The sequence below is a fragment of the Oryctolagus cuniculus genome, chromosome 13, assembly GCF_964237555.1.
Source record: "Oryctolagus cuniculus chromosome 13, mOryCun1.1, whole genome shotgun sequence".
Taxonomy (NCBI): Eukaryota; Metazoa; Chordata; class Mammalia; order Lagomorpha; family Leporidae; genus Oryctolagus; species Oryctolagus cuniculus.
This window is the reverse complement of record NC_091444.1, coordinates 93,641,188-93,783,971: the sequence shown is the minus strand read 5'-3', so window position 1 is coordinate 93,783,971 and position 142,784 is coordinate 93,641,188. Positions and strand designations below refer to the sequence as shown.

Genomic DNA, 142,784 nt, shown 5'->3' with positions numbered 1-142,784 from the left:
CTTCTCTTCCTCTGTGTGGCTTTAACCCATCAGCATTAAGCTTTAGAAGGAATAAAAGCAATTACTGGAGCCGGCGCTGTGGCACAGCAAGTTCAAGCCAAGTCCTTGGACCCCCTGCACCCACATAAAAGGCCCAAAGGAAGCTCCTAGCTCCTGGCTTCCATCTGGCCAGCCCCAGCCATTGAGGCCATTTGGGGAGGAAACTTGTGGATGGAAGATTTGTCTCTCCCTCTCTCATACTGTAACTCTGCCTTTCAAATAAATAAATGATTCTTTAAAAATAAGTAAGGCTCCTCCACCTGTGGCACTGGCACCCCATGTGGGTGCCGGGTTCTAGTCCCAGTTGCTCCTCTTCCAGTCCAGCTCTCTGCTGTGGCCCAGGAAGGCACTGGAGGATGGCCCAAGTACTTGGGCGCCTGCACCCGCATTGAAGACCAGGAAGAAGCACCTGGCTCCTGGCTTCGGATGTGCGCAGCACCAGCCAACGCAGCCATTTGGGGGATGAACCAATGGAAGGAAGACCTTTCTCTCTCTTTCTCTCTCTCACTGTCTATATCTGTCAAAAATTTAAAAATAAATAAATAAATAAATAAATAAAGAGCAATTACTTTAGTAATATACAGTGACAATTCAAAGTACTGAATGCATATGAAAATTGACTGGGTCTTAAACCTGAAAGCTAGTGACTTAAACTTTGTAAGCATTAGCACCAAAGGCACTATGCTACAGTGCTAAGTGACCATAGAAATTCAAGTCTACCACAGTCTCAACCTTGGAAAGAACCTTACAAAGAAGTGTTGGGAATGGTATGTGCATATTAGATAATAAAACATAAAAACATCAAAAAGTAACAAAAAGATGAATGTGGCTTAGAAAACAGGAGTTCTTGTCAATCTGGAAGGGTGGGGGAGACATGAGTCCCAGGACTCGAAAGGCAGCATTCTTGCATCGGAACTTATCAAAGAGTGAAAATACATGATCATCAATAAAGACTTTGTCATCCCACAAATAACCCTGGAAGCATTTAAACAAAGCTAGTGCTAGAAAATGAAAAAACTGATTATGTGTTTTGGGGAGGAAAAGTAAACACAGTAAGGCATACTCAACACATGTCTTGCTCTAACTAAACAACAGGAGTGTCTGATGCATAGCTACTACCATCTATATCTTATTGAGGCTGCTAAGATTGGGAAACAAGACAATGGGGCCTGCGCGGGTAAAGCTGCCGCCTGCAGTGCCGGCGTCCCGGCACGAGTTCGAGTCCCGACTGCTCCACTTCCAATCCAGCTCCCTGCTATGGCCTGGCAAAACAGTGAAAGATGGCCCAAGTCCTTTGGTCCAGTACTCACATGGGAAGCCCAGAAGAAGCTCCTGGCTCCTGGCTCCTGGCTCCTGGCTCCTAGTTTTGGATCAGCCCAGCTCCAGCCATTACAGCCATTTGTGAAGTGAAGCAGCATATGGAAGACCTCTTTCTCTCTTTCTCTGCCTCAGGCTCTCTGTAACTCTGCCTTTCAAATAAATGAATAAATCTTAAAAAAAAAAAAAAAAGAGAGAAGAAAACAGCAATCAGTTATTAACTCAATTATTTGCGGACAGAGAGATTGTTTCCAAAATTCCTGGGGTTTTTTTGGTCACTCTTTCTATATCATTTTGCCTTTATTACTAATATTTAATCAATCGTTATTAAAAGCTTCTACCAATCCGGCGCCGTGGCTCACTAGGCTAATCCTCCGCCTTGCGGCGCCGGCACACCAGGTTCTAGTCCCGGTCGGGGTGCCGGATTCTGTCCCGGTTGCCCCTCTTCCAGGCCAGCTCTCTGCTGTGGCCAGGGAGTGCAGTGGAGGAAGGCCCAAGTACTTGGGCCCTGCACCCCATGGGAGACCAGGATAAGCACCTGGCTCCTGCCATCGGATCAGCGCGGTGCGCTGGCCGCAGCGTGCTAGCAGCGGCGGCCATTGGAGGGTAAACCAACGGCAAAGGAAGACCTTTCTCTCTGTCTCTCTCTCTCACTGTCCACTCTGCCTGTCAAAAAAAAAAAAAAAAATTAAAAGCTTCTACCAGGGGCTACTAAAGATCAGTGCCACATTTGGTGTTTATATTTTTTTCTAATTATCTTAGTATCCCTACAGGTGGATTATGTCTGTTATAGGCAAGAAACTGAAGAGATTGATAAAAGGTGGCTATGTTTCTCAGGTTCACCAGCTGACATGCAGCTGAGCTACATTCAAACCTATGTCTCCAAAACCCAGGTATTTTGTATGGAAATTATTTCCCCTTATATTCAAAAATGCAAAATTGATTGTAGGGCAGCAGGTGCTCATGGGTAGTAGCAGAGAATGCAGCCAAATGCCGGTCGCATGGACCCAGACTTTGTGGTCCCTGCCACTTCCTGGTTACCTGACTGAAGGCAAGTCCCTCAGTTTCCTGGTAAATGAAACACTGGGAGGACTTTCCTTATGGGTTTACTCGGATGAGTATGTGAACTAGAAAGGTTTAGCTGGCTTAAAATAGTCAGGTATCATAACACTTGTGCAAAAACAATTCCAGAAAATGGGAATCTTGCAATGCAGCCCCTACTCAAATTGAATTCACACATCCATATTACTGAGATCTCGTATTTGCCAGTTCTAAGTGCTTTTAGCCTAAAATCCTTAAGCTGACCAATATTATTTTGAATCATATCATATTAGGATCTGCACAATATGTCTTTGATGTGATTTTCAAATATAACCAACATGAACTTGTTTGTACATTCTAGAATAGATAAATCTCGATTCTCAGTGCACCCATGCATCTCTTGTGAAAAGAGACTTTAAGGATATAAGTTCCTTTCTGGATCAAGTTACTCTGATAGATTTTTGGGAAAAGGGTTTCAATTACCTAAAGGTCAAATATTCCAGATATCTGCTCAACAAAGTGGAAGGTAAGATACGGTTGTACTATAGTTGGAAGTTCCTCTATATTAATACATAATTCGAAAACATCTTTCTTTTAATAAGAGAATTCAAGGAATCTGAATCAAATGAGTCAAAATGACCCTGTTAGGATTAGGAAACTCATAATTTAGGAAAAACATGGTTATTTCTCTAGTCATTTCAGTTCAACGCTGAATTCCACTTTATCCCTGAGATTACAGTAGCTGAATCTGACAATATGAGCTTTATCTGTTGACATTCTCAATTTCCCTTTCACTGTGTTCTTAATGATGACATGAAATCCTGGTTATGCCTTTAAAAGCTATAAGGAATTGTTCTTAAGACTTCAGACTTTTTTGGTTTTTAAGTTTGAATCAAGTAATTTTTTTATGAATCTGTACATGTCTTTCTCTGTTTTTCTACCTTAGTAATTAATGGGCCACATTCGTCTACAAACACAGAAATTTCATATCTGAATACAAAAAGCTATTAATGATTCAGCATCATCTTAAAAGTTTATTCAGGGGCCGGCGCCGTGGCTCATTGGTTAATCCTCCGCCTGCGGCGCCGGCATCCCTTATGGGCGCTGGGTTCTAGTCCTGGTTGCTCCTCTTCCAGTCCAGCTCTCTGCTGTGGCCTCGGAGGGCAGTGGAGGATGGCCCAAGTGCTTGGGCCCTGCACCCGCTTGGGAGACCAGAAAGAAACACCTGGCTCCTGGCTTCAGATGGGTGCAGCACCGGCCGTAGCAGCCATTTGGGGAGTGAACCAATGGAAGGAAGACCTTTCTCTCTTTCCCTCTCTCTCTCTCTCTCTCATCGTCTGTAACTCTGCCTGTCAAATAATAAAAATAAAGAGTTTCTTCAGGAGCTCAGGTAATAATTATTCACTTCTCTCCAAAGCAAATACTGCCTTCAGTAGATCAAGAGAAATGATGGATATGAAAAATGATACAGTATCCTTGTATACCATGAGCCTTCAATCAGAGGTCATCTTCTCAAAGATCAAATTCCTAAAGGAACATTTAACCTGATGTTTTACATTGTTTTGGCATCAGCACCATGTGAGGTCAATACAGCACATAGAAAGCAATTTGTGTAAGAGGGCCTTCATGGAAACAAAGCAACCTACAGTACACAGTGGAGTATGAGCTTGAAGGATGTAGACTAGACCCTGACCAAATGCACTCACTCCTGCTCAAGGAACGGTGGGTGACAACCTTGGACTGCTGTCACTCCTGGGCCCAACCCTGCTGATGCAGGCTCTTTGCTCTAGCGAACTGCATTGTCCCTGGGCCCCACAGCATTCCCTGGCCTCATCCACACCGAGCTATTTCTTTTTTCAATGTTTTCATTTCCAAGTGGAGTCTTTGCTTATTCACTCGTTCCAAGTATTGTCTGAATACCCACCACCATGTTTCTCTCTAAATGTTTTGGAAAATTTTGGACATGGCTTATATGAGTTATGAGTCTCTAACCTGGGCATAGCATATGTCTTTTGTGTACTTTTTAAGGGAACTGTTTTCATCTCTCTACTATGGCAATGAGGGTGGGGTTTCAGGCTCATTTTTACCAAGAAATTCACTTCCTACCTAGAAGAGGAACTGAAAATGACTCCTTAGTTGGGAAAGCACCATGCTATGTGTTATGTGATAATATTAGACTCTCTTCGTCTTCCCTGTATGTGTGTCTCTTTTGTCTCCTGTACCCTTCTCTGTCTCCATCCATTTCTCCATCTCTTCATCTCTCTCTCCCCGCCACTCAATCTGTCATTTTCTCTGTCTCTTTTTCTTTTTTTTTTTTTTTTAATTTTTTTTTTTTTTGACAGGCAGAGTGGACAGTGAGAGAGAGAGACAGAGAGAAAGGTCTTCCTTTGCCGTTGGTTCACCCTCCAATGGCCGCCGCGGCCGGCGCGCTGCGGCCGGCGCACCGCGCTGATCCGATGGCAGGAGCCAGGAGCCAGGTGCTTTTCCTGGTCTCCCATGGGGTGCAGGGCCCAAGCACCTGGGCCATCCTCCACTGCACTCCCTGGCCACAGCAGAGGGCTGGCCTGGAAGAGGGGCAACCGGGACAGAATCCGGCGCCCCGACCGGGACTAGAACCCGGTGTGCCAGCGCCGCTAGGCGGAGGATTAGCCTAGTGAGCCGCGGCGCCGGCCCTCTGTCTCTTTTTCTTTCATACACACACAAATACACAGTCAAACCAGTTCCTCTCAGGAACATCACTGTTTAATCACTTCAACCTCAATGTCATGTGGGTTAAACGTGATTGTAAAACATTCGAGACTTCATGATTATCTTTATATATTGGCTGACCAGATGTATAATGGGAATCATTCAGTAACATGATTGCCTTAGCATTATTAAAGAGAGTTTCAACCTACACCATGATGGATAGCTACTTTATTTTTTCATAGTACAACACCATCTGTGCTGGGAGGTGGTTCCACTTCAGAACCACATAGATTTTTCAGCAGATTTGCCAGTCAAGATTCTGAAAGAAAATAGCATTCTATATTTACAAATAACTAATACTATATAACTGTTATAATGAAGTGATGGTTGTGTAAGTTATTCTCTCCTAAAAAATTTGTATAGATACATCATCTTAAACATTCAAATAAAACTCAGCCATTTTATTTTCAAAGTAAATATCTTTTTAAACTTTTATTATTTGCTTATTTTATTTATTTGAGAGACAGGCACAGAGCTCTCATTCACTGGTTTACTCCTCAGATGTGTGCAAGGGTTGGGGCTTGGCGAGGCCAAAGCCAGGAGCCAGGAATTTGCTCTGTGTCTTCCAGGAGCCATTTCCTGCACTAGCAGGAAGGTGGATCAGAAGCAGGTCCAGGAATTGAACCCGAGCACTCTGATACGGGATGTGGGTTTCCAAAGCAGCATCTGGACCAAAAGCCTGTCCTGTCAAAATAAATATCTTAAAGCATAAAATATAGTTACATAGTTCTCAACCTTGAACATTCCTGATTCCGACAACTAGCGAGTGAATGAACACTGGGCAATATAGCTATACAAAGGAATGCACTTTAGTAACAAAAGGAATGAAGCATTGGTATATGTTGTGCTGTTATCAGCTGGCTTTATTAATAATTTTAATATTATGTTGAGGGTCCTTGCTGTCTATTCAGATAAGAATTCTGAATATCAGCTCGAGTAAAACAAAGGGACATGGTAAGGTTTTAGTATGTATTAGAGAGAGAAATACATAGGAAAGTGAGGGCTATAATGAAGGAGAAGGAGCTTAGAAGTTTACCAGGCTTTTCCAGGGAGTAGACCGGAAGCTGCAAGGGAGAGACAGCACGTGGGCGGGAGAGCAGACGTCAGGGGCAGCCAAAGGTCTGCCCACGCCAACAAGCATGGTAGTGAACAAGAGAGGGGGCCCAGGTACTCCAGGCCTTTTATTCACTTCCAAAGGGGAGTGGTTACGTAGTCTGATTGGCAGGTGGGTGTACAGGTGAAGTTAGGTAGGGGCATCAGATCATGAAAGAGGGCGGGGTGGAGGTGTGGTCTCCAGCCCACAAATCTCATCAATTTAATCCTATCTGCCTGCCTATATCATTACCAAAGATTACTCTGAAAAACATGTTAAATAAATGAAGCTATGCTGCTTAGGGAAAGTACTATTTATTGCATGATTTCATTTATAGGAAATGTCCAGAAAGGGTGAACCTAAAGAGATGGGGCAAGTATATTGCTAATTGCCTGTGGCACGAAATTGCAGTGGAAATCGACTGCAGAGAAAACATCTTTCTAGGTTGATAGAAGTGTTCTAAAATTAGACTGTGGTGAGAGCTGTTGCACTGTAGATTTAGTTTTAAAAATCATTAAATTGATAAAATAAATTCTGCTTGAATTTAATAGTTTCTAGAGTATCCACGTCTTTGCATCATGCAGAATGGAGTCCACACATTGTTCTAGTTTAGTCTACACATATTTCCCTTATGAAGAAAGGAACGGAAGATTTATTGGAGAAGAGTCTTAAAAATGCATATTTGATTATTGTTCAGGTACAATGAGGCCAATAGATTTGGAGGACGCAGCGTTTTTTTTGTTTTTTGGTTTTTGGTTTTGTTTTTTTTTGTTTGTTTGTTTGTTTGTTTGTTTTTGACAGGCAGAGTGGACAGAGAGAGAGAGACAGAGAGAAAGGTTTTCCTTTGCCGTTGGTGTTACAGCTCACAAAAGGAGAGAGTAAACCAGAGTGGGGGGCCAGGCGGGGGAGCGTCAGAGTCTTTGCTGAGGCAGAAGGGAAAACATGGAAGGAGGCTTTGGGGAGGTTTTCCAGGAACTAATAGGTTTGCAAGTTTAGGGTGGGGCTAGTTTGAATAGTTTCAGTGACTGGGGAACAGGAGCGTTTCTGGTACTTAGTCTGGTGTCTGGCCCTGGGATGAGTAGGGCAGTTGGGAGCCTAAGAACCTGACAAAAGGCACACTGTGCAGTATTGCTACTGTTGGTTGCTTCCTGCATGAAAGCCACACTCCAGAGCAGAGCTGCTTGCTCTCTCTGGGGATTAGCCAATGCTAGGAGGTGTAGTCCCTGCGGGGCCAGATGTGAAACATTGCAACAAAAAGACAAGTTAACTACAGCAAGGAAGAATACATGAACCTACCCACCTCTAGTGATAATATAATTCATAGCTACAAGGAATACATCTTCAGGGAAATTGGACTTTTTGTATGAAAAATAGCAATGATCACTTTAATAACTTAAATACAAATCATATGTCAAAATGATAATATGCCTCTATTGAGTTATATCAAGTGTATGAGTAAAATTAAATTCACCTGCTTCTTTTGACGTTCTAAAACGTGACCACTAGGGGCCAGCGCTGTGGCAGAGCAGGTTAAAGCCCTGGCCTGCAGTGCCAGCATCCCATTTGGATGCTGGTTCGAATCCCGGCTGCTCCACTTCTGATACAGCTCCCTGCTAATGCACCTGCTCCAAGTCCTTGGGCCCCTGCACCCGCATAGGAGATCTGGAAGAAGCTCCTGGATCCTGGCTTCAGATCAGCCCAGCTCCAGCCATTGTGGCCGTTTGGGGACTGAACCAGTAGATGGAAGACCTCTCTTCCTTTGTGTCTCTGCCTCTCTCTGTAACTCTTTCAGATATTTAAAAAATAAATAAATAAAATGTGACATCAGGGGCAGCCAAAATGTAAAATTATATATGTGGTTTTCATCAAATGTCTATCAGATAGCACTGCTGGAGAGGAAGCTCACTGGCCCCATCCCTTAAGTATCTCTGTAACTTTGGGCAAATTATTTAAGCTTTATTGCTCTTTCTCTTTTTTTAATTTTATTTAAGGTATACAAATTTCATGTATTTCTTATATACAGATTTAGGAATATAGTGATACTTCCTACTCTTCCCTCCCTCCCCCTCCACTCAAGCTCCCCCTCTTCCTCCTATTTCCTCTCTCTCCTATTCCCACTCTTAATTTTTACAAAGATCCATTTTCAGTTTACTTTATATTCATAAGATTAACCCACACTAAGAGTTCAACAAATAATATGAACAAAAAAAAAAAACCACTTTCCTCAACAGAAGAGACAAGAGCTGTAAACAATCATCGAATCTCAAAATGCCAATTTCCTTCCTATAGGTTGCCTTTTAGGCACTCTAGTTACCAAAGATGAGGGAAAACATATGGTATTTGTCTTAAGGACTGGCTTATTTCACTAAGTATAATGGTTTCCTATTGTACTCATTCTGTTGCAAAAGACAGGATTTCTTTCTTTTCTTTTCTTTTTTTTAACATCACTAAGTAGTATTCTATGGTGTATATATGCCATAAATTCTTTATCCAGTCTTCAGTTAATGGACATCTGTGTTGATTCCATATCTCAGTTATTATGAATTGAGCTGCAGTCAACTTGGGGGTACAGATTACTATTCGATATGCTGATTTCATTTCATTTGGGTATATTCCCAGGAGTGGGGTGGCTGGGTCATATGGTAAATTTATATTCAGATTTCTTTTTTTTAAATTTTTAACTTTTATTTAATAAATATAAATTTCCAAAGTACAGCTTTTAGATTATAGTGGATATTTCCCCCCATAACCACCCTCCCACCGGCAACCATCCCATCTCTCACTCCCTCTCCCATCCCATTCTTCATCAAGATTCATTTTCAATTATCTTTGTATACAGAAGATCATATATTCAGTTTTCTGAGGTACCTCCATACTGTCTTCCACAGTGACTGCCCCAGCTTACATTCCCACCAACAGTGGATTAGGGTACCTGGGAAAATGGACTTTTACTGAACAGTTTAAATGAATGAATGCTGCACACACCCATCGCTTAAGAAATATGCAAGGAGGAGAATATAGCCACAACACTGCAACTCAAAAGTCACACTAGAGTTATCTCCTTTTAACTACATAGCTGGTAAATCTCATGTGCTGAACATATTAACCTAACGAGGTAAGGGCCTTGTACTGATTCAAATTCAAAAAGACTGTGGTGTCACAAGATATGAACCCATAAAATGGACAGGAATTACATGTCTGTGTGTGCTGGTCATTTTACAATCAATGGAGTTCAGAATTGATGATTGCTGAAGGAGATTTAGACACCGGTAATAACCAAAGCACATACAAACAGGAAACCATCTTTGTATCCACTGAATAAACTTACAGGTATATTTTCCAGTTTTTATACAGAGACAGAAATTGCCAATGTTAGCTGAAGGAAATTCTGCTCATTGATGAAGTCATGGAACTATCCCACCTCCCTGAGTGGTAGTACCACTGTGACTAATTATCCCTTGTTATTATAATTTTGTAACTGCCCCCATTTTTCATCAGAATAAAAAAGCTTTTCATATATTGGTATCTCCAACTCAGTATGCATCTTACAATCAGAGACTTGATTTTTCTTTCTGATTGCTACATACACTAGTGGTGTATCAGAATAGACAGAATTTAAGATTCAATAAAAAGCAATTTTACTGGCATAGCCCATAAATGAACACTGCAGCCAAATTTCCCTGGAAAGCCGGTATTGCGACAGGTTCACAACATGATGTGATCCAGTTTGAAAAAGGAACGAAGTGAGTGACTCATGCTATCTTTTTTCAGGACTTACTAAGAATTCTAAAATAATCAGTAAAATGGAACGTTGTGGAAAGGACGGAAGCGAAGATCAAAGGCAGAAGGCACAGCAATAGACTCGCACTTTGTGATCACCTGATTTTCCACAAAGGTGGGCAGACGATGGGAAAAGAAGTATTTTCTTTAAAAAAATATTTATTTATTTGAAAGGCAGAGTTACAGAGAGGCAGAGGCAGAGAGAGAGGTCTTCCATCCGCTGGTTCACTCCCCAGATGGCCACAATGGCCAGAGCTGTGCCGATCTGAAGCCAGGAGCCAGGAGCTTCTTCTGGGTCTCCCACGCCGGCGCAGGGGCCCAAGCACTTGGACCATCTCCCACTGCTTTCCCGGGCCACAGCAGAGAGCTGCATGGGACGTGGAGCAGCCGAGACTTGAACATGTGCCCATATGGGATGTTGGCATTACAGGTGGAGGCTTTACCCACTACATCACAGCACCGGCCCCAAGAAGATTCTTTTCAAGAATAGTTCTGGAACAACACAGCATCTGAACAGGGAGAGAAGAAATGCAAATCAACCTCTACCTCACCAGATATGTAAAAAAGGAAGTGCAGGGGCAGCCGTTGGCCTGGTGGTTAAGCCTCTGGTAGGGCAGGGATACCCACACCCCAAACCCAGTAGCTGATCTGATTCCTAGCTCACCTCCAGATTCCAACCTCCTGCCACCGTGCACCTTGGGAGGAAGTGGAGTGTTGGCTCACATACTTGGGTGCCTGCCACCTGGGTGGAGTTGCTGGCTTCAAGCTTCTGCATGGCCCAGCCCAGAGCTGCAGATGGGAATTCTGTCTCTTTCTCGCCTCTCTCTCTGTCTCTGTCTCTCTATACACACACATATATGTGCATAATGTATATATATGTATAATTTAGACAAACACTTTTATTTATTTTTAAAGATTTATGTATTTATTTGAAAGTCAAAGTTACACAGAGAGAGAAGGAGAGACAGAGAGAAAGAGAGAGGCCTTCCATCTGCTGGTTCACGCCCAAGATGGCTGCAACAGCTGGAGCTGCACTGATCTGAAGCCAGGAGCCAAGAAGCCAGAGCTTCTTCCGGGTCTCCCACGTGGGTGCAGGGGCCCAAGGACTTGGGCCATCTTCTACTGCTTTCCCAGGCCATAGCAGAGAGCTGGATCGGAAGTGGAGCAGCCAGGATGTGGACCTGCACCCGTATGGGATGCTGGCACTACAGGCGGTGGCTTTACATGCCATACCACAGCGCTGGCCCTGAGAAAGATTTCTGAGACTTGAATTCTGAGGTTGAATCTCAAACCCATGCAGATGCTGAGTGAGACCCTGGCAAAAACGTGTACACTGTATCTTATCCCTTTTTACAAAGGACTAGAAAATGCAAGCCCGCCTGCAGTGACAGGAAGTAGATCCTCCTGTTGGTAGGGAGTGAAGGGCACAGGGAAACATTTGGGGGCAGCGGGTAGCAAGCTCATTTTCTTGATTGTGTTCTAAGTTGTAGTGGTATACAAATAGGTCTAACTTCATCAGTTTGTAAGCCTTAAAATTGTGCAGTTTCTTATGCATCAATTATGCTTCAAGAAAGCTGTAAGCCATGGAGAAGAAAAAGAACAAATCCGCAAACATTCAAATGATTTTTGTCCTATTTGGGCCTCAAAAATAGAAAACTTAAAATTTGAAGATAGATTCATTCTAAAAGTGAGTTCAGAGGTGGTTCTGTAAATCCTGGTGCCCTAAAGGAAGCAAGTTCTTTCTTTATTTTTTAAAGATTTATTTTATTTATTTGAAAGACAAGGTTACAGAGAGAGGTAGAGACAGGGAGAGAGAGAGAGGTCTTCCATCCTCTGGCTCACTCCCCAAATAGCCACAATGGCAGAGCTGAGCTGATCTGAAGCCAGCAGGAGCCAGGAGCTCCTTCCAGGTTCTTGGGCCATCTACCGTTGCTTTCCCAGGCGCTATGGCAAGCACCTGGATCAGAAGTGGAGCAGCCAGGATTCGAACCAGTACCCATGGGGGATGGCAACCTTGTAGGATAGGGCTTTAACCCGCTGTGTCACAACAGAGGCCCCTAGAGAAAATTCTTTTATTAAGTTGGTAACAATTTATTTTAAATCCATACGGTATATGAAAAATCATTCTCCATCGAAAATGACCAAAAAACACATTAGTTAATGGGGATTCATAAACGCGTACCTGTGCAGATAAGAAAATTCCTGGGAAAACATTCACTGGTGATCCGCAAATCAGCAAGACTTTTCTCTGCATGTTTAGCAAGGTTCTGGCGCCATCGTGTGGTGACAAAGAAAAGTACAAGCGCCGGATACTTTTCTTTGTTAGAATAAGATGAAAATACGCAAGGCTGTCAGTGATTACAGTTCTCTAACGATTAGGATATTCTTAAAAAGCTATGGTCAGTCCAGCATCAATAATGCACAAGTGATTAAATTGCTTCTCAAATTTCTCTACGCAGTGAGAATCATCCGGGAAATTTTGTTTCTGCTAAGTTTGTGATTTACCAGGTCTCAGAGAGGAATTTAAAAGCTGCCCCTCTCACAGCCCCATTGGGAGCCCCATGCAGACCACAAACCATGCTCTGAGAATCAGGGGCTTTGCATGCAGTAAGGAGAGATAGAAACAGATTCCTAGGGTAGATTTTAATATCATTAGCTGAATCTAAAGAATAAGGTAATAGTATCTGATATTACTCACACACTCATACACACACACAGTTTCCCTGATTGGAAGGAAATGCCTGGCCGCTCCCAAAGCTCAGGAATCCCCAAGTCAGCTTGATCAGGATTTTGCTTTCTACATATTCTACATATTCATGGGAACACTTCTGTAAAACTTATTTATTTGAACTTGTTAGGTAGGAAATCAGATATGAGCTTATGTGTGTGTGACAAAGGCCTAAAGAAAAGACATCTATGTCCAGCATATGCATCTGCATCTCAAAGTCATCCCCATAATGTTTCAAGGGCAGCCCAGTGGTTGCATCCTGCCCTGTCCCCTTCTACCTGATAACCTGCCAGGTGGGGGTCCCCGCCCCTTCTGCCTGACAAATCTTCCACAGTCTCCCAGATGCAGCCCAGTATCTGCATTTCAAACACCCTGCTCCAGGATCCCAATTCTCCAGGGGGTCTTGCTCACCCTTCCTCTAAACTCTGGATGGCGCCAGCTAGGCTTCCTGCTATCTGATACCTTCAGGGGAAAACTCAGATAGGAGCTTCTTAATATTTACAGCCATAAAATCCTTTGTTTCAGGAGGAGATGTGTGAAGACAAAGACCCATCTCCTTAAACCCCCACCCCGACCCTCACCCCAGGCCTCAACTGGACAGCCCCCTCAGCTCAGCCCCCTGCCTCTCCACTAAGCTGCCCCCTGCCTGCCCAGGTGTACTCTCTCCACTCAGCCATGGAACCTCACTCCTCACTCAGTCTGAGCGACTGCACACTCTCTCTCAGGTCCTGTCTGGAGAGGTGCCCATCTGTGCTTAAGGATGTCCCTACCCTAATAAACTTTGCTACTTTTACTTTCCACTACTCTGTCTCACGCCTGAATTCTTTCTTGCCATTCACTGGTAACAAAGTTACTTTAAATGCCTATTTATTGGGCCCGGCCGTGGCTCACTTGGTTAATCCCCTGCCTGCGGCACCGGCATCCCATATGGGCGCTGAGTTCTAGTCCCAGCTGCTCCTCTTCCAGTCCAGCTCTCTGCTGTGGCCCGGGAGGGCAGTGGAGGATGGCTGAAGTGCTTGGGCGCCTGCACCCACCTGGGAGACCAGGAAGAAGCACCTGGCTCCTGGCTTCGGATCAGCGCAGCGCCATTTGGGGGTTGAATCAACGGAAGGAAGAGCTTTCCCTCTGTCGCTCTCTCTCTTACTGTCTGTAACTCTACCTGTCAAATAAAATAAATAAAATCTTTTTTTAAAAAATGCCTATTTATTTAAGATTCCCTTCCGGATATGCATATATTCTCTTAATTCCAAGTTTAGTCAGCTAGCCAGGAATGTAGCAAAGTGTGTTATAATAAAAATGGAAATGTACATATAACAGTTGGAAGATGTTCTGTGATTGAAGCAGGACCTGGAGTGTGGGGTCACCATGGAACCTGGAGTAAAGAAATATACCTCCTGTTTTCAAACTGTCATTTTCATAAAATGGAGTGAAGTGAGTTTTCTGAATGAAAGCTTCCAAGAAGAATCTGGCCTTTCCCTTATCAACACCCTATCACATCCTCCCTGTTGTTTGGCAAACAAAGTAAGCCCATTGGGACCTGGTTCCTGTCACAAAGAAGCAACAAGAGGCATTCTTTCGGGAAAAGAAGAAGAGGGGGATGGGGAGAAGAGGGGGCAGGGAGAGGAAGAGAGAGCGAGGAAATGCATGAATCACTTCTCAAATCAATGCAGAACTTTCGAGTACTTTTCAACACCTTTATTAAAATACATTTCACTCAAACTATTTAAAAAAATTACAAGTCACACAGAGAAAGGAAACGTATTTGACCTTTATGCAGCTAAAACCAGTTTCACAAAGCAAGAGGCACTTTGATCAAATGCGATGCATCTGGACACTCTCTGCTCTGTGTCACTGCAATTAAACCAAAAATGCTGATCGCCACCTACTGATTTCACAGCCCAATAATGCCGGGAGCTTACAGCCTGCACTTAACTTGTCCACCGCCCACCCTGCTAGCAAGCACAGGATCTGCTTTTGTAACCCAAGGGGGAGCTGGCAGTTTATTTTAAGCACCTTTCTCTCTCCCTCCCCCACAGCGGCCAGTTCTTTGGAATCCGCCCAAGTGAGCCCAGACAGACACAGGAGGAGTTCCAGGGGTCAGGTCATCAGCCAGCACCAGCCTCCCGCTCTGCTCCTCTGACCATACAAGGAAGTCCAGGGCTCCACCAGGGCGCAGGAGGCAAAAGCTGGACTCTTACTGTCAGCCATCATTACCACAATTACTTTGATAGCATCCTTCTGATAAAAGCCGCAGGTCGCTGCTCATGAGCCCTTGCTGTCTGTACTCCTTGTAAAGGATAAAGTCAGTCCCAAGGTCTGGAGAGCGTGGAGTCGGATTGATTGCTGCCAGCGTCAACTCACAGGAAGAATCCAGGTCTGTACTGGCCTCTCCGCGCTACCAACAGGCTGCAAGGATCTGACCCTTCCCAGTGCGGGAAAAATCGCTGTCTCTGACTTGACCCTTGTGTCCTCCGTGAAACTCACAAAGCCCTTCTGGATGGGACAGCCACCCAGCTGTCATCCTGCTGCCTCCACCTCTTCTGCCCCCCTATTCCCGATCCACCTGCTCTCCCCACGCCTCCTCTCTCCATCCATTCTCTCCTCCTCTGCTCTCTCCACCTACTCCCTTTCCACCGGTTCTTGAAGCATCTCCTCATTCTACTTGTTCTCTATTCACCTGCTCTTTGTCTATGTGCTCTCTTCACCTGTTCACTCTCTCCTCATCTACCTTTTCCATTTCCACCTCCTCTCTCTGTCTGCTTTCCCTCCATTTGTTCCCTCCATCTACTTTCTCTCCACCTTCTCCACCTTCTAAAACACACACACACACACACACACACACACACACACGGGGACTTCAAAAAGTTGGTGGAAAATGGAATGAGCATATGAGTGTATTTTGTGCACACTACTGAGATCCATTCACAGTTTTTCATAATATACATTTCCGTGAACTGTTTGGAGACAGCTTGATACAACACCTTAGTCCTCTGTCAACAAGCATGTGTGTACACAAATCTGTAAGTACAGGAGACAGCTCCTAACACCTGTAGAGACAAATAGTTATGAAGGAACAAGTAAAAGGGGAAAATAACTAACCTTGAAGGAGAATCTCAGAAATCCATAAACATTGTCTGGAATTAGCCATCCCAGGGAAAAGTGCCCCAACTTTGTTTCATGGGAGATTAAAGGATCGATTCCTAAGAAAACCTAAGTCATTCCTGGAACATCACCAAGATATAGCTGAGAGGATGTAAAAATAAGCTCTAACCATAAGAGCCTTATTTTCATAAAGAAGAGTAAAGAGTAGGACAACCAGAGAATGACCATGTTCTAGAATAAAGATTTGCAAAGCCGGGCTGGCGCCGCGGCTCACTAGGCTAATCCTCCGCCTAGCGGCGCCGGCACACCGGGTTCTAGTCCTGGTTGGGGTGCCGGATTCTGTCCCGGTTGCCCCTCTTTCAGGCCAGCTCTCTGCTGTGGCCAGGGAGTGCAGTGGAGGATGGCCCAGGTGCTTGGGCCCTGCACCCCATAGGAGACCAGGAAAAGCACCTGGCTCCTGGCTCCTGCCATCGGATCAGCGCGGTGCCATTGGAGGGTGAACCAACGGCAAAGGAAGACCTTTCTCTCTGTCTCTCTCTCTCACTGTCCACTCTGCCTGTCAAAAAAAAAATTTGCAAAGCCAAAGGTATCAAAGTGACACACTCCACAGCATGCTCCCAGGGAGTGATATTCAGACTGGACAATCATTTCTGATTCTTTGTACAACAGTGATGAATCGTGTTCTCTCTCGCTCTCTCTCTCCCTGTCTCCTGTGCATACCTGACAGCTTGGTAGGAAACTCCTTAAGAATATCCAAAATCCCCAGACCAGCGTCGTGGCATAGTGGGTAAAGCCGCCGCCTGCAATGCCAGAACCCCGTATGGCTGCCTGTTTGTGTCCTGGCTGCTCTGTTTCTGATCCAGCTCCCTGCTAATGGACTCCCACTCATGTGGGAGACCTGGAAGAAGCTCCTGGCTCCTGGCTTTGTTACCGGTGAACGGCAGGATTCTTGTCTTTGCACAAGAAAGAATTCAAGCATGAGACAGAGTAGTGGAAAGTAAAAGTAGCAAAGTTGATTAGGGAAGGGACATCCATAAGCACTGATGGGCACCTCTCCAGACAAGACCTGGGAGAGAGTGTGCAGTCGCTCAGACTGAGGGAGGAGCGAGGTTCCATGGCTGAGGGAGAGAGTACACCTGGGCAGGCAGGGGGCAGCTTAGCAGAGAGGCAGAGGGCTGAGCTGAGTGGGGCTATCCGGTTGAGGCTGGGGGGTGAGGGTGGGGGTGGGGGTTTAAGGAGATGGGTCTTTGTCTTCACACACCTCCTCCTGAAACAAAGGATTTTATGGCTGTAAATATTAAGAAGCTCCTATCTGAGTTTTCCCCTGAAGGTATCAGACAGCAGGAAGCCTAGCTGGTGCCATCCTAACCCAGGATCCAGAGCAGGGTGTTTGAAATGCAGATACTGGGCTGCATCTGGGAGACTGTGGAAGATTTGTCAGGCAGAAGGGGCAGGGACCCTCACCTGGCAGGTTATCAGGTAGAAGAGGGCAGGGCAGGATGCAACCACTGGGCTGCCCTTGAAACATTATGGGGATGACTTTGAGATGCAGATGCCTGTGCTGGACGTAGATGTCTTCTTTAGGCCTTTGTCACACACACATAAGCTCATATCTGACTTCCTACCTAACAGCTTCAGCCTGACCCAACCCTGGCCATTGTGGCCACATGGGGTGTGAACTAGGGAATAGAAAATCTCTCTCTCTCTCTCATAAATAAATAAATCTTATAAAAGAAAAAAGACTATCCCAAATCCATCTGTATTCATCCCTCAATCTACCCTGTGATTTGTTCGCTTATTCCTAGTTATTCTTCCCACCCAGACAAACCCGCACTGCTGGAAGAAATGCTTTTGGGTTATTGCTACGGCTCAAAACCTCTACAAATTAAACAAAATATATACAAACCCATTAACCAGACAACTGGACCTGACACAGAACCTTGGCATCTCCTTCTTTTTTTGTTATTCTCTAGGTCTGAATTCCAGGAACCTTGGAGACAACATGATCACCAAAAACAGATATCCTCTACTTTATAGGCTTCCTTTTTTGTTGTTGCCTGACTTAAAAAGAAAATTTCTGAGTCCCCAACTGAGGTCGAAATCTTCGAGCCAAGGCTGCAGACACCGTGGCCAAGCAGCCCGAGTCACTGCAGCCCGGAGCCCAGAATCAGTGAGCATGTGGAGAGGAAACAAGGACTCCTCAGTGCAGCCCTGCTGGCGAGAACCCTGGGGCAGCAACCGTGTCTTAGCCAAAGACACAGAGGTCAAGTAAGGGAATGACATACACTAGTGCTTGTTCTGCACCCAGCCTCCGAGCCTGAGTAGGGCAGCCAGGGCCAGGATGCCCCAGCCTCTCAGGAGAATCTGACCACCAGACACCGCCAGTGTAGAGCTGACCTTCTACCCTGTCTCTGTAGAGACCAGACCACTGAGAATGGAGTCTCTTTCCTATATAGTCTGGTTGTTCCTGGCATATGAAAGTGGTTGGTTATTAGTGATATTGGCCCCTAACGGACCTTAATCTTAATAATTCATCCAAATTATGTTGCTTTTGTTAAGATTTATTTATTTGTTTGAAAGGCAGAGCTATAGAGACAGAGATGGAGGCAGAGGCAGAGAGATAGAGAGAGGTCTTCCAGCTGCTGGTTCACTCCCCAAATGGCTGCAATGGCCAGAGCTGGGCCAATCCAAAGCCAGGAGCCAGGAGCCTCCTCTGGGTCTTCTACGTGGGGCAGGGGCCCAAGGACTTGGGCCACCTTCCACTGCTTTCCCAGCCATAGAAAGGAGCAGGATCAGAAGCCCATATGGGATGCGAGCACGGCAGATGGTGGCTTTTCCCACTACGCCAGAGCACCAGTCCCTGTTCCTAAGTAACTAAATTGTGCTAAGCATGGTGTTCTTTTCTTTACTAGTAGTAATACTTAGTGCTTCTTCAGTCTAGTTGTTCCCTTCTTATTATACCTAAACACATCCGGGGATCATTCTCATCTTCATAATAAAACACCTCTCTCTCACTCTCTGTCTCTCTGTCTCTCTCTCTGCTTCCCAATCATTTAAGAATGATTTAAAAGGGGGAAGGTGAGCATTAGGCCTTGTGGTTAAAATGCCAGTTGGGACACCTGCATCCCATGTCAGAGTGCCTGGGTTCAAGTGCTCACTCCGTTCTGATTCCAGCTTCTTGCTCATGTGCACCTGGGGAGGCGGCAGGTAATGACACAGGTTGTTGGAATTCTACTGCCAGCCCAGGAGACCTGGGTTGAGTTTCTGGCCCCTGGCTTTGGCTTGGACCAGACAGTCAGCCATTGTGCATATCTGGGGGAATGAACCAGTGGATTAGAGCTCTATTCTTCTCTTTCTCCCCTTCTCAAATAAAATAAAATTACTAAAAACATACACACATAAAAAGAAAACACCTAGTTAGTGTTTTCTAATTAAGAAGACTGAACTTGCTCTTCGTTGTTTATCTTGCTTGAGAGAGAAGAGGGATGCCTTTCTAGAACAATGGAGAAATGGAGATAAATTTGAGGGTCATTTCAGGAATTGCATTAGGATCCTTCTGAATTTTCCGTCTGATTAATAAGAACTTTCCAGCCATAGGTTTGCATAGAAGAATCTTCAGAGGCATCAAACTAAGAGTTCCCTTGCTGGCTTTTGTTTTAAGATTTTAGTATTATTTTTTAAAGTCAATGTAACAGAGAGACACAGAGAGATAGGGAGAGAGAGCTTTCATCAGCTGGTTCAGTCCCCAGATGGCCCCAATGGCAGGGCTGGGACAGGTTGAAGCCAGAAGCCAGAACGTCATCTGGTCTCCCATATCAGGGGCCCAAACACTGGGGCCATCTTCTGTTGCTTTGTCCAGCCCATTAGCAGGGAGCTGGATTGGAAGTGGAGCAACCAGGACTCAATCCGGTGCCCATATGGGATCCCAACACCATTTACCAGCTACACCACAGTGCCCACCTCGTTTGTATTTCTTAAGCTTCCACAAGCTAGAATGCCAATACATTTGGAACATTATCAAAGGTACGTGAATGCAGAAGTTAGAACTTGAGGTGAAAAGTATAAACTTAAGTTCTGGTATGTCTGCCCTCCCTTTGGAGAACCCTGTTGCAGAACTGCAAAGAGTAAGGACGCCCTGCCAGCCATATGCGTGTGACTCCTCTCTGAAGATCTTTTCCCCCAGGCTATGCATTGAGGCCCACAAGCTGACACCCAGGTATCCCTGAAACTGTAATAAAATTGTGCGCTTGTGCATTTTTCTAAGAAGAATTGAATTTCCAGGTGAGGCTCTGACTCAACAAGCTGGAGCTGCAGCCAGCACAGTTGCACCTCCCTCTGCTCACCTTTCAGAACCCTCTCCCTCTTCAGCCCTCCACTGCCCACCAGCCTGTCCCTCTGGGCTGTGATCTGGCCGCTGCCCGGGGAACACAGGGTGCAGAGCTCCTGCAGTAACGGTGCAGGCTTTCCAGTGACTTCAGATGCCTGTAACTCGCTAGGAGGTAGAGTTCAGGACACTTCATGTCTCCCTGTAACAGTCTCTTTGCCAACAATCCCAGGGCAAACTCTGGGAGTCATCTTTGCTATGGATTGACTTGTGTCCACTAAAATCACTTTTGTTGAAGCTTGAAACCTCAGGGTGATATTTTTGGAGCCATGCCTTTTAGGAAATACTCAACTTAAACGTCATCATCGGGGTGCAATGGTAATCTGATAAGAACAGCATTTTTGGAAGGAGACTTCCCCCTTCTCTGTGTTTGTGTGTCTCTCGTCCCCAGCTCCACCCAAATCCCCACCCTTCTCAGCCTCCAGAAACATAATAAATGTCTTGTTTAAGCCACTCAGTCTGTGGTATTTTGTTATGGCAACCTGAGCTGATTAATAGAATCCTAGTTTCCGAAGTAGGTAGAAATAGTAATCTTTTTTATGCCAGTGCAAAGAGGAGCGCACATAAAATTAAACCCAGCTTTTCATCTTAAAGAGACGGTCCACAGATGAACTACCTTCAAACTCAGGCCTCGAGACCAAAATCCTAGGCCTTTGTTCTCCGCACAATTCCTGCAGTTCAAATTGTGTGTGTGTGTGTGCCCTAAAAAGGAGGATTTCATGTTTTTATTACCGACAATTTGCCAAACCAGAAATAAACAAGAACAGGCAACAAGTGTACATGGAGAAGAAAAGGAAAGCAAACAGGCACCCTGCAGCACCGAGACTGTAACAGGATTCTGTTCCTGTGCTCACGCTGGTGTCTGCAAAGTGCTTCCCACAAATGCCCCTCCACCTGCAGGAAGCAAGTGGAGGCGGCAGCTGCACGCTTGGTCGCTACAGAGTGGCGATCCACTTACCAGGTGCATCCATCAGGAGGAGATTCAGGTTCTCAGTGGTGGTAAAGCACGAGGGTGGGAAGAGGGGCAAGCTCTGGCTCAGAGGACACGGGAGACAACCTTGTCACTGTGCCCAAGCAGGCTCCTCTGACACAGGAAGAGGCAGGCACTTGGATATAGAGCTTCTCCTTTAGCAACAAGATACTGAGATAGGGTGGACGCTGGGACGCTGAAAGAGGCCTTGGAAAACCTGCAGCTGCAAGAGAGAAAGAGGACAAAATTTGAGACAGCTGTGAAGATCCCATGCATCTCCACTCTGCACAGGAACAATGTTGTATCCTTGTCCCCAGCTCTCAACTTCCGCTGTTAACACATGGGTTTCTGTGAGCTCACCCATGAAGATAAAAAAGACAATAAAGCAATAGTCAAAGCTGGAAATACTATCACATAAAAACTGGGCTTTTCAAAGAAAAACCTCTAGAATTTCATTTATTAGCATAAAAAGCGGAAAATGACCTATGGGACTCAATTTGATGGCAGTAACGGAGAAATTCTTTAGTACCTGATAATGGTAACATAGGGAGTTCTGTGTTACTGACAATATGTTGGGGTGGCACTAGGGCTCAGATGACTTTGGCCTTTCGTTTGACTCAGTGAGTCTAGAACCTGTGTCTGTGTCTCCGTGTCAGCAGCTGCACTGGGTACCCGGAATGCATCAGAACTTAGCAGGAAAGTGAGCCTTGGGAGAAGCGTTCCTTCTGATGAATGTGCACCTGCAGCGTGAGGATAGGGCATGCATTGCAAAATACTCAACGATTAGCGAAGTGGCAAGGAGTACAGAGGGAAGAGATCACTCCGCCTCTCTCAGATGCCATCACTGAGAACTAAGGTTGGGAAGAATCCCATTTCAGGACAATGGCTTCCAGGTCAAGTTCAGGGCTGCTTCCGTGGATCAGAAACACTGACCCACATCTACAGGTAAGTGTGCCTGGACTCCTTTTCTCAGTCTCTGTTGAGAATATATTGAAACAGGCAGGTGGGCAATTCAATTTCAGTCTTTCATTATTAATTCTAACAGATGGGGCAGTAAGAGATACAGTTGGAGTGAGTCATAAAATTCTGGGCTGGAAAAACAATATCATCTTTTAAATGCGTCCAAAGGCACTCTCTTTAGTGTAAGAATCAGAGAAAAGGGTGACTTGGCAAGTGTCTTAGCAAGTGCACTCTCTCTCTGGCTTTTGTGCTCTTCTGTGAAATGAGGAGGGTGGGTTATGTGAACTAGAAGTGCCTCCCTGCTCTCTGTGCTGGTAGAAAATAGTTACCTGATAGTTCAGAGAAAGTATCATGGAATGCAAGGCGGAGGTGTGTATGGTTAAAGTTAGTTTTGGCTGCACACAGCAGAAGACTCAAGCTAATAGTGGCTTATGCACATCAAGTCTATCCTTTTACATGAAACAGTGTGTGACACTGGGCAATCCTGAACTGTGCAGTGGATCCACAAACTTATCAGAGAGCCAAGCTCCCACTGTTCTCTATGACACTTTTATTTGGTTATTTTTAAAAAGATCTATTTTTTATTTATCTGAAAGTTAGAGTTAGAGAGAGAGAGAGAGAGAGAGAGAGAGAGAGAGAGAGGAAGGTTCTTCCATCTTCTGGTACACTTGCCAGATGACCACAATGACCAAGGATGGGTGAAACCCAAGTCAGGAGTCAGGAGCTTCTTCTGGGTCTCCCACATGGTTGCAGGATCCTAAGCATTTGGGCCACCTTCTGCTGCTATTCCCAGGCCATTAGCAGGGAGCTGGATGGTAAGTAGAGCAGCCAGGACTTGAACTGATGTCTATATGTGATGCAGGTATGACAGGTGGCAGCCTTACCTGCTATGCCACAGTGCCAGCCCCATACCTCTGCCACTTTTATCGATGGTGTTTTATCTTCTATGTTATCCTGTGCAACCTTATTGCCATAATCATATCTGCATTGCAAGCCACAGGAATTTGAAACAAAGAAAAGAGTGATACTTTAAGTACTCCTGCACTTTTTGAGGAGTCTTCCTGGAAGTCCTTTACTCAATCATTCAACTTCCTCAAGGGCTGGAAGAGTTATATAGTCATACTTATTTGCACAGAAGGCGAGGAAATGGGTCCTCTGTTGGTGCATGCTTGGTTAATGGAGGAGGGGGAGTAGACATTGAGCTGCTGCCTCTGTCACAGATGGTGTGTAGTTGTGGACTATTCCTGGGAGAATAACGGGAGCAGGTGCAGAGACAGAAAAGCACAGGGTGGATTTGTAGGACATTAGAAGTCTCCCCGCATCACTGAAAAGTCTTCCTAGTAAAGACTCCAGTGTCTCTGAACTATTTCCATAACCCTTTTACCCGAATTTGAAAGATTTGTGGGGCTGGTGCTGTGGCATAGCAGGTAAAGCTGCTGTCTGTAGTGCTGGCAACCCACGTGGGCACCGGTTCAAGTCCCGTCTGCTCCATGTCCCAATCCAGCTCCCTGCTAATGCACCTGGGAAATCACCAGAGATGGGCCAAGTCCTTGGGCCATCTTCCATGGCTTTTCCCAGGCCATTAGCAGGGAGCTGGATCAAAGGTGGAGCAACCAGGACTCGAACTGGTGCCCACAGGGGATGCTGGCATCACAGATGGTGGCTTTACCCTCTAGACCACAACAACGGCCACAAGCAAACCTTAAAAAAAAGTCAGGGATTGGGAAGAGAAACTTAAGACCCCAGTGGAAGGTGGAAAAAGTTTTAATTAAAGGAAAAAACATTCCATGGTCTTGAAACGGCTCTCTGAGGCCTGTTGGGCAAGGGAAAGCTGTGCTGCTTCAAGTGTGTGTCTGTGTTCTGAAGGCTTTCCCAGGAAATGGTCGTCATGAGCTGGGAAAAACTTTCAGCAGCCAGGTTTCTTCTTGTGGCTGCCACGCACTTACATCCGAGACTGCCTGGGACTAATCAAAAAGTGTTTCCTAAAGATTTTTTGTTCCAGAAATATCTGGGGCGTGGGAAGCAAGAGTCAACAACTAGGGTAACAAAAAATAATAAATGGACCAAATATGAAGATGGAAGGAGAAACCTTGAAATCCATGCCTATCGTTTGGCATTTTATCTGCCATAAAGCAAAACTAAATTAGAAACTTTTCATTGCAACTCTGAGGAAGGGAATCTTAAGATTTGGCTAGTGAATAAGAATTTTTTTTTTTTTGACAGGCAGAGTGGACACTGAGAGAGAGAGAGACAGACAGAAAGGTCTTCCTTTACCGTTGGTCCACCCTCTAATGGCCGCTGTGGCTAGTGCACTGCACTGATCTGAAGCCAGGAGCCAGGTGCTTCTCCTGGTCTCCCATGCGGGTGCAGGGTCCAAGCACTTGGGCCATCCTCCACTGCACTCCCTGGCCACAGCAGAGAGCTGGCCTGGAAGAGGGGCAACTGGGACAGAATCTGGTGCCCCGACCAGGACTAGAGCCCGGTACGCTTGCACCACAGGTGGAGGATTAGCCTATTGAGCCATGGTGCCGGCCAAGAAATTTTTTTTTTTTAAGTTTTATTTTATTTATTTGACAGACAGAATTACAGAGAGAGGTAGAGACAGAGAGATGGGTTTTCTCTCCAGATGGCCACAACGGCCGGAGCTGCACCGATCCGAAGCCAGGAGCCAGGAGCTTCTTCCAGGTCTCCCACGTGGGTGCAGGGGCCCAAGCACTCAGGCCATCTTCTACTGCTTTCCCAGGCACAGCAGAGAGCTGGATCAGAAGAGGAGCTGCGGGGACTAGAACCAGCGCCCATATGGGATCCCGGTGCTTCAGGCCAGGGATTTAACCCACTGTGCCACAACGCGGGCCCCTAAGAAATGGTTTTAAAAACTCAGTTATTCAGTGTTTGTCACTAAAAATGTAACATGCATCAAATGTCTTTCATATTACCTTTATATAAAGTGTAACATTTTGTAGCTTAAGTTTGTGTTAATTCATGCAATTGTAAAAGTAAAAAAAAATTAAAAAACACAATCAAAGAGAAAGTTTTTGGATAGAGACGTTAGGAAACAGCATCATAAATTTAGAAAAACTAAGAAATAAGTAGAAGTTAAATAATTTTTGGAAAAGTCTTTTTTTAATTTGTCAGTTGTTAAGAAGTCAATTGGCAAAATGTTAGGGAGAAATTTCAGAAAAGTTAGACAAGGCCGATCATAGGGGGTTTAGGTAAGACAATATGGGGAAGATGTGTCACAAAGAAAGGATGACTTTAGAATATTTCGGGTGGGGAGGCAGGCATTTAGCCCAGTGGTTAAGACATCTATACCCCAATGAGGTAACTGTGTCGGAATCCCACTGGCCCCTAACTTCAGCTTCCCACCAATTCAGACCCTGGGAGTCAGCAGTGATGGTTCTCAAATCATTGGGATTTTGCCACGCACATAAGAGACCTGGATTTCATTCTTGGCTCCTGGTCCCAGTCCAAACCCTGCCACTGAGTTCATTTAGCAAATAGGCCAACCAACAGTTGGAGTCCATCGATCTCTCTCTTCCCTCCCCCTCGGTAAATAACTAAACATGTCTGGGATTTATCGAAAGCACAGAAATAGGATGTTGACTTGAGTGAGAAGGGAACTGAAGGAATGCTGTATTTGCTCTCTTTTTTTCCATCTCACAGCTTTTTGGCTGCACCATGTGAACTGATTCCACCTGCTGAGCACCTACCGCTGCTACGGCCGGCACTGTGCCTATCCGAAGGTGCTTTTTACTGGTTTCCCACATGGGTGCAGGCGCCCAATCACTTGAGCCATCCTCCACTGCCCTCCCAGGCCACAGCAGAGAGCTGGACTGGAAGAGGAGCAGCCAGGACTAGAACCTGGCGTCCATATGGGATGCCGGCGCCGCAGGTGGAGGATTAACCAAGTGAGCCACGGTGCCGGGCCCCTCTGCCCTTGCTTTTGACCTTGGCCTCACTCCTCTTGCTGGAGAACTCAGCCCCAGCTTGTGATTTTTCCTAAACTGTGCAAGGTGTGGTGGCCATGTGCTGGGGTGCTCTGGGCTGCAGGAAGTGGTCTGTGGTTAACGCCCAAAAAAGAGCCAAACTCCTGCTGGGCTCTGGCATGTGCCACTGACTGGGTTATGGCTGTGTGCACATGTCTGAAAGCTGACAAGAAATTTTTGTTCATAGCTTTGCTTTCAAATATTCCAGCTCGTTTGTCCTTGAATGCCTCAGGAATGAACCATTTCCATTCTGGCCTGGAAGCGCTTTATATTTAAAATTTTTTTCCTACATTGAGAATAGTTTTTTTTTTTAATTTTTAACCAACTAAAATGCATATTTTATGGGGCATAAGGTGATGTATGATACATGATTAAATTTTATATGATTATATATCATGCTGTGTAATGCATCATAAATGTTTGTACTATGCTATGTCACTTGTATTATGCTACATCATTAGACATACATAATTAAATTAGGCTAGTTAACATGTTTAGGACCCCCAACCTTATTTTTTGTGGTGAGAGCAATGAAAATCCACTGCCTTAGCAACTTTCAAGTACAAAATACGGTATTGTTATTATTATTAATTATTATACTATTTATTTGAAAGGTAGTTACAGAGACACAGGGGGAGAGAGAGAGTTCTTCCATCCTGTTTTGTTCTGTAAATAACCACAATGACTGGCGCTGGGTTTGGCCAAAGCGAGGAGCCTGGGACTCCATCCAGATCTCCCACTTGGATGGCAGGGACCCAAGCACTGGGTCATCTGCTGCTGCTTTCCCAGGCCCATTAGCAGGGAGCAGGACTGGAAGTGGAGCAGCCGGGACTCGTACTCATATAGGATGCAGGCACTGAAGGTAGCAGCTTGACCCTCTGAGCCATGATGCCAACCCTCATTATTATTAACTATATTTCCTATGCTGTACAATAGATCTCTAGAACTTTCTCCTCCTACCTCATGAATCTTCACATCTTTTGACCAACATCTCTACATTTCCCCCTCCTTTCAGACTCCAGGAACCACCATTCACCTCTGTTTCTGTCTGAGTTTTTAAAGTTCCACGTATAAGTGAGGTCATGCAACATTTGTCTTTCTGTGCCCTTGGTTTTGCATAATATTCTCCACATTCATCCATTCCATTGCAGATTACAGCATTTCATTCTTTTTTATGGCTGAGTAGTATTCCATGGTGTATATACATCACATCTTCCTCTATGCATTCAAGTGTACAGGGGATCCATTTTCAAGGGAGATTAAGAACTAGAAATCAAGGGCTGGTGCCATGGTGCTGCAGGTTAGAGCCCTTGCCTGCAGCGCTGGAATCCTAAATGGGTGCCAGTTCTAGTTCTGGGTGTTCCACTTCCAATAACAGCTCCTTGCTAATGCACCTGGGAAAGCAGTGGAAGATGGCCCAAGTCCTTGCGCCCCTGCACCCCTGTGGGAGAGCTGGAAGAAGCTCCTGGCTCCTGGCTTCAGATGGGTGCAGCTCTGGCTGTGGCGGCCACCTGGGCAGTGAACCAGCAGATGGAAGGCTTCTCTCTGTGCCTCTACCTCTCTGTAACTCTGTCATTCAAGTAAATAAAGTAAATCTTAAAAAAAAAGGGAACTAGAAATGATAAATTCAAACTTATTAGCACCCAGACGTCATAGGTCTATGTGCAGGCATATACAAATTGAGATTCAGGTTCAGCATTCTACAACTAATGCATAGGACATATTGAGCCAACTGTAACACTGCTACTGTTGTGATTTCTCCAACTTGGGACATTTATGTGTAACATTTTTTTCTAGAGAGCAGTTCCTCCTTGTTCTCTGAAGTGACACTAGCTGTTATAAAGATGCTTCAGTGATGTTCCTGAAAGAGCAAGGCAACTCTCCCACTTTAACACCACGTGTTTAACACACACGACTATTGTTGCCGTTGTGTGTCACAAAGAGTGTGGAAAGGTGAGGAAGTCTCCCTTAATCAACTTATAGGATCGAGCCGGCGCTGTGGCATTGCGGGTAAAGCTGCTGCCTGTGGTGCTGGCATCCCATATAGGTGCCAGTTAGAGTCCCGGCTACCTCACTTTCGATCCAGCTCTCCGCTATGGCCTGGGATAGCAGTAGAAGATGGCCCAGTCCTTGGGCTCCTGCAGCTACATGGGAGACCCAGAACAAGCTCCTGGGTCCTGCCTTCAAATCAGCACAGTTCCAGCCTTTGCGGTCATTTGGGGAGTGAACCAGCGGATGGAAGACCTCTCTCTCACTCTCTGCCTCTGCCTCTCTGTAACTCTGCCTTTCAAATAAATACATTTTTAAAAAATTACATGACAATATTAAGAGGGAGATAAAGTTATCCTGTGAAAGAGGACCCAGTGCATAGCACTGAGGAAAAGTCCTATGGGCGCTGAAATTCACAGTGGCCTTATATGTTACAGAAATAATGAAACTTCTTTCCGTTTTTTTTTTTTTCCTAGTTGCTGGGTATTATCTTGAATTGGCTCAGGACAACTTGATTCTGTTTCAGAGCTTTGGAACTCATCCAGTTGCTTCATATATAATGCAACTAACTGCTAGGTACAAAACAAACTCATTTTAAAGGACAGAGCATCTGAAACGAAACTGCAGGCAAGAGGTATGGGTTGAAAATAGCACTTTTCAGTCCAGCAAATAGTTTTTGCTTATTCCTTGACTTTCCAAAATCTTGGGGGAGGGGAGGGAAAGCGAGGTGGCGTGAGGAGGACGCATCAGGAAAGGAAAGCTGGTTATGCAGCTGTGGTTGTAGGTCAGCCAAAGGCTGCCCATTGGTTAGAGCACAGAATGTTGTTGCCTAGACACAGGGTAAAGCATAGCCTGGACGCAGGGAAGTCTGCGTCCCCCGGTGGTGAGGCCAGCACAAGGAGCCAAGGGGTTTCTCCTTAGCACGTGCAACCTTTTCAGCTGCTTGTGTTTTTATCCAAGTTTAGTAAGTCAGCATTGTGTAGACAGCCGAGCCAAGCAGGAGGAAGGATGACTGTGGGATGATGAAGGGGAGGGGCTCAGGGCTCCAATCTTACCTTGCAGTTCCGACCTTCATGAAATTCTGTAATTCTGTCTGAGCTAAAGGGACGCCCAAAAAGGAGAATATAGTCACAAGGGAGCATGAGTGGAGGATTTCAAGTGCTCAAAGTGAAAGCAAAAATGGCCGTGAATCTATTAAATAATGAATTGGGGGGGGGGGAAGTTTCTAATAATTTATTAGGGACCACTCTGGTGAGCTTGATTTTAGAGTGTGTAACAATGGGAAACATATGGAGGCCAAATATAGACTCAGTACACCCAGCCAGGTGTATGAGCTCTTTTTTTTTTTTTTTTTTTTTTGACAGGCAGAGTGGATAGTGAGAGAGAGACAGAAGAGACAGAGAGAAAGGTCTTCCTTTTGCCGTTGGTTAACCCTCCAATGGCCGCCACGGCGCACCGCGCTGATCTGAAGGCAGGAGCCAGGTGCTTCTCCAGGTCTCCCATGGGGTGCAGGGCCCAAGTACTTGGGCCATCCTCCACTGCCTTCCCTGGCCACAGCAGAGAGCTGGCCTGGAAGAGGGGCAACCGGGACAGAATTCGGCGCCCTGACTGGGACTAGAACCCTGTGTGCCAGCGCCACTAGGTGGAGGATTAGCCTAGTGAGCCGCGGCGCCAGCCCTGAACTCTTTCTTAGCAGACCCATTGTATCAGTTGGAGAGCAGCTTCCATAAGAGATCCATGCACTCATTCATTCATTCATTCATTCTGCAAAACTCACAGAGCATTCATTATGTGCCAGGCTCTGTGTGTGTCCTGGGACTGCAGTAATAAATAAACCCAGATCTCTGTCTTTGTCACACCCAAGACTCCCCTGGGGGACACTTGCCAAGAAACGAAGTCAACAGGTGAAACTGGCCTACCTGAAATGCTAATGCTTTTGGAGAAAAAATGGGACTGGGATAGGAGTCTGTGAAGACTGCAGTTTCTAAAAGGGTGACCTGGGAAGGCCTTACCATGAAGGTGACATCAATGAAAGGCTCAAGGGAGGTAGGGAGGGAGGACTGTGGGAAGGGGAGGGGAGTGCTTGGGGCCCAGGAGAGAGCAGTGCCAACGCCCCCAGACTGTGCTATGCTTGGGTGGACTTCAGAAAAGGGCAAGGAGCTTTGGGACTAGACACGAGTAATTGGGAGAAGACAGCAGGTGCGCGGGGCCCTGGAGGCCTTCCTGGTGGTGAGGCTGTTACGCTCAATGAATGGAGACCTTTGGAGAAAAGATGTGCCTGAATTTCAATTCAGTAGGCTCACTCCGGATTCTATAGCATGGAGGTGGGGGCAGAGGCAGCAGCAGAGCCGAGGGACAGGGAGACACCTGTCATCAGGTTCAGGTCAAGAACGGTGGCCCAGCCTCAGGGGGCACAAGCTGATGGGGCATCCCAGAAGAGCAGGCCAGCAGGACTTCCTGATGGACTTAGATAGTGGGGCCAACGAGTACCCAGCCTGAGCAGCTGAAAGGAAGGAGTTTTCAGGAAAGCAGCCGAGGAAGACGGAAGGGAAAAGTGTGAGCGTGAATATGTGTGTGTGTGTGTGTGTGTGTGTGTGTGTGTGTCCTGGCGGTGCAGAGATCAGAGCTGAGTCATGATCTCTGCAGGTGTGAGGTGCTGCCTGCACACAGGCGTGGAGACCTCTGTGGAAAGAGGAAGAGGCTCTGACTCAGACCCAGCCAGCTGGGATGGACAGATGGACGCCCCCAACACGTTCTGGACACCATGAGTCACAGTACCCCACGGGCAGTGAATTGTTTCAGGATCTCCGAACTTTCAGGACACGCTGGTGGCTCCCACGTTCTCTGCAGAAGGGAACTGTCAGGGATATTTGCCACTCACTTGGGTTTTCTTGCACCTTGTCCTATGTAGCTCCCCATGGTCTCTGGCCCCTGACATTCAAACCGTTATCCTTGAGTTGAAAGCTGGACTGAGTTGCTCATTTCCAACAAGCCCGACCACGTATGAGGCTATGATTAGGTTGTGAAAGCTGTGAGTTCGTCCACTGGTGCTCCTGTATTGACGGAGCTGTCACCTGGCAGACTGAAGGCATCTTTCAGCCCACAGGAGTGAAGAGCTGAAGCCTCCCACCGGGAGAGTGAGCTGGGGAGCAGCTCCTGCCTCTGTTGAACCTTCAGATAACCCTTCAGGCCTGGACTGACACCTGCATTGAGGACGCAGTGAGGCCTGCCTGAATTCTTGGCCCATAGAATAACGGCTCCCATAGTGTGTGTGTGTGTGTTGTGTGTGCGTGTGTGTGTGTGTGTGTGTGTTTGGGGCTAGTCTCTCAGGCAACAATGAAGAACTCACATGTCATGTCCTGATGAGTGGGCTGTAAGTCCACACGGAATGGGATTTCTTACTCCTGAATTAGGAGGTTCTTTTTTAAGGCCAAAATTAAAAAAGAAATACATCCAGTTGAAGAACTACTAAAATACAAGTCTTGCAAAAGAAGAAAAAAACGGAGTGACAGTTGTTTTTCCATTGTAGCTTGTAGTTTTTTGTTAATGCTCTGATGAATGGAGCAATGAGTCAGAGGTCATTAGGATAGTTGTGGGAGGAGGATCAGAACCATACCGCTTCATCTATGCAGGCTTAAGCTTTTGAACCATATATATTACCTTGGCAACTGAAAATCTGAACTTTTATTGAGTTTAGATTAAGCTACCTTTAAAAAGTTGTGAAAAATAGAACAGGTAAGTGTATTTTTATGCAAATAATTTTTGAAATCCATACATTCTAGGGTTCTTCAAAAAGATGTGTATTACAGAAAGCCCATGTCAGTAGATATTAATCTTAATAATTGTAAGAGCAGGGGCCAGCGCCGTGGCTCACTTGGTTAATCCGCCACCTGTGGTGCTGGCATCCCATATGGGCCCAGGGTTCTGGTCCCGGTTGCTCCTCTTCCAGTCCAGCTCTCTGCTGTGGCCCGGGAGGGCAGTGGAGGATCAAGTGCTTGGGCCCCTGCACCCACATGGGAGATCAGGAAGAAGCACCTGGCTCCTGATCAGCGCAGCACTGGCCGTGGCGGCCATTTAGGGAGTGAACCAAGGGAAGAAAGACCTTTCTCTCTGTCTCTTTCTGTCTCTAACTCTACCTGTCAAATAAATAAAAAATTGTAAGAGCAGTTGTGTATTATTTTTACCATAATCTGACACACAATCATATTGGAATGGATTGGCTGGCTCTATCATTTTCTGTACTAGAGCCAATTTGATGACAGATGACCAATTCTCTTATAAAAATATCCTTGTAAGAAAATAAAGCACATTGGGCTATAAGATAAAATTTCACGTGCACCTGCAGAAAGGCACGAATGTGCCGTTTTAGAGCACAGATCCCTGACCTAGGGCTTTGGAGACCCCTGGCTCAGAGCCTGGCTCCTCTCTCCCTGTCTCAGAAAGGTTAAGGGCCACCCCATGGCATCATCAAAACACCCACTCGTCTCCTCTTCATGAGAAGGCTCATGCTCAGGCTCGGCCCATGACAGCAACTGCTCTCACACGTCGCCCTCACACAACCTGTCACAAGCACACACTTCCGGGATGCCCTGCAGGACCTGGGACCTCAGTACAGGGCGTGGAGGGCCAAGCCAGGGGATGCTGATGACAGCCTGGCTTGAGAAATCTCTCCATCAATTCTGGCGGAAGGCACAGCTCAAACCATCCAGCCCCTCCACAGCAGGGAGTGTTTTTCTTCGAGTACATTTTTAATGCTCAGAGATGAGCTGGAAGAGGAGGCAAGCTTCCAACACAAATTTGCGCAGTACCATCTTTTACCCAGGGTAACAGCAACGCAAAAAAGCTCCTGACCGCTGCTTTTCCGGGCTTTCTTTTTCACTCTTTTTTAGTCACTCAACAAACCTTAATTGCACAGGAAGCTAGCCATCCTTATCGTGAACTTCCAGGTGCGGTTACCAAAGTCTGTTCGGCAGACTACACTCTCAGCACCGGATACAGCTCTCTGCGTCTCCTGTTCGCCAATGCTTAATTCCTCACCTCTATCTTTGTGGAGCTTTAGAGCCCAAATGTATCACAGACTCCGTGGGGACTGGGAAAGAAGTCTTCTAACAGCGCAGCTGACGCCCACGACTTCCCCCGCCAATTGCGTCTTTTCCTCCCAGACCTCAGGCTCCAGGTGAAAACCTGGAGGGGGGGGGGGGGAAGGGCAGAAGCAAACCTTGAGAGACGACCCCCTCCAGGGATACCCTTCGGGAAGCGGGACGCGCGCCCGCCTGTCCAGCAGCTGGGTTCTTCCAACGGCCAGAACGGACCCCCGGGGCCCGTGGCGCGACCCCACGCCCAGGTGGGGGGGGGGGCTTGTGGGCCCAGCGCCCACCCGTGCCGCGTTCCTCCCACACCCTGCGATGCCGCCCACCTGTGGCTCTCCTGCGCCTTCGCAGTCTCCCCTCCCACCCCCGCCACGCTCCCTCCAACGCCCACCTGCGGCGCTGCCCAGTGGGTCCCTCCCACCCACTCCACCTGGCAGTGCCCCCAGCGGCCCAGCCTCGATTCGCGCCTGGGTCCTGGGCAGCCCCAAGCAGGCCCCGCCCGCGCGCTCGAGCACCGCCCGCCGCCGCCCATTGGCGCTCGAGTCGAGCTGGGGGTGCGGCTCCTGCGGGGTGCAGGCGGGGCGGCGGTTCCGAGGCGGGCGCGCGTGGGCCGGGTCCTCACTGCCTGCCGCGCACCCGAACCAGCCGGGTGTCCCTTCGACTTCCTCGCCATGGACAACAAAGTCTCTGCGAGCCCCAGGGGCTCCTACCGGAAGTTCCTGGAGCACCTCTCCGGGGCCGGCAAAGCCATCGGCGTGCTGACCAGCGGTGGGGATGCCCAAGGTGTGCGCTCGGGCCGGGGAGGCGCGGGGATGGCGGCGGCGGCGGAGTCGTGGAGCGGAGGGATTGTGGCGAGGGTGGTGGCTGGGGAGAGACGAGGCGGGAGGAGTGCCGGGGAGGTGGGAGGGGAGGGTTCGTAGAGAAGCGAAAGGGGGAAAGGCACGGAGCAGCGGTGGCTGGAGGAAAGGCGACGCCCCCGCGCCCAGGGACGTCAGGGGTTTGGGTGGGGCGGCGTGGAGTCAGGAGGGAGGCTATGGCGGTTGGATCTTTCATTGGGAAGATCAATGGGTTTTCCACCTCTCCAGGTGTATGTATTATTTATTGAACTGGCAGTGGGATAGCCCGGAACGCCCTGGTTGGTGGTTGTGCGTGGGAGGCGTAGGATGGGGCCGGGCGCCTCCGCTAAGAGCTTAGTGGGTACAAGGCGACTTCCCCGATGCCGTAGCCGCCAAGCCCAGCTCCGTCCTCCTGCCCCACCCCAGCCCCTGAGTCGTCGCAGGCACAGTCGCTAGGGTCCCCACGGCGGCCCAGGAGGTGCGCGCAGGGTCCCCGCTGCTGCATTGCGGGACCCGGCGGGGGCCGCCCAGAGGAAGCTCCCCGCCTAGCGTTGCCCCTGCAGCGCCTTGGATTTCCTCGGGAAGGGAAAAAAAAAAAAAAAAAAAAGGTTTTCCCTCGCTGTTATCTGCCTTCGGCTTCCGGCTTGTGACAAAACTGAAAACAAAAACGGGTCACCACCATTCCCTCGCCTCCCGCGGACGGGAAAGACCAGGAAGCGGGGACTCCGCGACGTCACTGGCGCTCGGGCGCGGACTCGGCCGGGCTCCCCAACGTGGACGCCGTCCTCAAAGCCAGGGGGACCCAAGCCCGGGGCTCTGGGGCATTTAAAAGGGCGCCCCGCCGCGCTCCCAGCCCGGAGGAGGCGCCTGTTTGCCCGACGCTGGGGGTTAGCACGAAGCCAACCACTAGAAAGTAGATCGGGGCTTCTCAGGCGAATCAGCCCTCGGAGCCTTGCTTGCAGATCAGTGCTGGCTGGAGCCACGTTCCGGGGGGCTGGCTTCTTAATCTAAGCGGCTTCCATCACCCCCTGCCCCAGAAGCGTCGCCAGCCAGGCCCCGACGCCTCCTCTCCTAACGTTGCACACGCCGTGAAGGGATGCCTAGGGGGTTGGGCCCCATGCCCTCGGCCTTGGCATCCGGTGACCTTCCTTTCGCCCTTGGGCGTGGCCGGCGCAGCGCGGCAGGTTGGGGCACTGTGTGGGCGCCGCCCCAGCCCTGCGCGGGCGCCTACGTGATGCCCAGCCCGTCGCCTCCCGTTGCGCCTGCTGCCCCCCGAAGCCCTGGCGCGGCGGCGCGGTGCAGCATCCTCGCAGCCGTGCGCCTCGGAGGCGGGAGCGCGCTAAGCCGGCGATGCTCTGTGCTGGCTGGGTGGGTGGGGTCTCCGGGGAGGCTTGCAATGCACCGAGCCAAGGCACCAGCCGCTGCCTCCACGCCGTCCTCCGCGTCGGAAAGCCAGGTTGCTGTGGGATTTCGTTTTCTAGTAAAGTGAGCGCCAGCGTTAGCATTCCCCGTAGACTGGTTTCTTAGAGAAATGTAAGGAAATGGCAACAGCCAGCAATGGAGGTAGGAGGGTGAAGAGATGATGTCACACAGGTTATTTCAGCACTTGAAATGCGCTCCTATTAACAGCGGTGGGGTGGATTCCCAGAGTGGCTCCCCACCCCCCCGCCCCTCAAACAGCTTTGAAAGCACCTGAGTCCCTGGACCCTACTTAGGAACGAGTTAGAAGGAAGTGAGTCTTACCCTGAATGAGTCTTGAGCTGCACCCCCACAGAGAACATCCGGCACAGGAAGAGGAAGTGGCTTCCTTGGCCACCAGGGCATGTGAGGTCAGAGTGTCAAGGTTATTTCAGAGTAAAGATGCTGTAGGGGCTGAAAATATATTATGGGCCATACTTTTTTTTTTTTTAAGCTTTATTTTGAAAGGCAGAGTGACAGAGAGTGTCCATAGGCTGCTTCATTTTACAAATGAACCCAAAAGGAAGTGGCTGGGCCAGGCGTAGGAGCTAGGAACTCCATCTAGGTCTCCCACGTGGGTGGCAGGTCCTCAGGTACTTGGGCCATCTTGGACTGCCTTCCCATGCACACTAGCAGGGAGCGGAGTCAGAAATGGGGCATCAGGGACTTGAACTGGCACCCCCATGGTTCGCTGGGGACGCTGGTGTTGCAAGCAATGACTTGTGCTATGACATCAGCCCCTTTTTGAACAGCCCCCACCACCACCAGAAGTTCACTGAAATACTTGACATTTTTTGCAGAGCCTGTGAGATCATGGTGCCATAGGCATAATTACCATTCTCTCTCTCTTTCTAAAGGTTTATTTATTTATTTGAGAGGCAGAGTTACAGACAGACGGAGGGAGAGACAGAGAGGACTTCCATCGGCTTGTTCACTCCCCAAATGGCCCCAACTGCCAGAGCTGTGCTGGTCCGAAGTCAGGAGCTTCTTCCAGATCTCCTGCGTGGGTGCAGAGGCCCACGCACCTGGGCCATTTCCTGCTGCTTTCCCAGGTGCATTAGTAAGGAGCTGGATCTGCAGTGGAGTTGTCAGGATTCGAACCGGCACCTCTATGAGATGCTGGCACCATAGGCGGAGGCTTTAACTACAATGCCTCAGTGCTGGCCCCAGCTGTTCTCTTTTGTTACTTATCCTGCACCTGCCATGTACAAGGAGTTATGCATGCATATTAACAGGAAGCTTATTCCTCTTCACTTGAGCAGAAAAGGATGTTTGAAAAACCACAATTATGTGAGAACATTGCTAGGTTGGGATGGTATCAGGGTGATGGGAGATGTCCACCGGCAGCCCAACAAGTGACACCAAATACGACGGCCTCCTGCTCTTGGCTGGCACACCTCTGGGCTGCCCCGGGAAAAGGCAACCCCACAGCCTCTGGGCTAGGTACTCTCCCCCTCTAGAACTGAGGTGATGTCTTCCCTTTTGTCATAGACTCTGTAAATAGTTGGATTCTGTTGTGATAAAGTCGTGCACCTGTTTGAGGATTTGGTACCATGTTTTGCTCGAAAGTTCTCTGAGATGTATGGAGCAAGTTCTCCCTTGAGGTGTTACGTACGGTAGCCCTACTCTCTGACCGTGTTGAATCTGAATCATAACAGTATTTGCTTTTCCCTGAGACAGCAGAATTTTGCCTACAGCTGGAGAGTTAGGGGAATGCACTCAAGTCTTAATTTAGGGTAGTCTCCTAATCTGATGTGAAATTCCAAGTTGAGAGGACCATAGCTACTGTTTATCGGACACACTTTCTGCACTAGGGACTTTGCCGTTCTTCTCTCCAGGCATAATTATCAGGCTCCAGAGCATGCATTTCTTCATTTTAAAAGTGGGAAGAATGACACAGAATAAATCATTTAGATAGGTTCTGGAGGTTCGAACATGGTTATGGCAGGATTTAAACGAAAGCTCTCAGAGGTCTTCAAATTCTATCTACTACATCATGTCCTCCCCCCCCCCTTTTTTTTTTAAAGATGTATGTATTTATGTGAAAGGTAGAATTACAGAGAGGCAGAGGCAGAGAGGAAGAGAGGGAGAGAGAGAGAGATCTTCCGTCCACTGGTTCACTCTCCAAATGGCCACAGTGGCCATTGGTTTGCACTTTAACTTAAAATAAGCTCCACGTTGCTGGACAGATAAGCTCACCATGACTAAGTACTTACCCTCAAACAATATTGTGTCCCATACGAAAAGTGACTCATTGTCTGAGACACAGGCTATGGCTCCTGGAGGGCCCAGCGCATGGTGGAACTGAGAATCCTGGAAAGTCCATGTGCGTCCTCAGGGTGGTGTGCTGTGAAAAGAGAATCCTTTTTGGCCATGGCGAGGTGAGTATCAGTACCATAGTTGGCAGAAAGTCCACAGTCTGGAGTATATTTAAGTCTTTACAGTCATAGAGAGAAAAAGTAGCATTTTGTGCCCGCTTGTTCGCGGGAACTAACTTAGCCTCATTTTGTGCATGAGCGAAGGAAGGCTGAGATGTGCTGTCTTACTGGCCTTCCCAGAGCTAAGTGTTAGGACCAAGCCATGTGGCTGCAGGGACGAGGAGGCTGGCTGGGGTGTGTGTGTGTGTGTGTGTGTACGCGCACGTGCGCATGCGTGTGAACCAAGGCATTTCCAGTACCTTGCACAGCGTGTGGCAGGGGGCAGACATTGAAATGTTGGTCAGCTACCTGCAGCCTGCCGTCTCCACTGAAGAAGGAGCCCGATGACTTGGAGTTCTAGCTGTCTTCTGTTTTCCTGAACTCATGTCAATGAATGAAACTCTCGCTAATCAACAGTACTGTTTTGTGTTCACAGCAGTGTGTGTGTGTGAACTTTTTTTTTTTTTTTAAGATTTATTTATTTATTTGAAAGAGTTACACAGAGAGAGGAGAGGCAGAGAGAAAGAGAGAGAGAGAGAGGTCTTCCATTCGCTGGTTCACTCCCCATTTGGCTACAGTGGCCGGAGCTGTGCTGATGTGAAGCCAGGAGCCAGGAGTTTCTTCTGGGTCTTCCACGTGGGTTCAGGGGACCAAGGACATGAGCCATCTTTACTGCTTTCCCAGGTTGTAGCAGAGAGCTGGATCAGAACTGGGACAGCCGGGGCTCAAACTGGTGCCCATACGGGATGCTGGCACTGCAGGCAGCGGCCTAACCCACTACGCCACAGCGCCAGCCCCATCTGTGAACTATGAATGCTTCAGAATTAGAATTGTAAAGCCATAGTCATAACTGAGAGGTACTAGTAGACCTGGCCCAGGTCTAAGTTGATTCTTTGATTTAGTGCATACAGCTGGCCCTCCATGTCTGTGGGTTCTACGTTTGCAGATTTACCCGACCTTGATTTGAAAATATTTGGGAGAAAAAAAATTGGCATGTCTACTGAGCTTGCACATCGATATTCTCTAAAAAATACAGTATAACCGTGATTTCCGTGGCATTTAGATAGTATCGGATATCTTAAGCAATCGAGATGATTTAAATTGGAGGATATGCATAGGTTCTATTCTCCATGCCATTTTATATAAGGGGCTTGAGGACCCTCAGATTTCGGTATCCAAGGTGGGTCCTAGAACCAGTCTGCTGACGATACCAAGGAGCAGCTGTACATATTAACCCCAGGGTCTTCAGTACCTGGGGCTCTGCTTGTCTCACAGCCCAGCAAGATGCGAAAGGGAAATTGAGAACAACGGACATCTACCTCACATAGTTCCAGGGACCCTTCCAGTCCTGAAACTCTTACATATCCTTGTTCTTTAACAGGATCTCCCCAGTTTAAAATCAATATAGCAAAAGCTAACATTTAGTAAGATTTGTTGGGTTTAGGAGGCAGTACGTAAGAATTATAGTGCAGCCTCCTTGTAGAATGGAAGAGTTCCTTAATAGCTTCGTTTTCTATGAATGCAAATATTTTGTGTGATATATTCAGATTCCTATTAAAAGCTAAACATTTGGTCGTCTTTCAAGAAAAACCCATTTTCCTCTGTGGTAGCAGACAACTAAAAGCTTTTGCTGGAGAACTCAAAGCTTTTGTCGGGTAGAATTGGGGCTACTTAAATAAGCTCTATCAATTTGCTTGGGCTGTCAAAAGCAATGAACACTAGAAATATGAAGATGAAGTCAAGGTCACAAGGAAAATAGGGAGCCATGTGTTAAAGGAACAGGAGAATGCAAAAGTGTACATCTCCTACATATGCAATTATGTTAAAAGTGTGCATATGGGTAATAACAGATGGCTCTATGTTAAGGAAATAGTTGAGTCACTTTTTGAGTTACACTGTTCAAGAATCTTTGCCTGGTGGTAGATTTTTATGTACTACAAAGCATCTGTCAGGAAACCCAGTTCCCTCTGACTACTCCTACTCTCTGTATCTCTACCTCCATGCACTTTGTTGGAAATTACAGTAATTGTGCTGTCAGGGTGTAAGGAGCAGCCAGACATGGAAAACCTGTATCCTGGGACTTGAGACACTTGACAGAGCCTGGTCTGGTCTCTGTCGCTCTTATCTGCTTGTGGTGCCCTAAGATCCTGCTTTTGTTTCCAGAATAGAATCACTCAATCTATCTTCTCTTTCTGTCTTCTTGTTTTTAAATCCCTTCTTCTGTAACATCAGGGGAAGTCTTCAGGAGTGAAAGAGAAGAAGAAGGACGGTTCCAGGCCCAAATCAGCCCTCCCACTCCCCCAGGGCCCATTAGCTGCCTTCTCCAAGCCTCACATGTTTGTTGCCACCTTGGGATCCTGTCAAGACGTGATTGCGTGGATGTGGCCTGAGATTCACACTTGAAGGGTGTGGGTGCTACTGGGAGCCCTGGGGTGGCTGTGGACCACACCAAGCCAGGAGGGCAGTTTGCAATTGAGCTCTTGAGGGGCCTTCCCCAAACAAGAACACCCTGGTTGTTCCGAGTGATCGATTTCTGACCTCAGCCAGAATGTTGACTGTGAAGATTAATTAATAGAGCACACCGCATCTAAAAATGCATATGCAAATGATCTGATGAGAGTCTTAACCAGAAAATGATTAAAAGGCTATAATATAGTAATTTAGGATAGTCTTTTGTTTTTTTCATTTTCATCTCTGGCTTAACACTTGGAGGTTTTGGTTCCATTTTTGTGTAATCCTGTCACCCCTGAGCGAATCCATTGCCTTCTGGGCCTGGAAATAGAACAGTGGCATCCCTTCTCCCTGGGAGCTCCTGCTGTCCTGAGCGGGGAAGGGCAGATGGGCTGCGACTGAGAGGGAAGCAGGAGGTAGGGGAAGAGAGCTTTTGTTTTCTGGAGGGGCCAGGGAGCAGCCTCTGGTGTGGGACCTTTGACCTGGCTTCAAAGTGAGGGAGGAGCCAGCTGGGAGCTGCCTGAAAGGCAAGGAGCAGGCTTGGGGGGAGGGGGTGGGGGATGGGAGGAAGTGGTTCTGGGGAGTGGTGGCCAGTTGAGGACTTTGGATTTGTGCTGTGCGTGTAGGTTAGCAGCTGCCTCTGATAAGTGTGGCTTTGTGGAGTGGAGACAAGGAGTGGAGCCCATGGAGTTTAGTGCCTCATGAGGAGCTGGATCGGGCGCAGATGGAGGCGGAGGGGACAAGGGCTGGGGCACCTGAATGCCCCATGGAAGGGCTGTTGTGTCTGAGCATGGGATGGATAGGCGCTTGTCTGCCACAGCAGGGTAGATAGCACGTAGGTCGGCAGAAGGGTATTCTTTGCAGCAGAGTTTCTGACAGCGGAAAGAAACAGGTGAAATTCACGGAAAAAAATAATTATTACTTAAACCACCAACTCAATACCTATTCTGTTACTGTATTGAGAATTCACAAGACAGCTTCCATTCTTGTTTTCTACTCTAAGACTTTTTTTTAAAGATTTTATTTATTCATTTGACAGGTAGAATTACAGACAGTGAGAGAGAAAGAGAGAGAGAAAGGTCTTCCTTCTGTTGGTTCGCTCTCCAAATGGCCACAACAGCCGGAGCTGCGCCGATCTGAAGCCAGGAGCCAGGTGCTTCTTCCTGGTCTCCCATGTGGGTGCAGGGGCCCAAGCACTTGGGCCATCCTCCACTGTCCTCCCAGGCCACAGCAGAGAGCTGGCCTGGAAGAGGAGCAACCGCTACTAGAACCCGGCACCCATATGGGATGCTGGCGCCGCAGGCGGAGGATTAACCTAGTGCATCATGGCGCCGGCCCCCACTCTAAGACTTTGGAATCAGGTGTATGCTGACAACTTGCAGCACATCTCAATTTGGACAAGAGGCCTGTGGCCCATGGTGACCGTAATGGACAGTGTGCTCCTAAGAGTGATGGGTGGTGTGTTGCCACCTATAGTTAAAATATCCCTACGGGAGAGTTTAGGTGAAAGCTTGCAGTGTGCAAGGGACAGCTGACAGGGGTCAGGATGGTTACAGTGGACACTGGAATGCAGGACACTGGGACACTCAGGCTCCCTGCAAGCTGCAGCCTCTGGCCCTTTGTCCAGCTCCTAATTCTCTCCCCTCTTTCAGTTCTTTCCCCAGGCATCACTTTTCAGGGAGGCCCCCCTCCAAGCTGCTGATGGATATGCAGACCCTCCCTGCAGCCATCCACCACACTCAGTCCTCCTCCTCCCGCCCTACTTGTTCTTTTCTTCTTAGCACTTGTGTCTGTTTACCAGTGGGTGCAATGTGTGTGTTTACTGCTTACTGGTCTCTCCTAACTGGGAGTAAGCTCCACCAGGGCCAGAATCTTCTGTTTTGTCAGTGATGGATCTCAGCAGTGCTTGTCTGAGAACAGGCAGTTCGCGTGTGCTGGATGGATGGATGAACAGGTGACTGAAGACCCCTTGCAGATTTATCTCAAGTTCTTCCTGATCTTACTCATGGCATGGTGGTTTCATTGGGCCACCGGATGGTGAGGCTGCTAGATTCATGACTTGGAGCTATAGGAAGAAGTTCACCCTAGGAGTCCCAACCCCCGTAACTAAATTATTAAAATAAGGCTTGGTGCAGGAGCCTTAGTGGCAAGAATAGCACAGGACATGTTTTAAGTTCATTTTAAAATAAACTAGTGTGAGGAGGAAGCCTCCCAACTTTATTCTTCAAAAAGGAATTTAAGTATTGAAAATAATAAATATATGGGGCTGGCGCTGTGGTGTAGCAGGTAAAGCCACTGCCTGCAGTGCCGGCATCCCATATGGGTACTGGTTTGAGTCCTGGATGCTCCACTCCGATTCAGCTCTCTGCTATGGCCTAGGAAAGCAGTGGAAGATGGCCCATGTGCTTGGGCCCCTGCACCTATGTGGAAGACCTGGAAGAAGCTCCTGGCTCCTGGCTTCAGATTAGCCCTGCTTCGGCCGTTGAGGCCATTTGGAGAGTGAACCAGTGGATGGAAGACCTCTCTCTCTGTCTCTCTGTCTCTCTCTGTCTCTCTCGCTATCTGCCTCTGCCTGTCTGCAACTCTGCCTTTCAAATAAATAAATAAATCTTAAAAAATATGATAAGTGCACGATTATGGTTACTGGGGAATATGTGGGAAAAGTGATAAAACACCAGCAAAAAGAGTTAGGTCAAGAGATTATTCCAGAATGAGCCAAGCTTATTGTATTGTAATCAATATATTCCTTATTTCTTAAAAAAACAAAATTACTTGCAACTTAAGTATTATCAGAACTGAATTTCAGGGAGGCTTACAAAGAGGGAAGTCTACCCCAGAGTGGTCAGCAAAAAAAGGCTTTACTCAATACTTGCTTGCCAGTCCATGGCTGTAAATTCCTGAAAGTCTGAATGACCTCAAGGAAGATGTTATCTTTGGGCCACTTGATCTGTAGTGCGTGTAGGTTCAACAAAACAATTTACTCATGCAATCTTTCAGCTGCACTTCACCATCACAGATATTGTTTTATTTTTAAATTTTTATTTAAGGTATACCAATTTCACATACTTCCTACATAGAGATTAAGGAACCTAGTGATTCTTCTCACCCTGTCCTCCCTCCTGACCACACTCCTACCATTCTCCCTCCTCCCTCTCCTCTTCCCACTCTTAATTTTGACAAAGATCTATTTTCAGTTAACTTTGTAAAATTAACCTTGCACTAAGTAAACAGTTCAACAAACAGTATGAGGAAAGAACCACTTTTCCTCAACAATTGAGACAAGGGCTGTATACAATGATAGAAGCTCGGAATGTCATTTTCACTCCAATACATTACATTTTAGGTACTCTGGTAGTTACCACAGGTCAGGGAGAACATATGGTGTTTGTCTTTTTGGGTCTGGCTTATTTCACTAAGTATAATGGTTTCCAGTTGTATCCATTTTGTTGCAAACGACAGGATTTCATTTTTCTTTTTACTGCTGCCATACTATATACATATATATAACTATATATGTATATATAATTATATATATAATTGTATATATACAATTTCTTCATCCAGTTTTCAGTTGCCACCATCACAGATGTTTCCCACTCACCTGCTCCCTGGTTGTCTCAAAGTCTGCTTGCTTTTTAGTTCTCATAATGAGATCATACCTTCTCTGAGGACTAGGGTTTGGGTCTGTGCAAATTACAGAGAGGTTACTTCCTGTTTTAAGATTCCAGAAAGACTCAAGGAACCGTTGTTTGGATCCCCAGGTTCAGCTACTAACAGAAATCCCAAGTGGATGAACCCAGCCATGCCTGAGCTATTACTCAGCGTGTAGGTTGAGTATGGAGTGACAAACTCTGCAAATACCCTTTGTCCCCAATGATGGGTGGTGGAACCAACCCAAGGATACCCCAGAGCAAAATGAACAAACAGGAAATGTCCACCCAGGCGAGTGGCCTCCTGTCTTGGGATTGGTCTCCTTCCTCCCCCTTGGCTTTTAGTCCTCGAGTGCCAGGCTTCACAGAACATTCCTGGGACCCCCGTCTTCCTTAAGCCTTGCCCTGCAGGGCCCAGCACCAGAGGCAGCAGCCGGCAGACCTGACTGCACTAATTCAGGTGGGGAGCTTTTAACAGCCACGCAGGCCCCGCCCTCAGCAACTAAATAAGAACCTGGTCTCAGCAGACATTTTTTCTCCGTTAAATTTCCCTTTGGGGAATCTGAAGCCCGGTCATTGTAATAGAGGAAAGTAGGACATCTTTTAAGTGAACATGAGAGGAGCGTTTCAGTTGCGTTTATTATTTTATCACCTTCAGTCAATCAGGTTATCCTCTCATTAGCTCAGCTTTCACATCCCTTCGGGGAAGTATCAGGCCCTCTGCAGGCTTCCTGGGAGGTCTGACCCAGCTGCTCGGGCTCAGGCTCCGGCTCCAGCTCCGGCTCCTGCTCGGGCTGTGAGTAAGTTACATCCTTGAAGGCTTCCAGCTCCGGAGCTGAAGGGGCCAGGAGTGCCGAAGCTGTTTAACGTGCACACCAACTTGCTGTAAGGCCGCCACAAAACACACCAAACATCGGAGTACGGGAAAGGGTTTACTGGGGAAAACGCAGCAGACCGGAGAGGTGGGGAGAAGGAGAGTGTAAGAGAGAGAGAGGGCCGGCGCCGAGGCTCACTAGGCTAATCCTCTGCCTAGCGGCGCCGGCACACCGGGTTCTAGTCCCGGTCTGGGTGCTGGATTCTATCCCGGTTGCCCCTCTTCCAGGCCAGCTCTCTGCTGTGGCCCAGGAGTGCAGTGGAGGATGGCCCAAGTGCTTGGGCCCTGCACCCCATGGGAGACCAGGGTAAGTACCTGGCTGCTGCCATCGGATCAGCGCGGTGCTCCAGCTGCAGCGTGCCGGCCGCGGCGGCCATTGGAGTGTGAACCAACGGCAAAAGGAAGACCTTTCTCTCTCTCTCTCTCTCACTATCTGCTCTGCCTGTCAAAAAAAAAAAAAAAAAAAGGAGAGGCGCTAGCGACGAGAAAAGAGCTAGCGAGCAGGAGAGAAAAGAGGAGCCAAGAGAGCCACGTGTTCAGAAACAAGTCCTTTTAACACTTTGCCGGAGGGTGGGCAGGGAAGCAGGAGCAGCGAATCCCATTAGGATGGGGGTGGAGCTTGACACTGGTGGTTGGGCCATGTGGCCACCTGGCTTCCAGTAATGGCGGCTGGGGCTAGGGCCTAGGATGTAAATCAGGGTGTGGATCCCACCATTTTCCTGACACCAGAAAAAAAAAACCCTTTGGGTTTAGCTGTTAAGCTTTTTTTTTTTTTTTCCAGCTTTGCAAAGCCAGATCCTCACCTTACCTGGGAACTTGTTAGAAATGCAAACTCTCAGACTCCCCTGAGAAAGACTGGGGCTGGGCCCTGCACTGTGTGTGCCCTTGCCCCCTGTCCATCCAGGTTCAAGGTGGACGGCTGTGGGGTAACCTTGCTGTTCCTCCCCAGGGGGTGTAGGCTCACCCAGAAGAGGCCCAGGTGGAACTGAGGCGGGGAGGTGAGGTGTGCATACCTCCTGGGACAGAGGTGAGAGTTGGGCCATGTTTTTTATTCTGCACAGTGGTCACCTTCTCTTACGTAGGTCCGTAGGTCTTTCCGCAGACTTTTCCATCTACACTTTTTTTTTTTGATTCCCTGCGTTTGTTCTTTCTTTTATTTATGAAGGATTTATGAAGGACTCCTTGGAAATGAGGTCTTCAGAAAGGAGGGGAGGTGAAGGGGGATGGGCGACAAGCCACGCACTGATTGTGCTTTATCACCTGGTGCCCCGTGGAGTCACATGGTATGGTTTCAGCGTCTGGTGCTTAGCTCATCTGTTAGTGAACATAGCATAAAATCCTGGAAGCATAGTCTCTCAGAAGGAACCACGAAGGGCTGCTTTTGAGCAAGCAGTGGTTATAGCCTAAGGGGTCCAAGTGCACCTGACCTGGATACCAGAGAGTTGCCCCTGGGGTGGGTGGGGGAGGCACAGGTGTGATGATGTAGCACAGGTGTGTGTGCAAGAGGGAACAAGGGGAGTCCGGTGAGGCAGAAATCAGGCAATCTTGGAGGGGCAGGGGTCAGTGGGGCATCCCAGGAGTTGCTGGCATGGGACAGACACTGAGGTTCAGCATGGGAGCCACCAGTTGCCCCAGAGCGGGTAGGAGAGTCCCCAGGACGTGGCCCAAGAGCTCCCCCCAGAGGAGCTGAGTTTGCCTCTCCCAGGCCCTGGGGGTGCTGGGGAGGGACAAAGCCCATTTTGTGCGTTAGGAGAGAACATGGATACCAGCAGAGGAAGCAGCTCAGAGACATTGTGGAGTGTAAAAGGAAACAAGTGTCAGGGGACACGCAGGAGGATGATGTGAGACTGGGCCAGGGGGCTTCGGTGGAAGGTGGTGGTAGGGCAAGATGTTAGTGTTAGGGGCAGGTGCTTGGAAAATATTCAACATTTCTGCAGTGAGTCACAGAGAAGAAAGTTGTGCTACTCAGCAAAGAGTACAGAGAGAGGGACAATTATCAGGATACAAATGAAATTTATTGTATCTTGAAATACTGAGTTTGTGTGTCTTAAGAGGTGGCCACCAACTAATTTGCAGGTCATAAAAATTCTTTGTGTAATCAACTAGGTTTGAATATGAAGTAATAAAAACTAAATATGCGTTTATATATGTGTGTGTACATATCCATATATATGTATATATGTAGAGAGAGATTAAACATGCATTTATATCCCAGACATATACCCCTAAGTTGTTTTTTTTTTTTTTTAGCTAAGTGGATATTGTCATTCAAAATTGTAAGTTTTCAGAGGTGATGGAAAAGTCCCAGCATCACAGACCTGGTACAACATAATTTAAGATTTCATTTTACTTGAAATGCGTCGAAACAAGAGAAAGATCTTGCATCTTCTGGTTCATTCCCCACATTCCCACAATAGCCGGTGCTGGGCCAGGCCAAAACCAAGAGCCCAGAACTCCATCCAGGTCTCCCACATGTGGCCTGGAATCCAAGTACTCGGGCCATCACATGCTACTTCTTAGGATGCACATAGCAGGGAGACGGATCAGAAGGGGGCTGGGACTCCAAGCAAGCTCTCAGATATGGGAGGCCGGCATCTCAAGCAGTCTTAACTGCTGAGCCAAACGCTCGCCCCTCAGTTAAGAGTTGGGGCCGTATTTCTGAGCCAGTTTACCATATGAATATATACAAATGTCTCCTTGTCTGCCACGGTACACTGCTGTGGAACCACACAGTTCTATTTGTGTGTTTGCCAGAAGTGTCACTTCATCACCCCCATCCCTGACGTCTTCAGTTCTGACACTCGTTTCTGAGGTTTACGTTTCCAAGGAGGAAGGTTGGAAATGTTGGGTGTCTGAGTGATGTGGCTGAGCACGCCAGGTCTCTTCATTTTGAAGGCCTCAGATCTGCGTGGCCTCAGCCCTCTTTCCTTTTCACTTCTCTCCTGATGGGCCTTAGCTTCTTAGCCGAGGTGGTGGCTCCAGGCCTATTCAGGTAAGTTTCAGCTTACCCGAATGGGATTTTAATGGAAAGCAGTCTTGAGCCTAATGGACTTACGTGATGATTCATTACACAAACCTGCTTTTAATTTAAGTGAAGTGTGAGCAAATCCTCACTTTGTCTTAAGTATGCTTATGTGTAGTATACCAATTTAACTTTTTAACTAATAAAATTGCATGATTTGTTTTTTACTTAAGGCCTTTGCCTTAGTTTTCTTATTTTTATACTGGTAGTTGGTGACAAAATAATTTTTTTTCTTTTTTTAAAAATTATTTATTTGAAAGAGTTACAGAGAGGCAGAAGCAGAGTGGGGTGGGGTGGGGTGGGGTGGTGTGGGGTGGTGTGGGGTGGTTCCATCCACTGGTAGAGCAAGAGAGAGAAAGAGAGAGAGAGAGGTCTTCTATCTGTTAGTTCACTTCCCAAATGGCTGCAATGGCCGGAGCTGGGCCAATCCTTAGCCAGAAGCCAGGAGCTTCTTCCGGGTCTCCCTTACAGGTGCAGGGTCCCAAGGACTTGGGCCATCTTCTGCTGTTTCCCCAGGCCATACCAGAGAGCAGGTTTGGAAGTGTAGCAGCCGAGACTTGAACCAGTGCCCATATGGGATGCCGGCACTGCTGACCTGGGTTTTAACCCCCTGAGCCACAGCATCAGCCCCTTATTTCTTTTTTCTTTTTTTTTCAAAAGGGATCACATATTTATTACTGAACCAGCCCACTGGTCACAGCCCTAATCAAACATGTCCAGCTGTCCAGATGATGGTGACATCTTCAGCTTGATGTGGTGATAATGACGTTGTGACATTGAGACAGAAGAAATGAGCACGCCATTCAAGTGCAATTCCTTATAGACCCAGCTTGGTTCTTCTCCAATGTCTCCTCTTGGAGTTATACCTGATTTTATTACCAGTTTTCATCCGAATCCATTGCGGAATGGGGCGGTTTTGTTTTTGTTTTTTGGCCAGGAACCTCTTGATTCTGAAGGTCTTGTGAGAAGACATGGCGAGGAAGAATCAGGGACACCCACCACGATGGTGGAGGAAAGGAGAAAGCCCCTTATTTCTTTTTTAAAGATGTATTTACTTATTTGAAAGAGTTACAGAGAGAGAGAGACAGAGACAGACAGAAAGTCTTTCATCCGCTAGTTCACTCACTAGATAACTGCAACTGCCAGGGCTGGGCCAGGCTGAAGACAGGAGCCAGGAGCTTCTTCCGGGTCTCCCACGTGGGTGCAGGGGCCCAAGGACTTGGGCCATCTTCTACTGCTTTCCCAGGCCATTAGCAGGGAGATGGATCAGAAGTGGAGCAGCCAGGACATGAACTGGTGCTTAACTTGCTACACCATAACACTGGCCCCATGGAATAAATTTTCATCTTCTGAAACCAGAGACCGATTGCCCCCTTCAATGTTAACATCTTGGAATTTGGTCATCTATAAGTAGCACCATGCCCTGTGTGTCGTTTTGTGATTGGATGGAATTGCCTGCAAATGGAGGGGGTGATGTTGCGAACCGGAAGTGCTCCTGACTCTCTTGGGTCCATGGTTGTCTATGCATTTCTGTTTGCTGTGCCTCTGATCCTCACACTAATCGTGGAGGGTGTGTGGCACCCATCGCTCGCGTTAGGAAACGGGCTCAGGCGAGGTGCACGGTTTACAGGGGATGAGTGAATTCACGGCAGAGCTGGAGTTTTTCCCCCAAGCTCCTGAGTAATGGCTGCTGCTGTTCTCTTCACAGGAATGAACGCTGCTGTCCGCGCGGTGGTGCGCATGGGAATCTACGTGGGGGCCAAGGTGTACTTTATATATGAGGTCAGTGTTCCCTTCACCCTTCTTGTTTCTCTTGACTGGTGATTGAGAGCCCTGCAGTGGCCGGGATGGCTCTCCAGGGGGCTGAGCGCAGGGAAGAGAGGGATGGGGCTCTTCTGCCTGCCACCTCCCCGCCAGCTGCCTCAGTGCCCAAGCATCTGTTTGCAGGTCTCACACTTGTAGAAGTGATACAGTCATTCCCTGGGTGGGCAGAGTTAGACACTGAAAGAAATGAGACAAAGCCGTGGTGGGAACTTTCTATTATTAATGCAGAACTGGCACCACCTCCCTACAGTCTGCTTCACAAGGAACAGAGATAGCAATGTAACTCTGAGCTTCTGGCAGTTTAGGACTAAATAGTATTTGGAGAGAAAGAACCAACATGCTCATAGTTTGGACCACATTATTCAAATATGATTACAGAAAATCCTATCGTCATCTTTCAAATTAATGTAATGAAGCTTTTAAAATGGAAAAAGATTATTTTTGGTATAAGTTACTTAATTCCTCCACGGTCTTTGTTAGTATTTTCATCTGATTCCTTCAGGTCTTACATAGGCAAAAGGCTATATGTGAAATGTTGTATTTCCAGGACATATGTACATTATTAAAATTATAGTGAATCTATTTGGTGCAGTATGTTTTTTTTTAACCCATCATGATTATTTTCTACTTGATAAATACATTCCACAGCTATTGCTTGAGGCGTTCAGATACTGCTGCATTACCTTGATGTCTCGTGATTCGCCCTTAACTGCTTCCATCATTCCTATAGCTTTGGACCATTTAGGTTAGTCCCCAGTTTTCAGCTATCAGAACCCTGCAGGAGCTATATACATGTTTAAATCTCTTCACTGTTCAGCATCATTACCTCAATCCCAGGATGTGGCACTGGCTGAGTTAAAAGGCTGGTCCCATCGTGGATTGTCCCAGCGCCCGCACGCCTGGGCCATTCTCAGGAGTGGCAGCGGTGTCGGGTCCCTGCCAGTGTGTCAGCAGCATCCATCAGACTCTTGAGAGCTGGCGCGGGTTCCTAGGTCTGCCCACGGAGTCCTTTTCCTGCTTTTGTGAAATGGCTGTTGATAGGCTGTGCTCATGGGTCTGTATAACCATTTGTTTATTACTGGCTGCAAAGAAGTTTTTTTTTTTTTTAATTTTTATTGCTATGTGTTTGTTTCCTTTTATAAACTGTGGCTCCGTGGTTTTTGTTTGTGTTTTTCTGACCTGGGCAATTTTCAAACATCAGTTCTAACGAGAGGATTTGCAGGCTGGTGTCTTATCGTCTTCCATTTGGATCTTCTTGAGGTCAAATTGCCCTAGTGAATTTCCATTCCTGGTGTCTGGTCCTGATGGCCGCTGTCCCCTGCTCACTGGTGTGGAATGAGCTCATTAGCCTCAGGGCCTCCTCCCCCTCCTCTTTGCCCACGAGCCCGCTTGCAGATGTCCAAAGGAGCCTTCCACCTGGAGCTGTGGGCTGATTTTTCCCACTGTTGCAAGGCATGGGTGTGCTTACTGAGTTAGGTTCTGCTATATGCAATGTGGCTTTCCTAGGTCTTTGGGCTCAGAGATTCCTCAAATGAGATGTGTGGTTTTTTTTTTTTTTTTTTAATTAGCAACTTATTTTCGAATTCACCAAAGATTTATGGTTTCCAGAACGTTTCCCCAGGAATCCTTGTGATTTTCATGGACAGTTCTAGTTATCTCCATAATGTTGCAGTTACATCCTGGACCGAAGTCCCTTCACGACTCTGGCTGCCTTATCCTCCTAGGGACTTTGGGTGGAGGATAGGAAGGAAGTTATTTCTGTTATTTCATAGTTGAGAAACTGACTTGTCCCAGATGGCTTACTTTGTCCATGTCACTGTCATCTGCAGGACTAAGGGAATTCAGTGTCTCACAGCCCTAGGGTAAGGAGAGCGAATTTTACCTCTAGGGACATTTGCTGATGTTTCAAGACTTTTTTTCTTTCTTTCTTTTTTTTTTTTTTTTTAGTTAGCCATAATTGGAGTGTGGAATTTCTGTTAGCCCCTGGTGTGTAGAGGCCAGGGATGCTGCCCAACAGCTTGCAATGGCGGGAGAGCCGTCACCACAAGGAATTCTGTAGCCCCACGTGTCAGTAGTGCCAAGGCTGAGAAACCAGGGGCCACGTCTGCAGTTGGCAGAGAGTGGGAGGGCAAGGGTGTTGGGTATGTGAAGGTATCTAGTCTTCCGTCCTGAAGATGGAGAGCTTTTGTTTGTGTCTTTTTAATTGGTCGTCGTGTCCTCTACTTGTTGATCTGCATTTTCTCACACTCTGTTCAGCCCTGTACCCTACCAGACTTGGCACATTTCAAAATTCAGGCAATGATAACGAAACGTATCTTGTAGGTCTTCGCCAAGATCATCTGGGCTCGCTTTTGAAGTCAACCAGACTTATTTGCTCCATCATCAGCTAGGAAAAGCGAAGGCTCGGAGGTCCCTGTTGTGGGAGGTCCGTGTAGACAGTGAGGGTGCCTGATTCTGATGGCTCTTGGGGGTGAGCAACAGAAAAGTTGACTGGTGGGAGTGCCGCATCCTGCCCTTTCCCTCGGTGGGGAACAAGGAATCCTGAGCGGTCAGCTCTCGTTTCCTTTCGGGAAATACACGGGAATTTCTGCAGTTCCTGTTCTGTGGTGTTGCCAGAGACACTGCTTGGGTGCCGGTAGTGTGTTTGTCCTACTCTAGTCTTTATGACAACTGTTTGATCAGTAATTGACAGCTGATAGAGGATATATCAGGGAGTGTAGTTGAACTATGGGCCCAAGGAATGATCAGACTTTTTTTTTAAAGATTTATTTATTTATTTGAAAGTCAGAGTTACACAGAGAGAGGAGAGGCAGAGAGAGAGAGAGAGAGAGAGAGAGAGAGAGAGAGATCTTCCATCCAATGGCCGCAATTGGCCTCAATGGCCGGAGCTGGGTCAATCCAAAGCCAGGGCCAGGATCTTCTCCCTGGTTTCCCACATGGTTGCAGAGGCCCAAGCACTTCTTGGGCCATCTTCCACTGTTTTCCCAGGGAGCTGGATCGGAAATGGAGCAGCCAGGACTGGAACGGACACCCATATACTGGTATCCCAGGCAGAGGCCTAACCCAGTATGCCACAGCACTGGCCCCAAATGATCAGGCTTTTGAAATCTGTCTTCCTGCACATGGGAACAGCCTAGGGATCAACTTACTTGATCAGAAAATGCCTGTCTGAGGGCTTTTCATGGCACATCCTCCCCACCCCTCCCCCAAAAAAGTTCTAACAGGCAGATCTTGATATTCTTACTGAAGGATGATCCAATGGGCCTTTGCCCAAGGAGCAACAAATATTATCTAATTGAATCACATCAGTTTGGGATATCATCACCTCTTCATTCTGTAGGTGAAAATCCTGTCCCTGTAGTCTCAGGTCCACAGAACCCTAAAACCTACAGGCTTTTTCTTGGACACTTGGCAACAAAGCTTTGACTGAGCTGTAGCAAGGTTGGCTCTAGCCCTTGCTTACCCTGTTTGGTGTCATGATTTGTTCCTCTCTCGATGGAGGTCGTATTCTGCGGAGCATGTTCCTGAGAGCTCTAGGTTATGTGTGTGAGGGTCCATGCTGCTTTTTAAATCTAAAACCTTCTGAATTCTGGCATACTTCTAACTCCCAGAGTTTGGGTGAGCAGTTGTGAACCTACAGCACAATGACTGTGGTTGAATAAACTAACCTTTTGGTTCTGGATCTTCATCTGTCCAATAAATATAGTGTTTTGCCCAACTGCCTCCCTGGAAGAATGCTGCTAGCAAAGCTTTGAGCTCTGATGGGGCAAGGAAACGTTTGCTTGTCAGGGGACAAGGTATGCACGAGTTTGGCTCCATTGGTTTGTGGCCAGGCACAGAATTGGGGTCCTCAGCTGAACTCATTCATTCTTAGACCTTTGAGGGAACTATGGAGGTCCAGTTGTCTTCTTGGTGTGCTCTTTGGGTCATAGCCACAGAACCTCAGCACGATGGCATTTGGGTCTGGATAAGTAGTAGGTGAGGCAGCATCCCTGACTCTATACACTGGATGCCAGGAGCAACCTGTTCCCTACAGTCAGGACAGTCAAAACTGTCTCACGACATTGACAAAGGCCTTCTGGGGTCGCTGTTCTAGACCTGTTTCAGGTCGAATTTAGAAGACGATTTTTTTTTATGTTATATTTTATTTATTTGAAAGAGTTACAGAGAGAGGTAGAGACAGAGAGAGAGGTCTTTCATCCGCTGGTTCACTCCCAGATGGCTGCAACAGCCGGAGCTGTGCCAATCCAAAGCCAGGAGCCCCCTCCAGGTCTCCCACATGGGTGCAGGGGCCCAAGGACCTGGGTCATCCTCCGCTGCTATCCCAGGCCACAGCAGAGAGCTGGATTGGAAGAGGAGCAGCTGGGACCAGAATCGGTGCCCACATAGGATTTAGGCCAGGGCTTTAATCTGCTGTGCCACAGTCTACTGTCTTTTTTTTTTTTTTTTCGAAATATTTATTTATTATTTGAAGGTCAGAGTTACACAGAGAGGAGAGGCAGAGAGAGAAAGAGGTCTTCCATCCCCTGGTTCACTTCCCAGTTGGCTGTACTGGCCGGAGCTGGGCCAATCCAAAACCGGGAGCCAGGAGCCTCCTCTAGTTCTCCCACCTGGGTGCAGGGGCCCAAGGCATTGGGCCATCTTCCACTGTTTTCCTAGGCCACAGCAGAGAGCTGGGTAAGAAGTGGAGCAGCCAGACTCGAACCGGTGCCCATATGGGATGCTGGCACTGCTATGCCACAGCGCTGGCCCCCAACAATCTACTTTCTAGGTTTACCTGGAACACTCTGGGCTTCTTGCAGAAGGGAACAGTTAAAAGAGGTTGAAATTAAGTCAATTTTTTTTTAAAGCAATGAGTCTGTGAAAAGGATGTACATCTGAAAACTCTGGCGTTTTCTGCTGAGTGTCTGGCCCTTGACTGGACTGAGCTGTGCCGTCTGGCTGCTGTTTTCGTGCCTGTAAATCTGGGACAGGCCTACGTGTGGTGCATGCCAAGCCCTTGGGCTGCACTCTGCAGATAGATGGGCAGGCTTTGCAGATTAACTCATTCTTTTTTACCTAGTGAGCCAGCCAGTGTGTGACTCCCCCCAACCCTTTGTAAGCTGGATTTTTTTTTTTTTTTTTAAGAAACCTACAAATGGCTTTAGCTTCTTGGAGACAGTAAGAACATAAAATGCTTTGCACAGAAGACTGTGTGAACAGCGTCAACTCTGCTGGGCCGGGGGAGTCACTCAGTTAACCTGGCAGTGCCACTGTGGCTGCAAGAAAGAGTTGGCTCGTTTATTTCGTTGAATAGATGAGTTTAGTGTCCTATTGTTGATTTATTCTGTATATTAAGCAAAATCTCCTAACTCTCTACATATGATTAGCTTAAAAACCTCTCATCTTTTCACAAGAGAACTTCTCTCCTATTTGGCACCATGCTGTACAACCCTTAGCAGATATATGGTATCAGAGCTCATCTCTGCCAGCTTCCACACATGAAGAAAGGCTAAGGGTAATTCTGATCACTTTGGTCAACTTATCTCCTTATTAAAAAAAAGAAAAATACGTTCTAAACGTGGTAGCTGGGTTTTCTGGTTGGTGAAGAATGCGGGAGACGAGAACCACGTGGCGATCGGTCTGTGGTCTCTACATGTGCTGCAGCTGCAGGGGCCCGAAGGTCTACCCTATCCTTGCAACTTGCAGTCCTCAGCCTTCTCCCAGGAGCCCCGGCTCCACCCCGGCTGGCTGCCTTTTCTGAGCTTAGTTGTCAGCGTGGAATCTTAGCTTTGCCTGTTTTGGGGCTCTGAGTATCGGGGCTTGAGTGAGTACACTAACACAGTAGCCTTAGTTTGTCAATTACTAGATCGCTGTCATTTTTCTTTTCCAATAGCCCACTATTTGCCATAAGGATGGATACAGCTCGCTCTCTCTCTCTCTCTCTCTCTCTCTCTATCTGTTTTGGTTGAGTAGAAGAGATTGCCTGCTTTCATGGTGTTTGAAACAAAAACAAAAACGATAAAAAAAAAACAAGCCATGAGCCGGCAGCCTTTCCTCTCACAGGTGTTGGCACTCCCACCCCCAGCCTGAACTGTCTGTGGTTGGTTTGGGGCTAGCGGAAGGGGCGTGTAGGTGACTTCTCTGTAGGAATTTTACAGTCCAGATCATGCCTGTGCTCTAGAATGTTTGGACAAGAGAGGAAAATGAAACTACTTCCTAAGACAAAGGAGAGGCTACACAGCACAAACGCTGACTTTCTGGTGACAAGTGGGACTTTCACATTTTTTAAAAAATATTAATTATTGAAGATTTATTTTATTTGAAAGGCACAGGGACATAGGGAAAGGGAGAGACAAACAGAGTAAGAAATCTTCCATCCACTGTTTCACTCCCCAAATGGCCGCAGTAGCTGGGGCTGGGTCAGGCCAAAGCCAGGAGCCTGGACTTCCATCCGGGTATCCCACATGGGTGGCAGGGGCCCAAGTACTTGGGCCATCTGCTGCTGCTTTCCCAGTTGCAAAGGAGCTGGATCACAAGTGGAGCAGCTGGGATTGGCATTCCGATCTGGGTTGGCATTCCGATCTGGTAGACAGTGGCTTAACCTGCTGAGCTTCACAATACTGGCCCCTATTTGCTTTTTGTTTTTTTTTTAGATTTTTTAATTTCCTGTCTCACCTCTTCTCTCTCTGTCTCTGGCCTTCACCTTCCCCCAGCAATTTTTTTAACAGGTCATCCAAGGCTATCGCATCACATTGAGCCATATCTCTTGGAGATTTTAAACATAACTGTTTTGGTATTTTAATTTCCTTTAAGTTAGAACTGCTTAACCTCTGCATGTGTGTCTGAAAGTAAGATAGTGATGCCTGACCACATCATCGATTGTATCACCGTGCAGCATCTGCTTCCTTCACTACCATGCTTTCACGTTTATCTTACCATAAAGTGCCTTCAGTCAGCTCACAAAAAGCCCAGTCATGCCACCTGGATCTGCCCTGCCTGCTCTGTCTTTGCACTGGAACCCTGGCCAGTATACATCTGGGATAATAATAATAATAGTTACAGGAATGGGCATTATCGTTTGTTGAACTCTTCCTCTGTGCCAGATCTTCTGCTGCCTTCTTCCTCCAACTTCATCCCTGCCACCACTAACATCATGCTCATGGCTTCCGGCGGCGCAGTCACAGTTCTGCATTTTCAGGTTGTGCAGAGAGTATGATCTTTCTCCCTGGCTTGGGCTGCTGCCTCTGCTGCTCTCATGCTGAGAAGCTACCCTGTGTGTTGTCTGGAAGCTGTTCTCACTGTGGGGGGAGGGGTGGCTTGCCTGCTTCCCTGCAGCAGCTGTTGGTTTTACAACTTACCTGGAATCAGGTACTGTTAGTTTTGGCTTAAAGAAAGCCAGAGGGCTAACTAGATCACGTTGGTTTATTATTGGTTTTCCAAAGCACCAGGTACATGACCATACAATGACTTGTCAAGTTCTGACTTATTTTATAGTAATTGATTGCATCTCACCAAGGACAAATCCTAAAGCTGCTCTATAGGAATTTCCCATGAAGTAATTAAATCTGAGCACGTTTTTATCAAGTGACTGGTAGGTTCTCTGGATGGGAGCCTTCCTTGAGCCTGGACTTCCCTTTGCTGGGATTTCTTTTTTTTTTTTTTTTTTTTTTTTGCACTAAGAGAAATGTATCTTTTAGATCCATTACTCCAGGATCTTCTTAAAGTAAGCTTATACTTGTGATGCCTTCAACAAGTGCCTAAAAATACTGTCCAAAGCCATTTCTGTGTATATGGGCGGATCTTAAGAAAGTTCATGGAAAATGCAAAGTATGAAAAAATATGCCTGGATTTCAAAATTATTGGCACTAAAATAAACTTTTTTTTTTAGATTTCTTTTTTTTTTTTTGAAAGGCAGAGTTACTGAGAGAGGAGGAGCAGAGCAAGAGGGAAAGATCTTCCATCCACTGATTCACTTCCCAAATGGCCACAACCACCAGGGCTGGGCCAGGCCCAAGCCAGGAGCCCAGAGCTGCTTCCAGGTCTCCCATGTGGATGCGGGGGCCCAGGCACTTGGGCCACCCTCCGCTGCTTTCTCAGGCCCGGTAGCAGGGAGCTGGATCAGAAATGATGCCCACATGGGATATTGGCTTCCAGGCAGGGGCTTTTACCTACTGCATCACAACGCTGGCCCCAATAAACTTTTTATTTTTATTTATTTATTTTTATTTATTTTTTATTTTTTGACAGGCAGAGTGGACAGTGAGAGAGACAGAGAGAAAGGTCTTCCTTTGCCGTTGGTTCACCCTCCAATGGCCACGGTGGCAGCCGGCGCACTGTGCTGCTACGATGGCAGGAGCCAGGTACTTATCCTGGTCTCCCATGGGGTGCAGGGCCCAAGTACTTGGGCCATCCTCCACTGCACTCCCAGGCCACAGCAGAGAGCTGGCCTGGAAGAGGGGCAACCGGGACAGAATCCGGCGCCCTGACCGGGACTAGAACCCGGTGTGCCGGCGCCGCAAGGTGGAGGATTATCCTAATGAGCCGCGGTGCCGGCCTTAAACTTACTTTTTAAATTCCACTTTCCCGTGAACATTGTGAGGTGGCCTGATTTAGCACTATATCCCGAGGAGCAATTAAGAGGATGTGTATGTTTATTTTGACATTGTTCCAGAGCAATTTGCAACAAGAAGTTAAAGTGGCATCAGAGCTCATGGTATGTTCTGAGATGGGATCAAACGACTTGATCTAAAACATTCTACTAGTGGATGGCTCGGATGCAGCCAGCTAAAGGTCTCTTAGGTTCATCTTCTGAGTCAGGGACTAGAAGACACACTGCTACTTTAGTCAAAATCTAAGCTTAGTTGTAATGGTTTTATGGTTTGCTTTTCTTGCGTGAGTCATAAAACTGGCTCAGAAGGCAAATTCCAAAAGGAAAATGTTGAGTGCTTTGGTTATATTAAGACAGTCTTCCTAGGAGAGACTTCAGTAGACAAAAAACTCATTTGAAATTATACATTATAGTACATTTGGGTAACATTACTCTTTCTAGTTTTGGAACATTGTCCTTGTTGTAAAAGACCCCTTAACACTGCATTTGGTAGTTTTTCAAATGTTACATCAGCTTAATGACTCTGCAAATTAAAGAATGAGTCATTTCCTAGCAACTTAGCACATGTATACAATAAAGTGAGAGCCTGGAGTCCAATTCTAATGAAGTCTTTTTTTTTTTTTTTTATATTTCTTAAAAAGATTTGTTTCCTTGAAAGGCAGGGTGACAGAGTGGGAGAAACAGACAGATGCATACACACATACACGCACAGAGATCTGTCTGCTGTTCCATTCCCTAAATGGCTGGGCCGAGGACTTGGACAGCTGACTCCTGGAGGCAGACTTCCATCTAGATGCCCCACGTGAGTGAGGGGGACCCATGACCTTGAGCCATTATCTGCTGCCTCCCAGGATGCATTAGCAGGAAGCTAGCTCAGAAGCACATTAGCTGGCCGGCGCCACGGCTCACTAGGCTAATCCTCCACCTTGCGGTGCCGGCACACTGGGTTCTAGTCCTGGTCGGGGCGCCGGATTCTGTCCCTGTTACCCCTCTTCCAGGCCAGCTCTCTGCTGTGGCCCGGGAGTGCAGTGGAGGATGGCCCAAGTGCTTGGGCCCTACACCCCATGGGAGACCAGATACCTGGCTCCTGCCATCGGATCAGCACGGTGGGCCGGCCACAGCGCGCCGCCCGCGGCGGCCATTGGAGGGTGAACCCACGGCAAAGGAAGACCTTTCTCTCTGTCTCTCTCTCTCACTGTCCACTCTGCCTGTCCAAAAAAAAAAATTATTTTTTTTTCTTTTCCATCGTGAGGTAGTGGTTAGGAGTTCACAACAAGAATCTGTAATGAGCAAGCTTTTCTAAATGTTTAAACATTATTATTTGATAAATTAAAAGCTTTGGCTAGTGACATGTGTATATAAAGATGCAAGTGATAATATTTTTTTTTGCATTTCTTGATCTTTCATATTCTGTAGGAAAAAGTGAGTTACATTTAGAATTGAGGGGTAGTTACTCTTGTCTGTTAGGCAAAAAATCAGTTGTTACTGATTGGAGGGTAAGGCAGATGCAATTATTACTCAGCTGTGCTGAATGTACATTTAATGCATATCTAAGGTAACCTGGATTGCCCTGGGAAATAAGGAGACCCTGACCAAATGCCTTCATGTATGCTGTGTGATTGACAACAGTTTGTACTTGAGTGTATGTGAAGTTGTAAATGTAGCATAAATATGTCCATTTTCAATCTCAGGAATCATTAGGCAGTAGACCGAATACTCTTAAATGAGAAGTGAAATCTGGATGGTTTTCCTACAATGTAATACTTCCATTCAGCCCTTGTGTTTTGTGCTATCTTCTAACCGCTGGACGCTTAAGGAACTAGGATTCCTTGTCATTTGTGTTTCTTCTTTATATGATTAATATATTGATTTCCATCACAGCAGCTTTCAACCCCTTTCAAACAAGATTTTCATTTTTTTCCATCCAGGGTTACCAAGGCATGGTGGATGGAGGTTCTAATATTGTAGAAGCCAACTGGGAGAGTGTCTCAAGCATTCTACAAGTGGTAGGTTCCTATGCTGCTGTTTGTTTCTTTCACTAAGGAACACTTTGAGTTTGAAACTTTTTGTTCTTGTGCTTCTGTGACACTGAACATACTGACGCACTGACTGGTGTTGTTTTTACCTGCTTACTTGGGAAGAGAACATCTTTAATTACATTAAAAAATTAAAAGCTCTGCATTATGTAGACAAGGGACGTGTCCTTGCAATAAAAATTTTACGTTGGGGCAGGCAGTTGGTTTGGCTGTTGAGATGTTCAAGTCTCATGTCAGAGTGCCTGGGTTTAATGACTGCCTCTGGCTCCCACCCGATTCCAGCATCCTGCTAATGCAAACCCTGGAAGGCAGCCGTAATGGCTCAAGTGCTTGGGTCCTTGCCAGCCATGTGGGAGATGGGGATTGAGCGCCTGGCTTTGGCCTTGGCCCAGTTCCAGCCATTGCAGGCCTTCAGGGAGTGAACTGGTATATGAGAGATCTCTCACTGTCTGTCACTCTCTGTCTCTCTGCTTATCAAATGAAAAAAAAAAAATTTAAAGTTCTGTACGATAGCCAGGGTTCATCCTGGTACTTTCAGCAAGATTTTGTCTATTTAGAGCACAGTGATGTTGGGGCCACTTTGGCTTGTTGCAGCTGTGTGTGTAGTGGCAAATCTCCATGCCTGTTGGGTTTTTGCACATGCCTTGGAGTTAGGCTTAACAAAGCCTGGGAAAGCTTCCATCTGGCAGCCTTCGAGGGCTATGGGTTTAATGGGAACACTGCATCCCCGTGTTGGTCTGAATGAGACAGGGCTCATTGCCTTGGTGTGCACAGAAATGAAGTAATTGCCACTCCGGGCATGCAGAACAGTTGCTTGCTTTGAATTGAAAGGACAGCTAGCCAAGAATTGGTATGCCTAATCATTTCTATTGACACTTTAGCTTAGTGAAGGATCTGAAACAGGTGAGCAAAGCAGATTAGCTGGAAAGAGTGGACTTCGTGTGAGGCCCTTGTGGTTCAGCTTTATTTTTTTTAAGGTTTATTTATTTGAAAGGCAGAAATACAGAAAAGAGAAGGAGGGAGGGAAAGAGGGAGAGAGAGAGAGAGGGAGAGAGAGAGAGAGAGATCTTCTATCTGCTGGTTCACTCTTCAAGTGGCCTCAATGGCCTGGGCTGGGCCAGTTTGAAGCCAGGAGACAACAGGTTCTTCTGGGTCTCCCATGTGGGTGTGGGGGCCCAAGGACTTGGTCCCTCTTCCTCTGCATCCCAGGTGCATTAGCAGGGAGCTGGGTCAGAAGTAGAGCAGCCAGGACTCAAACCAGTGCTCTTCTGGGATGCTGGCACTGCAGGTGGAAGCTTAAACTTCTGTGCCACAGCACCGGCCCCGTGGTTTGATCTTTTAAAACATATAGTTTAAGCTATGGCTCATTTGGAGTACTTTCTAATAGAAAACCAAATGGGTACAGTCACTCTGAAGATGCTAGTGTTCTTTCTCAGTGCTGGCCGCAGACTCTGTGTCTGCACTTGGTACGTCCTTGACACTGCTGTGCTTAGGAAGAGACTGAAGACAACTTTGACAACCACAGTAATTAAATCGGGCAGTATTCGCAGGACAACGTTGGCAGTCAGAGGAGCGTTTCTCTTCTACACTTATGATTGAGATAGGAATACCGGAAATACATGGATTGCTGGAGGGAGAGAGAGAGAGTGTGTGTGTGTGTGTGTGTGTGTGTGTGTGTATATGAGTTTGTGAGCGGTGCCTCCTCCTTGGCAACTTAGCTTTTCATGGTTTCACTCCTGTGGCTCTGTCCATCATCATCTGTGGTGTTGGTATTTCTGGGTTGCTGATGCTGCTCCCAGCTGTAACAGATCACGTGAACCTCCTGTACTCCCTGCCAAATCAAAGTCCAGAGAACAAGCTTATCCCGGCTCTAAACTCCCACCCGGGTCTGCGGTTTTAGTGATGCCACGTCGTAACTATGTCCGAGTCACACCTACCGGATCCAGGTTGGGCATCCTTACGCCAAAATCTGAAGTGCTGCATAATCTGAAACTCTGTGAGCATTGACACGAAATCACAAGTGGGAAATGGTTCGTGTGCACTACTGTAAACGTACTGTCTGATTTGTGGTTGAGCTGCTGCCAGGGCTACCTGCAGCCTGGGTTTGAGATCCCTCCCTGCTTCCAGTTCTAGCTTCCTGCTGATGTTCATCCTGGGGGGCAGAAGCTCAAGTAGTTGGAAGCACTAGAGGATCTAGACGGGTTTCTGAGCTCCTGGCTTCTGCCTGGGCCAGCCCTGGCTGATGCACACAGTTTGGGAGGGGGCTGTGGAACTCTTAGGACCTTGGTCTTGCTGTCTCTCTTGAAAAAAAAAAAAAAAAAAAAAGTTGGGAGCTGGCATTAGCAGCAGGTAAAGCCACCTCTTGTGATACTGGCATCTCATGGGTGCCAGTTTGTGTGCTGGCTGCTCCACTTCTGATCCAGCTCCCTGCTAATGCCCTGGAAAAGCAGCAGAGGATGGCCCAAGTTCTTGGTCCCCTGCACCCATTTGGGACACCTGGAAGAAGCTCCTGGCTCCTGGCTTTGGATCAGCCCAGCTCTGGTCATTGCAGCCATTCGGGGAGTGAAACAGCAGATGGAAGCTCTCTCTCTCTGTCTGTCTGTGTCTCTGTAACTGTCTTTCAGATAAGTAAAATGAATCTTAAAAAAAGGAAATTGATTTGTTAATGTTTTACAAAGAAAATTATATTGCATCCATATTTTATTGAAAAAAGTATAAAATTACCTTCAGGCTATGTGTATAAGGCGTATGTGAAACAAATTAATTTTGTGTTGGGACTTGGTACCTTTCCCTAAGATATCTTATGTATGTGCAAATACCCCAAAATGCAAAACACTTGTGGTTCCAACTGTTTAAATGAAGAAACAATCGAGGAACACTAACATAAGATTGCTGTGCTATGGATATTAATTTCAGGTTTCTGGGTATGGTAACTTTTTTGTAATGACTTGAACAAATCCACGGTGATAATTTTCATGCAAAAACATGAATTTTTCTGGTTTGAAATAAGACTTTGTAAATCAAAATGAGTTGTGCACGTGCACTCTTGGAATGTCTAGACACTTAGTATGATGTAAGTCCAAGTATGATTTTAATTCAAGGGGCTTCTGTTATTCTCTGTCCGGACGGAGGTCTCTCACCAGCCCCGAGCGCAGCACCTTGCACAAGCATCAGGCTTTATGAACTGAGTTTGTCTGAGGGCGAGAGTACAAATTAAAGTTTTATAAGTATATTCATGATTTATTTAATGGAATCTTGAATTTTCTTTCTTTCTTTTCTTTCTTTCTTTTTTTTTTTTTTTTTTTTTTTTTTGACAGGCAGAGTTAGACAGTGAGAGACAGAGAGAAAGGTCTTCCTTTTTCCTTTGGTTCACTGCACCCCTCCCCCCAAGTGGCTGCTGCCATGGCTGGCGCACTGCGCTGATCTGAAGCCAGGAGCCAGGTGTTTCCTCCTGGTCTCCCATGCAAGTGCAGGGCCCAAGGACTTGGGCATGCTCCACTGCACTCCCTGGGCCACAGCAGAGAGCTGGACAGGAAAAGGAGCAACCAGGACAGAATCCGGTGCCCCAACCAGGACTAGAACCCTGGGTGCCAGCGCCGCAGGCAGATGATTAGCCTCGTGAGCCACGGCAACTGCCAGATTCTTGAATTTTCTAAATACCCTTTGCAGTCTTTAGTTTTTGAAAAATTGAGTATGAAAAATCATGAGTTAGCTGTCCAGGAAGTTTGGGTGATTGGATTTTATTTCTTTTTAAGATTTAGTCATTCATTTGAGAGGCAGAGTTATAGACAGAGAGAGGGAGAGACCAGAGAGAAAGGTCTTCCAGCTGCTGGTTCACTCCCCGAATGTCTGCAATGGCTGGAGGTCAGCTGACCCAAAGCCAGGAGCCAGGAGCTTCCTCTGGGTTCCCCACGTGAGTGCAGTGGCCCAAGCACTTTGGCCATCCTTAACTGCCCTCCCAGGCCAGTAGCAGAGAGCTGGACATGAACTGGTGCCCATATGGGGTACTGGTGATGTAGGCGGAGGCTCCACCTACTATGCCATGGCACCGGCCCTGGGTGACCAGGTTTAAGTTTTCTGAAGATTTATCCTTTAAAAGGGGTGGGGGATGCGTAGTACAAAAAAATGAGCTCCCTTCGTTCACAGCTTCCTATTCTTTTTGCTTGAACAAGGGGTAAGATCTGTTCTCAGAAGGGGCGCTTTGGGCAGCTGAGGTCTGCAGACCTGCTATTCTCTCGCTGGGGCTGATGATGCTGGCATTGTCTCCATAGGCACCCGCCAAGCGCATCTGGTGTCGGGACAACTTTGGCACAGGCCCGCTGGATGGCTGCTCAGGCCTCACCGGCTCTTTTGCACTCTGCCTGTTTCATGGATAGCCGTCCTTTGTCTTTATCTGCACCCTACTTGGCCACTCCTGGACATGGGCATGTGTTTCTTGGTCCATGGAAGTCTAGTGTGGGACTAATGGGAAAATCGCAAGCTTTTCTGGTCAACTGACTTCAGCGAGGAAAGTGAGGAAGGCTTGAATTTGAAAGTCCTGTGTTTTTATGTCAGCCTGAACACATGCTGATGACCTGGCCTTCTGCGCTTGAACCTGCTTTTGTGTGTCTTCCAGGGTGGGACGATCATCGGCAGCGCGCGCTGCAAAGCCTTTCGGACTCGCGAGGGCCGCCTCAAAGCTGCCTGTAACTTGATCCACCGGGGCATCACGAACCTGTGTGTCATTGGTGGCGATGGGAGTCTCACAGGGGCCAACATCTTCCGGATGGAGTGGAGTGGCTTGTTGGAGGAGCTGGCCCAGGATGGTGCGTGTCTGCTTCCGCTCGGGGCCGTTCTCGGGGTTTCCTGTGCCCTGTTGGTCTTCCCTGGCCTGCTGCAAAGCTCTGGAACCCACACATTTGCCTGTTAAGGGTCACTGAAGTAGGAGTAGTTGTTGCTGGGGGCAGATCTTACAGAAATGACACTTAAGAGTGATAATTTAGCATCACTATGTATGAGCCACTGGTTGAACTTCTGCATTGACAGTTGTATGGGATCTTTGCAGGGGCCGTCTGAGATAGGTGATTTTCTTTAGCCACGTTTTACTGGTGAGGATTGCAGGACCATCGAGGAAGCCACACATGTGTGCAGGTAGAGCAGATAACCACCCGTCCTTGGGGGCAAGCAGCAGCACATTGAGCCAGTGCGACATCCCTTCAGTGCACTGGGGACTCTTTAAACTTCAGCTGTTGGGGCCAGCGCTATGGCAGACTAAGCCTCCATCTGGGGCGCCAGCATCCCACTTGGGCTCTGGTTTGAGTCCTGGTTGCTCCACTTCTGATCCAGCTCTCTGCTGTGGCATGGGAAGCAGTAGAAAATGGCCCAAGTGCTTGGGCTCCTGCGCCCATGAGACCCGGAAGAGGCTCCTGGCTTTGGATTGACCCAGCTCTGGCCATTGTGGCCTTTTGGGGAGTGAATCGGCAGATGGGAGACCTCTCTCTCTCTCTCTCTCTCTCTGCCTCTGCGTCTCTGTAATTCTATCTTTCAAATAACTAAATCTTAAAAAATAAAAAAAAAAAAACTTTAGCTGTTCCAAGATTTTAATTTAGGTGACCATGATCTCCCATGATATCATTCCTTATTGCTTTGACACTGTTTAGTGAGAGTGTCTGAGAACCCTATACTAGTTACACTGTAGTTTTCATCTCTTAAGGTTGTTGTTAGAGAATTCTGATGTAATTTTTTTGAAGACTGATTTATTTATTTGAAAGTCAGAGTTACAGAGAGGCAGAGAGAGAAACAGAGAGAGGTCTTCCATCTGTTTGTTCACTCCCCAGATGACTGCAACGGCCAGAGCTGAGCCGATCCAAAGCCAGGAGCCAGGAGCTTCATCCAGGTCTCCCACACAGGTGCAGGGGCCCAAGCACTTGGGCCATCTTCTACTGCTTTCCCAGACCATAGCACAGAGCTGGATCGGAAGTAGAACAGCTGGGATTTGACCCAGCACCTCTGTTGGATGCTGGCACTGCAGGTGGCAGCTTTACCTGCTATCCCACAGTGCCATCCCCAAGAATTCTGATGTGATTTAAAAGCTGACCAGCAAATGCATACTGTCCAAAATAATATAGCTTTATGGCAGACATAGACTTGAGAGAGAGCACTTGTCTGCAAGGTTTGTTAAAGTCCGTTTAGAGGATGGAGACCAGCTGTCAGATTGGAAACTTTAGGGGCCTGCAGAGTGTCTTGTCCACCTCGTTCTGTTCTGATACAGGCCACTCGGCATGGAAGAGGAACAGTGGCCATGAGTCCAGGCCTCAGCCTGCCCTGCCACTTTTGACTGCTCTAGTTTCATTTATGTGCAGTGGCCTAGCCCAGGGCCTCCTGCCCTGAGGGTATAGTCAAGGGGTCGGGAATGTCCAGCCCGCAGGCTGTACAAGGCTCACAAAATCATCTGGTCTGGCCCGGCCAAGGCAACCACAGGCAGTACTTGAAATTCAGTACACCTATATAGCAGACTCATTTTTAAGTTGATTATTTCGTATGGCACACAGATGATGTGATAAATATCTGAATGGACCTTGGCAGAAAAACAGGTTCCCCACCCCTAGAATAGTCTCAGCAGTCTCCTTGTGGGTCTGTACAAAATCAATAGGAACATGATGTCGGATACTTAAGCACTTCATTCTGAAATTGTCCCATGTTCTTCTTCAGGGCCATGTCATTGTCTGAAGCCATTGCAAAGTAAAACTAAGATGTTTTTTTTTTTTCCTTTCACCAAGTACAACATATGGGTCCTTTCCTGTCTGATTTTTATAATTTAGTGATCTTTCTAAGTGCCAAGTGACAGCTCCCATTTTAGGAAATAACTTAGACCTTTGTCTGTCTTTTCTTTCCGAAAGTACACAGACTCAGGTTGCCTAACAGTTCTGAGAAAATGAGGGGCCGGCGCCGTGGCTCACTTGGTTAATCCTCTGCCTGCGGCACCAGCATCCCATATGGGCGCCAGATTCTAGTCCTGGCTGCTCCTCTTCCAGGCCAGCTCTCTGCTGTGGCCCAGGAGGGCAGTGGAGGATGGCCCAAGTGCCTGGGCCCCTGCACCCACATGGGAGACCAGGAGGAGGTACCTGGCTGCTGGCTTTAGATCAGCGCAACGCTGGTTGTAGTGGCCATTTCGGGGGGTGAACCAACGGAAGGAAGACCTTTCTCTCTCTTTCTCTCTCTGTGACTCTACCTGTCAAATAATAAAAAAAAAAGAAGTTTAGAATAACTGATTTCTCTACCCATGGGCCATTCCATCTCACATTCCATCTCAGATCCATAGAACTCACCGTTGCTGTCAGTTATGAAACAGGCTGTTTGTTCCCAATGTAGGCAAGATTGATAACGAGGCTGTGCAGAAGTATGCTTACCTCAACGTTGTGGGTATGGTGGGCTCCATCGACAATGACTTCTGCGGCACGGACATGACCATTGGCACGGACTCGGCGCTGCACAGAATCATCGAAGTCATCGATGCCATCATGACCACGGCCCAGAGGTAAAAGGACTTGGGGACACCAGCAGGGCAGAGTCCACTTAGGTTCTAGCCTTTGCGGCTGGCTCTAGGGTGTTCTACAAGTGGAGGTCCTGGTACAAGGCTTGTAACCTGGGGATTACAAACCAGTACAAGAAAACTATTCTACTGTCCATTTTTAAATTATTTTTTTTTACATTTTTTATTTGTTGGTATTTAGAGAACAGATTTCAGGAATTTCATAGATACCTTTCCAACAATACAATGATATGATATGAAAGTATCATTTTTAATTTTCTTTTTTTCTTTTTTTTTTTTTTTTGGCAGGCAGAGTGGACAGTGAGAGAGAGAGACAGAGAGAAAGGTCTTCCTTTTGCCGTTGGTTCACCCTCCAATGGCCACTGTGGCCAGTGTGCTGCAGCCAGCGCACCACGCTGATCCGATGGCAGGAGCCAGGTACTTCTCCTGGTCTCCCATGCGGGTGCAGGGCCCAAGCACTTGGGCCATCCTCCACTGCACTCCCTGGCCATAGCAGAGAGCTGGCCTGGAAGAGGAGCAACCGGGACAGAATCTGGCGCCCCGACCGGGACTAGAACCCGGTGTGCCGGCGCCGCAAGGCGGAGGATTAGCCTAGTGAGCCGCGGCGCCGGCCTGTTTTTAATTTTCAAATGTTGCTTTTCTTCTTTTCCTGGTTGTAAAGGAAGAATGTATTTATGGGAGAAGAATTAGAAAAGAGAAGGGGCAAAATATAATAGTTATCTGAAGTCCTGTTGAAAGGTCTGCTGGAAGAATGAATAGCAAGAGTAAAATTATTGTGAGTTCTGCCACACTACTCATTGGAGATTGGGGTCAGCATTGCTGTCCCACTAGGTGTCCAGTCTGCAGCTCTACAGATATGCGGCTGGAGCAACACCATTGCATCCCAGGTGATACGGACTCAGGAGAGACCTTCACTAAGCACCCTTAATAAGGCACCCGAGCGTGTCTGAGGCATTTTGCATGAAAACCATGTGAAATAACACACAGGGCAAGTGTCTCTCATTTGACAGCAGAGGGGATTGAGACTTGGAGCACTGGGACAAGTCCCCGGAGCATAGGGCCCCCTGAGTCCTTCCCGTGTGTCTGTCCCGTCCACAGCGCTGCCTCGCTGCACTGTCTCAGCCCATGGTTTGGACTCCAGGGTGACTGGAAAACCACGTCCTGTCTTCTGAGTTGGAAGAATCCGTTGGAGCAGTCAGATTTCTCTGTTGCACAGAAAGACGGTAGTCCCTGGGCACTCACTGAGCTGAGTTTGTAACACTCAAGACTCACGTGTGTACCTGGTTTATATCCAGCTCCCGGTACTTGCCAGAAGTAGCTGACTTGGCCCAAGGTCGTTCTGTTGGCAAGAGCCTGGAAAAGGGTCCTAGGCATACGTGTTAGGGGCACAAGCAGACAGATACTAGCAAATGCATCACTAGAAAGTGCAGTTGCTGCTGCAGCCTGCTGTGGGGTGTTTACTTGTGTAGAAAGTGGGCCGTTTGAGGGAAAGCTTAGGTATCTGTCAAAATCACGAAGCAGGCTTTCTGTCTCGCGCGACTGTGACAGCACTGTTGTCTGTGTTTCTCATGCCGTTCCCAGCGGTGGTAACGGAAGTTCCTTTATTCTTCAGCCACCAGAGGACCTTCGTTCTGGAGGTGATGGGAAGGCACTGTGGGTACGTATCTGCAAGACGCCGTTCAGGTGCTAAGGACCCTTGCTTGCGTGTCACCTCCTCGGGCGCCCGCGACCCCACCTTGCAGTTGCTCCCACGGAGAATTCACAGAGGAGCAATAGTCCAGTGGTATTCTGCCCAAGTTTGTCACTGAGCTTGGGTGCCCCCGAGTGACCTTGTGGGAGATTCCTCTTCCGTGTGTTGATGCTGCTGCTTTTTCGATGCAGGTACTTGGCCCTGGTGAGTGCCTTGGCCTGTGGTGCAGACTGGGTGTTCCTTCCGGAGTCCCCGCCAGAAGAAGGTTGGGAGGAACAGATGTGCGTCAAGCTCTCGGAGGTAATTCTCATTCTGTTGGCGTGGATCACCGGTGGTTTCGGGGCGGGAGGGGAAACAATTTTTTTTTTTTTTTTTTTGACAGGCAGAGTGGATAGTGAGAGAGAGACAGAGAGAAAGGTCTTCCTTTTGCCGTTGGTTCACCCTCCAATAGCCGCTGCGGCCGGCGCGCTGCGGCCGGCGTACCGCGCTGATCCGATGGCAGGAGCCAGGTACTTCTCCTGGTCTCCCATGCGGGTGCAGGGCCCAAGCACTTGGGCCATCCTCCACTGCACTCCCGGGCCACAGCAGAGAGCTGGCCTGGAAGAGGGGCAACTGGGACAGAATCCGGCGCCCTGACCAGGACTAGAACCCGGTGTGCTGGCGCCGCAAGGTGGAGGATTAGCTAGTGAGGCGTGGCGCCGGCTGAAAGCAATGTTTTAATCAGGACTTTGAAAAGACTCCAGAATTGCCAGTTGGGGCAGCATTCTAAGCAAGTGAAAGCTTGCTGATTGTTAAGGTGATGTCAGATAGGTGGCACGGATCTGCATATATTGGCCATTCACGCCTGTCTCTTCTTGCGGTTGCTAAGAATCATGTCATAGAGAAACAGCTGGACCTGTGGTTTTTGTTTTTTTTTGTTGTTGTTCAGAGCAGTGGTTCTCAGTTTGAGTCGGTACTGTGAGATCACAGCTATTAAATGAAATCCGATTTGGGGAGAACATCTGTTCCCTGTCCTGCTCCTGTAGCCCTGAGCTTGCACAGACCTGCGTTCTGACTCTCCAATTTTAATTCCCCTAAAACACTTGAGTCAGATGCTGTGACCCCTGTCTCAACTGCAAGGAGTCCCTCGTGTTGGGATTTGAGATTCGACTGCTGAGCCGGACTTTTCCTTGTGTTGGGGGTTTGCTGCATGTTGGTTTCACAATGTGAGCTGTTAGTTTGGGGGTACATTTCACTCTCATGTGTAAGAGATCTCATTTTAAGATAATGCTTAGTTTCAGTTCATTTTCATTCCCTTATTTTAATAGCAATCCTGACACACTTCTCTAGGTAACTTGTATAAGCACAAGGGAACAGATTAATTTTAGTTTTCAACAAAATTCCCCTAATGAAGATCAGGTATGCAATAAAATATTGCTATTACCTCCAAGGTAACAGATTCGCATAAAAGGCTCCAAACAACCTACCTAATAGGATTTGCTCTCATAAAAGTCTGTGTGAGAAATGATTGGAAGCTGTACCTTAGCTTGGAGAAGTGGTGCGTGCTTTTGAAGTTCAAGTTCTTATTCCACTAAACCAGTAATTATGGTGGATGCCCAGAGTCACGCATTACCACCCAAGCAATGAGATCCCTAATCCTTATTCTTACTCAGGCAACATGAACAGTGTTCTCAGCTCCTGAGTTATAGCTATAGCTACCTCAGCTATAACAGCTTATATGTAACTGTTCCATGAGATGAGGGTTGACATCCATTAAAAAAATTTGTTTTTTGAAAGGCAGAGTGACAGCAAAGGCGAGACACAGAGAGAGTCTTCCATCCACTGGTTCAATGCCTAAATGGTCGCAATAGCCAGTGCTGAGACAGGCTAAAGCCAGGAGCCCAGAACACTATCTGGCTCTCCCACGTGGACAGCAAAGACCCACGTCCTTGGGCCATTTTCCACTACTGCCTTCCCAGACACGTCAGCAGGGAGTTAGATTGGGGATGGAGCTGCCAGGACTAGAATCGGTGCTTTGGTATGCGATGTTGGCCTTGTAAGCAGAGTCTTAACCCGCTGCACCCAACTCTGCCCTGTCATTTCTGGGTGGCCATGAGGAATATCTGCTTGGTTAGCACCACACTGGCCATCACCTCAGAGATTTCTACCCCCGAGGGGCTATGACCAGTCCCTTCCTGTCCTCTGCCCTCCCTGATGGGGTCCCTGCCCTGGCCTGCAATGACATTGTCATTGAAGACGTCCTCATGGCTGTGGGCCCACTGGCAGCCCTGCAGAGGTGCAGAAACAAGCTGGCACTCACTCTTGGTGCATGGCAGACAGAAAGACTGACTGCAGTACGGCTGGGGCCTTGGGAGTCATTTGGCTTTTAGCTGCTGATTTTAATCCATAGGTTCCTTTTTTTTTTAAGATTATTTATTTGGAAGTCAGAGTTACACAGAGAGAGGAGAGGCAGAGAAAGAGAGAGAGAGAGAGCGAGAGCGAGAGAGGTCTTCCATCCGATGGTTCACTCCCTAATTAATTGGCCGCAATGTCCGGAGCTGTGCTGATCCAAAGCCAGGAGCCAGCAGCTTCTTCTGGTCTCCCACGCGGATGCAGGGGCCCAAGCACTTGGGCCATCTTCCACTGCTTTCCCAGGCCATAGCAGAGAGCTAGATCAGAAGTACAGCAGCCGGGTCTCGAACTGGTGCCCATATGGGATGCCAGCGCTTCAGACCAGGGTGTTAACCCACTGCGCCACAGTGCTGGCAACCCCCCCCCCTTTTTTTTTTAAACTGTATAGTTATATCTGCAAATTTCCTTGGGTTCCAGACTTTATATATGGCACCATCGATCATGACAAGAATCAGAACATTAGATAGAGTTAGGACTGATGATTTCCACTAACCAGTGTGTAGAAACACTTGATATTGCTATGTTTGCCATTTATTTTTATTGGTCATTAGTGTAGTGCTGCAAGAATTTTTCCAGTTTTTTTTTTAGATGTTTATTTATTTATTTGAAAGTCAGAGTAACACAGAAAGAGGACAGGCAGGGAGAGAGAGAGAGAGAGAGCGAGGTCTCCCATCCGCTGGTTCACTCCCCAATTGGCTGCAATGGCTGGAGCTGCGCTGATCCGAAGCCAGGAGCCAGGAGCTTCTTCCAGGTCTCCCACACGGGTGCAGGGGCCCAAGGACTTGGGCCGTCTACTACTGCTTTCCCAGGCCATAGCAGAGAGCTGGATGTGAAGTGGAGCAGCCAGGTCTTGAACCGACACCCATATGGGATGCTGGCACTTCAGGCCAGGGTGTTAACCTGCTGCGCCACAGCACTGGCCTCCAGTTTTTTCTTTTCTTTTTTTGACAGGCAGAGTGGACAGTGAGAGAGAGAGACAGGGAGAAAGGTCTTCCTATTCTGTTGGTTCACCCTCCAATGGCTGCTGCAGCCGGCGCGGCGCGCTGCAGCCGGCGCACCGTGCTGATCCGAAGCCAGGAGCCAGGTTCTTTTCCTGGTGTCCCATGTGGGTGCAGGGCCCAAGGACTTGGGCCATCCTCCACTGCACTCCCGGGCCACAGCAGAGAGCTGGACTGGAAGAGGGGCAACCGGGATAGAATCCGGCGCCCCGACCGGGACTAGAACCTGGGGTGCCGGCACCGCAGGCGGAGCATTAGCCTATTGAGCCATGGCGCTGGCCTGGCCTCCAGTTTTTTTAAAAAAATGATTTATCTATTTATTTAAAAGGCAGCATTAGAGAGAGGCAGAGGCAGAGAGAGAGAGCGAGGTCTTCCATCCCCGATTCACTCCCCAAATGGCCGCAACGGCCAGAGTTGGGCCAGTCTGGAGCCAGGAACCAGGAACAACTTCCTGGTCTCCTAGGAGGGTGAGGGGCTCAAGGGCTTGGGCCATTTCCTATTTCCCAGGCCATAGCAGAGAGCTGGGTTGGAAGTAGAGCAATCAGGATTCGAACCAGCTGGGATGCTGGCACTGCAGGCTTTACCCACTACGCCATTGCACTGGCCCTGAAATATCTTGCAAGATCCCCCTAAATGTGTATTTTGGTATTATATTTAATAGAACTCTCTAAGCATCAGAATTCCTAGGACTAAACCTCAACTCTGTTATTACCCTGATGACTTTAGTTAAATAAAATTACCTTCCTATGTCCTACTCCTTAGTGTGTGTGTGTGTGTGTATGTGTGTGTGTGTGTATGTGTCTGAAGACTCAATGAATGAATTAGTTAATCCAAGTAAAGAACAAGTAGTTGCTCAAACTATACAGACAGGTTTTCTTCCCATGTCAGCCTATATGGATGACCTTCGGCATACTGCAGTTAATGAATGAAGCATCACTCTTTGGGCAGCCAATATTTATGGATATTTCCCTTTCACATTTGCTTCCAAACAGTGCCGAAACAGCCACTCTTTACTCCTGTCTTTGTATTTTTTTTGTTTGTTTGTTTGTTTGTTTGGTTTTTTTTTTTTTGACAGGCAGAGTGGACAGTGAGAGAGAGAGACAGAGAGAAAGGTCTTCCTCTGCCGCTGGTCCACCCTCCAATGGCCGCCGCGGCCGGCGCGCTGCGGCCGGCGCACCGCGCTGATCCGATGGCAGGAGCCAGGAGCCAGGTGCCCCTCCTGGTCTCCCATGGGGTGCAGGGCCCAAGCACCTGGGCCATCCTCCACTGCACTCCCTGGCCACAGCAGAGGGCTGGCCTGGAAGAGGGGCAACCGGGACAGAATCCGGCGCCCCGACCGGGACTAGAACCCGGTGTGCCGGCGCCGCTAGGCGGAGGATTAGCCTAGTGAGCCGCGGCGCCGGCCCCTGTCTTTGTATTTTTAAGAAATTATTTCTGGGTAGCACCGTGGCTCACTAGGCTGATCCTCCGCCTGCGGCGCCGGCACCCCCGGTTCTAGTCCCGGACGGGGTATCGGATTCTGTCCCGGTTGCTCCTCTTCCATTCCAGCTCTCTGTGGTGGCCCAGGAGTGCAGTGGAGGATGGCCCAAGTCCCTGGGCCCTGCACCCGCTTGGGAGACCTGGAGGAAGCACCTGGGTCCTGGCTTTGGACTGGCGCAGCACGCCAGCCGTAGCGGCCATTTTGGGGGGTGAACCAACGGCAAAAGGAAGACCTTTCTCTCTGTCTCTCTCTCTCACTGTCTAACTCTGCCTCTCCAAAAAAAAAAAAAAAAAAAAAAGAAAGAAAGAAAGAAAGAAAAACTATTTCTGACTTGCAAATTCTTCAAAGTGAATTACATTTATTATCTGTCAAATGGTGACATTAAAATGATGTGTCTGTGACCCCTGATGCTGAGCCAATGTGAGCTTGTTAGGACAACCTGCTTCTGAAGAGGGCAGCTCCAGGCACTGTCAGCTCTGGGTCCTTGACCGCTACCCCAAACCTCTTCTCTGGGAGGGTCTTTAACTTGGAACTTCCTAGAAAGCGTTCTCATTACGCACTGAGAATGAGTACATCCTCATCAGAGACTGCTCTGTTCCTTTTGGAACTTTGGCTAAGTTCACATGAGCACTGTGAGTTTAAGTACAGTGTAGTCATAGCAGCCACAAGTGTTCAAATGCCCTCCCCCTGTCCAAGGGTCAATGTGACTACCCGAAACTCTGTGTCTGGGCTCTTACGTCCTCTCCTGCTTCCGTTTCTTTCTCTGTCTCTCTCTCTTTTTTTTTTTAACATTTTATTGAAATGCAGTGTACCTACCATGAAATGTACACACATGTACAGATCAGTGAGTTTTTTTGGTCACTCATAACCAACACCCAAATTAAGAACAAAGCATTATTAGTATCCTAAGAGTTCTCATTATTTGCCTCCTCTCCATTTTTTCTGCCTTTTCTTTTAATAACACGTGGAATAAGAGTGTAGCGTCATTTACACGGCACGGTTCATTTCTGTGTCCCACCTGTCTGCTTCCTGTGCCCCAGTGCAATATGATCGCATTGTAATGGTGGAGAGTTCTTGGCCTTGTACAATGAGTAGTTTGGGGTGGAGGCTGTGTTACAGGGAGGAAGGAGGAAGCTCCAGATTCGAAGGAGACAGAAAGTGAGGCTTGTAGGAGACTCCAGAATGGCCGAGTCCAACCTCTCACGATAGGGGGATTCCTGTCAATCAGCCAATCAGCACCCTGCCCCTCTCTGTCACTGTAGCGTTGCCTTGGCTACCAGATGGTCAAGTCTCTCCCATGCTTTGCTCTAGCAACCTCTGCCTTCATGCCGGTGCCCACCCCAGCCCCTTCTCTGCCTGTCTCTCCAGAGCACCTTTTTGCTTCTTCACAAGCAGTTCTTATGAAAGAGATGAGGTGCAGATTGCTGCCTGGAAAGATGCCGGTTTAATCGGGACAGAGTTCACGGTTTTCTTGTGATGATAAACAAAAGATTATCGGTTTGAGCATTTTTATTTTCTATTTCCTAAGAACCGGGCCCAGAAAAAAAGGCTGAATATTATCATTGTGGCTGAAGGAGCAATTGACACCCTAAACAGGCCCATCACCTCTGAGAAAATCAAGGAGGTAAGCGTGTGCGATTTCTCACCTTGACTCTGGCACCTGCCTGGCGACAGGAGCTGTCAGCACGATGCCAGGGTTTTGGTTTAGAACACTGCGTTATATTAAACTTTTTGTTGTTGTTGTTGTTGTTGTTTACCTCCGATACTTAACAGTATTTTCATCATGACCTATAACTTTCATGGCACGGAATACATCCAGCCCCGGGTCTCCAGAGAGCCAGTGTTTCCTGTGTTCTCTCTTGCCCCATTCCCAGGGGCTCTGCGACTCCCCCAGCGGAAACAGAGGGGAGATGGCGAGAGAGGCCAAGCCTGGCCTCTGAGATAGGGGGTTCCAGCCCAGAGATGTTGACCACTCTGAGGATAGGGAGGACTGATGACAGCTGGCCTAGGCTTGTCCCTAGAAACGGGACTGTCCTCCTAGTCCCAGCCCTCCTTGTAACCCAGGTATCAGCTGAGCGCATGCTCAGAAAATACGGGCTTCAGTCCGTGCCTCCTCGCTGCCCTGCAAAGGACAGACCGTGGCAAGCGTGTAGCCCTGGGGCTTGCTCCCACCGACACTTGCCGTCTTGATGGGACTCTGACACTTAGTGAAGATGATGGAGGTAAATGGGCACATCACACAATGAAACCCTAGGCAGGAAACCAACTCTGGCCCAAGCTGTAGGTCAGGGTAACAGCCGTGACTGAGCTGGCTTTGCAAAGTGGCGTCTTCAGGGTTGATAAAGGTGCAGAATCGGCCTCTTACTGGTTCTAGTATCAGTGCTGCAGCTGGGTATTAAATGACTGGCAGGTCCTTGGGAGAGATACCTGCCAACGTTGACAACAAGCCGTCAGTAAAACCTGGACTAAGTGGAGATTAAATCATGGACCATGGGGACTAGGAAGGGACCATGGGATCCATGTAGACCAACTCCAAGCAGCAAACTTGGCTTTCACAAGGAATAAACTGATTTCTGGAAGTCGGGTGGCCTGCCGAGTCCCAGGCTAGCGTTCTCACGGCCCAGGACAGAGGGTTTTACTGGGTCATGGTATTCAAGTGAGAGCTGTACAAATTTAGAGTGGCTCTCAATGAGAATGTTTACATTTTGACAAGATATAAATAATGTTAAATATGAGCTATTCAGGCAGCGTTTTCAGAAAACCACGGAATACATATTTTCTGCTATTGGTTGTTAAATGTTCCTTGTGGAAGCAAAATTCAGAAATGATTTTTTTTTTCCGTCTTGGCCTAAGTAAAGAGTAGAGTAGAGATGTCTTTTTTTTTTTTTTTTTCTGTGCTCACTACCTGTTCACCAGATCTGAGTTGCAATGCCTATGTCGCTGTGCTGTGTCTCCTAATGGACCTCTTTGCCCGTAGCTTGTCGTGACACAGCTGGGGTACGACACCCGAGTGACCATTCTCGGACACGTGCAAAGAGGAGGGACCCCTTCGGCGTTTGACAGGATTCTGGTAAGTGAGGATGGAAGGTGCCAGACATTTCCAGAAATTCAAAGGAACCAGTTTCAAGCCTGACTGTCAGGCTCAACCCTGAAGATACCGGTGGCCCACGTCCTGATTTGAAAGACCCCTTTGAGACTTGATAGCATAAAATGATTTCTCAGGGTGAGGTCCCCTGAGAGGTGGGAGACCCCCCTCCCTGCGCAGGAAGTTAGTATCTCCAGGGAGGGGGAGGGTGTGGACACTAGGAGAACAGACCCCGGGGGCAGGAAGGCAGGAGCCCAAGGGGACAGCAGGAATCCCGAGTCCAGACCCTCTGTCCTCAGTATCTCCTCTCTTCGTGTGTCTCTGACCCTCCCCCTCCTTCCTCGTCTTGCCAGTTCTCAGAATTGCCATCTCATTATTGAGGAGAGGTGGGCTTAGCAGTAAGACGGAAGGCTCACCAGCCCTTTCAGGACAACAGACAAAGCGAGCAGGAACTGGGCCCCAGGGTAGTCTCCAGTAGCTGTGGGCAGGTGGTGGGAGAGCCCCCGTCTGGAGGATAGTGGGCTGCCTCTCACCATCCTGAACATCATTACCAGGCCAGTCGCATGGGCGTGGAGGCGGTCCTCGCCCTGCTGGAGGCCACCCCTGAGACCCCGGCCTGTGTCGTGTCGCTGAGTGGGAACCACGCCGTGCGTCTGCCCCTGGTGGAGTGTGTGCAGATGGTGAGCCTGGGGCCCCGGGGAGCGGGGCACACACATGCACCTGCCACCTGGAAGGCCATGCGGCTACCTCGGGCTCTCTGGTGGGCCGGTGGTTTGGTGAACAGTGGGTCCCACGGCCTTTGTGAGGCTGGGCTGGGCTGCCCCGTGGGTGGTGGAAGCAACAGGCTCCCTGTCTTCGCCCGACAGGCTAAAGCCGTCCTTGTTTTCTTGGTTACTCTCCATGTGGCGGGGACCTCCTGTTGTAGTTGAGTGTATGAGGAACGAGTGTACACTGGGGATTGTCGAGCGTCTCTGTCAACACTCAGTGGACCCAAGTGGTCCCTTCCCGGACCCCAGATGCCGCAGGGGAAAAAAAAAGTGCAGGACACTGTCTCAGCCTTTCACAGCTGGAAGGTGTGACGCGGCTAGATTTCTGCAGTGTCAGCCTCTTCCTGTCCTCCCGTCCCCGAGGACATGAAAACCTGTGATAGGGTGTTGGCTAGCTGCTTGCCCTGGCGTCCTGAGATGTTCCCACCCTCTGGGCCACAAGAGTGCCTGCAAATGGACGAAGGAAAGATGAGTTTTAATTTTCTAATGAGTCATTTAGTAGATGAGGTGTTAGTTTCAGTAGAAATGACTTTTCTCTTTTGTTTTTCAAAGTTTATTCATGACTTGTATTTTGTCTGGTCTTTCCAATGAGCCTGAATTATAGTAAGCCTTTAATAACATATACAGAGAAGTGACTAAGTAAGGCAAGGAGCTTGTTGAAGGTAACCTTAGAAACAAATTTCTGGGGCTGGCGCTGTGGAGTATTAGGCTAAGCCTCCACTTGGGGAGCCAGCATCCCACTTGGACTCTGGTTCGAATCCCGGATGCTCCACTTGCAATCCAGCTTCCTGCTAATGGCCTGGAAAAGCAGTGGAAGGAAGATGGCCTTAGTGCTTGGGCCCCTGCACCTGCATGGGAGACCCGGATAAAGCTCCTGGCTTTGGATCGGTCCAGCTCTGGCCATTGCTGCCATTTGCAGAGTGAACCAATGGATGAAAGACCTCTCTGTAGCTCTGCCTCTCAAATAAATAAATAAATCTTTAAAAGAAAAAAAAAAGGAAACATTAATTTCCAAAAGCCTATAGGAATCAAAGTGTGAGGAGGTGTGGTTGGTATGTCTGTGTGTTTGTTTGTGGTGGTTTGTATCCTAAGGGTCAGGAGACTGGAGGTGACTGAAACTGTGTGAGGGGGTAGGCTTGAAAGGACCACAGCATTTAGCTATGTGCAGTGCACTTACTTTGAGCCCATTTCTCGCTCCAGTGTCTCTAATTGTCTAGACAGAAGTAGTAGATGGAACTTGACTGATCTGCAAACCACTGTGTCAAGGTTTTCTTATTTAAAGCCACACTGAGCCATTCATTAAGCAACTGCTTACTTTCTGGTGTCGTCCTCAGAGGCTGACATGTATTTAAAAACCAGAGACAGCACCAGAGGTAGGGATTTTTCTTATCTTGCAGTGGAGGAAATTGACAAGATCAGGAATGTGCCCAAGATCCTCAAGTTAACTGGGGTTTGCCAGCTCAGTGTCCTTGGATGGCCCTGGCCTCTTCAGGCCTCTCAACCTGCTGTGGTCACACACAGGTGCTACAGTCACATGTTCTGTTTTATCCTCCCCAGACTTTGCTGGCGGTCGGTGATCTAAATCCACCAGCCCCAGGTCTGCCTGCCTCCAGGGTGGACTGTGACCCACCAGGGCTATCTGGGTGGGAACCAGCAGTGGAAGGATTGAGCTAGCCTTGCCTCCCACCTGTCTTCCACCCACGAGCATATTAGTGACACATTCCTTCTGCCTTTCATTATTTTTTCTTGAAGACTCAGGAGGTACAAAAGGCAATGGATGAGAGAAGATTTAAAGACGCTGTTCAACTCAGAGGGAGGTGAGTTGTTTTAAAGAAAGCTCTATTGTGTTAGGAAGATGTGTTCCTCAGGCCTAGCCATACATACAGCGTGTGCTGAGAGGTTGGGCTTACTCTGTCTCCATGTGAAAATTCACGAAGTAAGAAGTAAGGCAGTTGTTTTCTCTGGTTGGCATTGGATTTATTTTTTTCCTTTTGGGAAGGGTGGAGGTTGCTCAGAACCTGATATGATTAAGGGGCATGGTGATACATGGCCAGTGTTTTAAAAAAAATTCGGAGGTGCACAGAATCACTGTTTTTTTCCTTAGCCCCTTTCAGAACTAGAATGAAGTAGAGCTTGCACCGGCGTTCCCGCTGGGGGCTTGGCAGGATGTGGTGAAATCCTGGGGTTAGGGCTTCTTTCTTCCCCCATGTTGAGCAGAACCCCTGTCTCGGGGAAATAGTTCTGTGACCCTTGCCCTGGAAGAGTAACCCTGTCTGTATCCAGAATTGTAACCGTGGCTCCAATGATACCTTCTTCTTCTAGGAGCTTTGAGAACAACCTGAACACTTATAAGCGACTTGCCATCAAGCTTCCAGATGATAAGATCCAAAAGGTAGGTCCTTCTATGGCCTCAGGGCCCTCCTGCCCTCATCGGTGCAGGCCCCAGCTCCAGTGCGGGCCCTGGAAGCTTAACCCTTGATCTCTCTGAATGGCTGTTTCATCCTGGCCAGTATCCCAACATGGAATGAGTTTTAGCTACATCTGGTCTACCATGGTGTGGGCCGCTTGCGCAGTGTGCAACAAATGGGGGGCTTACGCAAGCCCAGTGACCCTGTGCCTGCCTTCTCTTGCCTTCCAGAGTAATTGCAACGTGGCTGTCATCAATGTAGGGGCGCCCGCCGCTGGGATGAACGCAGCTGTGCGCTCGGCTGTGCGAGTGGGGATCGCTGATGGTCACAAGATGTTTGCAGTCTACGATGGCTTTGACGGCTTTGCCAAAGGCCAGGTGAGTCTCCCAGGAGGTCCCAATCAGTCACACGCCCCGAATTGGATGATCATTTTACAGCAGAAGTTAGCTGCCCCATACCTTCCAGTGCTTACGATCCAGGGTTCTGTGATATCCTGACTGTAATGATTGTTTGTTGCAGGAAGAGTGGAACCTGCCAAGGCAACTGCGGGTTGGACTTGAAATTGAATAAATCTACTCCAGCAGGCTAATTTTTTTTTAATTAATTAATTTATTTGAAAGGCAGAGTTACAGAGAGAGAGGGAGAGAGAGAAAGAAATCTTCTATCTGCTGGTTCATTCCCTAAATGGCTGCAATGGCCAGAGCTGGGCAAGTATGAAGCCAGGAGCTAGCAGCTTCTTCTGGGTTTCCCATGTGTTTGGGTTCAGGGGCCCAAACACTTGGGTCATCCTCAGCTGCTTTTCTTAGGCACATTAGCAGGGAGCTGGATTGGAAGTAGAACAGCCAGGACTTGAACTGGCACTCATGTGGGATGCCAGCGCTGCAGGTTGGAGTTTTAACCCGCTGAGCCACAGCGCCGGCCCCAGAAGGCTAATTTCTAAGCCGATAATTTTGTATGGTCTGCGAATGATATCCGAATGGCCATTGGCAGAAGGGAGTCCCCCACCCACCCCTGAGAGGATCAGGGATTGTTTATTCTCCTTTAGAATTCCATCCTAAATTATATTGCAGGCTTTCGAAGTAAGCCCAAGGTATAACAGATACTCATGTTTTCTCCAGAGGCACCAGGGAAGGCGGTGTGATGAGAGTCTCCTCGTAGGCTAAGTCTACTGGGGCCCTGTGGGAAAAGTGTGTGGCACCTGGCATATGTTAGCCCTCGCTCAAATGTAAATCTCAATAACATAGTTAACTCCCGAGTGCCTACTGTGCACTCCTTCTACAGGAGTCACAAGGAGTAAACCCACTGAAACCGCACACTAAATCAATTATCAGCCACCACCCACCTTGTGTCTTCGGAGAAAACCACGGCACAGAGACGTTTACTAACCTGACCCAGTCCCTACAATAGAGGATTTTAAGCGGATAGGTGAAGCTGCAGATCCTGTCCATTTAATCGGATGCCGTGCTGGTTGGTGTTAGCAACAGATATTTAATTTCTTTCTTTTTTTAAGATTTATTTATTTATTTGAAAGGCAGAGTTACACAGAGAGAGGGGAGGCAGAGAGAGAGAGAGAGAGAGAGAGAGAAAGGGGTCTTCTATCCGATGGTTCACTCCCCAATTGGCTGCAATGGCCAGAGCTGTGCCAATCTGAAGCCAGGAGCCAGGAGCTTCTTCCAGGTTTCCCACATGGGTACACGGACCCAAGCATTTGGGCCGTCTTGTACTGCTTTCCCAAGCCATAACAGAGAGCTGGATCAGAAGTAGAGCAGCTGAGACTTGAACCGTTGCCCACATGGGATGCTGGCACTACAGACGGTGGCTTTACCTACTGTGCCACAGCACGGGCCCCAGATGTTTAATTTCTTACGCTTTGGAATTAGATGAGTGGGCAGAGCAGGCAGGCAGGCTCCCTCTTCAGATCCCTGTGGAGTTCAGATCTCCAAGAGGGAGATGATAATAAGTAAGGATAGACCAGGCGAGCACCTAGCTATTAAAGTGGGAGCCACACCAAGGAGGGGATAAGAATGCCCTGGGGGTCTGTGCCCAGATCCCACAGTGCTGTGAGGAGTCCTGCAGGTGAGTGAATGCTCCTGTGGATCTTGGTTCCAGGCAGAGGCAAGGAGGGTGCAAGGGCCCTGAGGTGGGTGTCACCAATGTCCCAGGGGTACGGGAGGGACAGGGAGGTAGGAGGATGGGGATGAAAGGATAAGAAGGGCCCCAGGTCCTCGGTAGAGCTGTAAGGAGACTGGCATTCATGTTGAGTAGGTGGAGGGTTCTGAGCAGGGCAGTGAGTGGCACATCCTAGCGTGCTTCTTACAGGCTCCCTCCGGGGCTTATCAAAGGCAGAGGCAGGAAGCAGGGAGACCAGCGGGAGTCTTTGCAAAAACCAAGATAAGAGGCGCCAGTGGCACAGGTCATATCCAGCAGCTGTGGAGATAGTGAGGAAGGCTTCATGGGCCTGGATGTCTTTTGAAGGCAGGGCCAGCAGTAGAGGCTCGCAAAATATATGCCGAGGTGAAGTGAGGAAGCATGGCCTGAGCCCATGCCATGCTGGAGTCGGGGTTCATGGAAATGGGGGAGACATGAGAGGCAGTCTGAAGGCAACCTGAGGGTTGGAGGTGCTCTGAGGGGGTTGTCTGGAGGACTGGTGCATATTGTGTTAGAGAATCTTCAAGGGGCTGAAGATGTGGGTTTGGGAGGCCTCCAAGGTAAAGCTGTTGAAAACTGTGGAATTGTCTGGGCTAGTTCAAGGGAGGTCCAAAGACTGCACCCTCAAGTTCACTGCTAAGAGCGGAGAGAGGAGAGCATGAGGTGGTTTGCAAGGACTTTACAGAAGCCCTGGGGATCACACAGAAAACACTTTGTTTTCATCCAAGCTGGGGCACAGCCTAGGGTAAGATCTGAGCTCCCTGCATCCGCCCAAGTCTCAGCTGCTGAGGGCGCCAGGAGCCTTTCCATCCTGAGTCAGCGTTGTTTCTTTCCTTGTGCAGCCTTTGGAAGGTTCCTTGGTCTCAAGCCATTCTTGGGTTTTACAAAGAAATAGTGGCTTCAAACTGATCACTAGGGCTCGGTCTTTCCATGCTGAGTTCTTTCAGCTGTATTATGTTGGATCACATGCATGCATGCATGTGTACAGATATGTACACATATATATGCACACAAGACACACTGACATGCTTGCAAAATCTCCTTTTGATGTGAAATGATACATTTTTTTGCCAAATGGAATTTACCTAAAGACCTTACCATGATAAGGGAGTGGATCCAACAAGTTAATTTACCTGGGATTGCATGATTGGAAGCCGGAGGAGCTGGAGTTCTTCCTTCTGTGGTTCATGCTTCATCTACCACAGAATCCTCTTTTTAGTTAATTTATTTGAAAGGCAGAGAGATCTCCCACCCAATGGTTCACTCCTCAAATGCCTGCAACAGCAGGGGCTGGGCCAGGCTGAGGCCAGGAGCCATGAATTCAGTGCAGGTCTCCCACGTGGGTTGGAAAGCAGGGCTTCAACTATTTGAACCATCATCTGCTGCCTCCCAGGCCGTGCATTAGCAGGAAACTGGACCAAGGGACTCTGATACTGGATGCGGCGTCTTAACCGTTGCACCAAATGCCCCTTCCACCCCGAATTCTCTATATGAGTAAGCTTAATGGGCTTCACCCCTCATCTGTTTTCCAGTTTTTAAGAAGTTTAATTTTCATCTTTTTTTAATTTATAAACCATCATGTTAATCCTCTGTTATCTCCCAGCGACCGAATTTGGACAGCTAAAGGATTCCTCTAGTATGTGTGGCTGGGGGCTGAAGTGCAGAGGTTCCCCATGGGCAGTAAGAAGGTCATTCCATGGTATTCCTCATCTGTTGCTTAACCTTCGAAGTTCCCTTCATGCCTTCACTCCCTGACATCACTATGAGAACAGGCTCATTAGACGGCACAAACTTTCATGGAAATGCAGCCTATTGAAGCTACAGAAACTGAGCTATTTTTAAATATCTCTAATTCCTTTGTCTTTTTTACTAGCTGTTTCATTCTGTGTTTGCACATTAGATCAAAGAAATTCGCTGGGGAGATGTTGGCGGTTGGACCGGCCAGGGAGGATCCATTCTCGGGACAAAACGGTAATTTTCCCAACGTCCACTCCCTGCCCTGCTCTTACAGAACAAGGAAGGCATTCTGGAAAGGAATGGCTGGGTGTTGCTGCCCCGTTCTGATTTCTTGTAAAGGAACTCCAGAAGGAAGAGGCATTGGGTCAGTGACCTGTTCCTGCTCCAGGAATCTGAACCTGTTTGGGGAGCTGGGGATGAGTCTCAGGGCTTGGAGAGAGAGGGAGCTTGTGGACACTGTTGCTCCAGTCATCCGTATGGGATGCTGGCCCTGTAGGCGGCGGCTTTACCCGCTATGCCACAGCGCCAGCCTCAGCTACTTTATTTTCTCTGCAAAGCATGAAAGCACTTGGAGTGGGTTTTTGCCAGGATCTTGTGTCAGAGCATAGCCAGATATCATTTGCCTGTGGTGCAGTTGTTAATGGCATCCTTTGCAATCCGTTATAACACAAGAGAGGGACCACAAGTGTGAGTGGATGTGCTTTAGTATGAGAATAATCTATTCACAGGATATTTGGAACCTGGAAATTTCCATTTAGACAATTACTGTGGTAATTGCAAGCTATTCCAGGTTGGTTTGTTTGTTTTCCAACTGAGGCAGTCAAATTTTTTTTAGGTGGAACTCTTAGCTGAAATGATCCTTCCCATTTGCTTTTTGAAATACTGTCTTTTGTGATAAGATTCCTGGCCATTCCTGCCGCCTTCTGCTAGCATATGGCTACCCAAGCTGCTTGTCTGCCAACCAGGATGGTGGGAAGGAAGCACCCCGCTGTTCGCTACTGGGAGGGGGTCCTGGGGCAGAGTTTCTAAGGTGCTCACCAGCAACAGTGGGAGGTGTCACGGGAAGTAGGAAGCTGGACTGTGTCTGATGCCCTCTCTTGGTTGAACTCCTTTTAGTATTCTGCCTGGAAAGTACTTAGAGGAGATCGCCACCCAGATACGTACCCATAATATCAACGCCATATTGATTATTGGTGGATTTGAGGTATGTTAATTTTCCTCTGTTAGCCTGCTCGTCAGTTTTGCAGGGATGCGTGTCCTCTGTGTTGGCTTCACAACGCACAGTACTCGTTGCTCAGCCTTCACAAACTGGGGTTAACGATTTCCCAGGTGCTGGTGGTGCCAATGGGTAATTCTAATGCAGAAGAACGCTAAGCCTATTGTAACGTTCACCCCATTCCAAAAGTGACTTAATCAGGTGAAAACTCGAGTCCTTCACTGGGCTGCAGCTGTTCTGTGAGTCCTGCCGTATTTAAAGTCTAACAGAGACATGTGTATCTCTTGAGTTTCAAATCCATTGGCTTTTTAGAGAGGACAGTACTTATGTGGCTGGATTTTTAAAAAATTACCTATGGGACTCTAGCCTTTGGTTTTCTATCTAATGAGGATCTTCCCCATAATTTGCAATTCACTTTAAAGAAAAATGTAAGAACTTTAATCAGTTTTACAAATAAGGGATTTAGTCTTGCTTCTGGAAGATAATGTCCTGTTTCCTCCTTTCTGCTTAAAAAAACTGTTTGCCCTTGTCTGTGGTCTTAATGCATCTCTATGTTGATTTTTTTAGTGGTTCCGTGGTGTCCCCTTGCATACCTTGTGTGCTGTGGTAGAAGTGGCTGTCCCCGAGGCCCCCTCTTGTGCTTCTACTCCTAGTGCTGTCCCTTGGCCCCCTCCCTGTCCCTTCCCAGCCCCCACCATTGCACACACTTGTCCAACAGGCCTACCTGGGACTCCTAGAGCTGTCTGCTGCCCGGGAGAAGCACGAGGAGTTCTGTGTCCCCATGGTTATGGTTCCTGCTACTGTCTCCAACAATGTCCCAGGTTCTGATTTCAGCATTGGGGCAGACACAGCTCTGAACACGATCACCGACGTAAGTGCCTGGGCGCTCAGCAAAGCAGGCGCGGCTGCCGCTAACCCTCAGGGCCCGGCCCCTTTATCTACCAGTGTGCTAGAAGCGGCCTTTTCCCGGCCGCCATGCCAGTGTTCTGAATGAGACTGTCATTATTTATTTTTTTTTTCCAGAAAAGCATAAAGGTCCTTTAGGACCTGAAAAGTCTTTGATCTAGTTCCCCAAGCTCTTATCACCCCTTTTCCTTGGGGCACTGCTGGGGTGATGCCAGGACTTACTGAGAGTGGACACCAGTAGCTCACGTGGGACTAGATCGTGGTATTTTGTGGTTGGGACAGTCATTAAAATTAGTTTTTTAATTTTTGATTTATTTATTCTTGTCGAGCCAGATTTGCTTCCAGGCTATGATAAATCCTGGATCCAGAGGCCCTAGCCATGATGTCTAAGGGCAAAAATTGAACAAAATGCTCTGCCATTTTCTCCATTGGCCTAAGTGGACTATTTGCATTTCTTACACGTTTGCTTGTGACCGTTAACATCATGTTCCCCTTAGTAAAGAGGGGTATGTTAAATTGCATCTAAAATAGTAATGCTACTGGAATTTTTTTGCCAAAAGGCAATCATAGAACATAGAAATTCATTCTTCTGACCGTGTTTATGAATCACACTTGGTGTCAGAAACAAGGCATTTAATTTTTAAAAAAAAATTAGAATCCATTTTTTTTTTCAGTGATTCTCAAGTTCTTGTTTTGCTTTTGAGACCTAGTTCTTATGCATATTTTTCTAAGCTTTTTTTTTTTTCTTGAACCCTTGGCTTCCAACTTATTTCTAGTACTGGTAAATAAAAAAACACAAAGCTTTAAAAATTCAAATGGTAAGTAATGCTTAGCACTTACTTCTTGCGTGCAAACTCCTTAAACTTTCTGCAGTTTCTTCAGTAAAAGAAAACCAGCCTAGTGTTGGCTGTGCCCGCTGGTGCTGGAAGCGATATTTAGCGTCCTTACCTGCCCTCACTAACCTCTTGCTTGGGCATCGCTTGTCCTTCCCTGGGGACTGCTGTTGCTGCTTGTGCTGCTTATGGGACCGGTTCGGGCTCTTGATTGATCATCAGATTGTGGATGCAGAGATAAATGTGTATTACAGAATGGATCTCATCACTTCTGTCATTGCTTTTTTACTTTGATTTAGCGAGATTTTGAGTGTGCGTAAGCCAAGCGTGCAGTAAAAGCAACTGGAGCTTCTTTTTGTTGTGTTGCTTTTTTCCTAAGTATTACCTAACTGGAACAAACCTGAGCGGGGATGGGTGAGGGATTCGGAAGCTGTCGCTGGTGGGCAGTGGGGACCTTCCTGTAAGTACTGGTCAGGGTTGGCTTTGATCTCCTGTAGATATGTGATATGCGCTTTCAGGCGTGAAGGAAAGATTCCCCTTTTCTTCATCACAGGCTCTTCTGCTATAAAGAACTTTTTTGTAGATGTTGTTTGGCAAATCTTAATAGGCAATGCATGTGTTGTAAAAATTGAAAACCAAAATATAAATGGGCAAAAAAAAAATCCCAAGTTATTATCTATTCATCTTGCTGCGGAAGGGTTTGGTGACTTCGTGTATGATTTTTTTAAATTTAGCATGTTCTTCATTCGGGTTCCTGAAAGCTGGGTTAATCCATGGTAATGTTTGCAAAAGGAAAAGAATGAGCAGGTAGTGTATGGTTGCTGATGGCTTCAGGCAGAGCCATACATGGTAAGTGGGTGTGTGTGTTCCCCAGTGTTCAGTTTCTGGGGCCATCTGGGGTCGTGGCTGTCATCTTCACACGGGTGAGTGGAGCCAGGCTGGGCAGGATACCCTCAGTGAATGCTGTGACCACTCAGGAGCCAGGTGAGGGATGTGAACATGGCTGATAGTCGTTCTGGGTGCCGTGGAGGCCAAAAGACCAACATGGGGACATGGCATCAGTTTCTTCCAGAGTTCTGTCTATTAAGGCCAAAATGAAGCTGACTTCTGTTTTGTAGGTTTGGATTCGGGTCTGCTCGAGGCTAAACTGGCCATTACAAAAGGAGCAGGTGGCCTGGTAGGGATGTGAGGTGACTGGACCCAGGTCCCTCGGGGTCTCTCCTGCTGCTGGTCATGAGACCCTCAGGCTGAGAACCTGCCGCAAGTTGGCGTTGGATCACCTAGGATCTCAATAGCTCAAAGCCGCTTCCCCACACAGGTTACCTCGTGGCTGATGGCTTGGCTCCCTGCTTGGCCCTGGATGGCATGTCATTTGGATTTACAATCCAGGGCTACCTCGCGACACCAACTGGTTCCCTGTTGTTCAGAGAATGTGGTGGTTCTCAATCGGGGATGATGTTGCTCCCCAGGGACAGCGTGATGGTCAGAACTGGGACTGGGGGTGCTCAGAGCTGCTGCCCGACTTCGCACACGTGCAGGGCGGTCCACACCATCAGGAATTGCCAGGTTTAGAATGCCAGCCTGGTGGCGGTCGAGACACACTGAGCTGGTTGTATTTAATCCAGCGATCTTCAAGTCTGGATGTGTAGTCACTGTCCTCACTGGTTCTCCACCAGCATTGATGCGTAGCTTACAGACGCGCACTCCTTGGGATGTCTGCCTGGTAATGGTTAGTAGTGGGGCTTTTGGATGGAGAAGAGTGAACAGAATACGTCAAAGCGGCTATTTTAGGAAATCCGCACGTTACAGCTGTTTCCATTGGACTTAACCTTGTGTTCCTTAACGCTGGCACAATCCTTTGTTCTGGTCTAAAGAACACGCAAAGCGAGCCGTCGAATGCCGAGAAGGCAGCCTGACCACAAGCCCTACTGATAGCTTCGAATTTTAGGATCACAAAGAAATGGGAAACTCTGCTTAAGTCTCTCCAAACTCCGGCCAGTCTGTTCTTGGTGTGGGCAGCTCCAAATGTCTAGGGTGTCTTGGTGGCGTTTGAAAATCTCCACACCCGGAGTGCAAGGCAGGGCAAGTCACTGCTGCTCTGCCGGCCCTCCACGGTAGCAGGACTGTGCATTGTCTTTAGAGCTCTATGCTTTCCTGTGCAAGGGCCTGGTCCCAACATTCCCTCTTGGTTTTTGGCTATTGAAGGAAGGTAAGGGGGAGGGAGGGATGAGGAATGGAAGGTGTAAAGTGTTTGCAGCAATTCAGCCGTCCTCAGAGTTTTCAGAATGGGGTCAAGGCTCTCACACCCGCTCTGCCCGCCACCTGCTCCTCCTCGTACCCCTCAGGCCCAGTGGCTCTCACGGAATGCTCATCTCTGAGGCTTTTCTCGCCTGCTCCCATGGAGAGCATTTGCAAACGATAGCAGAAAGTGCTGACGAGCCCATTGCGTAGTGCAGGCGGTGGCCAGTGAGCGTCCTCAGGCATCTCTTTCGTGCTTCCAAAGCAGACTTGCCTTCTGAATGGAGTCCTTTGCCATAAGGTTATAGATAAAGCCTGAAAGGCAGAGCCCCTACGATACCGCATGCTGAGCAGAGGCGGAGGTGGTGGGCACACGGGAGAGGCTACTCACACTTCCGTCACCCAGTGCTGGCTGACCTGTCTCCCCTTCCTCCTGTCTTCTCTGTGAACTAACCTGTAGCAGGTCCATGACCCCACTGTCCAGAATCCTCAGGCCACAGCGGCTCTAGAGCTCAGCATGGCTAAGGTTGCAGAAAAGCCATACAGCGAACTGGTCATTTATTGCATAACCCTCCCGGGGAGGCAAGAGTCGCACTCTGCGTTCAAATGTTAATACTCTTGTATTTCTGCAGCCAGATGTACTGATGTGTGCATTAAGTGGGACAAATAGAAGACTACATATGTGTGGGTTTTGCCCCTATATATTTTACACCACCACCTTGCGGTGTCTGGAGCTGCTTGGACTTAGGAGTGGTGGGTGAGTGGACTTGCATCCTGCTACTAACTCGGTTAACACCCTGGGCAGATCACTCAAACCTCTGTCCCGTGCTGGAGAACATCTTGCCTTTTTGTCATCAGAGCCACTTTCTCGCCCTGGGATCCCAAAGCAGTCCATCGGGGGAGTCTTGCTGATCCATGATGTTGGATGTGTGAGACTTGCCAGGGGCCATGACAAGCAGCTCCCTCCAAAAGGGCAGCGGATGCCAGGGCTCCCAGCTGAGCAGGTCCCAGGCGGGTAATGTCGCTGCATCGCTGCATGCTGTGTTTCGGGCTGCATGGCACCTGCCTGTAGGTTACCCCACTCTGCATCCGGGTGATGCTAGTCATTTGATGTCTTTACAGCCCTGTGCTTCTCTCAGCGGCCCCTCCCCGGCCCCACCTGTGGAAGGAGGATCGGCCCCTTGCTCTTAAACTTTCCAGCCCGACTGGCTCTCTCCACCCACTCTCAGATGCCAAGAAATGAGCAGCTGTTCCATCCAGAGACTAACACTCTGCTGCCTCCTCTGCCCGCTTCCTTGCCTGCCGCCTGCTTTGCTGTCTGTTTGGCACTTGCCTCACCTCTGTGGCTTGTAGCAGCCTCCTATGGGGAGGACAAGAGCTACACCACGCAGCCTTGTTGAGGCACATCCTGCTGCTGCCCGATGCAAACCCAGGTGTCCCCTACGGCTCCGTACAGCGTCCCGCTGTTGGTCCCTGGGCCCCTTCCTGCCACATCCCCAGAGCCACAGTGACTGGCACATGACATGCCTGCACCCTGCTAACTGCTATGGCCCTGCTGCTTCAGGCTTACCACAGCATGCTCATACTGGGCGAGGCGCGAACACGCCACGAGGAGTTTTGCATCCCTATGTGCGTCGTGCCGGCTACTATTAGCAACAATGTCCCAGGCTCAGACCTAAGTATTGGTTGTGATACTGGCCTGAATATGGTTGTTGAGGTAAGAGAATTCTCTTTCTGCTCACGGCTTTCACTTGTGTGTTTTCATGATTTGTTTCTCCAGCCCTAAGGTCGCCCATCAGGTTGGACTGTCATCCTAGGGGCTTTGTTTTGTTTTTTGACCCCAACTGGAAAGTAAAATGAGAAACTCATTAAGTCTTTCAGAATGAATGAGCCAAACTTACTGCAGTTATTTTTTTCTTTTTTATATATTTACTTATTTTGAAAGTCAGAGTTAGAGAGAGAGAGAGAGATCTTCCATTTGCTGGTTCACTCCCCCAGATGGCTGCAACGGAAGCCAGGAGGAGCCAGGAGCTTTATCCGGGTCTCCCACATGGGTGGCAGGAGCCCAAGTACTTGGGCCTTCCTCCACTTCTTTTCCCAGGCCACCAGCAGGGAGCTGGATCGGAAGTGGAGCAGCCAGGACACAAACTGGTACCCACGCGGGATGCTGGTGCCGCAGGCAGTGGCTTAATCCTCTGCGCCACAACACATGCCAATCCCTAGACTTTTTTTTTTTTTTAATCACACTCTGCACGACAGGCTTAATTTTATCGATTACAAACAGGATGCTACATGTGGTCCTTGGGATGATATCTCTATATCGCATGAATGAGGTAAGCCGTGGGGATCATTCCTGGAGAGGTGCCTGTTTGTCCTGCCCACAGTTGAGTAGGTAGAGGCAGCTCCTAGAAAAAAGTCTCCGGAGCAATGCAGAGAGGGAACGTACAGGCCGGTGAGCGTGAAAGCCCCAAGCTAGAGCAACGCTGATCCAAACCCAGGGAGCCACAGGCCGCTGCTTGGAGGCACAGTCTTCCCGGAGAGGTGACAGCCATGCTCTCCAGGAGGGCAGCTTTACCCACAGCACCTGCCGGAGGAGGGTTTGATCTAGCAGGTCTCGGATGTGACACTCACAACCCCATGGCAGTGCCCAAGACCCGCCACGCACTGATGGCCCCAGCTGCTGAGCCATCTGTGGTCTGCGTGTTGGACAGGAGAGGACTCCCACGGAAGAGAGGATGGTGACCACAGCTGTCCATCAGACTCCTTGTGCCCTGTGCCTTGCAGAAGGGCGCCAGCCGCTGCCCTCTCACTGGAAATGTTTATGTCTGAGTCCACACCCGTGTTTATGACAGTCCTGGAGAGAGAGAACACTTGGCACAGAACCTTGGGAACAGCAGGTTGTGTTCCAAGCTCACACTGCTGAGTTGAAGTCTAAAGTGGGGAAAGAAAAGGTTCACCTAGACCCAGCATCCTAATCTCATCTAAGTATTTGACTGATTCTGCTGGATGCATCCTCAGTGTCTTCCTCGTGCGCGTGTTGTTGTGCTGCCCCACAGAAGTGTGATGGCCTCATTCATTCCCGAATCAGTGGCTCCCTCGGGAGCCTACCCACAATGCACCCTCCCCAGACACCTGTTCTATCAGAGACAGACCAGTGCAATGGCTGCTGGCTGCTGAATGCTGCTAGGGCTCAGACATTACCCTGGCAGAGTTAGCCCCCTCCTGACCTGCCTAGAGTCATTCCAGATGTACTGTGGATGGCCCCCTGCCCACCTGGTCCCGAGTCGGGCACGTGGTCAGCTACCTTGAATGGATACCGCCACAGTCACGGGAAGGTTCGCCTTCCAGTTCCTCAGCGGAGAAAGTCCGTGTCCTCATATTAGAAGTCACTGACTCTCTTTCCATCTCAACACTGGAAAATTTCATCTTTTCATGTTTGGCTTTTAGTTTTTTATTAAAAAAAAAACAAACCATGGTAGCAAAATGTTAGGGACATTTATGGTTTGGGGATTTTTCTGTGGTGAGACACTTCCTGGCTATTGCCCTTGGAGAACTGTCTGTGTGTGCTTTTGTAAGGCGTTGGCATTAACAGGCAGATTTGCACAGTGAAAATACCAGTTCCGCCCGGCTGGTGCAGCTTGCGACTTCCGTCCCCGCTGTGCTGGGCAGGGGTCGTGACCCTCCGCAATGCTTCCCCCATCCCCCGAGAGAGGAAGCCCCCTCCATGTGCCACCCGCACGCAGAAGGGTTAACACTTGTTGCCCTGGTCATTCCCTCATCAGTACTGCTTTAAGTAATTGCAAGAGACGTGGCTGAGATGGCTTACTATTTTTAGAAGAAACTAATTCCAGCCTTCAGATGGCGATCTAGGTAACAGTAGTGTTTGGGAGCTATGGATTATAGCTTTAGGCAAAGGTGACTGTTCCAACTCAGCTATTTTTTGTTTTCACGGTCTGTGGCATCCGCAGTCGGGGCTTTTGCTCAGTTGTTAGGTTCAGTGTGGAGTGATTTGCTCCATTTCTCATCAACAGCCTGTCTGGGGCCTTATTTGGAAAAGCACACATACAAATGGACCTGACGACAGAACCGCTTCTCCACCAGTATTCTTGGTGCCATTAGCATGATTGCAGTGTTCACTGAATTCGGGACACTATTCCTCCACCTGAGGGTGCACACATAGGGCAGATCCAACTAGAAAAGTAATCCATGTGGTTTTGCACGTCTACCTGTAGGGACCTGACATCTGGTTCTGGGTCCTGTTCCTTCCCCATCTCCCCCAGAATTAGTCTCTAATTCAGACCATGCGATGAAGTTTTCAGTACCTGGATGCCATAGGCAAAGACCCAACACAAAGCCAGCCTGGATTCTGCATCCTAGCCCTGTCATTGCCATGCGCTGTTTGGATCCATATCTACTGCTCACATCGGTGCTGCTCAGAGACAGCCCCCTAGGTGGCCGTGCACACCAGCGGGGGCGGGGTTATCTGTCCGGTGCTCTGACTGCATGTTCTGCCTGGTGGAGGGACTTGCTGCCGCTCCTGGCGGGGAGTGGATCTCTCAGCTAGTGAACGAACACCCCGGTGCTGGTGAGGGCCCTGGGTTTGAAATGACTGACGTCCTTTTCTGTGACCAGACGTGTGACCGCATCAAGCAGTCAGCCAGCGGGACCAAGCGACGCGTGTTTATCATCGAGACCATGGGCGGCTACTGCGGCTACCTGGCCAACATGGGGGGGCTCGCGGCCGGAGCAGACGCCGCCTACATCTTTGAAGAGCCCTTTGACATCAGAGATTTACAGGTGTGTAAACGGCGTCAGTTCCCGGGGAGCCGTTCGCTCAGGGCATCCGGGGCTGCTGCAGGAGTAACAGCATTTACAGTTGGTGGGTTGTTTTAATTTTTTATTGAGAGGACAAAGATGGTGCTTGTGAATTGAGACTTCTTTTTAATCTTTTCATTCATTTTAATTAGTTTGTGGCAGAGTCAATGTAACTTGTAGGTAGAATTCTTTTTTTGTTTTTCATATTTATTTTTTGAGAGGTAGAGTTAGAGGGAGAGAAAGAGAGAGAAAAAGATCTTCTATCCGCTGGTTCACTCCCCAGATGGCCGCAATGGCCATAGCTGAGCTGATCCTGAGCCAGGAGCTTCTTTTGAGTCTCCCACACAGGTGTAGGGGCCCAAGCATATGGCCCATCTTCTACTGCTTTCCCAGGCCATAGCAGAGAGCTGGATCAGAAGAGGAGCAGCCGGGACTAGAACCGGTGTCCATAAGTGATTCGGTACCGCAGGCAGAAGTTTAGTCCATTACACCAGAGAACCAGCTCCTGTAGATAGAATTCTAAGAACATAATGATACTCCCTTCCTCTCTCTCTTCCTCTCCCTTTCCTTTTCGTCTTTTGCACTTCGAATTATCCATCTTTTTGAATTCAGGTCCATTTACTCCAGCATCAGTAAATGACAGTGAACAGGCATGGTTCAGGCACCCTCCCCCCCCTATTTTTTTAATTTATTCACTTGAAAGGCAGAGTTAGGAACAGAGAGAGGGAGAGACAGAAAGGTCTTCAGTCTGCTGGTTCACTCCCTAAATGGCCGCAGCAGCTGGAGTGGGCTGATCGGAAGCCAGGAGCCAGGTCTCCCACACAGGTGCAGGGGCCCAGGCACTTGGGCCATCTTCTACTGCTTTCCCAGGCCATTAGCAGGGAGCTGGATTGGAAGTGGAGCAGCTGGGACTAGAACTGGCCTGCATATGGGATGCCAGCGCTGCAAGCAGATGCTTAATCTACTATGCCACAGTGGTGGCCCCACCAATTTTATTCTTGTATGTGAAAACGCAAGCTTCTGTTATACATTTTTGTCCTAATGATTTTGTATACCAAGTAAGTAACTGATATTTTTCATTCATGTAAGATAAATCATTTTAAGAGGGTATTTGCTTGTTCAAGGGATTCAGACACTTCGAGCAGTGTCTCTTAGGTCTTTGGAAATATTTCCATCAGTCCCAGACTCATGGTGTCCTGTGGATCTGGGGTTGGGAAGATTCTGAAGACCTGGAAGGAGGCACTGCAGGTTACCCAGTACCTTTGACCTCTGTGAGATGCTGACTTTAATTAGGGAAGATGAGGTGTCCACTGAGGTGGCAGACCAGTCACTGTGCTGAACTCTACATCTGTGTTGTCGGTGGGGACACGCGGTGCCAGTGAGAAACAAAACAGGAGCCGAACTCATTACTTCGTGCTGCTTTAAAAATGTTTGCAAGTGCTGTTTTTTTAGAGCACTTTTAAGGTTACAGGAAAATTGAGTGGAAAGTACAGTACAGATTGCCCAGGCACGGCCAGCCCTCCAGGCACAGAGCCTCCCCTGTCAGGACTGTCCTCCACCAGAGGGTCACTGATGAACCTCCACCGACTCTCCGTCGCCCAGAATGTGTGTTCCATGAGCAGTCACCCTAGGTGTTGCTGCAGCTTCTTCAACATTGTAAGGTCTCTGATGCCTGGTCTGTTAAATCATTTTCTTTTCTTTTTTTTTTTTTTTTTTTTTTGACAGGCAGAGTGGATAGTGAGAGAGAGAGACAGAGAGAAAGGTCTTCCTTTTGCCGTTGGTTCACCCTCCAGTGGCCGCCACGGCTGGCGCGCTGCGGCCAGCACACCGCGCTGATCCGATGGCAGGAGCCAGGTACTTCTCCTGGTCTCCCATGGGGTGCAGGGACCAAGCACTTGGACTATCCTCCACTGCACTCCCTGGCCACAGCAGAGAGCTGGCCTGGAAGAGGGGCAACCGGGACAGAATCCGGCGCCCCGACCGGAACTAGAACCCGGTGTGCCGGTGCCGCTAGGTGGAGGATTAGCCTTTTGAGCCGTGGCGCCAGCCGCCTGGTCTGTTTCTAAACCAAGAGGAAGGCCACAGCTTTGTAGGTCCTGGCTCTTGCAGGTGAAGGGCTGGTTGCGCTGAGCCCAGCTTCTCGTCTCCTTCCCTTCCTTGAACCAGGAGTGGCCACAGCCTTTCACCAGGCTTCTGAATGGGAGGAAGGACACTGGCGGGAGCCTCAGTATGAGCGAGTAGCAGGTTCATGGATTGGGTGGGGAGTCTGGGCTGGACCATGGCCAGCCCCAGTTTGGATGGCACAACACAGCTGGATCCAGATGTGGGTCCTGTAGCATCAAGTTGCTAAACTCCATGCAGGAAGATAGGTGTTGGCAGATGAGATACACCTGGGGCCAATTGCCTTTTTTTAAGATTTATTTATTTGAAAGGCAGAGTTACAGGGAGGCAGAGAAAGAGAGAGGTAGAGACAGAGACAGAGAGAGAGAGAGAGAGAGAGAGAGAGAGGTCTTCCATCCGCTGGTTCACTCCCCAGTTGGCTGCAATGGCTGGAATTGCGCCGATCTGAAGCCAGGAGTCTTCCATGAGGGTGCAGGGGCTCAAGGACTTGGGCTATCTTCCACTGCTTTCTCAAGCCATAGCAGGGAGCTAGATCAGAAAGTGGAGCAGCCAGGACTCAACCCGATGCCCATATGGGATGCCAGCACTGCAGGTGGCAGCTTTACCTGCTACATCACAGCGCTGGCCCCACCAGTGGGTTTCTTAAAAAGGTTATGATCTTACCTGTTTCTGAATGGAATTAATCAAGGAAAGACACACTTATTACTCAACTGTGACATGGGCATCTGAGCCCTGGATTTCTTCACAATGTTGGATTAAATATTTATGCTTCAGAGTTCTTTTTTTTGTTTGTTTTTGTTTTTGTTTTTTGACAGGCAGAGTGGATAGAGAGAGAGAGAAAGGTCTTCCTTTTTGCTGTTGGTTCACCCTCCTCCAATGGCCGCTGCGGCCCGCGCATCGCGCTGATCCGAAGCCAGCAGCCAGGATCCAGGAGCCAGGTGCTTCTCCTGGTCTCCCATGTGGGTGCAGGGCCCAAGGACCTGGGCCATCCTCCACTGCACTCCCTGGCCACAGCAGAGAGCTGGCCTGGAAGAGGGGCAACCGGGACAGAATCCGGCGCCCCGACCGGGACTAGAACCCGGTATGCCGGTGCCACAGGCGGAGGATTAGCCTAGTGAGCCGCGGCGATGGCCCAGAGATCTTTCAAAAGATATTGCCTGTAGCAATGACAGTGGTTCTTGGCACAGGGTAGCTACTCAAGAAATGAAAGATTTGCTCATATGTAAAAGTCTACTTTTTAAAAGATATCATTAGAGAGTTACCTCTTTGTCATTCTCCTCCTCACATGAAATGAAACAGGATATTTTTGCACATTCCTGTTTCCTTCAAGATGTGGTTGCCTTCTACAATTTGTGTATGAATCGAGGTCCCTAAAGTTTTCTTGGTCCAAGAATGTTCGTTGGGCAATTATATGAGTGCTTGTATAAAGTCAGACAACGGATACTTTTTTCTGAGAGCTCTGAGACAGAAACGGCTAATAATAGTTAAATGTTATAGATACCAGTCAGATATACAAAGTAAAGGGGTTTAAGGAAAACCTATTTATTTTGGAGAGCATTTCCGATCAAAGTTGTGAGCTGCATCTACTAAAAGTATTCCCACTCCCATAGCTACTCTCGCTCTCATCACACACACTGCGTCATCTTGCTTCCTTTTTGTTACCTTTGCATTTATCACTCCCCAACAGGTTTCTGTCTGTTAGCTTCCCACAAAAATAAGCTATGAAAGCAGTTGCCATCTTTGTGTTCTTCGGGGCATCATTCATTCCAGCACTTACGGTTGTACGATACCTGGCACACAGTAGGTGCCTAATAAGGTTTTTCTCTAACAAAATACTCTTTTCTAGTCCAACGTGGAGCACCTGACAGAGAAAATGAAGACCACTATTCAGAGGGGTCTTGTGCTCAGGTAATGGAAACATATATTTTTGTTGTTAAATTTTTAATAGGAAGTGTGGTCTTGCAGGTTTTGTTTTGTTTTACAGATGTATTTGAAAGGCCGAGTGACAGAGGTAGAGGGAGAGAGACCTTCCATTTGCTAGTTCACTGACCAAATGACTGCAATAAGTCAGGGCTGGGCCAGGCTGAACACAGGAGCCAGGGCTTCATCCAGGTCGCCCCCATGAGTGACAGCGACTCAAGCACTTGGGCCGCCATCTGTTGCCTCCCAGGTGCATTAGCAGGAAGCTGGACTGGACTCAGAGGAACAGCAACTGGCACTCGGATATGGGATGTTTGCATCCCACGGGGCAGCTTACCTAGCTGTGCCACAATCTGCACCCTTGGAAAAACAGTTCTGTTTTAGACCCAGGTTGTTAGACAAAAGCTATCATGACCTGAAACCTAACAAGCAGTTGCCATTGATTCTCATTGTGAATACTGAAGAAAGCAAAGAAGCAACTGCACAGTGTTAAAAACTTGCATTTAAATAATTAGTCTTTTTTTTTAGTTATCTCATCATCATTTTTAAAGATTTGTATATTTATGATGAAAGGCAGAATTAGAGAGATAGATAGAGACTGATTTTTCCATCTGCTGGTTTTACTCCCCAAATGGCCAAAACAGCCAGGGCTGGACTGGGTCTCTCACATGGGTGCAGGGGCCCAAACACTTGGGTCATCTGCTGCTTTCCCAGGCCCATCGGCAGTGAGCAGAAACAAAGTGGAGCAGCTGAGACTCAAACCCGTGCTCATATGGATGCCTGCTGTGGCTGTGGCTGTGGCTGTGGCTTAACCTGCTGCATGGCAACATGGGATTCTCCTAATCTTTTAACTAAACAATTAGATCTTAGCCTTATGATGAGGGAAACACGCAGAGTGAAAGTAGTGGAGGGCTTGAGGCCAGTCTGACAGGTGGCAGTGGACCCTGGGGCCACCAGCAGGCCCACAGGGCAGAACAAAGCCTTGCACCTTGCACCCCAGTGGCTGGTCACTTGGCTCCTTGGCATTTGTTACAGGAACGAGAGCTGCAGTGAAAACTACACCACCGACTTCATCTACCAGCTCTACTCGGAAGAGGGCAGAGGAGTGTTTGACTGCAGGAAGAATGTGCTGGGCCACATGCAGCAGGTAGGCCTGAAGTCCCCGAGACCCTGTGTGGCCCCTGTGGTCCGACCAAGCAGGAAATAAGTTATTCAAGTGACTTCACATCCATCTCACTTTAGTCACTTTGGGGAAGAAGAGGTGTATATGTAGGTAAGCTCTGAGATGATGCAAAACATCTGAAACAAAACAGTCATGCCAGATATCAGCTTTACGATTCTTTGAAAACCAGCTTTCCTATATATGGTGACACCAGTTTGTTGGAAATTCTTACTCAAATTAAATGTTTATTATATTTCAGGGCCTAAGATGATTTAAAATGAAGTATCACAAATGATACAAAAAGTCTACACAAAATCAGAATGATTTGGAAAGCACCATAGGGGACAGTCCCCGTGTAGGATTTCTAGGCAAGCTCCAAATTACACCACTAGAGCCGAGCTGGGGGGCAGGCGGCCCCAGGGCTACCGATCTGCACGTCTGCGCTCCGTCCTTGCCTCCTCTTCCGAGGAAGTTTTAAATAAAGGTCCCCTGACTCATCTCACAAGGTTCATGGAGCCCCTTGAATCACAGCAATGGTAGCTGTGTGTGTATTCTGTGAAAGTGAGTCCTCAGGATTCACCAGGCACTAGAACTGTGACCCGCAACCGCCTCCATGCAAGTCTGAGAAATGCTAATGTAAGATTCAAAAAGAAAGGATGTAGGTTGGCTTGTACAGGTGATTAAAGATCGCTGTTTTACTCGAAGGCGAAGTACTGAGCTGCTTTCCTAACATGTGAGCACGTGCTGCAGGTCACAGACGTCTGCTTTGTTCTGTCCCAGCTAAAAACGTGGTGGGCAGAAATACGCAAAACAAAGTTCTGTTTGCCAGTGGGTCTCTTAGAAATGTCAGTTTTGTCAAGCCAGTCTTCATTGCTCTACTGTAAAAACACTGGGAAGAGTATTGATGTGTAACCATTATGTCATTTAACTTTAACCGCCACAGGGTGGAGCACCTTCTCCCTTTGATAGGAACTTTGGAACCAAAATTTCTGCCAGAGCCATGCAGTGGATTACCACGAAACTGAAGGAGTCTCCCGGCAAAGGTACGCGGCCAGAGAGGAGGGATGGCTGGGATGCTGAGAAGCAAGGTACAGCGTTTCAGGAAGCAGTGAGCTGCTTGTGATGGCTGTGCTGGACTCCCGCTAATATGTAACGGCAGTCCTTCTGCAGCTGGTGCCCATCTTCTATTTCAGTATGTAGGGCGATATTTACTCAGCACCAATGTGAAAAACAGCTCCTTGCCAGGACTCCCTCGTTTTCTGTGCTGTCCACACTACTTCTTGGGGTGTGGGGAGTAAGGGAGGCCTCGGCACAGCCTGGGCCTCTCTTCTCTCAGGTTCTGGAAGGACGGACAGCTTTCAGAGGAGAGCTGCCCTGGGAACTTCTGAGTATGATGCTGGTCATATTGCGTAGGGGTTCACACCACCCATCAGAGTTCCCCAGCCGGCGTATCAGAACCAGATGTCTCTGCTCATCCCAGGGTGGTCCTGAGGAATCCGAATTCTTACCTCCCTACAGCTGGCAAGACCTTTTCTCTCTCCTTACTGTTCCTTCTTTCATAGACCATTTTTCTGCCCATTCATTCAGTATGAGTTTTTAACTTTTTTCTTTCCTTTTTAACTTTTACAGGAAAAAGATTTGTTTCTGATGATTCCATTTGTGTGCTGGGAATAAGCAAAAGAAATGTTCTTTTTCAACCTGTGGCAGAGCTGAAGAACGAAACAGATTTTGAGTAAGTCAATGAAAGATTGTCCATGAGAAGGCATGGGTAATTAATAGAGTCATTAGGACAGAGACACAGCATACTGCACTTGACCATACGTAACTCATTCAGAATGTTGGGGAACACACAGCTTCTTCTGAAGCTAAGTTAAAAAAAATCCTAGACTTTTAGAAATAGGGCAGAACTGGCCGGCACCATGGCTCAATAAGCTAATTCTCAACCTAGCGGCGCCGGCACACCGGGTTCTAGTCCCGGTTGGGGCACCGGATTCTGTCCCGGTTGCCCCTCTTCCAGACCAGCTCTCTGCTGTGGCCCGGGAGTGCAGTGGAGGATGGCCCAAGTGCTCCCCATGGGAGACCAGGAGAAGCACCTGGCTCCTGCCTTTGGATCAGCGCGGTGCGCCGGCCGCAGCGCGCCAGCCGTGGCAGCCATTGGAGGGTGAACCAACGGCAAAAGGAAGACCTTTCTCTCTGTCTCTCTCTCTCTCACTATCCACTCTGCCTGTCAAAAAAAAAAAAAAAGAAATAGGGCAGAACTTTCTGGAATATGAGATTAATGGTTTTATTTGACACATGGAATCTTGTCATTTGCTCCACAAATCTTTATCTTTTCTGGCCAGTCAGTCTTTTCCCTGCTGGCCCAGGGCAGTACACAACATTTAGAAGCTGTCTCCTGGCAAAGTAGTCTATCACTGTTGTCTTCCCTTGTAGGCACAGAATTCCCAAAGAACAGTGGTGGCTAAAACTGCGGCCTCTCATGAAAATCTTGGCCAAGTACAAGACAAGCTATGACGTGTCCGACTCTGGCCAACTCGAGCCTGTGCGACATCGCGGTGGTCCCGAGGAGCCTGCAGCCATTTGAAGTCCACGGGCCAGCCGCACCGAACTACACAGCTGTCTAGGCAGACCTGGAACTTACCAGGGACCGTCCTTTTTTGTAACATTTAAGTTATTTATCAGCACTTTATCCAAGTATTGTTAACCAAGTATTGTTGACAGTAATACCTAATCAGAGAGCACCGGTCACCAGTGTCATTCTCCCAGTCAGATCCAACAAAATGAAATGCCAGGCTCGTGTGCTCACTCCAGTGTGAGTTATCTACTGTACGCTGTACCGTGTCATGCTTTAAGATCTGTGTACCTAGTGGAATTAAACATTTGGCCTAAACCCCAACAATAGTCTGTTCACTGTTCAAGATTTGTGGGTAGCTACCATAGTCATACAAGGAGGAAAAAACACAGTGCTTTGAAAAATAGCCAACTATGACACACAAAATAAGCTGAGGACTCCCCTTCGGCTCAGGCTGAGAGTTAATAACAGAGAACAGTTCTGGGCCAGGTCACTGGAGCGTGGGGCCTGGCTCTTTGTTGGTGTTGACGATGGGGCTGGATGAGATTACTTGACTTGTGTTCTCTTTTTAAAGGGAGATGAGGTGTGCAGAATCCCAAAGATCAAAAGACCCAAGCATGTGCCTGCCTTAAGGATAAGGGAATCCTATAACGTTAAAACCACCAAGGGGTTTCTAAAAAGAATGTGATGCCCAGCCTCTCCTCCAGACCAAGCCATCCCAGTTCTGAGCAGGTCCCAGGAGAGGCCCCTCGATCCTGCCGAGCTATCCGTTCACACTCATGGGCAGCAACACCGTGGGTGAGTCTGGCTGCAGACGGGTCTTCCTTCTGTAGGGAAAAGCACTTCCACCCCGTCAGGGAGCGCTGTCAGACCACTCTCCAAAATGTTCCATCCAGACATCAGCGCACAAGAAAGGCAGGGGAAGAGCTGCACAGAAGGAAGGTGCATGACACAAAAGCTGTTGGGGGTATCTGGGCACAGATGGTAAAGGAAGAGCTGGTATTGAAGTGTCCTTTCCCTCTCAGTGAAGAAGAAAAATGGGAAAAGCTCGGTTAATGCTTACCAGCCACAACACGCCTGCTTCTCAAGACAGACTTCCCCTGGGCTACCTGTCGAACTACCTAGGAGCGAGACTTCCACAGGTCCACAGAGTGAAATGGGACAGAGGCAGCAATAGCCTTGATCACTTACTCATTTTACTTGTTAACTATTTAACTTTCTTTACTTCTTTTTTGTTTGTTTGTTTGAAAGGCAGAATGATAAGAGAGATCTTCCATCTGCATGTTCACTCCCCAAATGCCTGTAATAGTCAGGGCTGGGCCAGGCCCAAACCAGGTGAAAATCCAACCAGGTCACCCACTTGGGTGGTAGGTCCCCAAGTACTTGAGCCATTACCTTCTGTCTCCCATGATGTATATCAGCAGGAAGCCAGACAGGAAATGATCTGGGATTTGAAGCCTGGTTCTCTGATATGGGAATAGCTATCCAGCACTACACTACACCACATAGCCCCAGTTTCACTACTTCGGCAAAATGCCTACTGACTAAGGGGTAGACATTGCACTGCAACAGATTAAGCTGCTACTTGGGACATCTGCATCCCCACTGCAGTACTAGGAGAGAGTCCAGCCTCCACCCTCCACTTCCAATCCAGTTTCCTGCTAATGGGCACCCCGGGAGACAGTAGTGGATGGCTCAAGAACTTTGGTCCCTACCACCCACGTGGAAGAACTGGAAGAAGCTCCTGGCTCCTGATTTTGCCTGGCCTACATGGAAGGAAAGAACCAGTGGATGGAAGACCTCTCTTCTGTATGTCTTTCAAATACTTAAAAAAACAAAACATAAACAAAGCACATGGTAGGTCTCAGTTGCCTTTTATTTTTATATTTTTGAAATAACTATTCTAGGATTAATAAGATAAAATAAGCATTTATATCATTAGAACACTTAAAAATTCTAATTTATGCATATTTGGCATTTGGTACATGATTATTTCAACCAATTCCTTTAAGTTCATTATATTTCCTTCTTTAAGACAGAAGAGTTTTTGTCTGACTTGCCAGTCAATACCTTTGGTAATATTTTAAGAATTCTATAAATAAGAGTCAGGGAAAATGCAGTAACATTTTTGACCTTTGAAATTAAATTTAGGTCAGAGCCTAAACATATATAGGTTCAACTGAGTTCCTGAGTACAGTTCGTATGTCCAGTTATCTTATTATCCATGACGGGTCCTTAGCGATTTTTGCATTTTCTGGTCCCAAGATGGCCAATCCATGTGTGCTTCTCCCAATGCCAAGGTACCTAAAAGAAAGATGGATGGGAAAATCCACAGGAGGTCTACATATTTCTGAATTCCTCAGGGAACACAATGGCCAACCATGTCTACTCACTTATTGCTCACAGCGGTAAGTTTGTCGTGGCTGACAGCAAAGAGCTGTTCCCTGTGTGCCTGCTTCACCTCATCCGAGAGGCCATACAGGAAGTGGTCCATTCCTGAAAGGCAAACCACAGAACAAATGGAGCAGCTGGCCAGAGGGAGAGCCCCGACAGTGGGCTCGGTGTTGGTGGGATTCTGACGTGACCACACGGCCGTTTGATGAACCAAAGGGCACAGTGTCCGTGGTCTAGAGATTGAGCCTAGACTTCCACTCCCACAGAGCCATGCTGACTTCCGTGGACTCCCACTTTTGGAGCGTGAAGATCAGGAAAGGTCACATAAGGCTGATGATACTATCAACAGACATGACTTTGCATAGCGACGTGGCCATCCCTGTGCCTTGTCAAAGTTCTTGTTCAGCCGTGATGAACATGCTGTATTTCTGCAGGTCATCTGGCCTCATTGGGGCTTAGATTATTCAAGGTCTGAAACGCTGACTCAGCTCTTCAGAAATGCCAACTATCAGAATGTTTTTGACTGAATGGCAAGAAGCATGTTTTCAACTTCCAGTGTTTAGGTTGTCAAACAGGAAATTGATATCACAAAGGAGAAGGATGGAGAGAGGGGAACAACAGAAAATAAAACAGTTGTTGCTTGTGGTCCACACAGGCAAAGCAACAAGGAACTTGGAAACTGGTATGTGAAGTTCTCCATGGTACCACCATTTATGAAGGCCCTCAGTATTCAGTCAAATTACCTTTGTCTGAAGGAGCAACAGGGGCATCGACAGTGGAGAAGACCGAGAGTTTTGCTTCATCAATGTCCTGCTGTGTGAACTTTCCAGCTTTAGCCCAGTCAACAGCCTTTCCAAAAGACTGCAGTGTTTCTATCGAATTGGGATCCCTAGGAAACACAACGAGTTCAATATTCAGGCTTACTTAAGGAATAATCTTAAAGCTTTCTAGATTGCTAAAACAATCGTTCAACACTCTCTGTAGGATAATGGCTATGCTTTAACACTTCAAAGTCCAAGTAACCCGCTGACACAACACATACACCTGTGGCCGCACATGCTCCTACAGGGGCATGGTTTATCTGCCAGCTGCATCACAGATCACCTCCATATACTGATCCATGATTTCACCAGGAGATGACACCACATGGATGGAAGAAAGTTATAATAAATTTACAGACCATTCATGGAAAGGTCAAGAAGCATCTAACAAAAACCCTCATTTCAACAAGATACACCTGGAATAGTCAATTATTAGCCATGGTTGGCCAACTTCTGAGACACTTCCCTTTGTCTAATGGGAAGTGCTCCCAGCCCCCCCCCCCTTTTTTTTAACACTGACGTGGTACCAACAATGCGATACTGTGGAGAGTTGGGGGTGGGGGATGTGTGGTCTGTTTCCCACCCTTAAAAAAGTACAGTCCCCAGCATAGACCCAGCCAGTGAGGGTCACAGAAATTGAAGCAGTTGGAGCAAGGGTGAAGCGCATCAGTGTGGCAACAACTCGCTCTTTCGTAGAGTGTTAGCAATGCAGGTCTTCAGGACCTTCAGCAGCTGGGCCACAGAAAGCTAACTACTACTCTCAATGAAAGGATAATAGCTTGTATCTATGAAAACCTAACGGAACAGTAGCTAGATGAGGTCTCTACAACTGAAAGGTCAGAGAGCTCTTAGATTGTACGCCACCAAATTATGGTGGCCATCACTAGGATTTATTTAAGGCAAAGTGTTTCCTGGTGTACTATTGTTCCTAACCTTCACAACAGAAAGCATACTGCTCAGTGTAGCTAGGTGCCCAAGTTGCAGGAGGAAAAAACAGTAGGAAAAGCTTTTCTTCTTATAACTAAGATAATGACACTGATAAATAACAAAACTATGTCTCTTAAGTGAACTGATACACGTGTACCCATCCTCACGTGTGAAACAGTGAAAAGCAAGGACTCACCTGTAGGAGTAAAGAGTAAAAATTCCATTGTGGCTAAGTTTGGCACCTCCACCATAAGCACCCCCTTTTTCTCGAATTTCTGTATGCAGGAATTTAGCAGTCATCAAACGTGCAAGGATCTTAAGACTGAAATTAATGATTAAAAAATGCAGGTTAAAAAATATGGCTGGACATCTGTTGTGACATAATAGATTAAGCCACTGTTTCCAATGCCTACATCCCATATCACAGTGCCAATTTGAGTCCCAGCTGCTCCATTTCCAATCCAACTTCCTGCTAATCCACTTGAAAAGGAAGCAGATGATAGCCCAAAAGTCTGGACCCCTGAAACCTATGTCGGAGACATGGCTCCTGTCTCCCGGCTCCAGCCTGTCCCAGCCCTGGCTGTTTTGGCCATCTGGGAAGTGGAACCAGTAGAAGGAAGATTGTCCCTCTGCCTTTAAAATGAATAAACGTTGGGAAAAAAAAAAAAAAAAGGGAGAGTAAAATGGCTGATAGAAAAGTATTACACAGGGGCCACTGCTGTGGTGTAGCAGATTAAGGTGCCAGTTTGAGTCCATGCTGCTCCACTTTTGATCCAGCCATGTGCATGGAAAAGCAGTAGAGGATGACCCAAGTGCTTGGGGCCCTGCACTCATGCCAGAAACCCCAGTGGAGCACCTGGCTCTTGGTTTTGGTTTGCCCCAGACCTGGCTGTTATGGCCCTTTGGGGAGTGAACCAGAGGATGGAAGACTTCTCTCTCTCTGCCACTGCTTCTCCCTCACTGTAATTACGCCTTTCAAATAAATAAATAAATCATTAGAGGGGGAAAAAGTCACTGGTGACTTAGAAAAAAAAATAACGTATAAATCTTAGGTAAAAATGAAAATAAAATCTAATTGCAAAGTCATATATGCTCAGCTCTCTGAGTCTGCACAGCATCTCTAACTGCAGACCAAACACACTTGGACAAAGCAATTGCAATTTTACTGAACATGCAGCCTTTTTTTCATTGTTATTCCCTAAACAAAACACTATAACCATTAACATTTTAACAATTAACATTACCAATATAGCTATTAATCTTTTACATTATACATTATAAGTAATCTAAAAATGATTTAGATTTAAAGGATACAGGAGGATGTGTAGGTTCTATACAAATATGATGTCACACTACATAAAGGACTTGAGCATCACGTGGGTTGCTGGAACCAAACCATCAATACTAAAGGAAGACTGTAACCTTATGATTCCACCCCCTTTGTTAGTAGACAAAAGCCGAGACAAAATTATGAGGAATAACATTTAACAGCTCACTTGTATTACATGATTTGAATGGGGGGTGGTGACAGAGGGAATATAAAATTTTCTGCAAAACACTTTCATATTGCGTAACTTGTTACGACATATATGTGACATTTTTAAGTCTGACAAAATAGAAAGAGGTTATTTTTATTGTGAAGGGAAATTATGAGTTATCATTCATTTAACATGCCTCCCACATCAGAATGTAGAGGGAAAAGGAAACTGGGATAGATTTTTACAGGCATTCCACCCTAAGAAAACGTGTACACACTAGGAAAGCTAGTCTCTTATTAATGAAGTCTATTTTCCTGCCGACTGCTATGCGAATGGTAATAGCTGTCAATCTGGGAGACAAGGAGGTTCCAGAAAACATTTTCCTACTGCAGGAGATGGAGGAGCCAGGCCCACATTTGCCAACAGGGGCTGACATTTTTATCCATCTAGGTATTTTTTTATTGAGACATTTCTATCATTTTTATATAAAGGAAAAGAGATATGTTCCCTGTTGGAAAACCTCTAATATAAGAGGACTTCAGATGGTTCATGGAAAATATATGTGATGAAAAAAATCACAAGGCTTTCATTTTTTTTGGCGCCAAAATAAACATCTTTCAGTCCATTTTCCATAAACTTTTCAAAGTACTCTCATTCAATAAACAAAAGTAAGAAAAAATGATCTATCGTCTCATACGCAGGGGTAACCTCTTTTTAACATTTTAGTATTTTAAATGCTCATTTTCCTATTCAATAGCAGAAATATACTATTCTTCATGGTGTAGTATACAGAATTATGTTTATTTTCTACAAATATATAGAGAAAAAACGGGGTGAAATAACTGAGTGCATTTTAATGGAATTTTCTACCTGGAGGCACTCTCTCTGTTGGGCCCACCAGTAGCTTCACTGTGCCATCCACTCAGCTGCAGTGTGAGCACGGAACGAGTGTCCCCTCACTACCTCCCAGCGCACTCTGACCCTCCTCTAATCTGGCCTCGGTGCGACACGTCTCCTCCAACCAGGCCTGGCCACACCAAGCTTTAGCCTGCCTTCCTCCTTACTGAGCCAGACTCCCGTTTCTGGAGGCCCGTGTGTTTCTCCTTTGCTTTACTTCCTCACATGGAGTAAACTGAGGCAGCGGTCAGGAGACATGATTTTTGGGACACTGCAGGTCTGCAAATACCTGTGTCCTACATGACGAATTAGTAATTAGGGGAACCTCAAAGGCCTGCATCTGTGGGACTCTTCTCTTGGTCTGGCCGGATCCCCCAGGGAACAATGGACACACAAACACAACAGCCCCAAGTCAGAGGAAGGAGACTGAGGGCTGCTGTCCAGGCTGCAAACTTCCACGTGGGCCCCTTTTCAGCACTACGTCTAACGTTGGCTCTCAGCTCTGGCCGCTGCTGCTCAACCCTGGGCTTGTCTAAGCTTCAGGGTGCAGAAGCTGGGAAGCGTGTCTGCTCAGAGCTTTGCAATGGCTCCCCTCTTCCCAGGCCCACCAGACGCCCTGCTTTCAGAGACGTGCTCGTCTCTCTTCCTGTCATCTCTAGAGCTCTGCAAGACAACTACAACTTGGCTTTCTGGGTGGCCTTCCCCTCCCTAGCAGTTTCTCTAGTTCAAGGACTCCATGCCCATTCACTTTCCACTTTGCAAAACTTTCCTACAACTCTCACATGTCACCTGCCATCTCTGTACCCTTCTTTTCCTTTGTGGTTTCATGCTTTTTTAATGCCTTTGCTGTTACTCTGTGGGGTTAACAGAGGAGGGTTCAAATGCAACCATGAGTGCAATCTGCTGTGGAGGTGGGTACATTGAGCATTTTGAAAGGAGTTGGTATTTAGGTTCCTAAGTATCTGTTTCCTTTAATGGGCTGCTTGAGGGAGAGTTTAAAAAAAAAAAAAATAAATAAATAAATAAAAGGGCCAGAGTTCCGCATTCAAAGTTGGTGCAAAAACTTCCTGGGATGCAAATGCATGCTCTCCTATTTTTTAACATGGATGACAAGGGTTTTTATTAAGGTACACAAAGGAGAGGCCCATCTACCAGCCCTGCCCCTACCTGGCATGATCTGGGTTGGTATAGGGGACAGTTCTAACACATTCGCCAACGTAATTCACTGGGAAAGGCAGCAGGAAATGGGTCTTCATCTGGCAAGGTTTGAAAGTGGGGTCCTGTGGGATGAGAGGCGCACAGGTCAGACCAGGCTATACACACAGAGGAACTAACTGAATGTGACTGTCACTAGCCGGCCACTCCTGCTTGACAGCAAGGCCCTGCAATTAAGTCCTTCCAAACAACTACTTGTGTTAATATAGAATGTTCCCATCTTGATAGGATGCTTTAAAATTAGTTACTATCCATTTAAAATATTTCAATTTTCATCATTTATGAATAGTAGTGGATTCCCTAGGAACTTGTTAAGTTGCCATACTCCATGATGAACCAAACCAAATGTCATCAATACCAAAGCTAAGAAAGCAGAAAGGGGTGAAGGTGAACTGACACAATTCAAGCACTGTAGACTACATGAAAATAAAAGTAAACAAGGGGAGGACGGCACTCGGGGCAGTAACTATCTTCTGATCCTAAGAAGACGTACCCAGGAGCAGGGCACTCACTCGGCAATGTCTCCAAGAGCAAAGACTGGAGATGGCAGTGACAAGATATGACTAACTTGAAATTCTAAGGACAAGGCCCAACTCTGCCAGGGGCTTGGACAGAGAAAGGTTCATAACTGGAGAGTGGACACACAATGATGACGGGATCAGCACGGTTCACTATGAAGCCAGGTGGATATGCTAACTTACTGTGATCAGCTTTCTTACGATCTGGGAGCCGTTAACGTGTGTATTCCCACCACAGCCATTATGTGCAGGTTTCTGAAAATAAAAATGTTTCCAAGAGAAATAAGAAAAATCCAAAACTCAGAGACTAAAACCAATTGCATAAACCAATGAAGTTGATTCAGAATATTAACTGATATAATTGTTCTAGAGAAAAATCTGTGAAATTAACGAGTCACAATGAAAACGATTTTAGTATCTTATATCATTACAAGCAAAGCAAACTCTGTCTTTTTCCTAATAGGAGACTATTCATCTCCAGGAGTAACAATAAATAAGCCCAAGATTGAAGGCCACACTCCAGGGTTTGAATTCCCTTCTTAACTGTATCAACCCTGGGCAAATGAATTACTGCACAATGGGGGATATTCACATATACACATTGTATGGTTGAGAATCAAATGAGTTAATACAGGTGAAAAACAAGTGCTACACCTGTTACCTGCTAAGGGCTCCAACATTACCAGAAATGAAACTGGTGTGTTACCTCGATCACATGCGGGCGCACGGGTTTCCGTTCCTTCTTACTCCGACCAACGTTTCTAAGGAACTTTTCTACTTCTTTTTCTGCATGAGGCATCTGCTGTGGAGTAGCATTCACAGAACACCTGTTTAAAAAATCATCTGTCTGTGAAACCATGGTTATAAAATTCAAAGTTCTACTAATTTATCACATTTTCTCTAAATAACAAAAAGTAAAAAAGCAACTATACAACTGTGCTTTGATATAACATTTATATTTAGAAATATTACAAACAATAGCCAAATATTGAATAAGACAGCCATGTTACTGCTTGACACTGCTTTCAAATGATCAAAAACTCCTATCTGTCCACCATGTGTTACAGCTCGCAAATAGCCATCAAGATATAAAGACAGCAGGTAAAGCTGCCGCCTGCAGTGCCACATCCCACATGGGTGCCAGTTTGAGTCCTGGATGCTCCAATTCCAATCCAGCTCCCTGCTGGTGCACCTGAGAAAACAATGGAGCATGTCCCATGTGCTCAGTCCCTTGAACCCACATGGATGAAGCTCCTGGCTTTGACCTGGCCCAGCCGTTTCTGTTGAGACTATCTGGGGCGTGAACCAGCAGATGGAAAATCTCTCTCTCTCTACTTCTCCCTCTCTGTAATTCCAACTTTCAATTAATAAATAAATATATCTTTAAAAAAATATAAACAGATGGCATTTCTGACTAAATTCTCTGTTCTAAAGCACAAAGAAAATAAAAGGAAAACTGTGATTTGCCAACATTATATTTTCAAACTTACATTACTGGAACTTTTAAAATTACTGTCCAAAGAGATATCAACTGTTTGATAATGTGAACTGGATGCTACAATACAAAATCATTTTTGTCATCTTACTGACTGAAAAATTACCATACTCAAAAAACTATTTATTTCCAAATTCTAACAGTCACAGCTAATACTACCATATAAATTTACCTTGAGTTCTACAGTTGTATTGAGTATATATTCCCCCTCTTTTGGGCCTAAGTCCTAAATTTTCTTTAGTTGAAATGAATGGAAGGTACCATTAAATTAATACTAACTATATTCCAAGTACTTCAACAAATATTTTGTAGGTATTATTTCGTTTATTCCTCATAATGCATATGCCAAGCAGGGCTTTATGAAGAAGGAAGCAGAGACCCAAGTGGTCAAGCTGCCCAGGATTACTCTGGGTTGAAGTAGAAGCAGAGCCTGGTGGTCAGTGCTCAGGCTCTGGTGTCGGGCAGGCCTGGCTTCCCTTGCTGCCACCCACAGACTATTCTGCAGAATCTACCAGCGATTCTCAAGAACTGACCGAGGAGAGGTACCACAATTGTTTTCAAATGTTTTTATTATTTTTAAAATTTATTTGGCAGGCAGAGAAACAGAGAAAGACAGTTCTCATCTACCAATTCACTCCCTAAATGTCCACAAATAGGACTGGAGTAGGATGAAGCCAGGACCTAGACCCAAACCAGGTCTCCGACAGAGGTGGCAGGGACCCAACTACTTGGACCCTAAGCACGGTCTCCAGGGATCTGCAGTGTTAGGAAGCTGCAGCTGGGAGCAGAGCATGCTTCCACATGGGCTGTGGGTATCTTTACTGCTGGGCTAAAGGCTGCCTTCCAGAATCTGTTATGCACAATGGCCAGTGACCTAAGCAACATTTTCCTATTATGTGTCAGCAAATCCCAAATCAGTATCACTGATAAGATGAAAATAAAGTATTAACGACTTTCTTAAACGTGTTTTTTCTCTGTCCAAATGTTTGCTTAGTTATATCTCTTTTAAAAAAAAAAAAAAAAAAGATTTATTTATTTGAAAGTCAGAGTTACACAGAGAGAGGAGAGGTAGAGAGAAAGAGAGAGGTCTTCCATCTGCTGGTTCACTCTCTAGTTGGCCGCAAAGGCCAGTGTTGTGCTGATTTGGAGCCCGGAGCCAGGAGCCACGTGGGTGCAGGGGCCCAAGAACTTGGGCCATCTTCTACTGCTTTCCCAGGCTATAGCAGACAGCTGGGTCGACAGTGGAGCAGCTGGGACTCAAACCTGCACTCGCTTTACCTGCTATGCCACAGCGTAGCCCAAGTATTAATGACTTTTACATTTCATTCATGCTCACAAACTTGATAGCATAAAGTCAACTGTGTGTCTATGACTGAACTGCTAGATGTTTTCCTTGAACTCTCAGTTTTACTAGAAACTGTCCTTTCACTCTGGTCTTGAAGCAAGCTAACCTTGCCTAGGTCTCACTGATCTCTTGCTTATGTAATATTTGCTTTTGGAAGTAATGTAACTTTAAAATATGCCCTAACTCTACTTTGTGATTCTAAGATTAAAGTAGCTTGCTTTCTTTCCAAAGTTTTATTAAACTTGAAAGGTTAATTTTCTCTCCCAAAGGAAATGATTCTTTAGTCTATTAAAATACCTAAAGTCTAGAATTGATTCTATAATCTGTACTTATAACAAATACTGCTTTTGTCTTGAAGACAAATTTCTATCATTTTAACTCTGAATGAAAAATACCTAAAAGTATTTAATGAAATGGAATTAATCATAAGATCTTTGCTTAGAATTAAATCGTGAACCTACCTCATGTTATCACAGTTTAACAGATGTTTTTTGATACGTGGGAGCTTTCTCAGGACTGGTTTGATGTCTGTCATTTCTGCAATTCTCTTCATCAGCCTCACCTGAACCAAACACAGAGACACGTACAGACCACAGACAGACCTCATCAGCCTAAACACCAGACTGCCCCATTTGGCACCTGTGCGTGTGTCATTGCCACTGTGTGTGTGTCCCAGGAAGGGGTGGTACTGGGGGTAAAGGTGGTATGAAGACGCAAGTGAGCTAAAAAAAAATATTCCCCAGGAAATTTAGGCCTGTTAGACAGCTGGCTCTTCTGAGGCATACATAATTTATGACCAGAGAAGCGCAAGTGGAAAATCTCTCTAAGCCAGAATAACAAACATCCCTTTGCCACTCCCCACCTGATCCATCCCTCCAAAGGTCTCCTGCAAGTCCCCTGCGGGCGTGAGGGTCCTGCTGGCTCTGATGGATGCATAGAGATGCCCGGAGTCTGGAATTCCATTTGAGAGCTCTTGAGCAGTCATTTTAACTAAGACTTTGAAATGTTCTTCTTCTTCAAAGCATGGGCTACGGGGGTAAAAAGAAAACCATAAACTCCTAGAGACCCATCCAATATCATGGGTCCCTCCCCTTCAATATCAGGTAAATCTACAGTTCTCAGACCACTTCAATATCCTCCAGTGTAAGCCCACAGGAATTACAAGTACAATCAGCCTAGAAACTCAACCAGCCAACTGGTAAAATCTGCTGCTTCTCGAACATATTAGCCTTAGATCTCTGATGCAGTCCAAGAGTCAACATCTTTTGCAAATAAACTAACTTGTTAAATATTTCACTCCACAGATGCATCATGTCTGGTAGGTTTCGGTCTAGGCAGAGAGATGAAAAAAGGACACCCTACATTATGAAAGAAAAAAAAAAGAAGATATTACTTATGGTGCAATTTAAAAGCTGAAAAAAACACCACACACTGGATACACTTCAACCATAGCTATGACCTATAAAATAAAGGCTACCTGCTCATAGGTGTCCAGATGTGACTCATCAGGGAGCACACGGGGAGAAACAGTCATGCCTCCTGTCTTCAGTTCTATCTGCTGAGCTTGTTCTCTGTAGTCGAGAATGCCACAGCCCAGCCTGTACAGCAAACAAGGATTTCCTGAATTACCACGGCAACCTCGACTCTCTCATTTGAAAAATTACACATCTGGAATTATAACTTGCTTAAATTAATTCATTAAATACACTTCAAAAATTACAAAGCACACATGCATGCTGGCTTTATCCCTCTACGTACTGTTCACGTGCCCTGTCCCAAAGTGGAAACCAGAGTGGAAATGAGTTTCTCTCATTTGCGGAATTCACATACGGTATGCAGGCTACTATGTTCTTAGGCAGCCAGTGTCTAGTACTAACAATAAAATTATAAAAGTGCTTTGCCAGTCATAAGCTTGTATATGTTACATGAGTGTTCCTTATTTTTTTCTTCTTCCAAAACATTCTTATCTATGCGCTCTATGTTCAAATATCTGATAGACTTTAGGGGGAAAATCTGAGAAGTAAGCCTTTTTTAGTTTGTAAGTAAAGTAGGCGATGTCCCCTCAGCACTGATGCTTTGGGAAAACATTCTTACTGATAACTCCTAAATCAAGAAATAATTTATCTCAGGGGCACAATGTGGGGTATTATCTTTTTTTTTTTCAATTTATTTATTTATTTATTTATTCATTTATTCATTCACTTATATGAAAGGCAGAGCAACAGAGAGATGGGGATACAGAGAGGTCTTCCATCTGCTGGGGCTGGGCCAGGACGAAGCCAGGAGCCCAGAACTCCATCTGAGTCTCTCACGTGGGTGGTAGGTGCCCAAGCACTTGGGCCATCTGCTGCTGTTTTCCCTGGCACATTAGCAGGGAGCTGGATCAGAAGCAGAAGCAGCTAGAATTCAAACCAGCACTCCAATATGGAATGAGGACATTTCAAGCTGTAGCTTTACCCACTGCATCACAACTCCAGCACCCTGTGAGGTATTTTTTACAACCGCTATTAAGTGGTAGGAGCCATATTAAGAGAAAAAAAAAAAATTGCAGGGAACTTTCAACAGGTCAAAGATCTCTCTTCAGCCAGGGTGCAGAAGGTTCCACAGCCAGGCAGCTTTCTGCAACATCTTTATCTCCACAAAGTGAACAGTGCAACTGCACATTAGACTGGGTGGCAGGTCCCTCCCAGAGTGCTGCAATGGTTTCCTCCTTTTTTTTTTTTAAGATTTATTTATTTGGGCCGGCGCCGCGGCTCACTAGGCTAATCCTCCGCCTTGCGGCGCCGGCACACCGGGTTCTAGTCCCGGTCAGGGCGCCGGATTCTGTCCCGGTTGCCCCTCTTCCAGGCCAGCTCTCTGCTGTGGCCCGGGAGTGCAGTGGAGGATGGCCCAGGTGCTTGGGCCCTGCACCCCATGGGAGACCAGGAAAAGCACCTGGCTCCTGGCTCCTGCCATCGGATCAGCGTGGTGCGCCGGCCGCAGCGCGCCGGCCGCGGCGGTCATTGGAGAGTGAACCAACGGCAAAGGAAGACCTTTCTCTCTGTCTCTCTCTCTCACTGTCCACTCTGCCTGTCAAAAAAAAAAAAAAAAAAAAAAAAAAAGATTTATTTATTTGAGAGGCACAGTTACAGGCAGAGAGAGGGAGAGACAGAGAGGTCCTCCCATCCGCTTGTTCTCTCCAAATGGCCACAACAGCCGGAGCTCAGTCAATCGGAAGCCAGGAGCCAAGAGCTTCTTCCCAGTCCCCTATATGGGTGCAGGGGCCCAAGTATTTGGGTCATCTTCCACTGCTTTCCCAGGCCATTAGCAGAGAGCTGGATTGGAAGAACAGCTGGGACACGAACCATCGTCCATATGGGATGCCGGGGCCACAGGCAGAGGCTTAATCTACTACGCCACAGCACCAGCTCCTGCAGTGGTTTCTTTTCCCTCTATTTTTCTGGAATAGGAAAGGAGGTCCACAGCTCTACTGAGTGCTTGTTCTGCCGCCCTCAGCTGCTGACCCATAGCAGAGGAAAGGGACCCAGAACTATGTGTGCTGCCTTGCACCTGTTTCCAAATCTGTTTTCAGACTCTGATTTATGGAGCAGAGCAACTGCAAAGTTAGCTCAGTGGAGAAGCAAACCAAGGCAGGAGGCCACACAGCATGTTCTCAAGACAACCCCAGGCTTCCGTTCTACATCTACTGCTTACATTCCCTGATGACACAGGGATTCTTTTTCAAAATGCAAATATTTAAATACCAATGAGACAGGGGCATCTATAAATATTATCTTACACTCTAGGTTCACAAATATTACAATGCAATACATCATAGTAACAAAATCTAATTTTCGTAAGAAAACAAATCCTAAACCAAGACATACTACATTTTTATACTCATGTATATATGCAAATATAATTATATGTAAATATATATGATAGAAATATATAAAGTATTTAAACATGTGCTGTTTTATAAACGTGTATTGTTCCCAACATGAGACACTTACTTGGTAAGGACATTGCAAAAGAGTGGCACATATGGCTTCAGCTCCTCAGGAAGTGTGTTTAAACTAGAAAAGGCTCGGAAGTACACCATGCCGTTGGTGGGCTGGGCACAGTACTGCACAGGGATTTCTCCAGCTACAGAAACAAAAGTCATTTTATCAGTAACATTTTAATCCTTTTTAATTTTAAAGGTTAATGCTATTTCTTTTTAAGGATGGAGGTTTAACACTTACATTAGCCAAAAACTACTATCCACTGTTATACACAGTTTATATAAATTTTCCTATTTTTCTTTCATTATTTAAAAAAAAAAGACTGAAGCAATCTTCAATCCTGAAGTAATCTCTGCTTTTCGAAGGATGAGAATGGAAGAATATTCATATTATTTTGGTTTTAGACATAACTATGCCAGCATTCCAGCTGGTTTTGAACCACTTCTACCCACCCTACCTACCTTACTCAAACCCTCCCTTTACTCACAATGAACTCTACCTCGGTCATCCCAACGTCAGATCTCACTATTTCACCCACCCTAAACGCCACTCATCTTCATCAGTGAGTTCTACCCTTCCTGAAGTCCAACACTGGCTGCCTTATGCACAGAGGGCTCTCTGATGGGCCCCACAAAGTCCTCAGCATGGTATTCTGTAATGCCTAAGGCCTCTCCAAGTCTCCCAAAGGGAAGGACCTGTGAGTGCTCTTTTGTACATCCCTAGCGCAGTGACCTAAACCATGAGAGGGACTAGAGCACTTACTTGTGACTGATTTGTCTTCATGGATTCTTTGAATAAACACTTGATGGTATTTACCAGAAAGTGTAAACTACAGGGGATTAAAAGATCAGCTAACTATGATTTCCAGAAGAATTAACTCGCTCACGCATCCACACAAGCATTTGTACAACATGTGTACAAACTAATCAGATGTAGTAAACAGCACAAGGACTGTTCAAGAAACAAAGGTGCGTTAGAGATGCTTCACAGAAAACAGGCATGCTCAGGCGCTGTCTACAGCGCACTGCTGTCATCAGATCATGCCCATCTGTAAACACAGTGACAACGCCTCCGGGTAATGGTATTCCAAAGACATGTCAGCCAGAAACCAACGCGAGATCAGCACCTTTGAGAACTCAGAAACAGTGAGACTACAGGTGGAAAAAGCAGGACAAGACAGGAGTCAAACAGCCTCAACTCCTTTTCCATTTTCCATGAGCCAGGGCTACCTATACTTCGGGAGGCCTTTCTTTATCCCCCAATTCTTGTTTCCCACACCGACAGCTGAGCTGATGAGTTACTTTGGGCAATGGGCTCAGAGGATGTCTCTACCCTTCAAAAACTGTGTGATTCTAGGAGCAGTGAGTTACAGAGCCAAATCACATTAATTCATGAGAAAACTAACAGCCTCTTACTGTGTGAAGTCTATTGTCACTGACTGTCAAGAGCAACTCACAAGACAGATGAAGAACAAGACTACAGATTAATTAATGCTTACATGTTTCGTGACAATAAACCAGAGTTTGACTACTTCCTGTATTTAATTTAATCTAACCAAGGAACCTGTGTACCCATGAAAATGACTGTTTACAGTGACCTGCCAGCGCTATGTCCAACTCAGTGAAAGGCATGGTGGGCTCGATGTCTGAAACTTTCAATGCCGGCAGACAGGAGGCATCTTGAGGTTTACTTTGCTGAGTCCGTAATTCTAAACCTAAAAAAAAGACAAAAAGAAAGAAAAAGGAAAGGAACAGCATTCAGGACTTTAGTTTAAAGGTCTCAAGCGATTTCTCTTTCCTGTTTGCTATCTTGCATTCACAAATACCACCCCCTTCCAAGTGGTATGGTTTATAAGGTGGACGTCACTTCTGAACTTACTAGATTTAAAGGCAATGATAAACCTTCTCCATAGGTAGCCCTTATGCTAACTCTCCTTCTATAATTATTTAAAAAGATAATTTTGCGAAGGAGGAGCGTTAAAATCAGTTTTCCCTCTGCCACTTAAAAGTTTACACTGGATAAACTGAACTAACTTATGCTTAGAGATCTCAAAGCATTTCTTGCTGGATTTAATGACTTTTGGAATTGTTTTCTCTTATTTCACTTCCACTAACTGCAAGATGTTTGCACAGTCACATACATTTCACAAATTACCGCAGTGCTTAAACCTGTATTTCCTAGGCCTGATGGTTCATTCACCCAACCAGAGGGTGAAATTTCCTCTCCTTTCGTGGAGAATTCTCAATAGAACCTTGTGGTCTAGAGAGCTAAGAATCCAAAAGGCTCACAGCGGACTGGTGCTATTGTGTAGCAGGTAAAGCCAGCAGCAGCAGTACTGGCATCCCATATGGGCACTGGTTCAAGTCCCGGCTGCTCCACTGCCAATCCAGCTCTCTGTTTATGGCATGAAAAAGCAGCAAAAGATGGCCCAAGTGCTTGGGCCCCTGCATCTGCATGGGAGACCCGGAAGAAGCTCCTGGCTCTTGGCTTCAGATCGGTCCAGCTCCGGCTGTTGCAGCCATTTTGGGGAATGAACCAGCAGATGAAAGACTTCTTTCTCTCTCTCTGCCTCTCCGTAACTCTGCCTTTCAAATAAATAGATAAATCTTATAAAGCAAAACAAAAAAGGCCCACAGCAGTTTATTTTATTTTATTTTTTGGACAGACCTGAATGATCCTTGGGTAGAATCCTTTTTTTTTTTTGACAGGCAGAGTGGATAGTGAGAGAGAGAGAGACAGAGAGAAGGTCTTCCTTTTGCCGTTGGTTCACCCTCCAATGGCCGCCGCGACTGGCGCACCATGCCTATCCAAAGGCAGGAGCCAGGTGCTTCTCCTGGTCTTTTTATGGGGTGCAGGGCCTAAGCACTTGGGTCATCCTCCACTGCATTCCCTGGCCACAGCAGAGAGCTGGCCTGGAAGAGGGGCAACCTGGACAGAATCCGGCGCCCCAACTGGGACTAGAACCCGGTGTGCCGGCGCCACAAGGTGGAGGATTAGCGTAGTGAGCCGCGGTGCCAGCCAGGGTAGAGTCCTTAATTTAAAATTCTGTCAAGCAGACACTCAAATGTCTCCTTTCACATACACAGTTTGTAGGGGATGGCTGTACCAAGTTATTCTTATTTTAACTCATAATGAAGAACACTCCTGGTGTCTGCTGAGCTTCCTTAATCTTCCAATTGAGCCCATCCGAAGCTCCATGAGATAACGTGGCCACCCAACAACCTACCTGGAGATGGCACTTTGAGGCCAGTGAATACCTCATATAATACGTAACTATCCACAGGTATTGCTGGGCACAAGTTCAAGTGAAAGCTGGACCTTGCCACTTACTCCCAGCTCCCTAGGCCTATGCATAGGGGCAGTCATCACCACCGACAGTCTTCACTTGCTTTGGTATCAGGAGCCCAGGCTCCCCAGAGGATTAAGCTCAAACCTATCATATTTTCAAGACCTTCCCTTACCTGATGGTTACCTGCCTAATCAAGCTGTTTCCTGATCTTATGCCACTCAGAAAAAAAAATTTCTATTCCTGTGCCTTTGACAAGTCTCCTCTTGCCTCTTTACTTATCTAGTCTTACCAACAGTTCAAACATTCTGCAACTACTGAAATCCCAACTGCTCCTTCTCTGAATGTACTCAGCAGAAAAAACATTTAAAATGTTCCCTTTTCTTCTGCAAAATCACAAGCTCCCTAAGAGTAGGGGCTCTGTCTCTTCACATGTAGACACCAAAATATTTGAGGGTTAATGTTTTTCAATAAATTAAAACAATTTCCTATTCACCTTCTTCTTCATTAGTATTCACTGACTGGACATTATTTTCAGAGATTAACACTGAAGTCCCTAATGTGAGAACTACTGACCTAAAATAACCACTAAATAATGCACTAGCATCGTGTCCCACCTTACAGGAACTCTGCAAAGTAAAAACATACTTTGTAATCTGTGCATCATAATGTACTGATTTGCAGTAGTTGTAGTGTACTGGGTTTTCTTTTTTTTTTTTTTTTTTTTTTTTTTTTGACAGGCAGAGTGGACAGAGAGAGACAGAGAGAGAAAGGTCTTCCTTTGCCGCTGGTTCACCCTCCAATGGCCGCCGCTGCAGCCGGCGCACCGCGCTGATCCTGGCAGGAGCCAGGAGCCAGGTGCTTTTCCTGGTCTCCCATGGGGTGCAGGGCCCAAGCACCTGGGCCATCCTCCACTGCACTCCCTGGCCATAGCAGAGAGCTGGCCTGGAAGAGGGGCAACCGGGACAGAATCCGGCGCCCCAACCGGGACTAGAACCCGGTGTGCCGGCGCCGCAAGGTGGAGGATTAGCCTATTGAGCCACGGCGCCGGCTTAGGGTTTTCTTAAAATACAGAAAACTTTGGGGCCAGAGTTGTGGTGCAGTGGGCTGAGGCTCCACCTGCGGGGCCAGCATCGCATATAGATCCCGGTTCATGTCCCGGCTGCTCTTTTCCCAATCCGGCTTCCTGCTATGGCTTGGGAAGTCAGAGAGGATAGCCTAAGTGCTTGGGCCCCCGCGTAAGTGGGAGACCTGGAAGAAGCTCCTGGCTTTGCTCTGGCCCAGTTCATGGGCACTTGGGGAGTGAACCAGCGGATGGAAGACCTTTTTCTGTTTCTGTCTGTCTGTCTCTCTCTCTCTAACTATACCTCTCTATTAAATAAATTCATTTTAAAAAATTAGAATTTAAAAAATGTAGAACACTTCTAGATAAGACATCAAGATAAAATCACCGTAGGGAACATACATTCTATTGCTTGCACATGGAATTATCATGTGTACTTACACATGGCTTTAACAAAAACTGGAAGATTTGCACTTGTCAGCATTTAGAAAACAGATTAAAATATCAGTCTGTCTAAGCAAGAATTCAGTTACAAAGAATATGGATAGGTTCCAAGTTAACACTGATTTTATCTTTACTAGACTAAATTACTTCAAAATTAGCATGATCACAATGGAATTGCCTTATTTTCCACCTAAAGTCAACTCTGACTTCCTGACAAGCCCAGCAATTCTTCATATAATCCTAGCCTAACTAGCTTTTTGTTTGAGGGGGAGGATATATAGGCTGTAAAAATATTTTAATAGGCCTTATTAATGTGTAATTTGCAAGTAATAAAATCCACAATCTTAAAGATATAATTCAGTGAGTTTTGGCAAATGTTCAAAATCATAACATCTCCATATAGTGACAGAACATTTCCACTACCCAAGTGCTCGCACCTTGACTGCACACAGCCCTACCTCCATCCCTGGCATCTAGAAACTTCTTATCTGTTCTCTTTCCCTAAGCCTTATGACTTCTAGGACTTCATATTAGTGGGTTCATTCAGTATGTATTCTTTTCTGCCTGGCTTATTTCACTTACTGTAGTGTTTCTGGGATCCACCTAGGTTGAGTTTCATCATCATTTTGTTTCTTTATATGGCTGAGGAGTCTTTGTATAGATAAACATGTCAAGGCCCTTCTCATTCTGGTCTCCACTTGGCCCCAGTCTTTCCTCCACTGAGCCTGGCTTCTTCTGAAAGCAGTTTATACTGTTTACATTGCTTGTTTGCAGTTATTATATATACTGCAATATAATACAAATTTCACTGGCATACTGCATCACCTGGTAAGTGGAAAGCATTTAAAATTTGCAAAATGAGTAAGTTTCATAAAGCTAACTCTTTTTTATCATTTTTGTCTTTCCTGGTGAACCTCAGCGTGAATTTTCTAAGAACAGGGTCTTTTCTCATGGGTGAAACCACTGCATCAAGTGTGCACTTGTTGGTTGAAACAATATTTGCCTCCAACTATTAGCTCTCTAAAAGTTCACTCGATCTGGGTGAACGAAGGCTAGGGAATAACTACACACAAAACTAAGCATCTGACCTTTCTGGTAGATCTGTTCCTTGTCTTTCAGGGACAGAGACTTGACCTTTTGCTTTAATTTTTCTGCTTCCATTTGTGTTTGTTTCTCATAATACTTGTCATCTGGTTTCATTGATAAGGTCAGTCTGTGCTGATTATTCTGCAACAATGACAGCAACAAAAATTCCAAGTTAAAACAAGATTTTGTTAAAGCTTAACACACTGAAGTGGCCTCTGCTGGTGTGTTCCTAGTTGTCAAGTTCTATGTATTCATTTCAAAAAAATCAGAAATCACCTGCAGGTCTGTTTTACATAAGCCATGTAATTCTTATACCATAGCTGATATGTAAGTACATAGTTCATAGATGTTGCATTTATTATTGCTAGGATTATTATCACTGTCACTACTATTAACCATAAATATATCAACAACCAAGATCTTCTCTTTTTATTAGTTGTCAAAAGAAACTGTACTTTAATTTTTTTTAGTCTAACTTGAAGATAACAGCATTCTGACTTAATTTTTTGTCAAGTATTAATTATATTATTAACTTCTGAAATGCTGGAACTAAATTTTTGATTCAATACTTTGGAAATTAAAAGGACAAAATAGAACTTGCTCTAATGTAAAAATAAATATTAAGTGATTTAAGGTACTTCTATTTATTTCAACAATTAAAAATATTACAAATGTACTAATTGCTCACTTGTAATACTACTTAGAGAGATAAGTAGGGATGTAGCAGAAAACATAAAATCCAAGCACAAATGCCTAGAAATCTAGGAAAACAATAAGCAAACATCAAAAGAATTCAATCATAAAAATAACCAGAATTCTCTCTATATTAGGGTTACTGTTCTCATAATTTGCATTATTCTTCTATTAACAGAGAATTATATGCAATGTTTTATTACTATATATGAACTACATACACAGATATCTATCTATATACAAAAACCAACTACCAACTTGCTTTAGAATCTGGAAAAGGGAATTTAAGTTAATGGAAGAATTGAAATTTTTATTTAGAAAGTAAGAAATTATGCCACCCATTAACAAAAATTGACTTAAATAATGTTCTGCATGTTCAATTTATTATGAAATACGGCATCAAAGCTATAGACACAAATCCTCCAACTTCCTTACCTTAAAATACTGTTTTACTTTTTCCTGCAGAAATTTTGGATTTTCCTTAAGGCACTGCCTAAATTTAGTCAGCTGGTTTCCCATCTTCAAGAGCTCCACGGGGTCTCCGTCATGATTCCAACAAGAAGCTATATACTGAAAGGGTGACACAGTGTATATTACACCACAGCATACACTACACCTTAAACTGCATTACCTCACCAATACTGTACTCAAATTACCTCAGTAAACCTCAAAGCCATATTTTATTAATATTCTAGTTTCTGGATTGAAAAACACCAGAGAAAATTATTTACAATAAAAATTAAGTAATTATTTGATTGAATAAAAAAAAACTCATCTTGACCCCATCTGATTCTAATCAAATTAAAAACACAGAATTCTAGAAAATTAGTTACCAACAAACTACCAGTTTTCATAAATCCCTACTCATTTAGTCAGAATAAATCTATTACACATAAAAGCATATCAAAATGCAAATTATGCTAGTAAAAAGAGAAAAAAATTCAACTAAATTAAATTTGTATTTGATCCAAGCAGTATTAATGCTCAAAGTTCAAATAAAAAGTGCTATCAAGTGTCAATCTAGGGGCTGACGCTGTGGCATAGCACAAAAAGCCATCACCTCTAGTGCTGGCATCCCATATGGGCATTGGTTCCAGTGCCAACAGATCCACTTCCGATCCAGCTCTCTGCTGTGGCCTGGGAAAGCAGTGGAAGATGGGCCCCTGCACCCACATGGGAGACTCAGAAGAAGCTCCTGGCTCCTGGCTTCAGATCAGCATAGCTCAGGCCATTGTGGCCATTTGGGGAGTGAACCAGCAGAGGGAAGACCTCTCTCTTTCTCTCTCTGCCTCTCCTCTCTGTGTGTAACTCTGACTTTCAAATAAACAAATATTAAAAAAGCACGTCAATCTATATTTTCAGTTCTGTCAAGAACCACTAAATGCAAAATGCACAAAGTAAAATAAGACAAAGCAGAACCAAGTGGGGTGAGAAATCACATACTGAGGTCAGGGTAAGTCCAAAGCTGGTAGACTGGTGCTTCATCTGTATTTCAATTTTATGAAGTAAAGCTTCAATTCGATCATCTTCAAATCCTTTCCTAAAGAACACAATTTGAGAACTGAATGTTGAAAAGACATAAATGTTTTAGAATCACAAGGTAGCAGAGATAATAAAGAACTAGATATGAATCCGTTTTATGACACAAAGAGAAGGATGAAGAAAGCCCTATCCCTTCCCCATAAGGCATTCATGAATGAAGAATGAGAGCAAATCATGAAAGATAAGCCACACTTACTCAACTACTTCATCAATTGTTTTGTCTACAAGGTTTCTGACCATCTGAATGTCTTTCTCTGCAATGCCTTGGAGGCCAACGCTGAAGAAGGCCTCTCTTGTGTAGCCATTGTATCTAGCACACAAAATCAGAGATAATACCTTAGAATCCACACACCTTTACCAGTCACTTGTGAAATAGCTTTATTTAAAGTTCAGAGCTAAGAACCTTCAATTCCAAGGTTTCTACTAAAAAGCTCATTAAAACAGTATTTTCAGATATGTATTTCTCCAAAATAATTGGTTACATACACATTCATGTCCTTTTCAAGTATGTCTAAAAATCAGTAAAATGAAAAGTTTTGAGTTAGCACAAAATACAGTAAATTTAGAAATAGAACTACTGAGTTTTACAAAATTTTAGAATTTCATAGAATATGTTCTTAGGTGACATTTAAAACAGGCAAACAACATTCTGGGACCTTGGGAAAGCTGTATGTTTTTGGTTTTGCTTCTTTTGGCCACAGATCTCCTTCAAGGGATGTAAACGGCTTCTACTGAAACCAAAATCTAGCCCTGGGCGCCATGTTGGGAGTGGCTGTCCTGTGACCTGTGGGATACTCAGTGGCATCCCTGGATCCCCCACCTACTACATTCCAACAGGTGGTACCTGCTCCAGTTCTAAAAACCCAGATTGCTAAGCGTCCTACAAGGGCAAGACAAAACCGCCCACAACCGAGAACCACTAATCTCATCATCAAACTCACCCAACATCAGGAGAAAAGTCTGTGCCAAGTCCAGATTCAATTAAGGCTTTGTAAAAGGGAGAGTTGGGTCCAGCAACCAAGAGTGAAGACAGAAGGTTTAAAGTGAAGGATTCAAATGTGTCGGTGATACTTCATTGGGAGAAACAAAGAAGCAGGGAGAGAAAAGGGAAAAATTACTGACCTTATACATGTTTAAATTATATAAAATCACTACTAAAATAATACTTTTGCCACCAAACAAGCTGAAGTTCTACTAGAAACTTGTACATGGCCACATTCATTTTAATTGTTACATGACTAAAGAGAATTTTAAAAACACAATCCAAACCATAAAATTTAACAGCTTACCAAAATGTTCATAACAATGTGCTGAGTGCGTCCCATGTATTATCTCAGCTAATGCTAAAACATCAACACTAACGGGGTACTTCAAAAAGTCCATAGGAGATGGAATTGATTAAAAAACAGGTTTATTTTGAGGTAAGAAGTTCTACGCATAGTATTCTTCATAATGCACATTTTCCAGGAACTTTCTGAAAGATTCACGTATAAAGCAGACAAGGCACAAATGACGAGATGCAGTGATGCGCTCCACACGTGCAGAGAGAGCTCAGCCGTGGTGGGGCTGAGCCAATGTCTTTCCTTCCATAATCAGCCTTCAGGAAACAGGTGCTAAGGCGGTCTCCACAAAATCTAGAGCGTTACACAGTTTGGTGTGTGTATATTTTTCCAAGGAAGGTGATCAGAGTCTTCTTTTCACACTTGGGGATCTGTCATGCCCACAATGTGCAATTCTAAGGCAGTCTTTTCTCCACAGGAATGAAGTCTTGAAATATAATAATGAAATCAACTGTTTTTTCTCTGGATGGCTACCAAAAATGACCTCCTTCCAAACTCATTCAGATGTCATTAAAATCTTTCTTGACATCTTGTTCTCTATGAAGACCTGCGTGCCTCCTGAAGCCTAACTGTATATGAATTTACACTTAATTGCAGAATTCACATCTTGACCTCCTAAACTGCACATTTCCCTAAGTGGGTTTTTTGATTGCTTTTTTTGGCTAGCATGCAGAAGATATACTTACTCTGGTAAGAGGAAGCTAACACTGACTGTTGTTTGTTTAGAAGGATCTGTAGCGAATGAATCCGGGCCACATGTTATCTGGCATTCCCTCTGTAAAATGGTATGATGATTTCAGTAGGCATAGAGTCTAAATGGCTTCAAATCAATATAGGTTATCTGGGCATTTAAAATGATCCAAAGCACACTTTTCACTGTTATCTTTCTTTTTAAACAAATAACCACTCCGAAGTCTTACATACAACGTACAGTCCCAAACAACATTTCAAAATCTTATTATTAGGGGCTGGCACTGTGGCGCAGCAGGTAACGCTGCCGCCTGCAGCACCAGCATTCCATATGCCCATATGGGTGCCGGTTCCTGTCCCAACTGCTCCACTTCTGATCCAGCTCTCTGCTGTGGCCTGGGAAAGCAGAAGATGGACCATGTGCTTGGGCCCCTGCACCCAAGTGGGAGACCTGGAAGAAGCTCCTGGCTCCTGGCTTTGGATCAGCCCAGCTCCGGCCATTGCAGCCAATTGGGGAGTGAACCAGCAGATGGAAGATCTTTTCTCTCTGCCTCTCCTCTCTCTGTGTAACTCTGCCTTTCAAATAAATAAGTAAATCTTAAAAAAAAAAAAAAAAAAAAAAAAAAAACCTTATTATTAGTGCATAGTTCAGGTCCTCATTGCATTATCTCTTAAGAGGCAATGATCAAATTTTCAAAAAGTTAAGGTGGATGGGGGCGGAAACCAAAAAAATCTCTAAAGACTGAAACACTACCCAAAAAACTCCCAGAGGCCACAGCTCAGACATTTTGAGCATAAAAATAAACATGTAGATTAAATACGTAGATGGATGTCACTGGATCACATAACCTTACTGTCTAAAAACTGGTGGGGCACTTACAGGCTTATCCCAGGGCTTCTGAGCTGGCACTGAAGTACTTGGCTCAATTTTCTGAAATTTACTCAGTGCTTCTTCTTGAATTTGCTTCAGATGCTGTTCTAACTGAAAATTTCCATAAGTGAAGAACCTAAAATTTTGAGGGGGACATATTAGTCTATTTAGGAGGATTATATACATGTATATATATATCCTATATATAAAACAAACTACTTTCCATACTGAAGCCAACTTTATATAGGACTCTATGTTAATTTCACTTAGTTTAACTACAAACATAAAAATAAAAGCATTTGCTTTTGCCCTTTAATAGGAAATATTCTAACAAGATATAAACCATGCAGAAGTACTTAACTAATAATTCACCAACAACACTGACAGAAAAAAAAAATCTCAAAAATTCAAATTTAGACTGCAAATTCTGTACTATACATGTTTTTAAGACAATACAATTACTCAAACCAAGCAAAAAGGTTACAATGGCAAAGCTCAATATTTCTTTACTGTAATTGTTATCTGAGCTGTGGTTCAGATTTAGGGGACTTGTAACTTAAAAACCTTTTGAAAGGTTTATACTCAAGGGTTTAGAAACATATTTTATACTCTAAAGGTTTAATTAATGCAATAAGCACCTCTAGCAATCACATTCTGGTCTCTAAATGCCCTTCTCCATTTAGCCGCAGAATCCTGGGGTGTGCAGTGGGAAGAGCCCAGGTGTGCATTTAAGGGGGACGGGGCGGAAACCAAAAAGTCCCTGAAGACTGTAACACTACTAGAAACTCACATTTGATCATAAAAATAGATATGTAAATGGATGTCCCTGGATCACACAACCTCAATGTATAAACATTTCCCCTAAGGTCTTCATGGTACTAGAAAACAAACCAAAGGAGGCTTATGAACAACAATAAAGGAGAGGAAAAGAAAGATTCCTTTTGTCATTTGTCATCGCTGGAGGGATGTAGTGCCATCATCGCTCCCCCAGTACCAGAAAGACGCCCACTGCCTTTCACATCAGCATGTCTATCAGGATAACTGAAGAACCCCAGCTGATGAGGCAAAGTCTTCCCTGCTGAAGTCTGGTCAACAAGCATACAGGGAACTAGAGAATTAGAAAACCCTGCAAACACTAATAAAGAAACTGATGCAGGCAACAATTAGTAATGAATATAAAAACCAGGGACAGAACATGAGAAATTCAATCATCATTCACAGAGGGCCAGGATCTGCATCCCCCGATGGCCTGTGGTTGTGAGGAAAGGACAGAAATTCACGACGGAACAGCTGGCTGCCGCTGTCTTAACCACTGACTTTGCATCCCAGTGGTGGGGCAACAGGTATCACAGGTGCTGGGATGCAGCAGGCGATTTGGAAGACTCCGTGGAAGAAGGCTTAACTGGACTCTAAGTCTTTGGATCTATACTCCAGTTCTCAGGACATCCAGGAAGGCACCAAGTAGTGGCAGAAAGCAGCAAACAACCGAGTGGGTGAGGAAGTCAAGAGGCAGTCTGGCCTGACCTCTCCCTGTTGTCCATGAGAGGCAGCATGCACACAGACGGACAAAATGCCATGTGTGGGCCTCAACTGAGTGGAGCAAACATCTTGGGGACACACAGGATCTGAGTACACAGCAAGAGTGGATTTAGGAAAGTACGATATGTTGTGTTAAATGTGAAAATGGTTATTATGTAAGAAAGTACAAAAACATATTCTGGAGTAAATATCACGAGATCTGTATTTACTCCAAAAAATGCCAACAGGGGCAGCACTGTGGTGTGGCGGGTGAAGCTGACATATGCAATGCTGGAATCCCACATGGGTGCCAGTTCAAGTCCCGGCTGCTCCACTTCCAATCTGGCTCTGTGCTAATGCATGTGGAAAAGCAGTAGAGGATGGACCATGTTCTTGGGTCCCTGCACCCATGTGGGAGACCTGGAACAAGTTCCTGGCTCCTGGCTTCTGTCTGACTCAGCCCTGTCCGTTGCAGCCGTCTGGGGAATGAACCAGTGGGTAGATTTCTCTCTTTCTGTCTCCCTCTCTCCATAACTCTTTCAAGTGAATAAAATCAATCCTTTTTTTTTTAAATAATCATGCCAATGTAGAAAAATACCTATTTAAAAAGTGTATGGGAGGGGCCGGCACTGTGGCACAGTGGGTTAATGCCCCAGCCTGTGGTGTCAGCATCCCATATGGGCACTGGTTTGAGTCCAGCTGCCCCACTTCTGATCCAGCTCTCTGCTATGGCCTGAGAAAGCAGTGGAAGATGTCCCAAGTGCTTAGGCCTCTGCACTCATGTGGGAGACCCAGAAGAAGCTCCTGGCTCCTGACTTCAGATCAGCTCAGCTCTGCCCACTGAAGTCATTTGGGGAGTGAACCAGTGGATGGAAGACCTTTCTCTCTCTGGCTCTACCTCTCTCTGTAACTCTGTCTTGTAAATAAATAAAATAAATCTAAAAAAAAAATAATAAAGTGTATGGGGATTCAGATGCTATTCAATACTTTTCTGTATACTTGAAATTTTTATAATTAAAATTTTTAACTTTTTCACAAAATATTTTTACAAATATTTTACACTAGTATTTATTTACTATTAATGTTTTATTAGCAATATGTGAAGCAACCAATTTTTCAAAAAGCATCTAAGGTTCAAGAACTTCATCCGCCATTTACAGAGCATTTGTATGTGCAAACGACAGAGCTTAAAGCTTTACTTGCAGTCCCGCGACGTGGATGCCAACACAGGCAACCCCATTCTACACAGACTGAAACTAGGACTGAGAAGTGAGAGTGGAAGGCTGCCTGTAACCACCTTGCTGGGCCCCTGCACATATGTAAAATGAATATCCAGGGGAGGTATCTGCCACAGTGGTTAACATTTGGCTTGTGATATCTGCACCCCAATCAGACTGCCTGGGTCCACAGCGTACCTTCATTCCCAATTCTAGCTTCCTGCTAATAAATGTGTGCACCCTGGGAGGTAGCAGGTGATAGCTCAAGTAGTTTCGTCCCTGCCACCCACGTGGGAGTCCCAGACTGAGTTCCTGGCTCCTGCTTTGACCTTGGCTGTTGTGAGCATCTGGGGAGTGAAGCGGCAGATGGGAGGTCTGTCTGTGTCTCTGCCTTTCAAAAGAAGTAAAATCAGTCAATCAATGTTAAAAATGAATATCCAAGTAAATTAAAATGGGCAAACTTAAAGAATTTTATCAAGACATACTTCAACAAACATTTCTTTGATAAATATGAGAGAAGACACGTCAGTTAGTGTAAGTATGCAAATAATTCCATTCTTGACAATCTACCATTAAACTTGTACAACTAACCATTACCTAGCATTACTCGGGTGATAGTGAGTAGCATGAAATTGTTTAAGTTGTTCCCATGTGAGCTCTGGGATGCACAACGGATCACCACCGGAGATGACTGAGTATGTATGATCAGGAAGAAGTCGGTTCTGAAGGTGCTGTGAGAATATCCTCTCATTATCTGTCTTAAAAAAAAAAATACATACGTAAAATGCAGTCATGTGCTATATAACAACATTCTGGTCAATGACAGACCACATATGTGATGGTGATCCTATAATATTATAATATAGCCTCAGTGTGCATTAGGCTATACCATCTAAGTTTCTGTCAGGATACTCTGATGTCTGCACAAGGACGAAACCACCTAATGACACACTTTTTGGTACATACCCCGTTAAGCGATGCATGGCCAACACCTATGATAACATCACAAAACACTCTGGGAGTATAAATGTGCAACACCTTGCAAATCTGTTCTAATGGTAAACCAGGACATCCTGCTGCATTCCATTTGTTCACAACCTAGGCATAGAACCCAAGAGTGGGTCTTGGAAGGAAAGAAAATTTTCTTTCCATTATTAACTGGGTGAATATTTGGGTAGCTGAAGGCAAGCGGACAGGCACATGAAATGAGGATGGAGGTACCAGGATCCCTTGTTGTTCGGCAGGTCGGAAAAAGTTGTTACCCTAACTTGAATTTCAAGAGGGTGCTTTGGAAGAACAATATTCAGACTGAGTATGAGAGGGTAGGAAACAGTCCCCCAGCTGAAAGAGGCCATGGGGAGTACCTGGAGGCCAGAAGCCACTTCATGCACTTCAGAGACTAGGACAGACCAGAGCAGGTCCTCAAAGTTGGGGGTATAGTGAGGAGAAACATGAGGCTGTGGGTCCAAGACAGCAGTTCTCAAACCACAAAGGTCTCAAGATCCCTCTCCACTCGTAAAAAATTAGTGAAGTCACCAAAGACCTTCGACTGTGGGGTTTACGTGATCATGCAGGTGTTTGCACTTGTGTGCACATATGTGTGTGTATGTTCCAAAATAAATTCTCTGCATTCTACATTACAGTTGAGGCATTTTAAAACTAGTTACCTATTAATCCATTATTGCATGTTAACAAGTATTTTCTTGAAAAATACTTTTTATAACAAAACAAAAAACATGTCTGAGAAGAATGGTATGGGTCTGCATGTTCTGGATATTTTATTAATGTCTGGCTACTAGAAGACAGCTGGAATCTCCTATGTGCCCCCAAATCCAGCATGTTGTGTGTCATACATCATGCCTTTTCATCTATGGGACTAAGGGATGCTTGACAAGAGTGGGAACGAACATGACAGTGTCTTAGTAGCAGTGGAAAATGTTTCTATCTTGCAGAGCTACTGCAGTTCACACATCAGGGTCCCCACACACAGTGTGAGAGGTTCGAGGACAACAGCAGCCAGGCCCTTCTATCACCTGTGGCTTCTGCTCACACTACTGACTACTAATTCAAGAAGTTATCACATAGCAGGATAACATTAAATAACTGAATGCCAACTCTCTCTTAAGTGTGTCTATATTTTAACATTTTGCACAGGTAAGATTACTTTAACATAACAGGAAAAAAGAAAAAGAAACACTTACAAAAGCTCCCTTCATCTCATTAAAGACAACTCCTTTAAAGATCAAGGGCGTCTGGGGGTCACTTGGGTTCTCGTGTTCTAGCCGCCATCCTTCCTGCCTAATTAGAGGCAAATGAGTAAATGAAAGTCACAGTGATTCTAAGGCTGAGGTTTAAATCAGGTAATTAACGGTTACCTACCAGAAGTCTAGTTCCCGCAAGCATGGGAAAAAGGTTGCATCCAAATACACTGACAGGAGGTTCTGAAAGTCCTTGGGATTTTGCGTGGAAAATGGATATAGAGTATAATCACTAGCTGCGTACAAATGAAAAATAAGATTTTACAATACAACAGACTCCCACAAAAAATCATCTACTTTCAAGCCTCATTTCAGTGTAACAGTATTTTTTAACCATCAGTGGGACAGACAGTCTCAATGCTGTGCTCTGGATCCATACTCTGGCTCTTACTTCTCATCACCCTGAGGCCCAACGTTCTAATACTCAACACCACCACTTAACAGGCACTAGTGCTAATTCAGGGACCATTTATGAGTTTTAAGATCTAGGGAGGTTGGGCTTTGTGGGACAGCAAGTTAAGCACCAGCCGGGGATGCCATATCGGGGTGCTGGCTCAAGCCGTGGCTACACTGTGCTTCCAATCCAGTTTCCTGGGGGACAGCAGATGAGGCTCAAGTGTCTGGCACTCTGACAGAAATGTAGGAGACCAGGACGAAGCTCTGGATTTCTGACTTTGGCCTGGCCAAGCCCTGGCTGTTGCAGGAATTTGAGGAATGAACCACCAGGAAGAAGATCTCTTCCTCTCTCTGTCGCCTGCCTTTCAAGTAGATGGAAATAAGCATTTTTTTTTTTAATTCTGCAAAGATTTTCTTATGCTTAGAAAAACCACCTCATTTCTGTGGGAGCAAAGACTTAATTTGGTCTTGAATTTCACTCTTCCACAGAATGCTTTGTTCTCACCATCAGCCTATTCACTATTCTCAGATTTAATAAAAGCCAAATTCAAACAACACTGATGCTAATAATAATACAAGAGGCCTAATGTTATGGTAATACTCCCACAACAAAACTGTTTTGAACTTTTCCTAACTCTGGTTTTTATAATACAACTTTCTTGAAAGATTAAACTTCTAACATCTTCCAATGAGACTAAGGATTCTTCAAAATGCATGCTTTATTTTTAAACATTTATTTTATTTATTTGAGAGGCAAGAGTTATAGACAGAGAGAGGCAGAAACATAGAGAAGCTCTTCCATCCACTGGTTTGCTTCCCAAATGGTAGCAACGGCTGGAGCTGAGCCAATCCCAAGCCAGGAGCCAGGAGCTTCTTCTGGGTCTCCCATGTGAGTACAGGGGCCCAAGCACTAGGGCTATCTTTCCCTGCTTTCCCAGACGTTAGCAAAGAGCTGGATCAGAAGAGGAGCAGCCAGGACAGGAACCAGCGCCCATGTGTGATGCCGGCACCATAGGTGGGGGTTTAACCCACCACATCACAGCACCAGCCCCCATCAAAATGAATTCTAACACAATTACTAATTGCCAACCACCCTTTTTCCTTAGAAACTAACTGAATTCATCTGGGCGTGTGTGGCAAACTCGACAGCAACTTCGGTTGAGGACATCAGTCGTACCTGTGAAGGCATTCATAAAAGTGGATAATGATCTGTTTAACATTTTGAAGAATGGATCTCTACATGGGTATTTCTGAGAACCACACAGGACGGTATGCTCAAGAACATGAGGAACACCAGTACTATCCATTGGCGTAGTTCGAAACTGTACACTAAGGCAAAGAAAAAAGAAAAGGATAAACAAAATGGGGCGTATTAAGCTTAAGAGTGGCCAACAGCATTCTTAAACACATGACCACCTCAGATTACAAGAAACAATCATTTTAACATGACGACCTTTCAACAAAATGTTTCCTGACTAGAACATATAAAGTCACTGGTTCAGACTGTGCAATTTTAATATACTTAAAAGAAGATATAAAGTCGTATAATCTTTTCCTTGTATTTTTGGGAAGCTCTGTCAATAAAAATATTAATGAGATATTACTTTGCAAGGCTTAATGTATGGTAGATGTATTAAATGGAAGCAATCAAAAACATGTCCTTACAACGCACCCCATACCTGAACAGATTATTGGAGTCTTCTCTTGCGAGGTGTAAATACCTAGCTCCTGTGCTGTCATGGCTAAGCTTCACTGCAGTCAGGAACAGTTCAGGAACAGGTGTTACCTGAGGGCCAAAGCACAAGCAGCTAACTCAGAGAAAACGAGTATCTTCAATACACTGACACAACTGGCTTTTCTGTCCTAAATGAGACAATCTTAGAAAGCCAGCATTCAGAGTTGGAAAGAACAGACCATTTCGTCCAAATCCCTGATATAGGAAACAAGGAAATGAAGACCTAAAAAGGGAAGATGGGAATTTTTTTTGAGTGTTTAGATTTGTTAGGCATTTTCCAAACATGTCACATGCAACCCTGTGAGGGAGACACTCTCGTCACCCTTTACAGATGGAAAAAACAAACAAACAAAAACAAAAAAACAAAGCTCAGAAAGGTAAAAAGAAGCTCTCAGATTCCACAGAGCCAGGACTCACCTGCTGTCCATGCCCTTTCCCATATACTATGCTATGCCTGAATAACAATGGCTCATCCTTTGGAGGTCCACTGTGTGTCTCTTGCTTTGACACTTAGAGCTCAGAACAACCTTGCAGAGAAGGTGAGTGTCAGAACGAGCTTAGCCTGCAATGGTAGGAGGATGCTCCCAGGAATCAACAGGCTTCATGCAGCTGGAGTCCCTAGTGAGAGGACCATCGCTCACACAGACACAGCATCCAGCAAAGTGCAAAGGCTGGGAGCGCAAAAAGGCCCTCTCACCTTGTGGGCTGATGGGGGTGGTCATCTCTTACTTTAGGAAATCCTCTGTGTACACAGCCATAATTCTTGGTATTAAATAATGTGCCTTGTCTTCCAGCTATGACAGCAGTAACCTGTATTATAAATCCGAACTTCCTTAAGTGATTTTACAAATGCTCTGCCCCCATTTTCACGGCCTTCATGACTCACTGCTCCTGGACCTTGCCTGGAAATGCCCACGTCACTGCCCTTGCTCAAGCCCTGTCCAGGGACAGAGCACTATGTTTTAAGTGCCATCTTCGGCACGCAATCTTCCTCTTCCACCAGCAGCTACGGTACTGTCTCTGCTCCTCCCCCTCCTTGCCCGGGACACTTCTGCAAGATGCTCATCATGACATGGCTTGTGTCACAGCTGTGTATGAGTCTTTCAAGATGGTAAGTCATGTGCATTTGTTATGGCATCAAGCAATAGTAGAAAGTTAACAGCCACTCAAGTATTTTAGTTATTAAGTAAAGTAAAAAAGCATTGTGAAGCGTTTGCACAAACAAACAAAAAAAACCAAGAACCAGATCAACACATCTTAACATAAGCCTAAATAAATATTGAGCTACCACCTCTTCTTTATAATTTTAAAATCTAAATGGCTCGGAAAACAGTGTTTCTACATAGGTTGAAAGCAAATCACCTGAAAGTAAAACCTCAGTGAATAAACACAGAGCAGTGAGTCGGCACTGACCAGACTCAGTGAATCCTCAGGTCTGGCTGCAGAAACATCAGTGCGTTCGACTACAAAGACTCTGCTGGAGTGCCAGTTTCTAAAACCTCGACAGGTGTCAGGGTTCAAAGGATGCAGGAAAGGGATTGGGGATGACTTCACTTGCACCCCTGTTCAGTTGAGCACTTATCATGAAATGGGGACGATGCCAGGGCCTGCGAACTCAAGGACAAAAAGCTCCAGTCTCAACTCTGAAGGAGCTCATATGCAAGAGGTCACACTCTGTTCTGTGTATCAATTAATTTAAGCAGCACACTAGGATGCACCCCCACCTGGTTTATGGTGAACCCATGGATCTTGTCTCCCACTTCATACTGTAGAGCTCTCTCACAAGCCGGCTGACTCTTCCACCTGCGTACTCCATGGTGTGCACAGCTGTATTTAAGAAAATCATCAAAGTTAGATGCTGTGCAGGTAAGCTGCTTGGTTAACATAACGCAGCAACACAATAAAAATACTGCCTTATGATAAAAATATTTAAAGAAAATTAAATCTTGCACATTCTAGGAAATTAATTTCCAGCAAAGGTCGTCCCACTTTAACATTCAATTTATCTCAACTCAGCTCATGTTTCATAATATCAATCAATAATTATTAATTAGTAATGTTGAAAGGCCAGGGGTCGGTGAACCAGGTAAAACCGCTGCTGTCTGTTTTACCCATATTCCATATGGGTACTGCTTCATGTCCCAGCTGCTCCACTTCCAACCCACCTCCCTGCTAATGGCCTGGGCAAAGCAGCAGCAGACGGCCAAATGCTTGGGCCCCTGCCACCCACGTGGAAGACCTGGATGGAACTCCAGGCTCCTGGTTTCCTCCTGGCCAAGTCCTGGCTGCTGTGGCTATTTGAGCAGTGAACCAATGGATGAAAGATCTGTCTCTCCCTCTCTGCCTTTCAAATAAATAAATAAATCTTTAAAAAAAATAAATGTTGAAAACTTTTTATTAGTCCACATTCGCAAGTAACACATTGTATAAAAGTAACTCCCAGGCCAAAATGGCTTATTTCCACCACAAAATCCTAATATGCCTCCATAGTCTAGCAATAAACTCAAAACTACAATAGAATCGCATTATGTGTCCACCAAATTGGTCAGAGTTAAAAAGAGGAATACAGGAACTCTCATTCAGGGCTACTTTGAGCACAAATCGGAATGATTATACAAATTATTTGGCATAACCATATTTAGAAAAATTGAAGATAAGCAATCCTTTCACCTCTACATACAGGGGTCTTCAAAAAGTTCATAGAAAATGCATATTCTGAGAAAAAAAACCTCTTTTTTTATGCGGAACACCAACTTATCTTTTAATTCCATTTTCCACAAATTTTCTGAAGTGCCCTTGTATGTATATATTCTTGGGAACTTGTACATCAAGATATAGGTACAAAAATGCTGGCACTATTCTTAATCTCAAATTCAACCAACCTAGATGTTCATCAAGAGAATGGATAAATTGTGGATTATTCATTCAATAAAATAAAAAAAAAGATGGAAAAAAGATGGAAAAAAGATGGGGGGTCACATGACATTGAAAAAAACAAAAAAAAAAAAACCAAAGACAGCATTATTCTAAATGGGTATTAGTCAAACTTGTAACACCTATTGTAAGAGTGAGTACAAACATTGAAAATAAAGAAAAAGCAAGGCAATAATTTCTGCCAGTCAGAGGTGATTATACAGAAAGAAAGGACAGGGTTATGATCAGTTAGGGAAAAGCTTAAGACTGGCAATGGTGACACTACTGATTTTTTAAAAAATTATTCTAACTATTATATATCTCAAGGGATTTTCTACACAAACATTCCATGTCACAGAAATATTTAAAGAGCACATATTCAGGAAAAAACTGATTCTGTCACTAGCAATATGATGGAGATATAATCAACCAATATTTCCTTATTTTAGCAAATTCTAGAATTATGGGGTGGAGGATTTTAAGAAGTTGTTTGGCCTCAAGAACATGACAGTATAAAAACTCATGTGGGCACTGGTTCGAGTCCCGGCTGCTCCACTTCCGATCCAGCTCTCTGCTATGGCCTGGGAAGGTGGTGGAAGATGGCCCAAGTCCTCGGGCCCCTGCATCCGTGTGAGAGACCTGGAGGAAGCCCCTGGCTCCTGGCTTTGGATCGGCACAGCTCACCTTTTGTAGACATCTGGGAAGTGAACCAGCAGATGCAAGACCTCTCTCTCTGCCTCTCAAATAAACAAGTAAGTCTTAAAAAAAAAAAAAAAAAAAAAAAAGCCCCGAGTGGCAACACCAGGGTTTTCTTCCCATGTACTTTCTGGTAACCTACTATATACATAAACAACACTGCCAAGCTCACACACTCAGAAGGGTCCCCAAACCCCCTAGTTTAACAGCAGTTAAACCGCACCATAGAGTTTTATGGTTTTAAAGTTCACATAAAGTTTTGTGAATTACCATGAAAAACAAAATTTTTCATCATCTTCTTTTTCCCCATAACTTGAGTCATTAAAAAAAAAAAAAAAGTTCAAGTCCAGGAGGCTACAATTCTAGGAGGAGCACAGCAGGTTCAATTTAATGATAGGATGTGGAAGCCTCTGGTCTCTAGTAACGAATACGCAATGGGAGCAGATCCACTAATGAGAACCATCAACGACCCTGTTCCTTTTATGACACGTACGAAATCGCACAGCAATGACCAGCTTCACTTCAAAACGCCCGGACAGCCTACACACCGGGCACCCGCTCTGGGGTCACCTCGGCTCCTTTCAGCCCACGGACTTCCTGGAAGCATGGTCCCCGGTCACTGGCACCACTGCTCCTGGCGGTGAGCACTTCTGCATCCCCCGGGGCTGAAGGCGCCTCTGGCCGGGTTTTGCAGAGGTCCCGGGGCTGGGTTCTGGGGTATTAGGGTATGGCAACCTGCAGAAGGGGGATTTCGGGGTGCAGGAGCCCGACACTGGGGGTGTCAGGGTACACTAGCTTCAGCCGAGGGCTGGGAACCCTTGGAGGCCTCGGGGTGCAGGAGGCCCCCACCCACCCATCCACTCAACGAGGACTGTCGCCCCCAAATACGGATGTCGGGGAGCTGTCAGCCCTGGGCCCGAAGATGAGAACTACCTCGACCCCTGTGATGCGCGCTCAGCCCCAGTCCCGCCGCCACTCATAGCCCCGCATCTCCGCTACCCCGCCCGCCCTCCAGGACTCTCACCCGCTGCTCAGACGCAACAGCCCACCCAGCGTCCGCCGTCCGCCGCAGCGCCACATGGCGGGTGACCAGCACCAGGCCGGCGCCGACAAGTCTTAACCCGACGTACGGCGCGGGGCGGGACTCTGGCCGCGACTCCCATTGGTCAGCGTGGACGGCGACGTCCGCACCGATAGGCTGTCCAGGAAAGGGGCGGGCCCTCCCGCGAGGAAGGGGCGGGCCTCGAGGGCAGGGAGCTGCGAGGGGGACTGGAGTTGGGGTGGGGGGATCCTAGAGGGGCGGGGCCAGGTGCAGAAGGCGGGGCTCAACGCAGGGCAGGATTGCTTGCGGGCTCTCTATACGGGGCGGGACGGGTGCGGGTGAGGGGCGGAGTCTGTGTCGGGAGGGGTGAGGAGGGGTCAGATGAGGCCCGGTGAGCCTAGGGGTCTGGCTGCTTTGTGGCTTTGGTACCCTGCGGGGAGCCTTGTGCATCTGCTCCCTGGTTGTTGCACGCCCACCTGTAGAGCTAGAGTGAGTGTAAAGGACATTCAGCTGGCTTCCATCAAATGCTTTTAGCCTTTGGGATTGGGTGGCTAGCTATATGAGGTCCGCAGGCTGCTGTGGACTGCATGATGTTAAAAAGAATATGAAGCATCTTTAGAATTTCGCCAGTGAACCACAGGTTCATGTGCGTGTAGCCCTCTGTTTCTGCCAACCTTGTTACTTTCTGCATTTTGTGTGCAGGAAGTCCGCGCTTTGTATGTTCTAAGATTTCCAGGTACCTCGGACCCTTCTTGGAAACGCAGAGAGATTTAAGGAGGCGTGTGTGTGTGTGTGTGTGTGTGTGTGTGTGTGTGTGTAGGGGGCAGCCTGCCGCTGTGTGCTGTAGGAGACCTCTGGGGTGAACCACACCTGAGAAATCTTTGCGTGGGACTTGGAAGAAGTCAGGACAAAAAGCTGTCCTCAATTTCTTTAGAGCCCTTCTCTCTTCACTCTTCTCCCCCTCCCCCATCTTTCCCCTGACACTGATGCAAAGAAATTCAAATTTACCTCTCTCCAGACTCCACAGAGAAAAATGCCAAGTTGACAGCTACAATCTGTTTAAACATATAAAGGCGCAGACAGAAATGCAGAGGGTAATACTGCATATTTTTTTAAACATTTATTTGTCTATTTGAAAGGTAGAGTGATAGGCAGAGACAGAGATCTTTCATCCACTGGTTCACTCTGCAAATGGTTACAACAGCTGGGTCAGGGCAAGGTTGAAGCCAGGAGCCTGGAACTTCCATCCGGGTCTCCCCTATGGGTGGCAGGGGCCGAAATAGTTGAGCCATTAGCTGCTTCTTTTCTCAGGTGCACTGAGAAAAACCCATAGAACATACACCAAAAACTCCACGGGGCAGCGAGTTCGGCACCTAACCAAACACCTCCTTATGGATGAATACAAATGAACCAGAACAAAGCTGTTAATAAGAGGCTACGATACAAACACACTCTGTGTATACATCTCTCTCCTTAGAGAGATTTGGAGTGATAAATATTAATGCGTCTCTCTCTCTCTCTCTCTCTTTTTTTTTTTTTTACAGTCAGAGTGGACAGTGAGAGAGAGAGAGAGAGAGAGAGAGAGAGAAAGGTCTTCTTTTGCCGTTGGTTCACCCTCCAATGGCCGCAGCGGCCAGTACGCTGCGGCCGGCGCACCGTGGCCGGCGTACCGCGCTGATCTGATGGCAGGAGCCAGGTACTTCTCCTGGTCTCCCATGGGGTGCAGGGCCCAAGCACTTGGGCCATCCTCCACTGCACTCCCTGGCCACAGCAGAGAGCTGGCCTGGAAGAGGGGCAACCGGGACAGAATCCGGCACCCCGACAGGGACTAGAACCCGGTGTGCTGGCGCCGCAAGGCGAAGGATTAGCCTAGTGAGCCGCGGCGCTGGCCTTAATGCGTCTCTTCACTACATCTCTGTGATCTTGGGGAGATACGGTTGGGTGTTATTAACCCTATTGTGAGTGTGCAGAAAACTGAAGCAGTGGGAAGTTATAGCAGTTTTCTCTCTGAAGAATAGATGCTATATAAATCCGGTAATTACCATTTACTCTGATGTTCCCATAGGATGCAGCCACACTGACGGGTAACCTAGATAAAGACAAACAACAAGAATTCATAAATAGTTATTCTGAACAGTATTCAACCCAGTTTTTTTTTTTAAGATTTATTTATCTACTTGAAAGGCAGAGTTACAGTGAGGCAGAGAGAAAGAGAGAGAGAGAGAGAGAGAGAGAGAGAGAGAGAGTGAGTTAGGCTTTCCCAGGCCATAACAGAGAGCTGGACTTGAAGTGGAGTAGCCAGGACTCCAACAGGTGCCCATATGCGATGCTGGCACTGCAGGCGGCAGCTTTACCAGGTATGCCACAGCTCCGGCCCCAAAGTTAGCTACTTTTAAAAACTGAGAATAGATTGTGACTTGAACTTGGAAGGACAATCAAGTCAACATTGGAGAGGTGAGCATTAAATAGTATCTCCCACCCCAAAAGATTCAGTGTTTGAGAATGTGACTTTATTTGG

At 46.6% G+C, this 142,784-nt stretch overlaps 3 protein-coding genes across 6 annotated transcripts; 1 reads left to right on the top strand and 2 right to left on the bottom strand.

Moving 5' to 3' along the window:
- Positions 1-33,790: 33,790 nt before the first annotated feature.
- Positions 33,791-102,730, top strand: PFKP (phosphofructokinase, platelet). 4 transcript variants are annotated; one of them, XM_051832425.2, is made up of 23 exons: positions 33,791-34,010; positions 49,644-49,717; positions 60,278-60,355; positions 65,001-65,190; positions 67,736-67,901; positions 69,529-69,573; positions 69,798-69,906; positions 76,004-76,099; positions 77,453-77,545; positions 78,115-78,240; positions 80,080-80,144; positions 80,650-80,719; positions 80,966-81,112; positions 84,784-84,854; positions 85,737-85,824; positions 86,555-86,707; positions 91,378-91,530; positions 94,446-94,610; positions 98,596-98,657; positions 99,705-99,816; positions 100,775-100,874; positions 101,461-101,563; positions 102,265-102,730. In XM_051832425.2, the coding sequence occupies exons 1-23, from the start codon at positions 33,899-33,901 to the stop codon at positions 102,413-102,415; spliced, it is 2,529 nt and encodes an 842-aa protein (XP_051688385.1). In that variant the 5' UTR covers positions 33,791-33,898; the 3' UTR covers positions 102,416-102,730.
- Positions 48,704-48,957, bottom strand: LOC127483485 (large ribosomal subunit protein eL39). The gene has a single exon (XM_070054974.1). The coding sequence runs from the start codon at positions 48,906-48,908 to the stop codon at positions 48,753-48,755; it is 156 nt and encodes a 51-aa protein (XP_069911075.1). The 5' UTR covers positions 48,909-48,957; the 3' UTR covers positions 48,704-48,752.
- A 1,530-nt stretch (positions 102,731-104,260) lies between the features above and the next one.
- Positions 104,261-140,377, bottom strand: PITRM1 (pitrilysin metallopeptidase 1). Its single transcript, XM_002720817.5, has 27 exons — positions 140,249-140,377; positions 137,340-137,442; positions 135,560-135,666; positions 135,058-135,209; positions 133,606-133,720; positions 133,428-133,524; positions 131,824-131,984; positions 128,501-128,627; positions 127,617-127,705; positions 126,532-126,660; positions 125,787-125,900; positions 125,492-125,588; positions 124,484-124,618; positions 123,358-123,496; positions 119,074-119,190; positions 117,486-117,618; positions 114,971-115,091; positions 114,775-114,851; positions 114,356-114,521; positions 113,955-114,055; positions 111,360-111,480; positions 110,837-110,908; positions 110,088-110,200; positions 106,742-106,867; positions 105,541-105,686; positions 104,797-104,899; positions 104,261-104,707 (listed from the first exon to the last, which is right to left on the bottom strand). Exons 1-27 carry the CDS (start codon positions 140,302-140,304, stop codon positions 104,614-104,616), a joined length of 3,111 nt encoding a protein of 1,036 aa, XP_002720863.3. The 5' UTR covers positions 140,305-140,377; the 3' UTR covers positions 104,261-104,613.
- Between the last annotated feature and the right edge of the window lie 2,407 nt (positions 140,378-142,784).

Excerpts from the sequence above, each read along its gene's own strand:
- PFKP (XM_051832425.2), top strand. The coding sequence starts at position 33,899 with ATGGACAACAAAGTCTCTGCGAGCCCCAGGGGCTCCTACCGGAAGTTC. Across the intron at positions 34,011-49,643 it reads CAGCGGTGGGGATGCCCAAG|GAATGAACGCTGCTGTCCGC; the intron begins GTGTGCGCTCGG and ends TTCTCTTCACAG. Across the intron at positions 100,875-101,460 it reads GAAGGAGTCTCCCGGCAAAG|GAAAAAGATTTGTTTCTGAT; the intron begins GTACGCGGCCAG and ends TAACTTTTACAG.
- LOC127483485 (XM_070054974.1), bottom strand. The coding sequence starts at position 48,908 with ATGTCTTCTCACAAGACCTTCAGAATCAAGAGGTTCCTGGCCAAAAAA.
- PITRM1 (XM_002720817.5), bottom strand. The coding sequence starts at position 140,304 with ATGTGGCGCTGCGGCGGACGGCGGACGCTGGGTGGGCTGTTGCGTCTG. Across the intron at positions 114,056-114,355 it reads CCTTTGGAGGGATGGATCAG|GTGAGGCTGATGAAGAGAAT; the intron begins GTGGGGAGTGGC and ends TGTTTGGTTCAG. Across the intron at positions 110,909-111,359 it reads TGCGCCCGCATGTGATCGAG|AAACCTGCACATAATGGCTG; the intron begins GTAACACACCAG and ends TTTTATTTTCAG.